This window comes from Rhineura floridana, chromosome 5 (assembly GCF_030035675.1).
Source record: "Rhineura floridana isolate rRhiFlo1 chromosome 5, rRhiFlo1.hap2, whole genome shotgun sequence".
Classification (NCBI taxonomy): Eukaryota; Metazoa; Chordata; class Lepidosauria; order Squamata; family Rhineuridae; genus Rhineura; species Rhineura floridana.
Window position 1 is genome coordinate 77,315,649 of NC_084484.1, and position 123,682 is coordinate 77,439,330.

The 123,682-nt window shown below is 41.4% G+C and overlaps 2 protein-coding genes and 1 non-coding gene across 7 annotated transcripts; 1 reads left to right on the forward strand and 2 right to left on the reverse strand.

The window, feature by feature from the left end:
* Window positions 1-9,001: 9,001 nt before the first annotated feature.
* Window positions 9,002-52,820, reverse strand: RS1 (retinoschisin 1). 2 transcript variants are annotated; one of them, XM_061629439.1, is made up of 5 exons: window positions 52,707-52,820; window positions 15,500-15,605; window positions 13,281-13,422; window positions 11,151-11,346; window positions 9,002-9,485 (listed from the first exon to the last, which is right to left on the reverse strand). In XM_061629439.1, the coding sequence occupies exons 2-5, from the start codon at window positions 15,504-15,506 to the stop codon at window positions 9,288-9,290; spliced, it is 543 nt and encodes a 180-aa protein (XP_061485423.1). In that variant the 5' UTR covers window positions 15,507-15,605; window positions 52,707-52,820; the 3' UTR covers window positions 9,002-9,287. The 2 variants fall into 2 exon arrangements, with proteins under 2 accessions (XP_061485423.1, XP_061485424.1); XM_061629440.1 differs by lacking the exon at window positions 52,707-52,820 and adding an exon at window positions 52,286-52,442.
* Window positions 52,355-112,643, forward strand: PPEF1 (protein phosphatase with EF-hand domain 1). Of its 4 annotated transcripts, none has more exons than XM_061629435.1 (18): window positions 52,355-52,539; window positions 60,357-60,416; window positions 63,953-64,159; window positions 73,443-73,570; window positions 78,159-78,219; window positions 81,133-81,311; window positions 82,263-82,377; window positions 87,744-87,790; window positions 91,526-91,692; window positions 93,360-93,396; window positions 97,708-97,857; window positions 99,319-99,648; window positions 101,121-101,306; window positions 102,775-102,917; window positions 106,052-106,158; window positions 108,699-108,862; window positions 110,339-110,423; window positions 111,512-112,643. In XM_061629435.1, exons 3-18 carry the CDS (start codon window positions 64,108-64,110, stop codon window positions 111,703-111,705), a joined length of 2,145 nt encoding a protein of 714 aa, XP_061485419.1. In that variant the 5' UTR covers window positions 52,355-52,539; window positions 60,357-60,416; window positions 63,953-64,107; the 3' UTR covers window positions 111,706-112,643. The 4 variants fall into 4 exon arrangements, with proteins under 4 accessions (XP_061485419.1, XP_061485420.1, XP_061485421.1 ...); XM_061629436.1 differs by having other exon boundaries at window positions 52,529-52,612; XM_061629437.1 differs by lacking the exon at window positions 52,355-52,539 and adding an exon at window positions 58,409-58,461.
* TRNAV-UAC (transfer RNA valine (anticodon UAC)) lies at window positions 52,776-52,848 on the reverse strand. The gene has a single exon. It is a non-coding gene; the product is annotated as a tRNA-Val (tRNA).
* Window positions 112,644-123,682: the final 11,039 nt, after the last annotated feature.

The window sequence follows — 123,682 nt, forward strand, 5'->3', positions numbered from 1 at the left end:
GAGGTAGTTCAGATACAACCCTACATGCTACATGCAGTGAGACACAGGATTAAGCCTTGAGTTTATGCACCATCCCTAGTACGAATTTCATTTAATGTGAACCAGAGTTTACGCAAATGCAATTTAAGCATGTGTAGGCCTAGTCCATGCAATGTCTCATCCTCCACCACCTGTTTTGGAAGTGGATAACTGATTTTACGAGCAAAGCCTACTTTGGTGGAAACGTATTCACACAATCCTTTATTCTTACAAAAGTTAAAACTGAAAGTTCTAAGTAAGTTTATTAACAAAGACACTTAGAGCACTGTATACCTAGTGTATAATACAAAGTTGGTTGCAGGGCCAGCTGTAAAGGGCGGCCAGGTGGGGCCCTGGCCGAGGGCCCCTGGGCTACAGGTGCCCCTCTGCTCCCCTTTCGCAATTTGCGGCAGGATCGCTGCCGTGGATCGCACAGCAAGCGCTCCAGAGCCCCCGCCAATCCCTTGTTTAACCTACATTTCTTGGCTGTTTTGTGGTTGCACAAGCAGCACTGCCCTTAACCAAGATGGTGGCCGAGGTTTCCCTAAGGGGCTGAAGCCTCTGCCACCATCTTGGCTGATGGCCTGCATGCGTGCTACTAATAGGCAAAAAAATCTAAGAATGTACCTATAGCCAACAGATATTTCTATCAAACTTTATAAAGCAGGGAAATTGGGCAGCTATAGTGAATGCACCAGGGGAGCAGCAGACCTGACCTCCTCTCTGAGATATTGTACTGCCCTACAAATTTGCCAAAATGTAAACACAATTTGGGTTGGTCTCTCACAGTCCAATCCACTTCCTGTGTAGCTTGGAAGAATTTGCAAACATGTGCCTCTGAGCATATGGTGAGCGGTGACAACACCTGCAGTCAGCCCAAATAACAGAAACAAGACATGCGCTGTGCTGATTTTATTTTAGTAGGAGGAAGCAACAATATTAAAACAGTTAATACCATTCAGATAGTCACTTTAAATATGTTTGATTTACTTCGCAATTTTAGTGAAGTTTCCTATAGTAAATCATTTTCTTTTGCTTCTGTTTCTGTGAATATGTGAAGTACAGCAATACTTTGCATAGTTTACACTAAAAAAACCTCCAAAAACAATTGTGGAATAATGGCACTGACTATTCTACAGAATAGTCTCCAGTGGACATCAGGAGTTGTCTCAGTTTGCCCAAGATAAAACAGTGGGAGGTGAAACATATTCTAGCAAATTTGTAGGTGTGCTCTATGTTTTTAATTGACCAAGCACACCTTTCCTTAAGTGGAGTGGTTTAAGCATAGCAGGCTGAAAACATGCATCTTGGGCAGGCCAAGTTTCTTTTTTCCAACAGCTGCAGTCATTGCTTAAGTAGCAACATATTGTAATCAGTGTAATTGTACATCAAACTGCAGTTTCAGATTCAACTGTTAATGTACTCAAAATAGAAATAGAATGTAGCCTTCAGTTTGAAATGCAGAAGACTGTCTTCACCATCATATGACATTAACCAATATAAAGGCTTTGAAATTAATAAAGATGAATTTGACACAGATTTCTAGGATGAATAATGAGAGAAATATAATTTTCTAGGTCAGATTCTCTATAGAAACAGTAGTAACACTGGAAAGAAACAAAGTAAGAACACCAACAAACATACAAAAATGTAATTCTCCATCTTTGGGTATTGCAGGTATTGCCACCACTCACTATATGCTCAGAGGCATGTTACCAAATTCTAGTGTTATAGGACTGTGGGGGGTGGGTTGGATGATACCTGTGAGACCCCTTCTAGCTTATAATTGTGTGGCTATAAGAGATACAATCTGCAAGCAAGAAACCTGCTCTCCTGGTCAGACTAGTTTCCTTTGTTAATCTACTAGAGTGACCAAGTCAGCCTGTGAGTTAATGGTTTTTTGAGTGGTCAATCTGCATATCGAAAGTGATGTGCCCCAGAGAGATCCTGTTGCTATTGGAATTTTTTCAGGGGAGGGGCCCTGCTTCCCCACATCCTGGAGCTGAAGAGAGGCTTGTTTTTTAGTTTCATGTTGGAGTGAAGCTGGAAAGACACACCGAGAAGCCTGTTCTTTCCCATGGCTTTGGGGCACCTCCCTACAAGCCTGATGGAAAAGCAAGATCTAGTGGACTGTTAATGCTGTGAACTCCCCCCATCTTATGATCAGGCTGTGAATATGTGTAAAAAACACACATGTACCCTATAAGACACCATAGTCTGCTGACCTTCTTTCCAAGGAAACCAAACCATGGGTAAGCACAGGAACCGCTCGGAGATTGGTGTGGCGCACAACAGTATGAACGCATCAGAGCAATGACTGCAGGATAGGATAAAATGCCTGGTACAATAAGCATGCAATGGATTCAAGTAACATATTGGGAAAAGCTGTATTAACTGGAGCTTAAAGAATTAGTGCTTTTCCAGTCCATGAATCAAATTAATTATTCATTACCTTTGATGCCCAGGGGTCTAGCCTTCAAATAATTTGCTTCAGCCTCCATTAAAATGGAAACAGATGTGTATTTTTCACTGTCTTAACCCCCATGTTGCACAACCCAAATTGCATTATATTAGCAAGCAAAAATGGAAACATCAACACTTTTGAAGATGCTATCTGGGAAATCCCAGATCTTTATGAAATTGTGGAGGATGGGTGAAGTGTCAGACGACTGAAGGAGGGATAATGTTGTCCCTATCTTCAAAAAAAGCAAAAAGGATGAACCTGGGAACTACAGACCAGTGAGTCCGACATCAATTCTTGGGAAAATTCTTGAGCAGATTATAAAGTGGTCATTCTGTAAGCACCTTGAAAACAATGCAATGATTACTAGAAGCCAGCAATGATTTATCAAGAACAAATCCTGCCAGACTAATCTTATCTCATTTTTTAATCAGGTAACCTCCCTGGTAGTGGACATATCAAAGGGATAAGTGCAAAGTTCTATACCTAGGAAAAAGAAGCCAAATGTACAGTTATAAGATGGGGGATACGTGGCTCAGCAATCCTATATGTGAGAAGGATCTTGGGATTGTTGTTGATCAAAAGCTGAATATGAGCCAACAATGCTATGTGGCTGCAAAAAAGGCAATTGTTATTTTAGGCTGCATTAACAAAAGTATAGTTTCCAAATCATGTGAAGTATTACTTCCCCTCTGTTTGGCACTGGTTAGGTCTCATCTTGAGTATTGCATCCAGTTCTGGAAACCACACTTTAAGAAGATACAGACGCCCTCCTCTCAGGGAGAAAGGGCCACAGGAAGTGTTGAAGGAAATTAGAAAGGGAAGGGGGAAATGGCGGCACGCTTAACATCTACGGGCGATGCAGTCCCATTAACAATGGCCTTTACGGGGATTTTTCTGGGAAATTCCCCATTAGAGGCTACAACGGACTGGAGGTATGGGGGAGTCCCCCCCTGTTATGACGTGCACTGCCCTTTTCATACTCAACCTAGACGCCGCTGTTGTAAGCTATCGGCGTGATTTGGAGGCGCCACCCAGTGACCTCTCCCATGCCAGGCTGCTTTTGTCAGTGGACGATGTTGGGCCGGAGTCGAGGAGGGACCACGGTGGCTTGGTGGGTCTGTCGCTATGGCCCTGTTTTGGAGTTGAGCGGAGGGGTGCCTCCTTACCCTGTGGGTTGACCACTGGGTCCTGGATGGGTTCCCATGGGCCCCATATGTGGAGATGTTGTCGCTTGGCTTCGGCGACCTGTTGGAGGCCTCTGAAGGCCGGGGAGCGTCCTTGCAGCTGCCGTTGCTGTTGCTTTACCACTTGGCTTGCACTCACTTCGTCCCGGTATCAGCTGTACCCGCACCCCAGCGCCTCCGCTTTTGGCTTCCGCTTTTGGCTTCCGCTTTTGGCTTCGGCTTATTCGGGGAGAGCATCTCGGTTGGTCTACAACCTCGAGAGACTGTTCATCTGCCCCCCCTGCCTCCACTGGAGCTGTTGGATGCTGGACACTAAGACCAAGAGGGAGTACCACATTTGGCCTCGTGAACGGCCTACTCTTATGCTAGGTGCAGGAAGACTCACACTGTGAACTTTTTATCTGAAGGCGCACCCTCAGGATTGACACAAACTAGGCGCCCTGATACTGTATTCTGAACTTGGTTCTATGACATTGTTTAATTGTATTGTTTATTGTTATTGTTATACTGTTACAGTTTTTTGATGTTTCTGATATTTTGATGTGTTATATGCTGTATTGTACATCGCTCAGAGTGGCTGGGAAGTCAGCCAGATGAGCGTCTAACAAATCAAATAAACAAATAAATAAATAAATAAACTGGAATGGGTTCAGAGTAGGGCAGCAAAGATGATCAGGGGACAAAGCCCTAAGAGGACAGACAAAGAACTGGGCATCTTTAGCCTTGAGAAGAGAAGACTGAGAGGAGATATGATAGCACCTTTCAAGTACTTGAAAAGTTGCACAGAGGAGGGCCAGGATCTCTTCTCGATCGTCCCAGAGTGCAGGACATGGAATAATGGACTCAAGCTGCAGGAAGCCAGATTTCGTTTGAACATCAGGAAAAATCTCCTAACTGTTAGAGAGGTACAACAATGGAACCAATGATCTAGGAACTGGTGAGCTCTCCAACACTGGAAGCATTGAAGAGGCAGCGGGACAGCCACCTGTCGGGTATGCTTTAATTCAGATTCCTGCATTGAGCAGGGGGGTTGGACTCAATGGCCTTATAGGCCCCTCCCAACTCTACAATTGTATGAATTTCGGTTTCTCATTTTTCCAGTATGAAGTTCAGTTCTCAACATTTCTGCATCATTTTGTGTATTTTTTGTTTAAGTCATCATGAACATTTGTCAGCATTTTAGTTCAGATTTCTGCTAATAAACATTATTTTTCCTAATAAAATGAGTTTTGTTAGTGTATTTTGTAAATAGCATATGTATTTTTATCAGAGCTTGGAAAAGTTACTTTTTTGAACTACAACTCCCATCAGCCCCAGCCAGCATGATTTTTATGCACATTTTCACCTAATATACTTATTTCGGTGCATATAATTTGGTTGGAAAACTGCATCACAAAATTTGGAATAGCATGAATTTCAAAGGCCAGCTGTGTTTGGTTCACATATTGTTCCAAATAGTGAGAATTAGGTAGGTGCACATTAAAATCTGGACCAAATTCATCCCTAGGTAAGAGCCTTGCCATGGAGCTGCATACAACCCTGCTTAATAATCAGGTAACAACCTGTCATGTGGCCAGTGCCTGCACAAACAGTGTAACAGCCACCAGTGTGCCTGCAGATCAAGAATTCCATCAGGGTGGGTTGGCCACTAAAAGTCCAAAACAAAGATAATAGCAAATAACATTGTTCCTTAAATCAGAAGAGGTGGTTATCTAGCGATCATACAGAAAGTACTTTTTCAAGCTAATAAAAGTTATAGGCCCCAAGCCAAAACAGAAATAATTGGGATTAAGTGCATTTCACTCTATGTCGGGCAAAGGATTAGGAGAAAAGTGTGGGCTCATGGTGGCAGTCCAGTTAGAAAAAGGAGAACTCGGTAAATCAACAAAATAGTTTTGACTTTATTATTGAGTGTAGATTTAAATTTCTTTTGAAAGCCCTTAACAATGAGAATGTTAATAATCTATGATTAACACATGTATACTAAAAGAAGCTCATTATATTTACACACATTCCTATATGTTTACATCACATTTGAATTTAAGCCAAGCTACAGTGGTAATTTTTGACATGCTTACATTGATACACATTGAACCATTATGTAAACACAAATTAAGATTTCTATTTTTTTATTTATAAAATGGGAGTGATTGTAAACCTATAAAAAAGAAAAATCAGAACATTTTAGGGCCTCTTAAATTATCTGTATGGGGTGGCTGAGCGTCTAATTAGTAGCGATCAAGGGACTTCCGGGAAGGGTGACTTCGCTTGTGCCTGCTTTTGGGACGGGCTCCCGCCTCAAAAGAAGCTTATTCAGATATAAATCAGTCAGAACATTTTTTTTTTTGACTGATGAAATTTCTTCCGGGCAGGGAGAAACGTAGAGATCAACCTCAAAGCCTGTTTTTGTTGGGAGGACTGGATTTCATTAATTTATGAGATAAGGTCCAGCCAACAATGCCGGACGGACTTCCTAACAAGCTCTATCTGCTTAAGCGATACGTTTATCTTTTCTTGAAAGAGAGAACGGACTAACAGGCAAGCACCCTTCTTTCTATTATTTTTTTTACTTGGTTTAAATTGTTGCAGCAAAAGGAGATTTGTCAGATTGATCGGCTTTGGACAACTTCTGGGTGAGATATAGCTCTTCTCTGTTATTCACGAAATTAACAGCTTATCTCTGTTTCTGTCGCAAAAAGCTGTCCTGGAAGTGCATTCTAAAGATAATAAACAGAAGAGGGATTTCTATTCCTGATTTCTATTCCGAGGAATATTATATTGTCTGGGACTATTCTCTTTTTGGTCTATTTTACTTTGACGAATCTGCTTCTTCACGACGCCACTAACTGTTTTGATGCTGGGAACTAAATTTATTTTGCATTCTTGAACATAGAGAGATAAGGCAGGTTGCTCTGTTTATACTGTGATGTCATCAAGCCTGGAATATTAACCCAATTGTTGCTGAAATAAGAAGTGGTTCTTCTTTATTTTTGTTTTGCTTTGTTTTCGTGGTTTTAAAAATGGCAATCAAGAAAGTGGCTGAGAATCTGGAAATAATTATGTTTCAGAAAATAATGGATGAGATTGAGATAACGAAACAAACCCTGCGACAGGGTAGTAAGGAGCTGAAAATTGAACTGAGCAAAATGACGCAGGAGTTTAAAGAAATAGGGGACCCTGTGAGAGAGGAGAATGAGATCAGAGATGAGAAAAGAAAAAATAAAGGGAAGATACAAGCCCTAGAGATTGGAACAAATGTGGAATTGGAAAAAGATCTGGAGTTTATGGATTTTAGAAATAAAATCTACTGTTTGGAATTTAACGTTATCTCTGAAGAAATTAATGAAGATATTAGAGATAAAGTTATCAATGGCTTGGATAATCTTCTGGACTGGAATGATGTGATGGAGCTTGATATAGAGAAAATCTATGGAATTAACTGCAGTCATGTGACAATGGAAAAACTCTTAAGAGATGAGCCAGTGCATTTTCTAAAAAAGAAGAACACAGATATGAATTTACAACAATGTTTCAGCAACTTATTCAGAATGGATGGCAAGAAAATATTTGGGATAGAGGAAATTCCCATCAGACTCTTATTATATGACTATGGCTACAACAGCAAGATTATTATGGAATACTGATAATGGAAGATTGGACACTGAAATTACTGGACTTAACAGGACTATTGAAGATGGAAGATGGAACTAATAGGGATAATGGAATAATGGCTATTGAAATTATTGGACCTAACAGATTCTGATGAGATGGATTAATCGAAATGTTTATTTGGACTATGATTATGACAATAAGATTATTATAATTATTAACGAGATGGATTAATTGACATGTTTATTTGGAGAAAAATTGATAGATATATTTCTTAAAGAATTGAAACCTCTCTTTGACTTTTTGTGGAAAGAATAAAGTAATGTTTATGAGATTTGATGATTAATTAAGATAACTACTGGAGGAAAGTGATTTTATAATATGATTTAAGAGACAGGATTGTTATATATTGTAGACCTATAACTGATTTGATATGTGACAAATGGGAAGTCAACATTTTATTTATTTTTTTTGTTTAATCATTTTTGTTTTGTTTTGTTTTTTGTTTTTGAATGTTTTATGATTTTGTTTTCTATGTTTTATGAAAATTTGAATAAAAATTATTGTAAAAAAAAAAAATAATTAGTAGCGATCAAGGTGTTTATTGTTTGCTATTGGAAGTGATGGCCCCATCTGAGAAGGACAAATTGTATAGAACCTGGATCATTGTTACACTGAAATTAACATACTGTATTAAAATCTGAGAGGACAGAATGATAAAATTAAACCTGGTTAATGTTTGCAGCTTTCCAGCTTTCAAATGATATTGGCTGATCCACTGATTCTCTGAATCTATTTCCTCATGCCCTTTTCACACATGATTCCATACTCTTGGCTCCTCACTCCCCACTCAGTATACAAAATGTCATGGCAGGATAAGGTGATGTTTTTTTAAAAAATCACAAGACAGTACTATAGGAACAGTCAATGTGGCATTCTCCAGGTGTTGTGGACTACAACGCCCATCTTCCCTGATCATTGGTCATACTGGTTGGGGCTGATAGGAGTTGTAGTCCACAATATCTGGAGCCACACCATATTGGCTACCTCTGCAATACTACTACAAAGTCTTGTGCCACCCTAAATACTTGCAAATGTATTAATAAAATTGTGCCATAAGACTTATGCCATAAGGTGCCATAAGACTCTTTGCTTTTGCTGCCACAGACTAACAGAGCTACCCCTCTAGAAGTTGCGATAGGAAAAGCGACCCATAATAGACATAGTACTATTATGAGATCTCAAGCAGCTTGGTAGGGTGGGGTTGTATCCACTGAAGTGCTCAGTAACTTGTTCTGTCAGCACAAGGATTTTTACTTGCAGAATGGAACTTCTCCCCTCTCCTTCCCCTGTAAGCCCCTTAAATTTGTTCTGGGTTTCCCCCCAACCTTCCAAAGCAGATTGGGGTAGGGTGTGGGGACAGGGGGGAAAGTTCCATTGCACAAGCGGAAATCCTTGCGCTGACAGAAAAAGTTAGTTGGCTACCATGCATGAATTTGATAAGAAAAACGTCCAGCAGGAAAAGAGAGAGAGAGCAGTTTCCTTTTGAGTAATGACAACAGCAACTGCAAACACATGTCAGTTACCCTTAATGTAAGGACTTGGGGTTAATCCATTTGATAAGACACAGCTTAAGTAAGGCCTACTATCATCAGCAAAACGTTATTAGATGCAATGAGAAAATTGTGTAAGGAAAGATTTTAATTTTTTATTTTGCTTTGGGTATTCTCTGCTTTCATGACAACTTGAGAAAAGTTAAATAAATGCCTTCCCCTGCCCCAAGCCCCCACAAACTGAAATGAGAGGTTTAACGCCGTATGGATCATAGATATCTGGACGTTAATTCCATCTCAGCTTGGGGTTCTTTGGTTTTATTTATTTAAACTTCCATGAAATCTACCAAAGTTGTGGAAGTTGCAAGTCACAGCAGAATTTGGTTGCATAATGCTTATAATTTGTACAGTAACTTGAGATCCTACCCAATGTACATGAAGAACCTACTCATTTTATTCCTATGTCTTACTAATGCCTCCCATCTCGTCCCTTGCAAAGCCATGTGGTGCACACTTATTCATGCACATGAGCAGCTCCATCCTGACAGCAATGCGCACATGCCAACCGAGTGGTATCAATGGTATGTAACGGGAGAGAATAGGTGAGCGCAGGAGGTTCTGCACTGAGGACGATCTGTCTGAATTCCCACAGAAAACCTACCGGAAACCAAATGAGAAAAGGGGGTGGTTAAAAAAGAGAATTCATCTTATACAAGACTGTGACAGGATCTAGTTCTTAACCTTCCTTTAATTATGGATTCAGTAAGTTGGAAACAAATTTAGTAACTTTTTTTTTTTTACTAAGTTGCCAAGCTGCGCTGCTGGTGGTTTCTGTCACTAGAAGCAAATTACCTGCAATTACATGGTGCATATTGCTAAATTCTGTTCAGGGAGATAAACCAACCTCTCTATAGCTAAATTATGTTTATACAATAGGAAGCTTGCTGGGGCATGTAGTCTCAACCCAGTATGTAGTATGGCTAGTCAACTATATAAAGAACCCACTAGTATCAATGAGGAATAAATGTCATAAATTGGTTGCCACTTCGTTAGTGTAAAAATGTTTCTGGTAAGGCAAAAATTAACTATGTATGAGGTGGTAACGACATGGCAGAATATGGTATTCAGTGTAGACCTTTGAATCTCAGAGTGCAGATATCAATAATGGATTGTATAAAAATGTATCCACTTAAACATGTCATACTCATTATGACAGGGGTCACCAACCTTTTTGGACCAAGGGGCACATTTTTAATTTTGAGTGTACTAGTCACAAAAGGGCTGTCATGGCATAATACAACATGCCATGGGAGCCATGGAATAATACAACATTAGAGAGAATATAGTTGTTGCTGTTACCCCTACCACCAGGCAACCTCAGGCTTACCATGGGAAGGGGACTATGTCCTGGACTTGATTGCAAAGATACAGCTGTTAAAGGCACAAGAACCCTGATTTCTCCAATGCCAGTTCTAATCTAAAGCCTAGGCTGCAATCCCATACCCACCTGCCTGGGAGTAAGCCCCATTAAACACAAAGAGACTTACTTCAAAAGAAGATCTGTATACTGTATGCAGTCTATGTAATGTGAAGGTTGGCTATTATAAGTAGCACTGCAAAAGCGTAACTCTTCGTTTCCCCCCCCCCGGCCGTTTGCACGGGAGAAAATAATTTATTTCCAGCACTGTAATGCTTTAAAACGTCCACTTCTTTCTACACTACATTTCATATTGCATGAAAATTGTAAACAATTGACACTACTTATCACCCACTAAATTACTTACCAACAGTTCTCAGGAACTTACAGCTCTCATCAGCTCTAGATGTAGGCAATTAATTGCATGTAACAAATGGTCTCTCTGGATGGAAACACACATTTCCACACCCATCAAAAATAACATGTACCCAGTTCAATGGGGATCTTCCTAGATGAGCATTGTGATGTGGCTAGGTATGCGCATGCAGAAGCACATCTGGATCAGCAATGGCTTCACTTACAATATTTATGTATTTATTTTATTTAACATATTATTTATATAATCCTGCAGTGGGGCTTCCATGGCAACTTACAAAAACAAAATCAGAAGGCTGCTTTCATTTATGTACATCCCTTGTTCAATCAGGGCTTATGGTTTTAACAAAATTACAGAGTGCAATCCTCCTAACCATGCCTATGCAGAAGTAAGTCCTATTGAATTCAGTGAGGCTCACTCGCAGGTAAGTGGGTTTAAGACCACACCCTTCAACTCAGATTTGATTGTCATGTACTGAAACTGATTCAATGAATACTAAAATTTATTTTTATTCGAATTTCATACTGACCCTGTTGTTTCCTGTCTGGTCCTTGTAATAGACCCAGTTCAGGTTCTCATCAGTCCTGTACTGCACACTGTATTTTGTCATCCATTCATCTGCATCACATCGTCCTTGTGTGATTATCCCTGAAATCACTTTGATTTCCTTCAGGTCAATCTGCAGCCACTGGTTAGTGTCTTGGTATTTGGAGAGCCAAGCACATCTGTAAGTGTTATGGGGGAAAGGCATAGAAGGTCATGTCTCATAAAAAACAATTCTGTGAGACAAGCTTGCTGGGGCAGGAGGGTATGCAAGTGCAGCTGACCCTAGAATGCTCACTTGTTTGGGCCAATGTGACATGGCAGACATTCACTCAGACATTTGCTGTGTTGTGGATGTGTCCCTTAGCTCCATATTTTGCAACTAAATGTTTGATTTATGTATAATATCCTTGGTGGGTCAATGTCAGGTTTATTTGTTAGAAACCATTGGTCATCACAAAAATGCAAACATTATAAAACATTACATTTCAGCACAGGCGGTCCCCAGCACACAGGGCCCCATCTTGTACAATGAAATTCTGTCTGATCCTTTGATAAGGCAAACATAGAAACCTATTGTGTAATCTATTTATCCCCATCCGTCAACAAATTACAGACTGTCTCCCTATTATTCAAAACGGAAACTCTTTGGCAAATGCCTTTGAGAAATCTGTCCCTAGGTGGATTATACAGGGAGCAATACAGAACATAAGTAATTATATTTTCCACCTCTTCCCTGGTCTCAAATTTATAGGTATTCTGGCATATCTCCCATCCAAATATGTTGTAAGCATAGTCTGAAATCACAAGGCTGTAAATGCTTTCCCCAATGCATCAACAGATACATTTAAAGAAGTAATCATCTGGAAAACCATAATCAGATTTCAGGGAAAAATAAAATGGTGAGGATTTAATTGTTGGGAAAGTACATCCAGCTTACAGATGGTCCCACTCTACCTTTATTTTTAATACACTGTTTTGCAGTTACAGCGTTAGATGGAATTAAGGGTACCTCCAGACTGTCACTATTCAAGCACATGCCCCTGTGCATGGTTGCACGGTTGCCAATTTGCTACTGGGCCAGGTTCAAGGTTCTGGTATTAATTCACAAAGCTCTAAACAACTTTGGTTAAAAGGACCTTAAGGCCTGTCTGATTCCTTATGTTCCACCTCAATCACTGAGATCTTCTGATGGGGCACTTCTGGTGGTTTCTCACACCCCTGAATGTCAGCCACATTTTACTAGGGACTGACCTGTGGAACTCCCTACCAGTAGAGGCTCAGCAGAATCATCCCTGTCCACTTTCAGATGTCTGTTCAAAACTTTGTTTTTCAGATGGGCCTTTAAACTAGGAATTTCTTTTTCCCAACCAGCTTTTACTGATCCTTTGACACTTTTCCTGATGCTTTTATCAAAGTTATTGTAATTTTGTATGTGTATTATCTCCTTGCAGTATTTTTTATCAAAAGTGTGGTCTAGAAATATTTAAATAAATACAGATAAATACTGAGGAATTTAAGATTGCACAACTAGAGCACTCTGGTACTCCTAGTGTAACAAATCCACTTTAAACACTTCATAAAGAAACATTTTACAATTAGGAAAGTGACGTGGAAAGCTTTGAAATGTGTGGAATGAAGGAACAATTAATGGGATGGCATAGAGTATATCCCATATACACATCCTGCAAGCAAATCATGATGAGTGCATGGTAAATGCTTGTTGTCATTCAACCTCCCTGCAAACAAATAATGATCAATGCTCAGTAAAGACTGGATATAATCTAACCTCATATAAGCTTTGTGCAAGCAAGTCAGATGAATAGGCCATCTGGAGGAGCCTTATGAAAGAGTCTTAGGGTCCGCCAACAGGAATAATAGCTCAGTGAGACCAGGGGAGTGGGGAGAGACAGACTGAGGAACAGCAACCAGAAGGAAGTGCATCAGTACAACAGCAAAGAGCGAGTGAGCCAGAGGGATACAAACAGAGTAGAGGCAGTTAAGTAGGGTTATTTAATATAAAAAGAGGATGGGAAAGGTAGTTTTATATAGCATCTGGCTGGCCCTTTACTGGTAGCAAAGACCTCCTGAAATACTAAGATGAGATGCAGCTTACCCAAAGCCTTTTCCGTTAAGCCGGGCCTTGCTTGCAAGCCATGAAGTGTACCATCCAGTATACTGCTCTGGATTCGAACAGCTTATCTGGTCTGAAGTAACAGCTCCTGATTCAAAACCAAGTGGCTTATGACAGGGACATTCTGTAAGCAAAAGACAACAATTTTTAAAAGGACAGAGTCTAGAGGCATCCATAAAGCTCAGTCATCTGTCTCAGGGACGGTGAAGTTCTGGCCCTCCAAATGTTGTTGCACATCAACTTCCATAATCCCTGACCAGAGGCCATGGAGACTGGGGTTGAAGGGAGTCCAACAGTATCTGAAGGGCCACAGGTTCCCTATCCCTCGTCTATCTCATCAAAATTATCTAAGTCTTCTTTGTAAGGGGTGCTATACCAATTTTGTTTCACTCTGAGGCTTACACATTCAGGAAGGTCAGCAGCTTTGTTTCCTTCTTTCGGAGGGGTTTCTAGGTTTTTGTTCAGTATGTTTGTGGTGGAAGAAGGAAGCATGTGAGGAAAAGAGAAATACAAAGGGAAAAATGTTTAAAAACATTGTGTAGCAGATCAATGTAGTTATGCTACTTTATGCAGTTAGGTTTGAGCGTTGAGCAATTTACAACATGGAGGACAGTCTCTGGGTTATACATATCTAAACATGTGAACATCCAAAGTCCATTGATAGCATTCCTTTCAAATTCCCAATAACTATGAAGATACAATTCATGTGTCATCCTACACATATGCAGGGGTAGCCAACATGGTGCTCTCCAGGTGTTGTTGCACTACAGTTCCCATCAGCCCTAGCCAGCATGGTTAATGATAAGGGATGATGGTAGCTGCAGTCTGACAACTTCTGCAGAGTATCACCAACTACTTCCCTTTGGTTCTTAATTTCACACTCTAATACTGTGCTTTCCTTTCTCATATAAAGAATGGTGCTTATACCCTTTAACCAACCTTGAAGATCTTATTGAAAGGCTACACACAATTGTGGGAGACTATTGTCAGAGTTGTGGCTGTGCCGTGCCAACACAGGGTTGTCATTTGTGTGAACTGCCACCTCCATTTGGATACTGTCTATGTAAACCCTGTGCTGAGGGCATGTTTTGTAGTCACCAAGTTTATGGAAATCACAGTGACCATATGTGTAGAAGAAGTCTTATGACTAGTAAAAATGGGCTGAAGAGCCTCCAATGTGGCAGGCTGCAATGTTTCAAAGAAATAAGAGTTTTATTTTTAGTAACACTAATCTCTAGATAACACATATCATAGGATACTTAACTGGTAACCTTCCGTTTTAGAAAACTGTCATAGAGAAAGGAATTACCAAGCAGATGGCTGGAGACTGTCAGACCAAATTGGTGAAATTATTTAGTGCTGTTACCATTGACCTTAGAAGCATATATGTCTGCTGTATATTAGAATGGCGTTCCCCCCTAGTTAAGCTTGTACTACCATACATCTTTTCTCCACAATATGGCCCTCCTGGCATTTGAAAGTGAAACTTTTTCTCAGCTAATACTACTATTGAGTTTTGGTTATCCTGATCGTGGGCAAAAATTACATGGTTGCATGACAAAAAACTGCAGATATTGGAATCAAATTCTTATTAGATTTAGTCACCAAAAAAAATCCCATGATCCTTAAAGGGCCTAACACATTGCATTAAATGAGTAACATACATCTTTATCTGCAGCTTTCCCCCCTTTAATGCTGTGTGGAGGGCACAGTTTTTATCAGGACCACGGTACATGGAAAAAGGTTTAATCCTTCCCTGATCCCGATCCTAATGGAAATCCGTTCACAAGCAATAATTTAAGTTTAGTAAAAAGGCGCTCCCCCCCAGGCCTAATTGTCATATGCGGGGTTGACCACAGCTAGGGAGGGAAAGGTTAAACCTTCCTCCAGATGTTAATGGACTACAGCTCTCACCAATAATGATGATTGGCCAAGCTGTCTGAAGCTGATGTGAGCTGGAATCCAACAACATCTGGAGGTCCACAGGTTCCCCAGCCCTCGGTGATTTCCCCTCAACTTTGGGATTCTGTTCCCCTAGATGTGCCAAAGCCCAAGTCCCATCCTGAAACAGGATGTTTATTTTTAAAATTAAAACTGGCTTTGGATGGCAAGGATGGAAGCCTTATTCACAGTTAGGTGACTAAATAGTTACAGCCTCTGGATGGGTTGTCCAATAAGCCCAAATTAATAAAAGTCCTTACCTGGCATGCACTCCAGACTGTTTGTCCCAGTGGACCATACCAAGTTGGGACTTCCCTGACAATCACATTTGCAGGCTTTACTGTGCCAGTGTTCCAGTTTGTCATCCTAATAGAAAACATAAGAACATAAGAATAGCTTGCCATTCTGCTAGCCAATGGCTCATCTAGTCCAGCATCCTGTTCTCACAGTGGCCAGCCAATACAGAAGAAGCCATACATACAGCAAACTGGTGTAAGTCTGTTTTTCTGAATCCTTACCTTTTGCACTGGGCTACACACTGAGTCCATATTACCACCATTGTGATAAGGTGGTAACACATTTCACACAAATAAATGACAGCTCAGCATGCAAGATAATGAATGTCATTGACTATTGTATATTGTATAAACAGGGATTAGAAAAAAATATGGTGTGAAGTTGTAGCCACAAAGTCTGCATTTATTCACATTCTTAAATGGAGGGTAGCAGAGGATTGCAGATTTCATTGGATTAGGCTCTACTAAATATTATACAGGTTTCAGGTTACGCCTAGGGTTGCTGGGTCAAAGAAACGCACAATAGCTGATCTTGCAGTTTTGAAAATATAACATCTAGCAATTACCCAGATATGTCTCCAGTCTTAGGGCGCAATTCAGCTTGCATTTACTCTGGGCTGAGGGGAGTTGGATGCAGTGGATCTCCAGCTGAGCTGGCTGGATCCCGGCTATGCTGGGCTACACCAGTGTAAGTCCCTCAGCCCAGCTGGCTGAGCTGGGCCAGCCTGGCTACACCTAGACCAGCATATGTGAAGCTGGTGGAAGCTGGCAGAAGGCCTGAAAAAGGGGCGTGTCAGGGAGGGGCCAAGGTGAGGGGACTTAGGCCACATGAAGGGGCTGGTGAAGTTATAGAACACATTTTTGCTAGGACATAATATTAGAAAAGAGTTATTTTTGACCTGAAGATAATTTTTACAGTCAAATTAAGGGGGTGGCTATGGGCAGCCCGGCTGATCCTAGTATAGTCAATTTGTATGTGGCATACCTGGAACAGATAGCCATTCTGAATTCTGGAAGTAATCCTTTTTTCAATCAGATTTCTTATACATAGATGACATACATATTGTTACTTATTCAGATTTTCTTGTTGAGGATTTTTTTCATATGGGTCAGTTCAATAGATCCTAATATTAAATTTAATACTGATAAGGATCTTAAAGAAATTGTGTTTCTGGATGTTATAACATACAAACATTATGGTCAGACTGCGGTTAGAAATTATGTAAAACCTACAGATAAAAATTCAATTTTGCATTATAATAGTCATCTTGCTCATCTGAGAAAAAGTTGTGTTATGCACAGTTTTTAAGATTGAAAAGGAATTGTAATTATATTCAACAGAGAGATAGATATGCTAAAAAACTAAAACAAGGATTTCCTCATGGCGTCATCAAAAACACTATGCATAATATGTATGCCTAATAAGTCACAAGGCCATTGAAGAAGACTCTTTGTCGAAACGCGTTTGGCTGCACTTTGTTTTTGTGTCTCATCCTGCATAAGCATTGATTTATTACATCTGCAGAATTTTATGGCTGTATTCTATTTTTTGTATTTCACCTAATAGGGGCATTGATTCAATATCACATGCAGAATTCTAGTAGTGATTTTATGTTGATTTAACAATATATGTGTATTAAATGTTTATATTGTTATGAGCATGGGGGTTGGAATGGATTATTCCTGTGGGTCCCCTTTCCAGCCTCTGATTTGGAATCCTATGCCTTAGAATGAGCAACTCACTCTGCTGGTCAGATGAGTCTCTCCTTTGTTAATCAAATAGAGTGGCCGGGTAAGATCAGTTGCCCAGCAACGCTGAATGGGCCAGGAAGACCCTTATGTCATTGAAACTCTTCCGGAGAGGATCCCCACACACTCCTGGCAGCTAGCAGAAGTTGTGCTTGTAGTTTTTTAGTTGTGTCTAGAGAATGTTTGGAGACTGAAGGCAGGCAGAGAGACTGGCTCTCTGCACCATGGCATTTGGGGTGCCTCCTGCAACCCAGATGGAAAAGCTGGATATTGGACTGTTGATGCCTTGAGCCCCCTCTATCTTGAGCTCAGGTTGGAATGTGTGTAAATAAATAAACCATATTTCATAAAGACACCGCAGTTTCCGCTGACCTTCTTCTCAAAGGAAACCAAACCCTGGATGAGCACAGGGACCCCTGAGATCTCACCGCTTGGAGATTGGGGGAGGTGCGCAACAATATTTTAATTTGTGTTTTATATGTGCACTTAACTCCTCTTTGAGCATTGTGGTTTTTTTTGTTAAGGTAGACTTTAACTTTCCAGTCCTTAAAGTGGACAGATACCATAAAAATGATTTATTAAAAGATAAAGGAAAGATCACCAATAACAAGATATTTTGGTCTACAGAATACAACAAAATGTCATGTGAAATAAAATGTGTTATACCTAGACAGTGGCATTTAATACAAGACATTCCTGGATGTCAGGATCCATCAACTATAGGCTTTAGGAGAACATCTAATATTAAAGATAAGGTAGTACATTCCAATTTAAGTAATTACAGGATTAAATCTTTGTTTCAAATTTGGTAAATGTTCATGTTGTCCTCAAGCAATACAAACAATGAATTTTATTCATCTACATGACGGGAGCAAATTAATAATAAATAATTTTACCAATTGTCAATCCTGTAAGTAGTTTATATTATATTATGTCCATGCTAACCTATATACATAGGACAAACACAGAGACCTTTAAGAATTCATATGAATGAACATAAGAGCAAGATTCACACATGTACTATGGAAGCTCCATTCATGGCACATTTTGTTAAATATAAACATTCTCCAGAAGAATTATGTTTTTTTTGCTATATGTGTTGTTATGAAGGACAGGATCCACCTTTGGTATTATACAAATGTGAAGCTTTTTGGATATTTACTTTAAATTTAGTTAGTCCTCATGGCTTGAATGATAGGTATGATTTGTCTTCGTATTTATAACAACTATTTCCAATTAAGAATCATATTCCTTTAAAAGATTCTACAGTTGTATGGTTGCAACAAGCCTTTTTCTTGGGGGAGCGTTTGAAAGATATTCTTGCCTAAAATTCTTTGTTGGGCAAGTTTTTTGTTGATATTAGTTGTTACAACTTTGTTGTAAGAATGTTTCAGTAATGTAGTAACTTTTATTTACAGCCAGAAACCATCTATTGGAAGCAGCCTTGTGCATTAATTGTTACAGGGATTTAACATTTGCAAAACAAATCATCATATGGAAACAGTTGTAAATATAAATTGTAAGAGGAATTCTACACTTGTAACAGAACTTCTAATCACTTCTGCCAAGGACAGTACATTTATAACAAGATCTGACGAAGACATTTAGTTGAAATGGATTTGTATCTACTTGTGTGCCATCATTCATGACTACTTTATAGACCTTATTTCTTTTGGACTTCATTGCACTGTGTATTTTTGTATTGTTATTACTGAGTTCAATACAGAACCTTTTGTATATTGTGGGTCTATTATTCTTATTGTATTACTAAGACAGTAACTGTACCTTGAGGCATCATAACAAAGAGTGTTAGAGAATGCACAACAGGGCAAACAACTTGCCCTTGTAGAACCCATCTCTCTCATTTAATCACAGCAGGAATGAAAGGAAAGCATATGCATGATATTGCATTGCAGTACAGAGACATGCACTTTGCAGACAGCAGCTTAGCTATTGGACCATGGGGGAAAGGGCCGAACACACTTTGCAAACTACTTGTGAAAGCAAGCATTTTAAATTTCTATGGCATCAGAAAAGCAAACATGCTATTAAGAGGCCGAACAAGAGTGGGAGGTGGGGGGATCAGAATGATATAATCTTTTGGCTGTTACAAGCATATGAATAAGGAAATTGTTGAAATGTCCTTAAATAAGATGCAATCCAGGGTCAAGATCCACAAGGAAAATTGAAGCAAATTAGTTCAGACACTTTTCAAAAAGCTGTTGCACCACCCAATCCCCAAAGTGGGTGTTCTTCAGGGTTAGCTTTGGAAGGCAAACTGAGAAAAATGTGCATGTGTATAGAGGTAGGCATGTCACTCTGGATCATGGTCAAAGTTGATGCAAGATCCATTTGGTGCAGCGACTCTGTCAATTTACACAGTGCTGATCTACTGACATTGCAGAAATATGTATTGTTTAAAGCAAGTTCACAATATTGTTTCTTTGGCAGGAAGATGCATTCTGGTACTACACAAACATTGATGGGATTTGTTATTATGTATTTACCAGAAATCATTCAAGGACTGAACAAAGTGAAAACATAAATATCAATATTACGCTCTCTTCCGAGAGCTCTGGAAAAGTCAGCACAGGACTGGATAAAGCTCCAAAGTATTTGGATAGTGCACAAAGAAGCTTAAAGGACCTACCTCTGCAGGTGACAATGCCAACATGGCTGTATAGGAGAGATAATGCAGCATGAGGAAGAAATGACAAAAGTTAAAAGCACAGCAATAATTTGTGAGGCACTGAAAATAAATGGGGAAAAGTACAAGAATGAATCCTATGGTCCCTCATTGAACACGAAGTATTGCATTGTGATGGATGTCAAACTGCGGACATAAGCAAACATGGAGAGCAAAATGTATTGTGCATAAATTGGTTCTTATGAATTAGCCAGGGCACAAGAAGGTGCATCCAAAGTCTCCTAGCATTCAAATCTGGACAAGGTTTTCTTTCTTTACCCAAACTATGAGCAGCTGCCTTAAATCAACCTTTGCCAACCCAGTGACATTCAGAAGTTTTGGACTACAACTCCCATCAGCCCAAGCCAGCGATGAGAGTTGTAATCTAAAACATCTGGAAGACACTGGGTTAGCAAAATCTGCCTTAAATCAACAATTCCTTGTAGACAGTAGGACTCTGATACACACATGGGAAGGGGCTTCCCTGTTCTTATCAATGCATTGCTTATCTCCATCTATACAAAGGGATGGCAACATAGAGTTGTTCATTACTGAAGTGAACGGGAAATCCTGCTTCCAGGCAAGCTCTGTGTATGCAGTCAAAGGACATATGGAACTCTAGCCAGGGGTAACAAACAAACAAAATAATCCTATGGCACCTTAAAGATTAACAAATTGATTGAGTTTTTGTAGGATACAGCCCACTGCTGCAAATGCATAAGGTAGTTTAAAATGTTGCACAAGGTGATTTAAAGTGGAATGAAAAGATCAAGAAAATTCAAAAGGCAACACAGTAGAAGATCCATATAGCCAGAGGGTACAGATGTATGTCTTGCAGCTAGTGATTACTCACTGGCAATATATTTACATATTGTAAATATGAAATATTGTAGGGAAACCTACAGCAAGATGGTTCAGGTATCCAGTAGATCTGGATGGCACATCTGTCTGTCTTTCAGCCTTCTCTGTCAACTCAGAACTTAATTATATTTTCTTCTACCACAGGGGTGGACAGGAGATAGATCTGAATCTATTGGTATCTCTGTGTGATTTGCAGTAAATCAGCATGGATTTCTGAGTCCCAGGAATGATAAAACAACTCTTCCCACTCCCAATTAACCAGGAGAGGGTTTGTGTGTGGAAAGACTGAGCTCTGTTCAGTACTGAAACCAATCCCAAATGTCTGGGTGCAGAACTCTTTAATTCTGTATCTTTTGCACCAGGCTCTGATTCTGCTTGGTGAATTGATTCTTGGCCTTCTAATAAAAAAACAAAGCAGATCCCATAAGCCTAATGTCTGCCCACCCCAGTCTACTACATATTTCCCCTCCATTCCTTTTGTACCAATTTTATTTATTTCATGCCCCCAGTTAGTTCTTAGTTTCTGAATTATGAAAGGCCTTATCATAATAACTGATCCCCAGTTGCTTGACCCAAAGAGAGGTTGGGTAATACAACGTCCCAGTCTAACAGAAAGTAGATTCAGATTTCAGGCAACCAGCAATTCCACAGTGACCACTATGTTTTAGTTATAGGGCTGTCTAGATGGCCTGAAGATGTACAACAAATAATTAACTCCACAGTCAGCACTTTGGACAAACTGCACACCCAAACACTTTGTCATAACTTCCAGGAATGCCACATATAACTGATTCCACCATACTCCTAGGACTTTCTTATTGTGGGGACGCAGAACTGGTTGCAATGCTAAACAAACAGAAGAGAGAGAAAGGAAAGACAAAGGTCATATCCACTCTCTACAGTTAAAAGTACATGACTTTCCCCAAAGACTCCTAGGAACTGTAGTTTACCCAACACAGAGCTATAATTCTCAGCACCCTGAACAAACTACAACTCCCAGGATTCTTTGGAGGAAATCATGTACTTTAAATATGTTTTAAATGTATGGTGTGGATGTGACCTACATGTGTAAACACATGTGGAAATTTGGTAATATGCCTGATTGTATCTGATACACTATAAGCAAATTTTCTCTCATGAATATTTTCAAGACAAAAGTGGAACTTTCAGGATCACTAAAAATTCAGGGCAGGATAGTAGTAATTCATGACCCCAACAACACTTTTCTTCACCAAGTGATCCAATCAGGAGTCACATAGCAAATGTCATGATGCCATAGTCCTATATAGGTCATTAGACCTATTCTCACTATGAATGGCAGAGGAAGGGAGAGTTCATCCCTATTGCCAGCTCCCATTGATGGCTTATATGTGTATGTGTGCGTGTAGAGGTTCCATTGATGGAATTTCAATGAGTACTAGAAATGCTTTTTCAAGTCTAAAGTAAGTAAAGGAAATGTAAAATGGCACATGTAGGCAGCATCCTTACACAGCTTGGATTTGATTGGTATCTTACAGATCTGAATACATTTTAAGGATAGAAAGAAAAATACTATATGTGGATATAATTTTAATGATGAAGTCATGGATTTTCCCCCTTTCCCTTTCATGAGGTATTAATATATTTATATAATACAAACTGGACTTTTCATTACAAACGCTCACACACCTACCTATGTCTTTATGCCAAATGTTAATGTGAAAACTGGGGAGGACATGAACTCCCTGGTATCAAATGTCTTATGTAAGATGGAGTCCTTTCCCCATGATATTCAAGATGTGGAGGTCAGAGTTTAGCACAGCATTTACAACCGTAGTATTACAAAGTGGTCAGCAGCTGCTAGTTGCAAAAGACTCCACGATACAAATTAATTATATGTAACATCAACAAGTTGCCTGAAAGATAACAATAGCAATTTTACTGGAGATTCTCTAAGGCCTCCCATCATAAATTAGATTAGTGAACATGTTCAGGGGGCATCAACATGGTGCCCACAGGTGCACAGATGCCCACAAAGGTCTTCCCTGGTGCCCACAGAGACCCTTCTCCTTTTGAAGCTCGGCTTGAAAGAAGCATTATATTATAGCCAATGGCACAGGTTGTGATGTGTACTTGACTGTGGTGTGTGTGTGGTGCCCACAACAGCTTCTTTAGTTTGCAAATGTGTCCATAGGCCCCAAAGGTTGGCGACCTCTCTTTTACATAGCTGGTTACTATACTATTCTTTTAAATTTTCAAATTGTGTTTTAAAGTGTTTTTAAAAGATATGTTTTTAAATTTGTATATTTGTTTTAATGTTTTTAGTTACTGTAAACCGCCCAGAGAGCTTCGGCTATGGGGTGGTATATAAGTACAATAAATAAATAAATAAGGCAGGAGTGGGGAACAGGTGGCCCTCCAGGTGTTCTTGGCCTCCAGTTCTCACGAGCCTTAGCCAACATCTCCTATCAGGGATGATAGGAGTTGTAGACCAACAACATCTAGAGGGCCATATGTTCACCATCCCAGCTGTAAGAGCAGCGTGAATTGAACTTCTGACGAAGGGAAGCCACTAGGAAGGAATGCTTTCAATCCGGGTCTTTCCTACTTTCTGTCAGAAATGTGATTTCAAAAGCTGACACAGTCTGTTTACTGGGGCACTCCTTCAGTTAGGACTATCTGCACAAAAGTCTTCTATGTGGCACAAAAAGATTACAAACCCTTGGTTCCATGTCCCAGCCCACTGTTTAGTTTTTTTAACCATAAGGGCCAAAAGAGCTTCTATTTTTCACTGTTGATACACTGATGTGCATCAGTGACATGTAGAATCATTTGAGAAATGTAGTGAAAAGATGTGCATGCTTGGTCTTTTGAGAATGAAGATAAAACACCAAAAGTGAACCACACACATACACAATCAATAATATTTTATTTAGTTTTATAAAATTATATACTGCTTCACAAACAAGTTTCAATAATGCTGATGAAAACAGCTTCACTTCATACCAAGGGAATAAACAGAATCTGACCTTTCCAAATTAGGATTAGCAAATTCTTGATTTGCTACTGAAAAAAGGAGACAGAAAAGGAAAGCAGTTGCTAAACCCCCCAAAATGGTTTGCCAACAACAACAACAACCTTGAAGCAGGCTGAAATGAGAATAGGAAATGCAAGTAGCAAATTTAGGAAGAGTGAAGAGTTCTACATGGAGCCTTTCAGCCCTTCCTGTAAAAGCATATGATGAAAATTAAAAATATTTTCTAGTTACTGAACGCGTCAGGACATTCAAGAACCAGCAAAACAAAACAAGTTTACTGAAGTGTAGCCTGGCTGGGAGGCCAAAGTTTGTGAGTTCAAATCCCCGCTCGTGTCTCCTGGGTGGCAAGGGCCAGCTAAAGATCACCCCCACAGGGAGTGGCACAGGGGTTATGTGCCCTGCCACCTGTGCAGCCGTGGGCAAGCTGCATAGTCCCAAGGAGCCCAGTTGCTCCCCAGCTGGCAGTTGTGGACAAAGCAGCAGCTGGCTTGTGCAGCAGTGGCAAGCTGAGCAGGCCCTAGCCAGCTGGGGAGGACTAGCCTCAGAGGGAGGCAATGGTAAACCCCCTCTGCAGAGCCGCCCCTAGGCATTGAGAAGCAGGGCAGTTGCCCCGGGCCCCGCGCTTTGGGGGGACCCCGCGCTTGGTGATCTGCTCACCAGCCAGCTCCTCCCTCCCTGCCTGCTCACCTTCGCCAGGCAGGGCACAGCACTCGCATGCTCTCTTTCCACCCAGGACGGGGGCTCGCTTGCCTGACCACCCGCCCGCCATGCCGAAGCCGCCGCTCTTGCTGCAGTCAGCGAGCTGTAGCAGTAGCCGCCCCGGGGACAGCGAGCTGGGCCGGCAGTTCTGGGACTGGTGCACACCTATGGTAGCGACTCGGCCAAGACTGTGACCCGGAGCAAATGTGGGGGGCCCCCAACTTTGCTCTTGCCCCGGGCTAAGGGAGGGCATGCTCCTCTGAATACTTACCATGAAAACCCTATGAATACAACCAAAAAAGGATTCATAGGGTTGCCATAAGTCAGAATCGACTTGAAGGCATATAACAACATGTTCTGAGAAGGAAAATATGCTTTAACTTAAACGTCAGATCCTCATGTATAGTAGAAGGGTGTGCACGTGGTGTCACTTATGTAGATCTTACCGCCGATGAAAAAAACAGGAGCAATGACCATTTTAACAGCCCCAATCCCCAATTTAAAGAGTTGTCAGAAATCACCCTTCTCCCCTCCCTCTCATTATGCAAATTGCCATTGCCAACACTGAATGTGTTATTCCTCCTCCCTAGTTCAATACATCTCTGAGCTGTTTGAGAAGGGCAATTTGTGCACAGAAGCATAAGGCCCTGTGCAGTTGATTCTCAAAATAAACAGTATATTTAAACCAAGAATGAGCCAACATGCAATAAAAATGTAAAACAAAGGCTTTTATTTATTTATTTAAAAAGGTCAACTAAAGTTCCACTCAACATCATCCAAACAACCAACAGCCATTTAAAGACAACCCCAAAAGGTACAAGATCTATTTCTGCTGGGGAGGGGGGCAGAATTGCAACCCCACAAGACAGGACAATGAGCCCCCTTCAGGTGTTCTATATTAGGGCTAACTTAACAAATGAAGGGGGGGCACAGGGACAAATGAGGGCTGACCAGAGACCCTCACTATTCCTATCTCTCTATGTGAGTTTTAGCACCGCATGTTTTAGAAGCCTGCTTTTCCAGGTTTATAAAATGTGCAGAGAACCTCCCTGCTTCAGAAGATCGCCCTCCAGGGTGGAGCTAATGAATTTGTCCCCACAGTTCACCCCTTTTGTGTTTTAAGTGAACTCTAATATAGAATGCCTAAAGACAGTGGCAAACATCTTCAGAGTGGGCAGACATAAAGTTCATTGAACTTGACTGTTTTCCCAGTCAATGTCAATAAACTGGTTTTTGGATATACTGAGGGGTTTTAGCATTGCTGCTTTTCTTAGTCCTGCATAAGAAGCTGGGCCTGCTGAAATTCTCCCTCCTAATCAAGTATTAAAAGGTAGTGCTTTATCCTCTTTTCTATTTGGTCACTTTGAAGATGGCTGTGCCATTGAATAATATGAGGTGGACTTTACATGACAGATGTGAATAACACATGTTGTAGGATTGGGGGGTTGGTTTGGATTATGTCTGTAGTGTGGGAAGTGCTGGGAGGCAATTCAGCTTGGGTGAGTTTGCATGGGGATAAAGGAGAGAGAAAGAGAGAGAAACCTCTGAGCTTCCTAGATTGGTCTATTTTACCTAACCTGTGCTGACTTTTCCTTCAGATGTAAATAAACACAAGAACATAATAAGAGCCCTGCTGGATCAGGCCAATGGGCCATCTAATCCAGCATCCTGTTTTCACAGTGGCCAACCAGTTGCCCATGGGAAGCCTGCAAGCAGAGTGCAAGAGTACTCTCCCCTGCTGCAGTTTCCAGCAACTAATATTCAGAAGCATACTGCTTCCGACTAGGGAGGCAGAGCACAGCCATCATGGCCAGTAGCCACTGATAGCCTAATCCTCCATGAATCTGTCTAATCCTCCATGAATCTGTCTAATCCTCTTTTAAAGCCATCCAAGTTGGTGGCCATCACTGCCCTTGTGGGAGTGAATTCCATAGTAAAACTATGTGCTGTGTGCAGAAGTACTTTCTTTTGTCTGTCCCAAATCTTCCAACATTCAGCTTCTTTGGATGTCCACATGTTCTAGTGTTATGAGGGAGAAAAAACTTTTCTCTATCCCCTCTTTCTCCATGCTGTACATAATTTCATATACTTATATCATGTCACCTCTTACTCATCTTTTCTCTAAACTAAAAAGCCCCAAATGCTGCAACTTTTCCTCATAGGGGAGTCACATAATTTTGGTTGCCTTTTTCTGAACTCTTAGGGTTGCTACATTTTCTGCTCCTCCCTTCTTCATCTGACCTTGGGAAACATCTTTCCTTTGCCTCTCTCTCCAGCAGCAGAGAGCAAAGGCTCTTTGCATTTCCAACTTAATTAGCTAGAACCAGGAACTCTTCACTATCAAGCATGTATTTCCTGTAGTAAACCAAGCTTTTTTGTTTTCCTAAGTCTAGAGTCTCAATGTTATTACATCCAGGGAAAAAGTGCGCTACTTCTAGTAAGATTTACACACTAGGGATGGAATCCTCTCCTTCCCTCCCCCCATTTTTAAGTGTGGCCCCCTAGTGGTCATTAACAATCTGATTCCTTTTTCCTCCTATTTCTTTTCATTTGTCCAAACTCCTCCAATATTTTTTTTGCTTTGCAGAGAATTATCAATATTATCATCGTTATTTATTCATGAGTCTCCACTGCTATTGATGTTTATCCTGAACTCTGTAATTATTGCCTGTTTACATTCCCTTTCAAGTGTATTGCAGAGCAGCTTAAGGTAGATCATCAAGTCAGATTCTTTCCATCTGCTGCTTACAATCAACACCCCATTCCTCTCTGCTGCTTTCTGTCTGTCAGTTACAATCAACACCTCATTTGCATCAGTGAAAGGGAATACACATTTGAAGAGCTCCCATAGAAAGTAGATTGATAAAAGTATCACTCACACTATTGATGATTTCAAAGAGAAATTTTTAAAAAATCAGGAAAAAAAATGAATTGGAAACTAGGTGTTGCTACTTTAAAATTCTCTCCACAAAGATAGAGAATATCAGAAATAATAATTAATCCAATGGCAAATCTGTTTATTGCAGAAATGAAGCCCATCACTATTACACACACAGTTCAGCTACTGTGCTGTTGTACTGCTCTGCTAACATGTGGATCCCCCCAAAGTCTGTGATTCTGTATCTGTAAGGTTGGAGTCTATAGCAGAAGAAACCACTGAACTTGTCAAACCAGTCTCTTTGTTAAAATAATAGCCCCAGCCAATGCCATTAATCATCCCATTGTTGTTGTTATGTGCCTTCAAGTCAATTACGACTTATGGCAACCCTATGAATCAATGACCCCCAAGAGCATCTGTCATGGACCACCCTGTTCAGATCTTGTAAGTTCAGGTCTGTGGCTTACAACTTCAGACTCTCCTTTCGCATCTATGCGCATCAGCCTCTGGGCTTCCTTTTGGCTTTGACCCAGCTACGTCATTAGTCACAGCGCTACTCGTACTTGTCTTTTGTTCTTCCCCAGTAGCTCACTGAGTGCCTTCTGACCTGGGGGTCTCACCTTCCAGCACTATCTCGTGTTGCATTTTGGATACTCTGTTCATAGGGTTTTTGTGGTAAGAGGTATTCAGAGGTGGTTTACCATTGCCTTCCTCTGAGTTTGGATGCATCTTAGTCTGGTGTCTCAGCTTAGACCATTCTGCCTTGAGTGCTCCTGCTAGGAGTCTAGCCTCTTGGTCCAAACTCCTGATGGCATTGCTCTCAGCTTCTTCAACACTCTCAAACCCCCTCACCACATTAAGGTGTGCATCCTAAAGGGAGAATCATCCCATATGCATGACTAAAGAGTTGGCCATAGTGCCATTGGAACAACTGGCTTTTGATGCTCTTTCAGGAGAGGTAGGCTTTTCCCCCCTCTCTCCTGGCTGGAGGCCACCCCATCTTGCAGGTGAGAGAACATTAACCCAGTCTGGTCTGGAGATGGAAACTGGAAAAACAGAGAGGTTGGACTTACTCTCTGTGCTGAGACCCAAGCTGTGGCTTTGGGGACCTTTCCTGGAAACCTAATTTGTTGGAGTGTATTCATGCTGTGAATCCTTCTCCCTTATGGTCGGGTTGTATATATGCATAAATAAAACCATATACCATAAGGATACCACAGTCTCCAGTTACCTTCATTTCAAGGAAGCCATAACTTGGATGAGTGCTGGAAACTTTGGAGTATTTTGCCGCTTGGAGATTGGGTGTGCATAACACATGCAAATTGGCCTCAAGTGAGGTTAGCAAAAAAAAAAAAGTTGGTTGTCAGTTCTGTCAAAGAATGATGAAATAAGGTACAAAAACAAAACAATTTCAAATGTGATAACTATCTGTAAATTTATGAAATTTGTTTCAGGTGGCCTCAGTCTTTTTAGGCCTGGGGACGCATTTGGAAATCTAAGGAATTGTTATGGGCACCACATAATGCCCACTTCACAGAGGAAAAACTGGTGATACTCAGTCCTCCCCCCCACACACACACACTAAAAGAGACAAAACACTTACACACAAACCCCAAAAAATAAAACAGACCAAAAAAAAGTAGACAGGCCATCCCAAAAAGTAGGCAACCTTCCCCAAGCAACCCTCACCCACAAAAACCAGTGCTTTGAAAATTATAAAATTAGGAGGGGCAGGAAGCCTTGGCAGGCTGGGAATTAAAAGAGGTGTCTGAGGGCATAGTGGTGCCCACAGGTGCTTTGCTGGGATCCCAGGATTAGAAAATTCTGCTTACAAAGCCTACCAAAAGCCACAGAGACTTAGAGCTGTGCTTGTGCATGTACTTCCCACTGGTGGCATAAAATCCTGGCTCTCACTTCTCTTCATCCTCTGATGAGGGAAAGTTGGCTTTAGGCAATGCATATTTTCAGGTATGCACCCAGGTAACAGTCTGCCTCTCATCTGCACAGCGGGAAGGTGAAGTAGTTTAATGTTGTGTGTCACCCAAAGCCAATTTCCAACCCTCCACAGGATCCTTTGAGACTAGAAATCTAGGCTGTAAGGGCAGTCCTCACAGTTTAAAGAATGGGGGTTGCCAATTCTATTCCTACCCTGAAAAGATGCAGCTGTGATTCTGCACAGACAGGAAATGTGGCAGCATCATTCAGTAACCTTCCAATTCTGAATGGAACAGCTACATAGGTGAGAAGGAAGAGGAGTGAGCAGGCATTGTGGGTTGGGAAAGGGAAGAAGAGGATGTGAAGAGGGAATTGAAGGATTAGAGGAGGGAGAGAATAAGTTCAGCAGAGAAAGTTTTTAAAAGAAAAGAACTACAGGGACCTACCCTGTGGAATTCCCTCCCCTTAAATATTAGACCCGAACTCTGTTATCTTTTTGGCGCCTATTGAAGACCTTCCTCTTTCAACAAGCCTTTTAAGTTGAGACCTTCTCCCAGTCTGCGTTAGTGATGGAATTGCTTTTTAATATGTTTTTAAACCTTTTTTTAAAAAACCACACAATATGTTTTTAACCTTTTTTTAAAAGATGTTTTAAAAGCTTTTTTAAAAAAATGTTTTTAAACATGTTTTGTTTTAATGTATTTTAAAGTCTGTTTTTATGATGCTTTAAAATGTTTCTAGTGCTTTTGTTTGCTGCCTTGAGCTCCTGCTGTGAGGGAGGGTGGGATATAAAGCAAATAATAAATAAATAAATAAAAAAGAAGATATACATGTACATCCTGCCTTTCTTCCACTGTGGAGCTGGTGTCCCAGAAAGTCTCCCTGGGGTTGGAATGGCCGGGGGGGGGGGAGGCTGTCAATTTGACACCCCCTAAGAATATTTTAAAGCTGCTAATGGTTTAACTTTCTATTTTACAGGTGTTAAGAATGTAAGAATCTTAAAAGAGCTCTGCTGGATCAGGCCAAAGGCCCATCCGGTTCAGCATCCGGTTCTCAAAGTGGCCGACCAGATACTCGTGGGAAGCCTGCAAGCAGCACATGGGCGCAGCAGCACTCTCTCCACTTGTAATTCCTAGATGAACAAATCATACAATTATCAATGATAAAACAATAAAACAAAGACAGCTTTGAAAAAATGCTTCTGGATATCAGCTCCTCCAGTCTTGCTATGATCATCCCCATGAGCCCAGGACAAGATTCCACAATGGCTTCAGGATCAATGGCAGGGAAGTCTCATATAAACCCCTTTAAGTCTGTGAAGCAATTGTAGGAGGTGGATATTTAGATTGCTTCCAGATGACAATTTCATTGAGCATTTATCCTGATTTGTTTGTGAGGAGGTTATACACTCATAACGCAGGGAGGTTATACAATGTCATGTCAAGCAATTGTTATCCCACACTTTCCAGCTTGTTTTCCTACCACACAAAGGGCTCCTCCAGACTATCTCTTTTTTTGGGTGAGATTCAATCATATACTGGCAAATCAGGTTGTGCAATTAGATCAGACTTATTGCAATAAGGAAAGTAATAGGAAAACGCACTTGAAAGTGTGGGATAACACTTGCTTTGACACAACATCATTTAATGAATGTTCATTAAATAGCCAACATCTAACCTCCCTCCAAACAAATCAGGATGAACACTCAAGAAACAGGTCATCTAGAAGTTTCAAAAATCTCTCTTGAGCACCAAATCTATTTTAAATGTGCTTCAGGTGAAGGGCCATAGCTCAGTAGTCAAGCATCTGCTGTACATGCAGAAGGTCCCAGGTTCCATCCCTGGCATCTCCAGGAAGGCCTGGGAACATCCCCTGTCTAAAACCCTGGAAAGCTGCTGCCAGTACGTGTACACAATACTGAGCTAGATGAACCAATGGTTTGATCAGTATAAAGCAGCCTCCCATGTTTCTGTGTTCAAACATCCAAAAGCACTACCTGGAATATTCACATGAAAGTTTCTAAAATGGATCCCACTCCTCTAAGGGAAAAACCCTGTATGGTGAAAGTTGTTTTAGAGAGGAAAGTTACAAACGTAGTAAATCACAGTTTGGTGATATAAATTAGTTGCACCCAGTAGCAGAGACACATACATTTTCAAATTACAAGTCACATTAATTAACCAAGAGAAGCAGACCTCAGGTTAATGGACACTTTTTCAGTCAGTGAGCTTTTTTTTGGCTGACCGCTTTTTCACACAAAGAGCAAACACACACACCTAGCCCTGGCAGAATAAATGCTAAAATTATCATAGTCTGATAATAGGGGGTCAGGACCTTAAGAGTGGCTAATTTGGGGAGATAAGGTCATGTGTTTAGTATTGACGGTCTTCCCAGTTTAAAATCTAGAGGACATGCCTCAATTAGATTATGAAATATAGGTCAGATGTGAACTTGGGTATTTTATAATTGCCTCCATGGTACAGTACAGCCCTCCAGGCAGTTGGTCTTAACTCCCCTCGGTCTTCTGACCTCTGGACTCTTTGTCCTGACACCAATTACTGACAAAATAAACATGCACTGAAACAATTTCATTCTTGCTCAAGTTGCAAATAAAAATTATGACAATTGTCATGATTATTAACAAGTCACCAACTACATCATTAGTACTAAGCAATGATGAGGATTCATGAATACGTAGCAAATTAGATTCAAGAAAATTGTCCTCAGCATTATATTAAACATCATTCCAGTACTGCATAACCAACTATCAGTTTTCTATCCATTTGGCGACTGTCTACAGCCTCTATCTGGATTCTCTTACTCTGATGTATTTTCAATATTCACATAATCATAAAATTAAGAAATTGCAGGTATTACATAATAAAATATTACATTTTCATTTTGGTGCCATGGACATTTTAGCAGCTGCATAGTAGAAATAAATTCAGTATCACAATGAAAGCAGTCATTGAAGGTAGTAGGACAATGTCAGGGATGTTCGTATTCATCAATGAGATATTTTCTTCTCAATAATAAAACTGAGAAGTGTGGCTCCGAATGTCTGGTGCAGAATATACTGGGTGTTTTTGGAGCATATACAGATACATATGTGGTGAGGATTCAGAGATATAATGACAAAGTTATGTTTGTAGCCTAAGCTATGAGCCACAGGCTTCTTGGTTCAGTTCAATTCAATCTAACATCACACAATGCTACTTTCCTTTTAAATGAGAGCTATTTTATTTTTGATACGCGGTCAATATTCTTACCTTTTTACACAGATTATCTATCCTTTTGTACACATGATAAACTATATTAAATAATAAAATAATAAAATAAAATCATCATCATCATCATCTGTTCTTGTTTTGGAACTTGTATGTTGCCTTTCAAAATCAAAGGCCTCCAAAGTTGTTTATGATCAAAAAATTATAAACAAAGAATACTCCAAGACAACAATATCACCAAAATGATGAAATTCAGGTTCCAACTTTTATTTATGACTATTATGAGAAATATGGAAAACATTAGATTAACAGTAAAAGAGTATTAACCTTGTATATGCATCCCTAAAAACAGCCTCCCATAACTAATTTCTGGAAATGGCCTTGAAGGCAGGAACAGAACTATCAAAATACAGTGCCCCAACCTCACCTCCTGAAGCCATTCCAGAAGGATACACCATTATAAGAGTGCTGCCATTTCGAGTTCATACTGAGTGTCCAAGAAGATCAGATGCATCCTAAGATAATTCTCAATTTGCATATCCTGTCTCTTCCTATTTAGGAAGCCCCACTGACGTTGACAGGCCCAGGGATGCAGATACCATCTTATCAGGAGGTCCGTTCCACACAACTTAGGAAACAAACCTTTTTAGTGCTTTTGTTTGCCGCCCTGGGCTCCTACTGGGAGGAAGGGCGGGATATCGATAAATCCTGGGACTATTTGGGGAAACAAGGATGGGATTCTGTGAGGCACACAGAGTGTTTTCTTCATGCATTAAAGGCTGAAAGGGAGAGAACATTTCTCCTTAGACTGGATTAGGACATCAGCTTGGGCCTTGTGGAAACCACTCCAAAGCGCTCCAGGTCAGTGTGTATCTTGTGGAATATTACCACCAAGGGCATCTTGAAGAATTTAACCCTGCATGTCCCAGCAAGTGGGAAAGTTATGCAGTCAGGCTGGAGTTTTACTTGGCAGCAAATGGCATTACAGAGTCAGAGAGGAAGTGTGCTGTGTTACTCAGTGTCTGTAGGCTGGACACTTTTGACCTAGCCCAGGCCCTCCTATCACCAGCAAAACTTGCTAATACATCTTATGAAGATATCCTGAATGCTTTATAAGGGCATTTCTCTCCAAAACTGTCTGAAATAGCACAATGTATTTCTTTCTACAAACAAAATCAGGGCCCAACAGAGAGTGTGTCACTGTATGTTGCTGTACTTAGATGGATGGGGAAACACTGCAATTTCCCAAACCTTGAGGAGATGCTGTGTGATCACCTGGTCTGTTTGCAAAAGGACAGCTCACGTTCAAGATTGCGTTAGAGGAAGATCTGGCTACAAAAGCAGCAGTGGCAAGAACCCGAGAAGTGCACTTGGCAAGAAACTCACCTTGTTCAGAAACCCAGCTGGCTAAAGAGTCAAATCAACAGCTTCTAGAGATCCACAGGCTGCAGCGCAAATGCTCATCAACCAGAGTAGGTGCTGCAGGACCTCCGAGATCCAGACAAGTTTCTCCAGTGAAATGTAAGAGCTGTGGCAGATCCCATGAATGGCGTGCCTGCCGTTTCAGAGGTGTACAGTGTCAGTATTGTCAAAAAGTTGGGCATATTGAGCGAGTATGCCAAGCCAAAGCAGAAGTAGCCACCCCCAGAAGTGTGGTGGAAGGGAGAACACCATCAAGGACACAAAGCAGTACCACACACACTGTACAGAAGTTTTCCACATATGACAACGCAGAGGAGGTGATTAACCCAAGCCAGGGTTGCAATACTCTGCCAATGTGAGGAAGGTGAAGGTGATAGTCACCATCCAGGGCACTCCATGCACCATGGATGTTGATTCGGGCTCAGGTTATACTATCATCTCATTAAAAAACCTCCCAGCAAATATTTCCCTGTGAGGACCCATAAATTGTTCATTCCACTCCAAACTTACTGATTACCGGGAAAATCAGGTTCCAATAAGGGGCATCGGTGAAGTTGAGGTGCATTACCAAACTTTCCATGGAACTTTACAGTTATTGGTTGCTGAAGGGCATCACACCAGTCTCCTTGGCTTAGACTGGTTTGAGCCATTGGGCATAGCTCTCACGGGGGTCCACCAGATTGGCGAATCATTATGGGATAGCATCCTAAATCATTTCAAAGCTGTTTTTGATAAAGGTCTTGGGAAATATAAGGGACCTATTTTGTTGTTCTTGGGTCCTACTGTGGCCCCCATACGTATGAAACCCCGTCGTGTTCCGTTTGCACTGCGAGCAAAGATTGATGCTGAACTTGATCGCCTCATAGAGCAAGGCATCTTGGAGACAGTGACACGCCCTACATGGGAGACACCCATTGCCACTCCATTTAAGGCCAATGGTGACATCCGCATTTGTGGTGACTACAAGTGCACTATCAATAAAGCCCTGCATCAGCAACCATATCCAATCCCAGTGGTGAGTCATCTTTTGGCATCACTTTCACAAGGAAAAGTTTTTGCGAAGTTTGACCTGGCCCAGGCCTAACAGCAACTGTCTGTGGATGATGCTACTGTCAATGCTCAGACTATCTCATCGCAAAGCATTCAGAGTAAAACGCCTCCAGTTTGGTGTTTCAGTGGCCCCTGAAATTTTTCAGAGTTTAATGGAGGACATTGTCAAAGGAGTACCAGGTCCCATACCACATTTTGACAATGTCTTGGTTGCTGGCAACTCCATTGCAGAACTTGCTTTATGGGTGTGGGATGTACTGCACTGTTTTGCTGTCGCTGGTCTCTGGGTCAAGCATGAGAAATGTGTATTTGGTGTTTCTCAAATTGAATTCCTTGGCTACAGTATTGATGCCACTGGCATTTGGCCTACCGTGGAAAAAATTAAAGCAATTGATGAAGCTCCAGTGCCCCATAATAAACAGGAACTCCAAGCCTTCTTGGGTCTCTTGAATTTCTATCACACCTTCTTGAAACATAAGGCTACAGTGGCAGAACCACTGCATCGCCTTCTTGACAAGCATGCTGCATGGCAGTGGACAGCCCGGCATGATAAGGCTTTCCGTGATGTAAAACACCTGTTATCATCTCACAGTGTCTTGGTGCACTATGATGAACGCAGGCCCTTGATTCTCACATGCGATGCATCTCCATATGGTATTGGAGCTGTCCTGAGCCACCAACTTGATGACTCTCGTGAGGTGCCTATCGCTTTCTACCCCAGAACAATGTCTTCAACAGAACAGAATTATGCCCAAATTGATGAGGAGGCCCTGGCTATTGTGGCTAGTGTAATAAAATTATATGTCTATGGTCAACCATTCACTATTGCTACTGACCACAAGCCATTATTGGGATTGTTTGCCCCTAACCAGCAGAGTCCACAAATATTATCTCCACGCATGTTGCGGTGGGCGATTTTCCTGAACACATACAATTACATATTGCAACATCGGCCTGGCAGGAGCATTGCCCATGCTGATGCTTTGAGCCGCCTTCCTCTCCCTTCTGCTGGGGTTGATGAAACCCCTCCGCTGGACATGCTGTTGTTAGAGTCGTTACCGGAACCACCCCTCCATGCTGGGAATATTGCTCCTGCGTTGTCCAATGACCCAGTTCTTGCCCGTGTTCTCAACTGAGTGTGGAGGGGATGGCCATTTGGGAAGCTTGAGGAGAAATTCAGACCATTTGTATCCAAACAACATGAACTATCAGTACACAAGGGATGCCTCCTGTGGAGAAATAGAGTTGTCATTCCTACTGTGCTGAGACATCGGGTGTTGGAGGCCCTACATGTGGGACACCCTGGTATAGTGCGAATGAAGGCTCTGGGGTGCAGCTATGTGTGGTGGTCCAAGATGGACAGCGAGATTGAAGAATGCGTCAAGAGGTGTGAGAAGTGTCTGGTTTCAAGACCAGCTCCACCACATGCCCCAGTGCACCCATGGGAATCGACAAAAACGCCATGGTCACGGCTTCATATCAACTTTGCAGGCCCCTTCCAGGGACAAACTTTCTTGATTGTTGTTGATTCATACTCCAAATGGTTAGAAGTGGTTCTGGTATCGTCAATGACATCTTGTATTGTTATCAAGACTTTATGTAGGCTTTTCACAACACATGGGTTGCCAAACACCATTGTTTCAGACAATGGGGCCCAGTTCACATCTGCGGAATTCCGCACATTCCTGGATAATGGACTGATTCGGCATGTTACTTCAGCCCCTTTTCATCCAGCAACCAATGCCCAGACCGAGAGGATGGTCAGGACAACAAAGGATGCATTGAAACGGATTGTTGAAGGTGACTGGGACCAAAGCCTTGCAAGTTTTCTCCTGACACAACACATCAAACCTTGTGCCACAACTGGAAGGAGCCCAGCCGAGCTATTAATGAACAGATGACTAACAACTCTGCTTGATCGCTTGCATCCTGACTTGACCAAGGACTGACCAAGGAAGTCCGTTGCAGTTCAAGAACCTGCACAGGTGTTCACCCCAGGTGACCCTGTGTATGTCAGGAACTATGGTGCTGGTAAAACGTGGATTCCTGCCACTGTGACCCAAGCCATGGGCCCATTGTTCTACAGGGCTCAAACACCAGATGACCATGTGTTACGTTGATGTGGACCACATGAGAGGACAAAGCCCACCTCCATCAGTGCTCTCTGAGGATGCTGGAAATACTCAAGTGGAAAGAGAAAATGAGCCAGTGGCTTCTCCTGATGCTGGACAAGAGCAGTTGCACCTGGACCCGGAAGTGGACCAGCATCAACCAGAGCCAAATGGGGAACTAGGGGATGCACTATCAACTTCAATGCAAAATTGTCGTCGATCGACCAGCACCAGGGCTCATCCCAAGTATCTTCAGGACTATGAGATCTAGGGAGGAGGGGTGTAGTATATTGGCCCTCCAGGCTTGCCATACCAGGAACTGCTGAGTCAGCCCTAGGCTGTGGCAGTTTCAGTTCCAGGCCTGCCTTACAAGCAGCACCATGTTGTGGGCCTTGTTCTCTGTATATGATTAGTTATAGTGAAGTTCTTGTTGTTGTTTAGATCCTCTGTGTGGCCTCTTCCTTCATGATACTTTTCACCCAATTTCTGTCTAACATCATCAGATATTGGTAGTGAATACTTGTACACAGTAAGTAGAATATGATATTGTTGGTACTTTGAATGTTTGTTATTTATTTATTTATTTTATTTCATTTTTAAACCGCCCATAGCGAATAGCTCTCTGGGCGGTGTACAAAAGATTAAAAGTACAGAAATACAAAATATCACAATAAACTGAAACAAAGAGATTTAAAATTGTAACATTAAACGCTTTAAAATGCCTGGGAGCATAGCCAGGTCTTAACCTGGCGCCGAAAAGATAGAAGCGTCGGCGCCAGGCATATTTCTTCGGGGAGGCTATTCCACAATTCGGGGGCCACTACAGAAAAGGCCCTAGATCGAGTAACTGTCCTCTGGGCTTCCCGATGGGTTGGTACCCGGAGGAGGGCCTTAGACGCTGAGCGAAGTGACTGGGTCGGTTCATAGCGGGAGAGGCGTTCCACAAGATACTGCGGTCCCACGCCGTGTAAGGCTTTATAGGTCAAAACCAGCACCTTGAATCTGGCTCGGAAGCAAATAGGTAGCCAGTGCAAACGGGCCAGAACAGGTGTTATATGCGCTGACCGGCTGGTCCTCGTCAGCAGTCTGGCTGCTGCGTTTTGCACTAGCTGAAGCTTCTGAACTGTCTTCAAGGGCAGCCCTACGTAGAGCGCATTACAGTAATCCAACCTAGAAGTTACCAGAGCATGAACAACTGAGGCGAGGTCATCCCTGTCCAGATAGGGGCGTAGCTGGGCTACCAACCGAAGGTGGTAGAATGCATTCCTTGCCACCGTGGCCACTTGGGCCTCCAGAGACAAGGAAGGATCGAAAAGAACCCCAAGACTACGAACCTGTTCCTTCAAGGGGAGTGTAACCCCATCTAGAACAGGGTAAGCATCCACCATCTGGGCAGGGAAGGCATTCACCAACAGTGTCTCAGTCTTGTCTGGATTGAGTCTCAGTTTATTAGCTCTCATCCAGTCCATTATCGCGGTCAGGCAGTGATTCAGCACATCCACAGACTCACCTGTAGAAGATGAAAAGGAGAAATAGAGCTGCGTGTCATCAGCGTACTGGTGGCAACACACTCCAAAACTCCTGATGACGGCACCCAGAGGCTGCATGTAGATGTTAAAAAGCATGGGGGACAAAACCGACCCCTGAGGGACTCCACAATGGAGAGTCCAAGGAGTTGAGCAATGTTCCCCAAGTACTACCTTCTGGTGACGATCCGCCAAGTAGGAGCGGAACCACTGCCAAGCAGTGCCTCCAACTTCCAACTCCGCGAGTCTCCCCAGAAGGATACCATGGTCGATGGCATCAAACGCCGCTGAGAGATCAAGGAGAATCAACAGAGTCACACTCCCTCTGTCCCTCTCCCGACAAAGGTCATCATACAGGGCGACCAAGGCTGTTTCAGTGCCAAAACCAGGCCTAAAACCGGATTGAAACGGATCCAGATAATCGGTCTCATCCAAGAGCACCTGGAGCTGACCGGCAACCACCCGCTCCAGAACCTTGCCCAAAAAGGGGACATTCGCCACCGGTCTATAGTTGTTCAGGTCATCTGGGTCTAAGGAAGGTTTCTTTAAGAGAGGTCTTACTACAGCCTCCTTGAGGCTACTAGGGACTACTCCCTCACTCAAGGAGGCATTTATCACTTCCTTGGCCCAGCCGGTGGTAGTAGTCCTGCTAGCCTTCACTAGCCAAGATGGACAAGGATCTAGAGCAGACGTGGTCGCCCGCACCAATCCAAGTACCTTGTCCACTTCCTCAAGCTGCACCAACTGAAACTCATCCAATAATGAAAGACAAGACCGTGTTCTGGACACTTCAATGGATTCGTCTGTCATAACATCGGAGTCTAGGTCCCTATGGATGCATGCGATTTTATTTTGGAAGTGCCCTGCGATGTCGTTACAGCGAGCTTCAGATGTTTCAATAGTATCTCGAGGACCAGAATGTAAGAGTCCTCGTACAACCCTAAAAAGCTCTGCAGGGCGGCAGAGAGATGTCCTGATAGAGGCAGCGAAGTGAAACTTCTTCGCCGCCCTTACCGCTTTTATATACGACTTAGTAGAGGCACTTACCAAAGCATAACTGCATCCGTCTGGAGTTCGTCTCCATCTGCACTCCAGCCTCCTTCTCTCTTGCTTCATCACTCTCAGCTCCGGGGTATACCACGGAGCTGTATGAGCTCTGCATCGAAGAGGGCGCGTGGGAGCAATCGTGTCAATAGCCCGGGCCATCTCCGTATTCCACAGTTCGACCAAGGCCTCGACAGGAGCGCCAGTACTATCAGCCGGAAAAACTCCCAGAGCCGTCTGAAAACCAATAGGATCCATAAGCCTCCGAGAGCGGACCAACTTAATAGGTCCCCCACCCTTGCAGAGGGAAAGAGTCGTTGTAAGTCTAAAACTCAGCAGGCGGTGATCTGTCCATGACAATGGAGTAGATGAAAAACACCCCACCTCCAGATCACCATTTCCATGACCAGTGGCGAAGATCAAATCAAGAGTGTGACCCGATACATGCGTTGGGCCAGTAACAAATTGAGACAGCCCCATGGTTGTCATGGAGGCCATGAAGTCCTGAGCCGCCCCAGATAAAACAGTCTCGGCATGAATGTTGATGTCCCCCAACACCACAAGTTTGGGGGACCTCAGCAATACCTCCGAGACTATCTCTGTCAGCTCAGCTAGGGAAGCTGTTGGGCAGCAAGGTGGGCGGTACACCAACAGGATTCCCAGTCTGTCTCCTTGACCCAGCACAAGGTGGAGGCACTCTAGACCAGTCGCCATCTGGACAGGATGCCTCGTGTGAGAGAGAGTACTCCTATAGACCACAGCAACCCCGCCTCCCCGACCCTCAGGTCTACCATAGTGCTGCACCGTATACCCAGGTGGACAAAGCTGAGAGAGAGCAACTCCTCCCTGCTCACCCACCCAGGTCTCGGTTAGACATGCCAGGTCGGCACCCTCATCCACAATTAAGTCGTGGACAAGGGAGGTTTTATTATATACCGACCTGGCATTCAAAAGCAGCACCTGGAGATCTAAGGGCTGGCTGATAGAACAACCAGCAGTTCTGTGGCCTTGAGGAGAACCGGAACAAGGCACAGACACAACTTGTCTGGGGCGAGTTCCCCTTACCTGGCACGTTCTCCTCCTAGCGCCATACCTCCCATAACCCGTCACTATGCTAATTGGGGCCCCCGAAAGCCTCCCCGTTAAATGCAAAATATGCTCTCCCAGGCACATATTTAAAAATACTAAAACACAACAGGCACATTCACACAACAACACATAAAATACACATAAACGCACACAAACACATCCACACAATCTCATTCACACGCACAAACAAACAAACTAACTAACAAGTTAAAATACACTCAAACATCAACACTAGCAGCCGGTATTAAGAATACTCCTCCGCATCAAACTTCGTCCATAAATAATATCTGCAAATAAAGTTGTAAAATATCTGCCCACGACCCAATAAACAAACAAACAAGTAAGCAAGCCAAAAGGGTAAAACACACCCCAAGCAGCGAACTTGAATGGAGTGGCGGCAAGCAGGCAGAAAGCCACGATGAAACAAAGACATGGGAGCAGGCAGAAGCAACGGAGCCCAGCAGCAACGATCCAGCGATGAAACAACAACAAGGAGCAGGCAGAAGCAGCCGAAAGAATGTCCGAGCAACAGTGGCACGAAGGCCCTGGCAGCAGTGGAAAAGCAATGGGCCCGGCCGCTACGATGATGTTCCAGCGGCGACACGGCCCGCAGCAGCGGGGGCGACGACGGCGGCGGCAGCACAAGCCGCAACGATGACGACCCGGGCGACAGCACAGCCCGCAGCGGCAGAGGCGGCGGTCACAATGCCCGCACACGGGCGGGCCCGCAACAACGGCGGCGACAGCACCAGCCGCAGCGACGGCACCCCGGGCAGCGACACAGCCCGCAGCGGCACACGGGCGGGCAAGCGCCGGTAACAGCAGCACAGGCCACGATGAAAAGCAACGGCCCAGCCTCTGCGACGGCACTCCGAAGAGCGGCCTGACCGCCGCAACAACGGCACCCCGGCAGCACGGCACGGCCCGCAGCGGCGGCAATGAAACAGATAGATAATAGATACAAAAAGTACAAATATGCTCCTCTACAACATTTCCAGTTTTCAGTTTAAAAACAACAACCTGTCACTACAGCAGTGTCCAGTTTCCATGATAATTTTTAGAATGTGGCTCATTCAATAATGTAAGCAGTATACTATTTCGATCCAGTAAAGGTTTTAGCACATGCACAAAGCAAATGAAAAATCTCATCTAATTCAGTGGAGCTGCTAATACAATTACCTTTAAAACCACCTCATGTATAATGCAATTTTCATTTATAATGGAATGAAGGAAAGAAGTGATGATTATTTCCTTTTGCTCCCTCCCTTCCAGTCTCCCCAGCAGTACTGCCCCCGGCATCTCAAACAGTGCTGAAACAGTGACACTGATCAGACTGGGATGTAATTAGTAACATTTTACTTGGTCAAACCCTACTCTAAGGCAGGTGAGAAGACAACTTTACTGTATGTAGAATTCAATTGTCTTGAACTGCACAGGCAAATCTTTATTAGTACAGATTTTGAAGGTTTAAAAGATGAGATATCTTTTGCTCTGTCATTTATACACAGAAAATTGGCAAAGTATCCTGTCTCTGTTGCTTTCTTCCAGTTCCTCAACCTTTTCACCTTTGGAATATAGGAGGTGTGTTACACAGATAAACAAAATCCTGTACATTTTTTAAAGAAAAAGCACCAAACTTTACATGTCTGTGTGAACTGAGTCCAAAGCTATAAAAAATATAGGGAATTGCTAGGTAGAACTTTATTTTCCTCATTCCCCTCTACCTTGAACTTTGTTATTAGTAGCATTTTCAGCACTTGAGGTTAGAAGTCTTATTATTTTTTCATTCATTGATTACCCCATTATATATATTTTAATAAATAAATAATATAGATAATTACTTAGGGGAGTGTTCATAGTTTTTATTTATTCATTGCTTTCTCCTAAAAAATCTAAAAGCACTTTATAACCATAGAAGTCATACAGATACAATTCATATAATTCCATCCAGAACTGGAAGCACACCACCTATCCTGACTCAAGAACCCCCTATTAGCAATGTCTCTGTCTTATCTGGATTGAGCCTCTGTTTGTTGGGTACCATCCAGTCAATGACTATGGTCAGACACCAGTTCGGTGCATCCACCCCACACCTGTTTGATAGGAAAAGGATAAATAGACCTGCATGTCATCACAATACTGATGGCAACACACTCCAAAACTCTGGATGACTAGGGATTGTCAAATACGACAATTTCAGGTTCTCCTCATTTTAATTTTTTTCAGTCTTAAATTCAGTTCTTCACATTTCCACATCAGTTTGTGATTATTATTACTAGCCCTCATGAAAATCCATCAGTATTTTAGTGCAAATTTCTCTTTATACCCATTTTTGCAAAGCAATTTTCTGAAATATAACATTTTAATATGTTTTTTCACTAATATATGCATTTTTATGCACAATACGTGGCTGGGAAACTGCACTGTAAAAATATGGAGAATTGTGAATTTCAAAGGATGGCTTTGTTTTACTTCACATATTGTTTTGGAAAGTGCAAATTAGGTAGGTTCATCTTTAAGTATCAACTGAATCTAATTTCTCCACCATCCCTATGGATGATCCCACTCAGCAGTTTCATTAAGATATTGAACAACATGGGGGGAAAGATCGAATACTGTGGAACCCCACACTGGAGGCTCCAAGGGACCAAACAGACACTACCTTCTGGAGTCAACCATCCAAGCAGAAGCAGAAGCAGAAGCACTGCAAACCAATATTGCTCCCTCCAAACTCAGATGGCTGCTCTAGAAGAACGCCATGATCAATGAAAAGCCACAAGAAGATCAGGGAGAATCAACACCCTGTCTGTCTCCTGATAAAGGCTCTTACTGGGAGGAAGGGTGGAATATAAACCTAACAAACAAACAAATGAATTTATGGGGCAACCATGGCAGCCTCAAGGCCAGAACTAGGCCTAAATACCAATTAAAATGGATCCAGAAAAATCAGTTTCATTTAAGAGTACCTGGATCCAAGTGCACCGTAATTCATTACAGCGGCTTGGTGTAAGAAGAAAGCACTTCTTTTTCCTCATCCATTGATGTTCTAGATCCAAGTCCACCACCTTTAGATAAACCACAACTGCATCAGCCAACACATTTTAGTTGTAAGCTCTTCATATATAATTGCCCCCAGCTATCTTTCTTCCATCTACTTACCTGGAAGTCATTGGGCAGGATCCAGACAACAGCCAAAATTTGAGGATGAATTAGGAAATTTGAGCAAACCATCCTAAACAGTTTTTCAGTTTATCTTGTAGTAGAATTTACAGTGCAATGCGTATTTTCATTGATGGGGTTTATTTTCAAATAAATGTGCACAGGATTTTACACTTGTGTTCCATCAGTCACAGTACATTTTATTAGAGAATATATAAATTGCCTTCCTTAGGTCCTACACTACTGCATTCTAAGTCAACAAGTTAATTTGGCCCTAGCTCTCGGCATTCTGATCACAGCTTGCTTAGGTACTACTTATAGCAAAGGTTTTCTGTGCGTAGCACATAATTCTACATATATTTCGTGCATGGTACAACACCACACCACAAAAGAATTAATCTGAGAAGGAAAGCAGAAGGCTTGCTCTCTGAGCTGCATGCCTAATTAAAAAGAAGTCATAATCAGGTTACTACCAAAATGTAAATGTACTGCCCTCAAGTCGATTCTGACTTATGGCAACCATATGAATAGGGATTTCATGAGGCTGAGAGGCAATGACTGGCCCAAGGTCACCCAGTGAGCTTCATGGCTATGTGGGGATTCAAACCCTGGTCCCCCAGGTCATAGTCCAACACCTTAACCACTATACCACACTGGCTCTCTTGGTTACTACCAAGAACAACATAATTGCTCCCATCTTATGTGAATGACCAGACAGTATTTCTTGGCATGCTAAATTAAGGTGATTATCTTTACATAAAGGAACTGATGAGAATTCTAACAGAATGTTGAATCTTTAGACTTGCATGCTAAGAAAAATGTATAGTACTATGGGTATTTTGACCAAAAATGACAGTTTGAAAGCAGTAGTGAGCTGCTTTCAGGCTGAGTGCATCTCCTTTGGAAAAACGGTAGTTGCGGGAAGGCTTCTTTGCACTTCAAATTTTGGACCAGGGTACCTCTGAGCATGTGCTTAGCCCATGAATATTTTCATTACCAGAACTGAACTCATAATTATTTCGCGCACAAAACTTTCATGCTTGGCTTCTGCCCAAGAGTTTGTTGTCAGAGCAGTTAATTTTTTTCCAAACCCTTTTTGCTGTTGCTATTGTTAAACCATAGGGAGTCAGAAACGCTTGCTAATCTACTGCAAATCTACCTGCAGATCCTTTTGCCTTTTGCCTGCCCCAAATATAGAGAAAACATCAGAGTAAGCACAGGAAAAAAACCTCCACATCCAAATTCTTTTGACAGGCCATAACGTTTGTTCACAGAGAAATAGTTTCCCTGATAAACAAAGCAGAGCAAATAATATTAAGATTATAAGAAATTAGTGTATCCTAAGTAAAAATGTAGTTTAAACGTTCTAAGAAAACCAGAGATTTGATAATCCCAATAGTACTAAGTTGAACTGTGATCTCTAGAGAACATGTGCTGGCGCAATACAGGTGAAGTGACTGATTCTGTGCCATTTAGGACAGTAGCCAAGATCTATAAGCATCTATACTAACAGCTAATGCTGCTGTTATCTACTACAAAGATGTGAATTCAAGTCAGGGAAGGACCCAAATTCATTTCTTTTAACTTCTGCAAATATTAAAGTTAAAGTTAGTGACTGAGTTACTTCCCTAGGTGTAAGTCCCATTGAATTCAATGGAACACCTGTGAAGTACACGTTTAGGATTGTGTTGGTAATGATTTCACTCTATACTGTAGTTCATATGACTGGCTTTATTTATGCATTTTCATTTGCAATCAGGTCCTGGAGAAATCAGGGGGGAAGCCATCTAGAAAATGGCATAGACCAGGGTGCACAGAGCTAGCCCTTGGTTAATGATAAGTTAGAATGATTTTGTAGTTCTGTGGATAATCATAACAGTAATTTTCTTAGACCTTGCGTAGGATCTAAAAAACTAGTTCCATGATTCCAAGGTTCTTTAGGCTTCCTTTCTTTCAACAGCAACTCCCATGGCACATGGCAAAAGGTGTTTCAAAAAGCAATGTGATACAGCATAGCTGTCAGCTTCTCAAAGAAAACTTGTCAAAAATTCCACTGAGCTGTTATAAAATCCTTTGGATCATAGCCCTTGCCAGCAACATTCCCATCTTTCCCTCAAATTCCGTATTTTAACTTTTAAAAATGGTCATTTGCCATTATGCATAGCTATTTTGTGAAAGACACTAGAAGAATAGCACCCCTAGAATTGCAAGGAACCCTTCTTCTGGGGCAGCCGCATAAACTGCAAATGTCTGTGTCTTTCCAGAAAATAAAAACAAAATTCATTTATTGAATTTTCAAAAAAAAAAAATCACAAATGGCACAAGAGACCTATTTAAATACCCAACAGGCTTGAGTGGTGCTTACCTTTGTACCAGAAAATAAGACACAGAACTACACTTCTTGTCTTGGAATGCATCTTTAACTCCTTTCACCTTTCAGCAATGGCTGCTGATTGTGTGGCACAGCCTCCTCAGCTGAGATTAACTTAAGCACAGCCTCATTAAGCACCTTCCTCTTTTAGCTCTTAGGGGGTTCACCCAAGACAGTCACCAATTCACTACAGTAAGCTACAATCAGCTTCAAAGGAAATACCAAGTGTAATTGTCTTCTAAGCATCAAGAAACATTTATTTAGTTATTTTAAAGCATTTATAAACTGCTTACTATTTAAAAAACCTCTAAGCAGCATACTTACATATAAACAATATAAAAATACAGCCTAAAACCAATAAAACAGCAAGATAAAAGCTAATAAAACAGATACACAGGAATTAGGGGTTCAAACACATCAAACAGGATCCAATCTTATGTGTCAGAGAAAGCCCGAGGAAGGCATTTACAAGACATGCATACAACGTGAAAGGTCTAGGATTATACAGCCATGAGAGTGGCTGTATACTATAGCCAGCACAGATTTTTCTCATTCCATAATGTTAAATTGCGGAAAAAAAACCCATGCCATTCTGATGCTTCCCATAAGCTCATTTCAAAACAAAACCTTATAGAACTTATAGTCCTGAACTCAGAAACACTTGCTTAACAACACTCTAAATTTTCATGCTGATACACAAAACAGTCAGAAAGAATTGAGAGTTCAAATTGTAAAAAGAGAGAGAGAGAAACAGACCCCTTTTGATAATTTGTTGAAATTAATTAAAAATCAGTCATGTTCACAGAGTACCCGTAATCCTATTACTGACCTTGCCCCATACTCTGACCTTCATCTTCTGCAGTTTTGAAGTTAAAAAAATGCCTGGCTGATTTTTAATTAATTTAATAAATTTAGCATTGAACTCAATGATAAGGCCGGGCATGCTCAGTAAGAACCAACTGTCAGTGTTCTAAAAGCCAGACTCACAGCTGCTGGGCTTGCCTAATCGGGGCCATACCCACACCAGATCTTTATTTCACTTTAGACAGTCATAGCTTCCCCCAAAGAATCCTGGTAAGTGTAGTTTGTGAAGGGTGCTGAGAGGAGACTCCTATTCCCCTGACAGAGCTCTAGTGGCCGGAGTGGACTAACAGTTAGCTGCTCTGACTGAAGCTCTGTGAGGGGAACAGGGCATCTCCTAGCAACTCTCAGCACCCTTCACTAACTACACTTCCCAGGATTCTTTGGGAGAAGCCATGACTGTCTAAAGTGAAGTAAAGGTCTGGTGTGGATGTGGCCAGGGAACGCTTTGGTTTAAAATTGGATGGGAGGTATATGTGCCTGCTGTAGAATAAAAACATTGGGGGAAACCCTGAAAAAGAATGATACTGTTCACAAGGTTTTCCTTTTGGAAAGAAAAGAGGCTTTACCTCTGCCCAGTGCCCACCCATCCGATCCTCTCCCCCTCCCCTCCCTCCCTCCTCCTTCCTTCCCTGCCCCTTCTTTTCCTGCCCAGGTCAGTTTCACCTATCTTAAGCATGATTGCACAGGAGCAAATCCCACTGAACTCAAAAAGCAAATGATTAATCCTCCCCTCCCCTCCCTCCTATCCCCTCCCTCTTGCCCCTCCCCTCCCCCTTCCTTCACCCCTCCCTCTTGCCCCTTCCCTCCCCTCCCCCTTCCTTCACCCCTCCCTCATTCCCTTCCAATCTCCTCCTCCCCCCTCCTCCTCCATAGTCAATTTTACGTATCCTAAGCATGATTGCACAGGAGTAAATCCCATTGAACTCAATAAGCATGCAAATTATGAAAACTGCCCTCCCCTTCTCCTTCCTCCTATCACTTCCCTTTTGCCCCTTCCCTCCCTCTTCATTCACCCCTCCCCTCCCTCTCCTTCCCCATCCCCCTTCTTCTGCTCCCCTCTCCTCTCCTTTCTCTAATCTCCCCTCCCCCTCTTCCCCATGGTCAGTTTTACCTATCCTAGCCATGACTGCATGGGAGTAAATCTCACTGAACTCAATAACCATATAAATGATCAGAACTGCCTTTCCCCTCCTTCCCCTCTCCTCTCCCTTCCTCCTCCCCTCTTCCTCCTCCCCTGCCCACTCCAGGCCTCCCTCCCCATGGTCAGTTTTACATATCCTAAGCATGACTGCACAGGAGTAAATTCCACTGAACTCAATAAACATGTAAATGATCAAACCTGCCCTCCTCCTCCCCCTCCTGCCTGCTCCCCTCCCCCTGCTCCCCTCCCTTGCCCTGTGATCAGTTTCACCTATCCTCACTCAACTCAATAAACATACAAATGATCAATCCATTCTCAGCAAACTTGCACAGGATCCAGGGCCAGCGCCAGGCAGGCCGGGGGCCCTAGGCACATGTTCGCAAATTCTTCCAAGCTACACAGCAAGTGGATTGGACTGCGAAAGACCAACCCAAATTGTGTTGGCATTTTTATACATTTGTAGGGCAGTACAATATCTCAGAGAGGAGGTCCAGTCTCCTGCTCCCCTGGTGCATTCACTATAGCTGCCCAATTTCCCTGCTTTTTAAAGTTGGATAGAAATATCTGCTGGCTATAAGTATGTTCTTAAACCACAAGGTTTTTTGCCTATTAGTTAATTTATATCTTGCACTTTATAAGACTTTGCCTCTACAAACACACACTGCTCTGCAGAAGATATACACAAGAACTGAAATTAATATGCACTCAGTTGAGAAACCTAATGGACCCAGATGAAACAAGTTACAATTTGAATGCTGAAAATTTAGAAAGTGATTCACAGATCAGAACATAATATTTCCCTCCCATTTCAGATTTAGACTTCTATTATGTATCATAGGTCTTTCCTATGTAAGACAAAGCATACAATCATATTTTTGTATATTAACTACATTTCATCCTTTGCCTGCTACTTCAACAACCTTGATCCACACTCATGGCAAAACACTATCCAATGTGCATGTAACTGATGAGAGGTCACCAAATGCTGTTTGTGCTAGCAGGTAAGAACAGAGTTGGAAGAGGCCAGCAAATCCACCTGCACATCCCTCCTTAGCAGCCTTACTGCCGTTGAGGCCTGTGAGTTTTGTTAGAACTGGGAAGGTGAGAGGAAGAGCAGCTGTGGCTTATTGCCATCCTCTTTTTCTTTTATGATTGTTTTACACTCTGTTGCTACTATGGACAAAGTGTGGGAGGTTCTTGCTGGGGATGCTTGTGGGCAACGAGTCATCCTGCTCAGGGTGAGAGCCTGCATGGGCTGGAGTCCGTGTGTGTGTGAAAGTTGTTAAGTTTCCACAGAGTGAGGACTACTTTGTGTGAAAGACAGAGGGGGGAATGAGTAGACTGCCATAGGTGAAAAATGAGGTGGGAGTTGTTTAATTTGCTGGAATGTCCTATGTTTTTATCTAGGTATTTAGTTACTTTACTTTTTGTCCTTTTTTGTAGTAGTTTTGCTTGTTTGCCTGCCTTATGACAGAATTGTTAATTTGTTTACTGGACCAATTTATACAATTGTGTATTTTGTGTATATTTTTCTGCTTATCTTTATTAATTTGTTCCCTGCTTTGGGGTTGAAATTATTCAATGAAGAATGGCCTGTAAATACTATAAATAAATAAATAAATGTGTGTCAATAGTATGCTGATGTTGGGGAAATGAGAGTAATTATGCTGCTGTTTAATCTGGCTCAAAGTGGGCTGCTGCCTGGATGAAGATACATTTTCAAAGAAATGTTTTTTTAAAAAGAAAAAAAATAGTGAAAGGTCAGCGGGATGTGTGTGTGTGATTTGCAACTTAAAAATGTTGCTCTTTAATGAATGCTCTAGTACTGGGAGTTGCATGTTAGAAAAACACATTCACCAAAGAACTGTAATAAATGAAAAATGACAGAATGGGTTGTCAAGGGTTTGTCAATCATCTGGAAGGGCTCTTTTTTAAAAACATCACAATCTCATGTTTTATTGAAAACCATGAAGTAACACAATACCCTATCCACAAATATTCAGAGGAATTTAAGAAGCTACCTTACACCAGGTCAGAATATTCATCCATTTAACCCAATACTATCTACTCTGTCAATATGAAGAGGTCATTCATATCATCAGCTATCTCTTCCTTTCAAATGGAAATGCTAAGGATTGAACCAAGGACAATCTGCATGCAAAGGATGTTTCAGAAGACTTGGCTATGCTCCCTCTCCTGAAGCTTGTGTTGCCCTGCTATTTAGCTTGCACCCTGTGGCCACAAGCCTCAAAGATGTTGTTCCTTTTAAGACAGGTTGTGCTAGGTGTGTTAATGGGACATAGTTTTTCCACAGTTGGACTTTGGGAAGACCTGAGCTCAAATTCTTACTTAGCCAAAATAGCTCACTACATGGGAACAATAACCGTTTCTCATCCTATGCTACCCAAGAAGGTTGTTATGAAGATACAAGAGGGGACACCATGGATACTATTCAGAGCTCTTTGGGGAAAGATTTCAATGTAATACTGTACACACAGAAATAAATACATTCATTTCCACTTTGCTCAAGAATACCTCCGTACGTTAAGACCTGTATCTATGAAAGCAGAGAAGCAATAGGTAGGATTCTCTGGATTTTTATTTTGCATTTCGTTTGTAATTCTTGCATAATGTTCCAAAGGCAGACATACTTTGCCTTTAGAATACTATGCAAGAATTACAAACAAAATGCAATTCAATAAGGTTCCTGATTCAGAAGCAACTGCGTAGATTTGCCTTTCCTTTGATCTTTTTTTTAAAAAGTTCGTATTAGTTATGATTAAATACAACCACAATGTATTATTTTGTCAAAAAGTCCCAAATGAAAAATGATCCCTTATATATGTCACACAGCTTCCCCTCCCAATTCTGCAGCATTTCTTATCTTTCTTTAAACCTCTGTATAATTATGACCGCAGATCACAACTGCATTTCACACATTGGTGCATTCCTCAAGCATAAACAGGCACGCTGCGCTTGCTAATTTGATTTCGCAAAGCTTCACCCTTTAGACCCATTCAAAAAGAATGCCTACAGAATTAGAACATCGCTAATGCCATACAGGGTGTTGGTTGTTTTTTAAAGAGGGTGGGGGTCTCTTGAAGCCCCGATGCAGCGTGACGTCATGCAAAGACACACCGATCGAGCTCGTGTTCACAGCGCAGTAATGAGCCCAACCATGCACAACGGGCCCTTACAAGTGGGTTTCAGATTGCACCGTCATGAATTTTTAAATGCTTTCCGTTCTCTGTCCCCCTTTCCCCAGGAATACGTGATCTCATGAAAGAGGGAAAACCCAGAAAGCCCCACCATGGCGCATACGCGTGGGATTGCCTCATTTGTTCAGAGGCAGCGAAATCTAGCCCGTGTGAGCGTCCTCGCCCACCGTCGTCGTCGGCCCTGTTTTGCATTTTCTGCCGCACCGAGCCTGAGCGGAGGCAGCAAGAGCCGCAGCGACGCAATTATCGCAGGAGCGATCAGAACCTGCGAGGCTCTCGCCCGCTCGTCAACCCTGCCCCCCACCCTCCGCGCCTCCCGCTTCCTGCTAGCGCGGTGCGCCCCCGGTCTTTCTTTCTTTCTTTCTTTTTTGGGATGATTTCCTTGGCAACCCGAGAGAAACACGTGCCCCGAAAAGGGCAGGAATCTCTTCGTGTGCCTGCTCTCGTCTGCAGCCAGCTCATCAAACTCTCTATGCTATTCCTTTGAATTGTGTGTGTATAATATGTACATCGATAATTAAAATGGTTCCTGCAGTAGTGGGAGGTTGGAGAAGCAGGAATGATAAAACGAGCGGCGGCGGCGGGGTGGGGGAGAGCGCAAGGAGCTGCTCCTTATGAGAAGGAGGCTGGAAATCGAGCTTTTTGCAAGTATAGAAATTAAATTAAATAAATAAATAAATAAATAAAATATTCAGCCCCCGAACCTGGCTATATTGAAGGTCACACGGAGTAATGGCTTGAACTCCCAAACATACAAAGTGGTGTCACTCAAGTGTGCCTCTGAGCGTGTGCAGAGCGTCTTTCCGGCACCATTCTCAGTAAACGCAGCCAGACTTCGTGCAGCCATTCTGATCCCGGGTATAGCTTTCCGACTGGAGTGGGCGGCTTCTAACCGGGCGCCTTCTTGAGCCTTATTTAGCTTAGTGGTCACCCACCGCTTTGAACGCAAATAATTAAGGTGAGCAAAATCTTACGTTGGGAGAGTGACACTTTGGAGGTCTGCTACATAAAGCGCTGACTTTACTCAAAAGGTATTGTTACCCCATTTTCTTTGTAATTAATTTACTCAAAGGGGATTGGAGAAATGAGATGGAATTTCTGCAACATCCTGGCCATAACACTTACGGTTTAGAGTAGACCGAGTTTAGCTGTAGAAAAAAGAAGGGGAGGAACATTAGGGGGGGAAAACTTCAGTGGTTCCACTGGGGCTCGAACCCAGGACCTTCTGCGTGTAAAGCAGACGTGATAACCACTACACTATGGAACCTTCACGGTTGTTTTGTTTTGTTACAAGTGGAGGTCCTCCTGGTTTGCTGTTGCTATTTCCTGAAACGCCATAAGCTCCGCCCTGTGCAAGTGGAGACACCGGCAGAATGAGACCGCAAAGAACTAAACGAGGAATCGCTTTACAGAGCCCTTCACATTTCACCCAGTACTTTGGTAGAAACCCGCTTTTACATTCCTAGTGTTTGGTGTTTACCAAAAATAACTTTCACTTATGAGATGCTGCTTCCATCCTTCCCTTACACTACTTCCTGAATGAATGAATAAGTGCATCCCCAACAGGAATACGAAATCCCAAACACGCCAACTGGCGCAAGGATTCCGACTGTCGTTCGCGGTCACACAGATAATTTGTCTCATTATTAGGAGGAGAGCAAGAGATGAATGTCGGTCGACCAGTCCTAGTACGCAATAGTAATAATTATAGTTTTATAGGGAAGCCAAATTATGTCTACTCAGAAGTAAGTTCTTGGAATTCAGTGGGGCTTACTTTCTTGTAAACAGGGTTAGGATTGCAGCTTTCATGCCTCAGCTAGTGCCAACAACAAAAAATTATGGGGGGGCACAGACATCAGGAAAAAATTCGGGGTGCACAGAAGGGCGCTTATCCCCCTGCCCTCCTTGGTGCCGCACCTGGCTAGGGCTGGCTTCAGGGAAAAGCAAAGCTGTCGCCAGTCACTACACCTTCCATCCGCCATGGTGAGAAAAGGTCATTTCACCTTTCGAAAGATAAAAACTGCACCTGTTAAATTTCACACTAGCGTCCAGCTGTTCAAGGTGCAGAATCCTCTGGGTATGAAAGGAATTCTGAACCTTTTATAAGCTACTTGCCATTAGAGGAAGTAGAGTTGACAAGTTTGAAGGAGCTCATGCCATGAAAAGTTTTGCAGGTCAAGTGCTGTTAAAGGCAAATTATTATTATTATTATTATTATTATTATTATTATTATTATTATTATTATTATTAATAATAATAATAATAATAATATTAATAATAATAATAGGGCTGGACTATTTTTTTCTGGGTGATTTGGCAACCATGAGAGGTTCTCTGAGAACAAACGAATATTCTAGCTTTCACATGCCCCAGGATATTTCCTGCACCTTTATGTAAATAAGAGGTAAAACCAGATTACAATACGAAATAGGTTACAGAAAAGTCAGTGGTATCAAAGAACAGCATTTCCTTTTTGTTTTATTTTTTAAAGGACCATATTAGAAAATAGTTAAATGCTTAGCTACAGTGTTGGCTTGATCATCTGCATATCATAATGAAAGAAATTAAACTAAAAGGTAATTTTATCAAATTTACAAAAATCAAGTTTAAATACAACAGTACCTTGATACTGCCATGGGAATAAAATGTTCTGATGCATCAACAGAGCAAGGGAAAGCCATTCGCCAAAAGAGGTATGCACATGAGGACCATCCTTAAGGGCCTTAAATTAAAAACGTCCTATGTGTGCAAAAAATGCAAGAACATGTTTGAGGATTACTGTTGACATTTTTCCTTCACTTTTTTTTAGTCCTCAAAAGTATTGTACAATACAATAAAATAAGGAAAATCTGTGAGACGGTTCCATAATTGATCTGGGCACATGCCCAGACTAGTAGTGTCAGGCCAAAATGTACCCAAGTCTTTTGCAACAGCAATGGAAGCACTTTTGAAAACTAATTTTGGCTTTTTGAAATGCTGCAGGAATGGGAAAAGAGCTACAAAAGCTTGCAAAACTCTGCAGATCAGAGGCAATAACATGGATGATGATGGTTCTCCAGTACTGCCAGCCTTGTTAGAATACTATAATCACAGTTTGGTTCTAGTCCTCATTAGTACGGCTGAAAACAGTTCTTTTCACCTTTGCTGCCTCTTCCTTAAATTATCACCCTACTGAAGCAGAAGGGGGGCTTGTGCCACCTAGTGGTCAGGAGAAAATCAGTGCAGTTGTTCCACAGAAAGAATAATCCTTCTGTGTTTGGACTAGGGATAGAAAGATCTGTTAATTTTGGTTGTCTCAAGTTTCTCATGTTTTTAATCTTAAATTTGGTTCTCCACATTTCTGCAGCAATGTGCGGATTTTAAAAAAATTATCAAGAAAATTATTCAGCATTTTAGTGCAAATTTCTCCTAATGAACACATTTTTGTATGCAGTTTTGATTAATGTACATACTTTGCAAGCATTTCTAGTAATATAATGCTTTTTTGGTGTTATTTTCACCCATATGTGCATTTTCCCTTAATGTATGTATTTTTATGAGCACCGGTTGGTTGGCAAATTGGATCACAAAATCTGGGTAAGTGTGAATTTTGAAAGATGGCTGCATTTCGGTTCTCATATTGCTTCAGAAAGTACAAATTTGAGAAATTTGGCTTTAAATGTGAACTGAATCATATTTCTCGCCCATTCCTAGTTTAGACTTTCAGAAAAGCCTGGAGTGCGGATGCAGGCCAAGGTGCTCACTCCTGATATACCAGAGATTTTATTTCCAGTTGTACATTCATGGAAAGGCGTATTATTGGGACTTAGTAAACAAGGAGACCTGGGCTTCGAGACTAACAAATGTCTACCAGCAGTATCACATTTCAGAACAGATCTTAACTCCATTTAATAGAATCAAGCTGCGGGAAGCAATTTACGGGCACTGTTCATGGATGGACAGACTAGCAATTATTAACACAAAATTTTCCAAGTGGTTTGGTATATTCAAACACGACCGCATGTGGGCAAGATACCTGACATATCCTATATCAGTCCATCTGAGACAAGCCTTTACGGCATTCAGGTTTCAGACAATGCCGAGCGCAGTCCTGCTCGGACGTTACCAACAGATACCCTGGGAGCAACAATTGTGTATCTGTGGACCACCCGTGGTGGAAGATTTACCCCACTATTTGCTGGAATGCCCCTTATATCTGCATCCTAGGACCAAATTTTTAAGTGAACTGTTAACACACCAGGGAACCCCCCCCCAAAAGCACCTTATGCCCTTTCTTCTATCTGATAACGATTCTGCAGTCACATATAGAGTTGCCCATTTTGCCATAGCAGCACAAAAACTCCAGGCCAAACATGTTGCGGAACTGGACTTCGCCAAAGGACAATAATATATGTACAATCTATTACCTGGCTTGGGGTTAATGGGTTTTTACTGAATGCATTGAAACACCTTCTGATACCTTGTTTATTGTAGACATCTATGTATATTGTTGGTCTTAATGACGTGAGTCAATGTTTTACCTATGTTGCGATGGCTTATAGCTATGCAAATAAAATTTTACTACTTACTACTTAGTAAACAAGGAAATAGATATAGATTTACATATAAACACTAACAGGCAAAAAAAAACCTTGCAGTTTAAGAACGTACCTATAGCCCACAGATATTTCTATCAAACTTTAAAAAGCAGGGAAATTGGGCAGCTATAGTGAATGCACCAGGGGAAGAGGAGACCTGACCTCTGAGATATTGTACTGCCCTACAAATTTGTAAAAATGTAAGCACAATTTGGTCTTTCACAATCCAATCCACTTCCTCCGTAGCTTGGAAGAATTTGGGAACATGCGCCTCTGAGAAGTATGGTGAGTGGTGGCAATACCTGCCATCTCCAAAGATAGAGAATTACATTTTTGTATGTTTGTTTGTGTTCTTCTTACTTTGCTTTTTTCTGTGTTACTATTGTTTCTATAGAGAATCTAATCTAGATCATTATATTTCTTTCATTATTCATCCTAGAAATCTGTGTCAAATTTATTTTTATTAATTTCAAAGTCTTTTTATTAGTCAATGTCATATGGTGAAGACAGCCTTTTGTGTGTCAAACTGAAGGTTATGTTCTATTTCTATTTTGGGTGCAGTTGAATCTGAACTCAGTTTGATGTAAAATCAGACTGATTACAGTATGTTGCCACTTAAGCAATGACTGTAGCTGGTGGAAAAAACAAACTTGGCTTGCCCAAGATGCATGTTGTCAGCCTGCTATGCTTCAACCTTTTCACTTAAGGAAAGGTGGGCATGGTCAATTAAAAACTTAGAGCACACCTTGAAATTTGCTAAAATATATTTCACCTTCCACTGTTTTATCTTGTGCAAATTGAGACACTCGCCCTGTCCATTGGAGACTATTCTGCAGAATAGTCAGTGCCATTATTACACAATTGTTTTTGGAATTTGTTTAGTGTAAATTTTGCAAAATGTTGCTGTACTTCACATATTCATAGAAACAGAAGCAAAAGAAAATGATTTACTATAGGAAACTTCACTAAAATTGCAAAGTAAATCAAACATATTTAAAGTGACTCTCTGAACTATATCAACTGTCTTAATAGTGTTGCTTCTTCCCTGCTAAAACAGGATCAGCACAGCACATGTCTTGTCTCTGTTATTTGGGCTGTTGCCACCACTCACCATATGCTCAGAGGCACATGTTCCCAAATTTTTGCAAGCTACACAGGAAGTGGATTGGACCGTGAAAGACCAAATTGTGTTTACATTTTGACAAATTTGTAAGGCAGTCCAATATCTCAAACAGGAGGTCAGGTCTCCTGCTCCTCTAGTGCATTCACTATAGCTGTCCAATTTCCCTGCTTTTTAAAGTTTGATAGAAATATTGGTTGACTATAGGTACATTCTTAAACCCCAAGTTTTTTTTTTGCCAATTAGTGATTTCCCCTGCTTTTTAATCCAGGAGGTAAGAAATGGGATCCTGTGCAAGTTTGCTGAGAATGGATTGATCATTTGCATGCTTTTTGGGTTCCATGGGATTTACTCCCCTGCAATCATGCTTAGGATAGGTGAAACTGACCACAGGGGGATGTGGAGGGGGGGAAGAAGGGCAGAGGGGAAGAGGAGGATGAGAAGAGGGGGGAGGGGGAGGGGGGGAGAGTAGGTTTGATCATTTACATGGGGAAAAGAAGGAAAAGAAGGGAAGGAAGGGTAAGGGTCGGGAGGAAGGGGGAGGGGAGGAGATTGGGTGGGCAGGCACTGGACAATTGGGAAGCCCATTTCCTGTCCAAAACAGCGTGAAAAGTATCATTACTTGTCAGGGTTTTCCCCATCTTGTTATTCTGCAGCAGACAGATCTAGTCTCCCACCCAAATTTAAACCAAAGCTTTCCCTGGCCACATCCACACCAGACCTTTATTTTACTTTTGACAGTCATGGCTTCTCCCAAAGAATCCTGGGAAGTGTAGTTTGTGAAGGTACTGAGAGTTGCCAGGAGAAGCCCTATTCCCCTCACAGAGCTACAGTCCCCAGAAGAGGGGCTGACTGTTAAACCACTCTGGTCACTGGATCTCTGTCAGGGGAATAGGAGTCTCCTAACAACTCTCAGCATCTTTCACAAACTATACTTCCTAGGATTCTTTGGGGGAAGCCAGGACTGTTTGAAGTGAAATAAATTTCTGGAGTGGGTGTGGCCACCTGATTAGTCAAGCCAAACAGCTGTGAGTCTGGCTTTTAGAACACTGACTATTCTTACTGAGCATGTCTGACGCTATAATAGACTTCAATGTTAAATTTCTTAAATTAATTAAAAACCAGACATACTTTCTTTTTAACTTTTAAATGGTAGAAAATGAAGGTCAGAGTATGGAGAAAGGTCAGTAATAGGATTACAGGTACTCTGTGAACATGGGTGATTTTTAATTAATTTCAACAAATTATGAGACCACTGACAGAAAAAAGTCCAAAAGGGATCTGGATTTTTTCTCTCTCTTTTTACACTTTGAAGTCTCAGTTCTCTCTGACTGTTTTGTGTATCACCATGAAGATTTAGAGGGCTGTTAAGCAAGCGGTTCTGAGTTCAGGACTATAAGTTTTGTAAGGTTCTGTTTTGAAATGAGCTTATGGAAAGCATCAGAATGACAGGGGTTATTTTCAATTTAACATTGCAGAATGTGAAAAATCCATGATGGCTATAGCATACAGCCACTCTCATGGCTGTATAATACCTCTGCCACCTTTGTTAAAAACTATTTGGCTGGAACAAAGAAAAAGAATTTGAATTTGGATCTGTCACTCTTAACTCCTTAGAAATGTATAATATTGAACCCAGAGCTACAATGATGCAATAAATTTGGAAAGAAAAATTCTAATCTGGAATTCTAATCTGCCAGTCCACCTTTTGCTTTATCCTGGTTCATTTTTCATGCCAACAAGAAGCTTCCACAAAGTTATCATGTGTCTTCCTTTTAAAACTTTAGCACAGGGTAAATTGCTTTGTCAGGTTAAAATATTAGGTTAGGTAAATATTGACTCTCAGGGCACAAGACAGAACTTGGTATATGTGTGGATGGCTCTCTATTTAATACATTTTAATGTGTGAGAATCCATAATGTGCATTAATTTGGTCAATATGGGCCAATGTATAGAAAAGCTGAATAAGCATTTTCAGCTATGACTACAACCAGTCTGTATATTTTTGCACTCATTGTCCGAAAAGCATATGTTAGTAATATGCAAACATTTATCTGATATTTGCTCTGTTTCATAAGGTAGAAGATATGTTTGATGTCAACAAAGTCATGTTTTGTTGTTGCTGCATCAGACTGACATGACCACCACTCTGGAAACAGAGAGAGAGTTAACTTGGAAACTAATTCACTTCTGTTTCCTCAGGTTGCATGTTATCATGATCCCCTTTAGAGGCAACTTGAGATGTAGCTAAGTCTACACCTTTTTTTGTTCCCATTATCTACCACAAAGGCAGACTAACATGTACAGATTAGTCCAAACAGTCATGTAATAGATTTTTGACTGCGGGAAACTTGCTAAGTTATATTCAGGGTTTTTTCAAATATAACATACCCCCTTAAACTGTATTTTTTTTCTGTGGGCATTTTTTAAAGCTGTGCTGATGACATCCAACATTTGGGTGCTTTCAGAAATGGAAGTCATTATGATCTGATGGTATTTTTTAATAAAACGAGAAACTTGTAAATGTTCCTTTGTTCCACCATTCTGTTCACTTCTAATGGTCCTTATTCTCATAAGTGAGATCCTACGGAAATGGCCTGATTACCTGGTACTTAGTATTAAACTGTCTCTGAAAGTAGCTGCACTTTCTCTGTTTTTCTGCTTTAAGGATCATGATGTGTCTTCCCATGCCTATGCCTCACCACACATTTTCTTTTATGCCCTGGCTCTTATCATGCTAGTTTATGCTGTTGCTGAGGAGAAGAGAGGAAGCACCTCCCGATATAAAGCAGATAACTTTAGTTATACACTTATCTGCCCGAGATTCAAGGAGTGTGGTAGCAACATCGGTCCAATACATCACTGTGCCTGCACGGCTGTTCGTAGCTACAGAACACAGCTCTTGTTTGTGGCTGGAAGAAGAAAGGAGCTGTTTGTTGAATCTATTCATTGTTAAAGCAGGGGGTTTGGAAAATCTTCTCTTCTGCATCAATGTAAGAAGAGCACAAGATGTGACCCACTGGGGAAACAGCTGGAATGTCTATTGATTTCATGTCGTTTTCTGTACTCTCTGCCCAGGAAGAAGGCATGTTTACAACACTTAGTAAACCTGTTTGCTGATGCAATGGAAGAAACCAGGTAATTTCTTTGTGCACCTTTTGCTTGTATGGGTAGATATTTTAGTCATTTTTTAAAAATATGTTGGTTGAGAGAAGGAGTGCATGATGTAACACAGATCCCAAGCATGCTTCTTAGGAATTAAGCCCATTCATCTAAATAGAATTTGTTTTTTAATAAATATATGTATTTGCATGGATTGAGCCTGGAGAACCTTGACTTATTTATGTTTCTGCCTTTCATAGGATCACAGCATTCAGAATCACATTGCTTACCCTTAGTTTGTTAGGGTTTTGTAGACTCCATTTTATTTTGGGGTATTAGATTATATAGTCAGCTGTCCCCACGTTCTTCCTACCTACTGAGGTTCATAGACGGGGTACCTAGAGGACAGAAATCCTGCACATTTCAAAATTGTGCTGAAGAAGGAGTTGTGGCAGGCATAACTTGTCGTGGCATAACACCAAGGTGCTGAGGGATGTTACACCTCTGAAAATTTCCTCTTCTGCATACCTGTTAAAAATACATGAGTCTTCTTCTCTGGTGCATCTGATCATCCTTCTCACAGAGTAAGGTTTTGCAAAATAAAACTTCAATTTCCCTTCAAGGAATTTGAAATCCCAGTACTTCTGACTCTCACTGCAGTCTCCGGCATTCTGGAAATAGCATTAAATGCGGCACTGGAACCATTCATCTATTTCCTAAAAGACCCATAGTTATTTCTTTCATGTAATGCATATTAATTTTTTTCTGTTTGTTCTATCTTAAAAGTAAACAATAACAAAACTCCAGCAACCATGGAATTCTATTTATGTTTTCTGCAGGTGGTGGTGGGGAAGGAAGCTCAGAGCCCCTTAGCAAATTGCTTACTTTTTAGTCATCCTCTAAAAATCCAAAAATATCCTTTTCATTCTCCAGTTTCAACATAGCCTTGGTCTTGAGTAAGAATGGAGAAATCTTTCAATTCCATTTTCTTATTTTTTCCAATTTTAAGTTCAGCTTACCACATTTCCACACCAGTTTGTGTTTCTGTTTAAAAATCATGAAAATTACCAGCATTTTAGTGTCATTTTTGTAGCAATTTTGCCTAATGTACACATTTTTGCAAGCAATTTCCCCATATGAAGTGCATTTTTGTATGTTATTTTCACTAATATGCATTTTTACACACACGTTCTTCTAATCCATACATTTTTATGTACATGTTTTTGTTGGATAACTGCATTACAAAATTCAGAGAACAGCAGATTTTGAAGAATAGCTGTGTTTCAGTTTGCACATTGTTTCAGGAAATGCGGATTAGGTAGGTTTGCATTAAAATGTGAACCAAACTGAATTTCTCACCCATCCCTAGACTTGCATACATGTTCCTAAATCTGTCATTCGGATTTCATACTCCCAGCTTTGTTTTCATTTGCTTTTCTCTTACACTTCCCTTCATTATGTCCTCCATCCCCTTAGCCCTGCAAGTAGTTTTTCATTTCTAAAATGAGTAATATTGAGATTCAGGCTTGCCCAGAAATCAAACTTCTTCTGCCCTGAAAGTTTCTCCTAACTCCAGACATGCTGAATCTTGTAGTGACTATTCGGTGGTGAAGAACTGAAACTTTGTACATGCTGTATTGCTATTTCTTCAATAGTACTTAAGGACTGAATGTAAGATTCAAAATAGGTTCTAGCCAATGCAGCTAGTAGCCAGATGAGTACAAACTAGGGCTGTGGGCAATTTTCTCCCTTAGGGAGAAAATAAATCCTCTAGTAGTAGGTTCACTAATTAGCAGTGGCAGTAGTTCAGCATCTTTCTTTTGTCCTAATGCTGATTTTCCCTCTTACCACGCAAGTGGCAGCAGCAACAACCGTGTTGGCAATATGGCCACCATTTTGTACATTCCACAATGTCCCAAAATGGATGGGGAGGGGGAAAGGGGGAGCCATTAAAATGGTGGAGAATAGTTGGGGATACATCTTCAAAATGGCCTTCTTTTTCTAGGCAGGGTGAAGAAAAGCAAGTGCTTGGAAATGTTCTCAGAAAAGTGTCTTCGGAGAAATTTTGGTTCAGTTCTAGACTAAGAAGCAGACTAAGAACCATCCCACTTAGTGATACTACACCTTAGCTCAGCTCTTCCTCCCTGCTTCACCTCAGGTCTGCCTAAGGAAGACCCGTCTTTCAACTATGATAATTAAAGATAACCTCTGTGTTTAGAGACAGACTGCTTTTCAATACCAATAATAACAAAATACTCAAATACCCTATGAGCCACCTTTTTCTGTGTGTTCTTTCCTGTATGCTCTGATCATCATCTGATCATCATCTGCTGCAAAAGGCTCCTTGCATTATCAGGGCTCCCAATCATGGTGAGCATTCTAAGCATCTTCACCTGAACACACTTCAGTTCTTTACATGCCCCCAACGTCCCTACTTTAAACCCACAAGCATTTGCTCCAAATGCCTTAATAGGGTTTTTTCTCACTCTCTTGCTTTATATGAACCTTCCTCTGAACATAGTAGTGCTAATGGTCATAGTACCTAAAAGCATTAGATTGGAGTTGCATGATGCAGCTTTTCTTCCTCGTGTTGCCAAAAGCACAGTCTTTCTCTCTCTCTTCTTTTTTGTTCATCTACTTGCCAGGTCAATGTACTGCCTGAGCCAGAATGCAGAAAGGTCTTGCCTATTTTGAAGAACTGGAGGATTAACTGGTGTCCTTTTGCTTCTTTTCATTCCCTTTGTTTAACCACTTTATGTTTCTTCCTACCAGAAATCTATTTATATTGGTCATTTGTGTTTGTAGCCAGACATGACAATGTGATGTGTGTAACATTCCATTAGTAGTATAATTATTTTAGGCCTATCAATCACCAGCACTTGCTCACACTATCCCTGAGATCATTGTCCTGATTATTATGATATTTTATGCTTTTCAGCCAATGCCTATCCCTTCTGCCTATGTTCCAGCAACTTTGGGGCTGGTAGTTCTTGAGACAGCGTGTGACACAGGGAAGCACAAAGCTCTCTTTCGCAATTTACAAGTCCTAGTTTAACTGTATGAGCATACTCTCTTTGATCTAGAGAAGGGCCCAGGCCAGCAACTCGTTCTTCAGAATGTTGCATGTTCTCCTTTAAGACTGATTGGCTTCAGCAGATCTCAATCCTTCTGATTGGCTTCAGCAGATCTCAGATGATTTGGACAATAGCTACATAGATACAGCGCTGTACATTTCTATAAATATCCTCAAGCATGATTTACAATTTAGCTTCAATGTTTTCCTTTATAGTAATGGGTTTGGAGCCTGGCTAAGCCCCAGTCCCCCTGCCCCTGGATCTCCAGAATGTACTCTTCCTCACTCTCCACCCTCTGCTTGAGCCCTGGTCACCTGTGCTTGGCCATCAGGGCCAATGGTTTGAGTGAAGTGTCTAGTGTTTACTAGAAAATCTCTCTGTGCTATGCACTGCCTTCACTGGGGCATAGATAACCTGGTTAATTATTTCTGTTGCGTAGCACTTCAGTGGCTAATAATATGATATTTATTTTTGTCGTGCTTTGTTCTCTCTTATTAGGGCCAATGGAAGGAGTCATTTTCTCTGGGATTCATTGTTTATTGTTGTATATTGAGATGAATATAAAGATGGTATGACTGGCAACCCCAGCGATTTGAAGAAACCCATCACCTATGAGGAAAAATTAAATCAGCAATCCAGTCTCAACTGAAATCATGGGATGTGGCACTTCTATTACAAGGAGCCAGGTGAACAAATCAGAAAGAGGTAAAACCTGTCTGTGGAATTTTCATTCTGTGGAATGATAATTAAAGAACCCTACTGTAGTGTTCCTTAATTTGGAAGGTCCTGATTGCAAGTTAGACAATCCCAGGTGATTCTACTGGACTAGCAGGCTAGAGGGCACACTATGAAGAAGAATCGTGAGGCGGTTGAGATAATATAGCCATCTGTTTACTGTCTCAAGAACGTTTCCCAACCTGCTTTCCTCCATATGGTTTGGACTACAATTCCCATCAGCCCCAGCCAGCACAGACTTTGTTGGTTGGGGCTGATGGGAGTTGTAGTCCAAACCATATGGAGGGCACAAGGCTGCTTTAAAGCATCAAGCCTTGGTGCCCATTATGAGAGTCTTGGTGCCCAGGGGCACAGTCTATGTTTATGTCTCCTAGTGCTCTTCCACATGTTTGCTTAGACTGTATTTCTTGTTTTCTTTGCAGAAGAGGTTTGACAAAACTCTGAGCAATCTTAACATGTTTGAAGTTTCCAGTATGGGCTCTGTTGTGACATACAAGGAATGTTTAAAAACGCTTGATGATTGAAGAGATTAACAAATTGTAGAAGTATATTTTCTATAGATATTTCGAGGTCCTCCTTCCAGAACACCACCTGAACTGCCCGTTCAATGTAAATAAAGTCTGGAATCCTTGCAATTAAAACATGACATTCAGGAATACTGGCTAGGACCCAAGAATAGATTGATCATGGATTCTGCAGCCAGAATCTGAAGATATTTGGAGCAATTTGCCAGCTCCCCTGCCCCCTGCAAAATTGGGTTCAATGGGAGTTGGTGAAAAGGGGCTGAAAACAAATCATTCACCAATTTCAGGCTGCAAAACCTACGGAGTGATTTTCAGAAACATCATGACATAGTGTCAGTTCAGTGTAGGGGGGGGAGCCTAGTACTGCTGCCACCTGCAATGGCAGGAAAAAAAGTTTCCTTTCTTTTTTCTGTTTTAAAAAAGCCACTACCCATAATCCCCCATCCCCAATAGTCAGTCAGAATTCCTCTTTTTTCCACCCACCTCAAGAATTTGCTAAACGGCTGCTCCAAATCCACTGTCTGAGAATGGGGCATTGAATTTGGTCTGGCCCATTGGAACCTGCTGCTAATGGTTTTTATGAAGACAAAATCCTATGTATTTAAAGCTTACACTGATGCATGCCCACTCATTCAGGTTGTACACTGTAGCCATCTTGATTTGACACTCCTTATCTATCTTTGTCTTTTTTTTACATAAGACCGTTTCTATTTCTCATCTGCACTGGGGCTTCCAGGACAGCAAACAATGCAAAATAAGAGTATAACAGTAAAAGCTGAAGACAAATAAAAGATTGCTAGCGTGTAGGCAGTGCTCTGTTAGGATTTTTTTGTTTTGTTTTGGGGCGGTTTGTTTGTTTTGGACACTTAAATAAAAGTCGTCATCATCATCATCATAAAGACATGCTTCACCAGACCAGTAGACATTCCACATGCTTGATCCATCAGTTTAACTAAACAATATCTTGATTTCCAAGGAGGCAACTCTAAGTAAATTAGGAAGTGAAGGAAGCGATCATAGGGGGTTCAAAAGAACTCCCTCACACTTTGAAAGGCTGCACGAGGGGCTTCTGGTGTTAGAGGGGCTAGCCCACCTCCACCACTGCAACACCAGCATCTGTGTGAAGGAGATATGTCCCTGTGGAACTCTTCTGTGCAAGGAGGAATCTTCCCGCTCGTATGGAGTGTCTTCATGCTCAAATGGTCCCTTTGCATGGAGACGGAATGCATGGGGAGCACAACAGGCACAGTGATGCTAGCTTCAGGGCCGGTTCTAAAGGGCGGCCAGGTTGGGCACTGGCCCGAGGGCCCCAGAGCTGCAGGAGCTCCTGAGGGGCCCTCTGCTCCTCTTCTGCAATCCATGGCAGAAGCCACAGATCACAGGATAGGAGCCGTCCGCCAAGCCGCCCGCCATGCCCACCATCCCCCCACTTCACCTACCTTGCTCTGCTGTTCTTTGCGGCTGCGCGCGTTGCACGCGCAGGGTTGCCGTCAATTAAGATGGCGGCCGAGGTTTCAGTAAAGGACTGAAGCCTCTGCCACCATCTTGGTTGATGGCAGCAATGCGCACGCTGCGTGCCATCAACCAAGATGGCGGTAGAGGCTTCAGTCCCTTACAAAAACCTCGGCTGCCATCTTGTTTGATGGCAACCCTGTGCACACAGCGCGCACAGCCACAAAGAACAACAGAGCAAGGTAGGTGAAGGGGGGGATGGCGGGCGGCTCGGCAGGTGGCTCGAAAGCTTTGGACTGTCTTGCGATCTGTAGCACGGCTCCTGCCATGGATCGCTGAAGGGGAGCGGAGGGGCCCGGGGCAGGCTGATGCCCAAGGGCCCCGGCATTCCTGGAGCCGGCCCTGGCTAGCTTACATGATCCCTTAATGTGTCCTTTCAGTGTCTAGGTAGGGGTGCCAACTCTGGCTGAGGAAATTCTTGGAGATTTTTTTCAAACTAAGATCGAATTTCTACATGTGTTTTACCTGTCTAAATTCACGGACCCAATTTCACCTCTTTAATTCGCCTTTACTGTTTAAACCCAAATTTGGAAAACAAGACCTTTAGAAGCCAGAGAGCACACCCTCTTTTATTTATTTTGATTCTTTGTTTTATATTATTTTTGTTCTTTTTGTGTTTTCTTCTCTTGGTGTGCTGTTTTTCTTTCTGTATGTCATTTTGTTGTCATTCTGTAAAAAATACGAAAAACCTTTCAAATAAAGGCTATTTTTTTTAAAAAAATAGTAAACCTCAGGGATAGTCTCCAAACACAACTATTAGTAGAGGCCATTTCTATCCCCCTCTTAAGCTTGCCCTATGCAACCTCTCTGCAGCTAGGTGGCCAGCATGATACCTTCATACTAAAATACTTGAAATGTAATGTGATGCTTTTACCTTAAAGCTGGGTTGGCTTGTCCTCAGTTTCCTGCTTTTAAAATTTATATTTGAACTGGCCTCTTGCTGTTTTCAGCATATCCAAAGTCTAGAAACTCTGCACAAGTTATGTTAATGTTCAATTTCACCTACAGTTCAGTCTCCAAAATGCTATCACTCAGCCTGTTTCTGTCCTTGGTCTACAGTTGTGTCATTAAATTGAATACTCTCTCACAGAAGGCATTAGACACAGGAATGGAAAGTGTGAAAGAGACCATTTTCTTCATTTGGCTGCCTCTACTCTATGGCATTTGTCTGAAAACCTCCACCCATCTCTGATTTGTATTCTGCTTCTTGGAGACAATCCCTTCCCTTATTTGTTGTAAAACAGTCATCATACAGCTTGTTATTGTTAATCTAGTGTGAATGCTGTAGCAAGAGTCTGTAAATCTACCAATTTCACATCATTGTGAAGTGAGAGCACTAACATTTGTTTTTTAAAAAGTGATGTTTTGCCATCATACCATTTCTCCCGGTATTCAATGCAGCGTGTCAATGTCTTATAGGCTTCCTCTCTGAATTTTCTGTTGACAGCTGGAGACATATTGTCCAAAATGACTAATCTTTCATAGAATTTTTCCTCTCTTCTTCTCTTCAGTGTTGAATGGAGGCCTTCCATGACACCACGGAGTTTTGTGGAGCTGACATTGTTACATTCCAGTTTCTTCACAGCATCCTGAAAGATTTCTATCATATTGTACAAAACATAAATATAACAAAGAGGGAGAGATTTGTGTTCTTCCTCACTGAAATCTGCCCACACAGTCTTCACACATTCTTCTTCCCCCTCTGAAAAAAGTATGTCCTCAATGCAGGCTAACATTGTAGTATGCATTCAATAACAGGCAGAAGTGACAGCACGCCTTTGTTTTTCATTTCTACAAACTCAAAAAAGTAGAAAAGAGGCTCTGTCTTCTTGGCCAAGAAGCTAAACTCACTGTATACCTTGAGGATAAGTGTTTCTGCATCAAAACTCAAAGCATTCATCAACTGTGGATTAAATGACATTTGCATCCCACTTGTATCAGGTGGTGATTAGACTGTTTTAATTTCTGATATACTCACTTGTGTTTTCCAGAATTTGCAGAGGCATTCTCAGGCACGCAAGAAGACACACTGTTAATGCTGAGACCATTCTTCTGTAGAATATTGGAGATCAGTGTTACAATTGTCTCCCTTGTCTCATCATTGTCATTGTAAAAATCAAGCAAGCCATGCTTAATTCCCTCTGACACAGAAAAGTAACATAATGTATTGCCAATGCCTTCTCTAACAGGCACAAGACAAGTAAGTTCGAAATTTCAACAGGACAATGAACGCTGGTGGTGGTGAAGAAGTTAAATGGTTTATTAGCAAGCTGTTTACATCAAACTCATTTGCAAGCAGTAAAACACTAAAACGAAACTAATAGCTAGCAAGTCTTTGCCCCCCCCCTCTTTACTCTTATCTTACATGTGCTGGCTGGAAGCCCCACAAACAGCACAGCAAGGATTCTTGTCTGGGAGGGGTCACAACTCTTGAGTCTTCTTGATGTTGCTTCTTGATGGTTTCCTGAAGGCTTCTTCCTCTTAAGGATTAATCTCTCTGATCTAGGGGTCCTGTATTTATACCCCAAATACCCCCTGGGAGGGAGCAACTTACCCCTATTAGATCATTATCTTCCCATCATCCAGGTTGCTGGTTTCACCCTCAAGTGATCTCTCCTGACCCTGTCCTCGTGACACCTTGGCCTGGGAATGCAGCTGCATTCCCAGCTTTTCCCTCCATAGACATAATTGCTTGTTTTGACTATCAGGAGGCTTGTTTACATAAGCAGGGTGAGAACATTCATAAACCAATTAAGTTCACTGTTTCTTCAGAGTTTGACAAAGCCATAAACAAGTCCTCCTGGCCAAGCAGAAGTGTGGGACAAGCTGGATTGTTTTGGTTACTTAAACAACTTTTCTCAAGCTCTGTGTTTGAACACAGGCAGAGAGAAAAACTTCCTAAATGTCAGAAAGTCTGTGCTTTAAGCTCTTCAGATTCTAATGCTAACCAATAACAGTGTGCAGAAGCAATCAGCACCCCAATAACTCAGGGGTATGAGACACAGAGACCATGCACATACCATTTTAATCTTCCTCGATTTACATCCAGATTTCTTCTGGAGATTGGCCATACACATAATTAATGTGAAGAATTTCCTGTATCCCTGGTTGGAGGCATCAGACCCAACTGTGCATTAGCCAAGTCCTTAAGCAAAAATTCTAGTGATTTTGGTGCTATAACATTTTCTGCTATGCTGGTTGCTTTTGTCCACCCACAAGGTTTTTTTTGGCCATTTCAGAATCGGGCAATGTTCTTGGAAGCATTTTGTTTGCACAGTCTTGGCTTGTGTAACTTAAATGGTGGGAAATCCTGTGGTAAACCTGCCCTACTTCAGCTATTGTCACCTGATTTTCTTGGGATGAGTTTCTTTTGATAAAAAATGATGAGATTTGTGGCTTCCCCCCTGTTGTTTCTCTAATTCCTTCTGTTTTATGCTTTCAGCATGACTTCTTACTGCTTTTCTTCCCTCATAAACTGAAAATCCTTGATAGCATAGAATGCATTCTGCCATAACTGTGTTGACTCAGAGAAGCCAATTTCTGAATGCATCTTCCTTGGACCATTCATCATTAAAACTACACAAACACCTTCTCTTTTTTACTGTGGTCCTTTACCATCACCACTGTTTGTCATGATTTGAATGTTTTATTAAAATTTAAGAAAGAAAAATCCTATGACTGTCTGGTATAGTGCAGAGAGGCCTTTTTGTAGCTCAGCAGGCAGCTGCAACATGCGTAGCTACAGAGAGAGACAGGAAGCTGTTCTTGAATCCTCACTTCCTCCTCTCTGTCACTGGATTGGGCTGATAGGAGTTGTAGTCCAAAAAAGTAACTTTTCCAAGCTCTGGTCCTAACTCCATTTTGCAACATATACACAGGAGTAGTTACCATGGGTTTTTCCTCTCTTTGTTGATGTTGTTATGTGCCTCCAAGTCAACTACGACTTATGGCGACCCTATGAATCAGCAACCTCCAAGAGCAGATGTCATGAACCACCCTATTCATATCTTGTAAGTTGAGGCCTGTGGCTTCCTTTATGGAATCAATCTATCTCTTGTTTGGCCTTCCTCGTTTTCTACTCCCTTCTGTTTTTCCCAGCATTATTATCTTTTCTAATTAATCATGTCTTCTCATGATGTGTCCAAAGTATGATAACCTCAGTTTCATCATTTTAGCTTCTAGTGATAGTTCTGGTTTAATTTGTTCTAACACCCAATTATTTGCCTTTTTCGCAGTCCATGGTATCCGCAAAGCTCTCCTCCAACACCACATTTCAAATATGTTGATTTTTCTCTTATCCGCTTTTTTTACTGTCCAACTTTCACATCCATACATAGAGATCGGGAATACCACAGTCTGAATGATCCTGACTTTAGTGTTCAGTGATACATCTTTGCATTTGAGGACCTTTTCTAGTTCTCTCACAGCTGCCCTCCCCAGTCTCTTTACTGACTATTAACACCTCCCCCTTTGTATCTCCTGCGCCTTCCTGCTTAGACCTCTTGAGATGACAGGCCAGTGTGAGACAATAGTGGTGGCTTGTCACATCTCCAGTATTGGCCTCTATAGGTTCTTAGAACTCAAGGTCTATTCTTGGACTCCAGGCCAGATCTGGAGGGTTGGCAATTCTCCTGGAAATATAGCTCAATTCCTGGTCATTCCAGGCTAAACCTGGAGGGTTGGCAACCCTTTCCTTAGGTGTGGTCTGTATCCAGTTCACAGCTGTGGTATGCTTCACTATGCTTACATGAATTCAAACATTACCATTGGGGCAGGGTTGATGTACCCTTCCATCCCTCATTTAACTTTGATTGAATTTAGGGATGAGAAGTAAAAAGAACAGAAAAGTTTTGCCCAGTAAAACTGTGCATCATTGGCTGCAGGCTCTCTGCAACCACCCACATGTCTTATTTTAGAGTGCCATCATAATTTATTGTTTTGTTGCCACTCTCAAAACAGATTTCTCATATCACTGCTTATGAACCCATCAGGAGTGACATGTTCGTACTATGGGAAAAAAACAAAAACAGGTCTTTGTAGAGAGGAGACAAAGTGATGCATAGGATTGGATGGCAGGAGGTGTCCTGATAAATTACTTCTCCAGATACATAATGGAACATCAGTTCCATTGCCCTCCCATCAAATGGAATGGAACCACACCCATAACTTTTCATGGATTATGTTACGTCAGCATCAGATATCTACATCAATTCTGTTTCAGTTCAACAGGTCAGTTTCTTTCATACACTTTCCTCTGTCTCTTTGGAAACACTCATTTGGAAACACTCAGCACTTCTGGCATAGCAAACAGATGATTGAAATATTGTCTATTCCTGTCAGATGTAGCATTTGTTGACGTCATTGATCCTAAGTCTCTTGTGTTTCAATTAATTGTCTTAATAACAAAACAACACTTCTACTTGAGTGAGAATTGGAATAATCAAATTGGGAGCTATGATAAGTATGATGTGCCATGGGAAACACACTCCCCTGCCAGGGCTTACATCACAAAGGCAGGTTACTACTTGTTTAATAGCATAAGATCTATGGACCTCTCAGCACCTTCTTTTGGTCTATACAACTTCCAAAATTTGTCTAGAGTTGAGTCTAACTGATACACTTTTATGTCGGTGCTTAGACACTAATATACATAGGTGGCACTATTAAAATACTATGGGTTGTATTCAGCTGAGACCCACTCAGAGTAGGCCCACTGAAATTAATAAGTCTAAGTTAGTTATGTTTATTAAGTTCAGTGGGTCTACTCTGAGTAGGACTAGCATTTAATGTCACCCTATGACTGCGTATTTTATAGGTAAACAAAAATTTGAAAAACCAAAAATACTTATCTTCGAAAAAAATATTTGTGACAAATTGTACCCTGAAGGTCCCGCATAAGTTAGTCTTTTACAACTGTGCCTACTGAATAATAAAAATCATTTTTATTATACGTAAGTAAATAATTTTTAAGCGCTTTTTTTTTTACTTCTGAATGTCCTTGCCTTGTTTTCAAGCAAGTTGTTATAACCCATATACCTCGGCTGTAGCAAAATTGGTCATTCAAGACACACATTGAGGCAGAGATTGAGGAGCTGTGCATCAGCTGAGACTTTAACCTACATTCATTTATAATGAATGAAGAACTATTTTGTATGTGCTTGCAAAATGTGTTGAAGATATTGACCCATGTGAGTTTCATTTGCTTCTTGGGTTTAGAAGTTTTGGAATTTATTCTACAGATGTCATGTATTTGGGTTGTAGGGAAATGCATCCAAAGCCCATCCTAGCTTTGTATCCTCTTATAAACCTTCCTAATGTTGTCCTATCCCAGTTGTGATAAGAAAGGAACATTTGTTCTCGACAGAGCCAAGGCCTGTGCCACAGGATGGTAATGCTGATGGTGCAAGTTTTCCAAGATGGCTGGACTGTAGAGTGGGCACTTCAGCCAAAAAAGAAAAATGCATTACCAACAAAGAGGGCACAAATCTGCATAAAATTTGCAAATGGTAGTTTACATGTATAAATACTAATTTAGAAATAATTGCTATAATTTACATAGAAATATATTTTGAGAAAAAATGACCAGGTGACCTATGTGCCTGATTGTCTGCTCTCCAGGTGCTAAATGTTGATGGGTAACTTCAAAGTCCTGGCTCTCCCTTATTTTTATTTAAACTGGATTTATACTGAAATGTTTGGCTAGCTTTCCCCAATTCTAATATTTAGGCAGTGCTGCCCATACAGCCCAGGAAACCCTCCTAAGTCTGGTCCCCTTCCTCCTCCACGGTCAGACAGTCCTTCAAATAAGAGATTCATAAGACGAGCCCTGCTGGATCAGGCCAAAGGCCCGTCTGGTCCAGCATCCTGTTCTCACAGTGGCCAGCCAGATGCCTATGGGAAGCCCACAAGAATAACATGAGCGCAACAGCACGATTCCAGGCTGGCTGGGGCTGATGGGAGTTGTAGTCCAAAAGATTTGGAGGGCACCAGGTTGGGAAAGGTGGCTATACTGCAAATTTATTTTAAACTTTAGATGCAGGAGTGCTGGTAGGATGAAAGGGGAGTCATGTATTTTAGCCTTCTGTATTTTAGAATAACACTTCATGTAACACAGGCATGTGCCCAACATTATTTTAAAACCTAGGCCATGATCCAAAAATCTGCACAACTGGTTGTACACAATTAATCTACTTTCTGGCCACTTCATGTTTTGGCAGCCATTAAAGCGGCTATCCTCATTCAAAGGTGGTATCGATCTTACATGGCTCGGATGGAGATGAGGCGGCGATATGCACTGAGTATTTTTCAGTCAATTGAATATGCAGACGAACAAGCACAACTACAGGTTTGTACTCTGTGGAATTTCTTGGACACAAACAGCTAGTGAGGTAGAACATGAAGAGTTTTCAGATTATGTTCTTAAAGTATAATGTAGCTTGTAAATTGTTATTCATTTTCATGGTTGATGTTTAAAATTTAACAGTGTAATACAATGCAATATAATAATTTCCATGCCATTCATTTTCTGAAGCATTAACAAAGGGGAAAATATTTTCATTTATACCAGGCTTTAAAAAACTGCTTTATTTTAATTTGGAAAAATTTAGCATACTTTTTGTAGATGAATCTTGTAACTTTTAAAAATCACACATATGTGGAAATAGACTCTTATGGTATTTGATCAGTTATTATTAATCAAGACTGGAATAATAAACTTGGTGTGTGTGCTGTAGGGATTAACCCTAGGAAAAAAATGATAACATCACATTACATTCTATGCTGGGTTTTACTATTTGAGACATGATAGCTGTTTTCTTATCATGCAACAGGGAGAAATGGTTATATGATTTTTTTTAAAAAGCAGATAGCCTGCTCAGTGAGTAACCATAATGACTGTGGCCTATGTTTCACAAGAGACTCTGATGTGTATTTAATGGTGTTATGGGAGGTTGTATGCTTGATGCTTCTCATTGCCTCGATCAGTGGAAGCAAAAGGTGGAAGTACTGTAAGAAAGTTAAGATTCTATATAGTAGTTGTTCTACTCCTGACTTGTCCTTTACTGTTATTGAGAGCTGGTGTGGTGTAGCGGCAAATGACCATATAGGCGAAACGTCAAAGATGTGTGATCAGTGTCCTGATATTTATTTTTGTAATGTAAAGCAGCTTTTTCTGAATTGCAGCTTTGACTGGAGTAGGATGAGGGTGTTAACAATAACGCCCCAATATTTTGAATATTGGAAGGCTAAGGCTCGCTCCCAGATCACAAGGATTCCAATAAACCTGGAGGCGCCGAAACAAGTATATAGTAAAATATGCCAAAGTTTATTAGTGCACTTATAAGTGGAGAAACAGCCAGACTGATTCTGATTCTGCTGGACGCAGCCAGCCTTTTTACTAACAGGAAAGTTACGTATAGAAAGTATGACATAAACACATGCCCATTTCCCCGAAATCAGCCCATTTACAAGAAATCCCATACGTGTGGTTTCGTTCTCCCCTCATGGAAGACCCCTGTCCAGTTTCCATTTTCCTTATATGGTGTTGTTTTTCTCCTTCAGGTTAGGGCATTGGTGGGGGTGTAAGCGCCATTACACTAACATAGGAATGCAATGCCTAAGTAAGTTAAACCTTGATCTTTGCTACATGAACCTTATCACACATTTTCCCTGACACTGCAGAATTCTCCACAAAGGCTGCTTCAAGGAATTTCTGTCAGGGTGATGTGGGCGCCTACAACTTATAACAAAATTAAAATCATTTTCCACAAGGGCTGCTTAGTCTTTTTCCCATGAGAAGCTTATTCTGTCATAATCACATATCCCCCCAACAGTTTTACCATCCATTGAGGGAAAGGATAAGTGTCCAATCTTTTCACTGTGAGGAGAAAAGCAGCTGAGGTGAGATTTAGATCAGAAAAAAGCTATCCACAGGGAAAGGGTGAAGCCCACAACACTGTTCCCACTTAATTCCTGACCCACCTTATGACTTCATTTCGGTCTTTAAAAAGTAAAGATTCTAAACTTATTCAAGCATTCACCAGCTACGCACAATACAAGTCACATGAAGGAGAGCAGGGACACACTGAAAAGCATAAGCAGGGTTTCAAACTGTGCAAACAGCCTTGAGCACAGGAGGCTCCCTGCTTCAAAATTTTGCTATCCAGGTAGTGAAGAGCTGTAAATAGGACTAAGGTGATATGCCTGAGAATGCAGGGCTTTGCAGCACAGTAGGGCCCCACTCATACGGTGGGTTACGTTCCGGACCCCCGCCTAAAAGCAAAACCTGCTGAAAAGTGGAACTCATTCAATAGAATGGTACCCAGCGCCCGAAAAACTCAGTAAAAGCGGAACAAGCGCCGTATGAATGGGGCTTTACTCTAATTGAAAACCGCTGTACCAGTGGAACGCCGCAAAACAGGAGCCGCAAAGCGGGGCCCTACTGTAGCTTCTGCCCTCTCTCATTCAGTTCGCATCACATGTAGCTAGTGAACTCACAAATAGGACTACTGTTATGTTGCTTTGTGGCCTACTCCAGTAGCTCAATGAGGCAAGTTATTTTCCAGAGAAGTTAATAAGAGTGACCACTTATGCATTGCCCAAAATCAGAGTATGTTATCACCAAAAAAGGAGGACAAAAGAGAAAACTGATTTACATAAAATTTACATATGGTGGCTTATGTGCATAGATGCAAATTTAGAAATGATTACTATAATTTAAATAGAAGAATAGTGCATGTCACCCTAGTGGGGAAGACTCAGAGCTTGGAAGAGTTACTTTTTTTAAACTACAACTCCCATCAGCCCCAGCCAGCATTGCCACTGGATTGGGCTGATGGGAGTTGTAGTTCAAAAAAGTAACTTTTCCAAGCTCTGGGAAGACTGTGAGCACAGAATCATAGAATAGTAGAGTTGGAAAGGGGCTATATAGCAGCAGGATTCCAACTTAAAGCATATCCAACAGGTGACCGTCCAGCACTTCTTGAATCCCTCCAGTGCTGGAGAGCCCACTATCTTCCTAGGTAATTGATAATTGGTTCCATTGTCATACCACTCTAATAGTTAGGAAGTTTTTCTTGATGTTCAGTCGAAATCTGGCTTCCTGTAACTTGAGCCCATTATTCCGTGGCCTGCACCCTAGGCAACTGAGAAGAGATTCTGGCCCTCCTCTGTGTGACAACCGTTTAAGTGCTTGAAAGGTGCTATCATCACTCAATCTTCTCTTCTAAAGGCTAAACATGCCCAGTTCTTTCAGTCTCTCCTCATATGGCTTTGTTTCTAGTCCCCTGATCACCCTTGTTGCCGTCCTCTGAACCTGTTCCAGTTTGTCTGCATCCTTCTTAAAGTGTGATGTCCAGAACTGGATGCTCTTGATGCTGTACTCAAGATGAGACATAACTAGTACCAAATATAGGGGAATCAATACTTCATGCAATTTGGAAACTATACTTCTGTTAATGCAGCCTAAAATAGCATTTGCCTTTTTTGCAGCCACATCACACTGTTGGCTCATATTCTAGTACGTCACACGATTTGGAAATCAAATCCCAGGTGATCTCTGTGCCTGTCTAGGTGTCTGCAATTACAAGGCTCTCCCTTCTTAGGGTTATTTATCTCTAAACCAGACAACCCTCCTCTGACAGCCCTTCAAAACAGAGGACTGTAAAGCAGGGCACAGGGCCACCCTAGAAATCAGTGATCCACTGTTAAAAGATGTTTTATTATCTACTATTTATCATGCAATTCCTGACTTTAATTCATCTCTCAAGACTTGTGTTAGGATAATTTTTCTCAGACACAAACACACAGGCCTTCAGTCTTCCAGAACTCATCTGGTCTTCAGTGGCACACCTCTCCACACACACATGCAAGCACGCAGGGCTGGTGTTAGAGATGCTTAAGGCATACACTTGTTTTATGTTGCAATACTGCTTGTATGTATCCTACATCTTGTCTAGTTTGGCCTAAGAGTGCTAGGAAGTCCCTTGTTCAAATCACAGCTCAGCAGTGAACTCGCTCAGTGGTCCCACGCAAGCCACAGCCTCTCAGTCTCCCCCACTCCTCAACCTGGGGGTGGTACCATAGGGTTTGGATTAAGGATTACTAAGAGAATGGATGTGAAGTATTTTGAATACTCAAAAGACACAATAAAATCTAAATATTATTATTGTTGCTATTACTACTACATATTTCTATGTTTTTCAGTCTGTTCTCTGTTTTTTTATAGTTGGGCACATTTTTTGCATAGTAGATTTGATTTATTTCATGTGATTAGATTCCTGCATTCACCGTGATATATCTTCCTCTCAGTAAAGAATATAAGAAGTGGTTAGTGCATAGATAAGATAATAATTAAATAGTTTTAATGCACTGACGGTAGCTTACCAAAATCATGGTAAGGAAAAAAAGAGGCGCAGTTCTTCCTTGAAGGGGATAATGAATTAAAACCAGATATAATTTAAGACCTTCATGGTGCACAAGGGGTTCACATACATAGGAGGTATGCCTGCAGAATCTTTCTGACGTTCTGCATTATGAGCAAGAAAACGATTCATGCTTGCAATGGTCAGTCTAACGCATGTGTATAAAACTCCCTGTCCTGTATAGTGGTGCTGTCAAAGGCCAGACTTTGGGAGAGAATGGGCTCATGCAGCAGAATAAGCAGGGACCCCAAATGCAGCAGGGCTAGGTTACACTGTGAAGTAATATACATTATCGTCTAAACAGGGTCTCCCCATAAGACCATTGTCCAGAATCTACAATTGCCCAATTATCACTGTTTCTATCACTGAAGATTCTCATCATTCAGGGGACTTGGGATTTTGCCCAGTGTTGTTATTGTAGGTAAATCCACAGTACCTTCCAAATAAGGGGCAGGCAAGGTAACCACAGAATCGTTTCAACTTGTAAACTAATGGATGTGTTTTCTTACTCAGCTATCCAAGTTTTTCACATTCATGCTGGACCATTTTACTCAGACCAATGAGACTGATCCGGGTGAGCATAAAGGACTATATTAAACAGATAATTTTAACACATTCCCCGAGCAGTTGCATGTATGTATCTTGTAAAAATTTATGCCAATACAGCTAGGACCATATATGTGGGGAAGTTCTTTTTTTGGCATATGTGTTTGCAGCCAGTTGGGTCCCTGTGTGTACAAATAGATGTCATGTGTCCCAGATCTGAAAAACCTGCAACTGTGCAAGAGTAATCCCAGTCAAATGGTCAATAAGACTAACATTCTCCCATTTCAGGAATAACAAGGGCTGCTGCTTCCCTCTGATCGATGTTAACAAACAAGGGACTCTTGGCTCTTGTTTGAGGTTTGTTAGTTTGGAAACCAACAAATAATGAGAAATGATGTTTTATTTTCAGAAGCATTCCAAATTCTTATCACACCTAACACATTTCTATTAATGCATGCTCTTCATCAGAAAATGTCCCCGTGGACAATATTTGTTCCTGACAGTATTTTATAATTGTGGTTTTAATGTAGGTTATGTGACTCAGTTTGTTTATAACAGTCTTAGTTCTTTTATAAGTAATTAGTGGGGTTTTGTCCTGTATAAGCTGATATATCTTCCAATAAATGCCAAGGCTGGTTCATTCTTTTCTTTCAAGGTATACTTACATACCCTTTTCACCTGTGGGAACTGTGTATATTGTACACAAACACGTAGGAAAACATTCTTGCATAATCCTGTGGATGAGAAAAGAGCCCTGAACTATTCACATGAGTAGGGGGGTCTGCCCCCAGTATCCTTGCCTGTTCGGTCCCCAACCTTCCCTTCTTGAATAGAGAAAGGCACCATCTGCACTATACATTTAAAGCAGCTACTATACTATTTTAAATAGTCATGACTTCCCTCGACGAATCCTGGGAACTGTAGAGTTGCTAGGAAACCCCTGTTCTCCTCACAGAGTTACAAGTGGTTTAACAATCAATCCTTCACAGGGAACTCTGGGAATTGTAGCTCTTTGAGGGGAATAGGAGTCTCCTAACAATTATCAGCACCCTTAATAAACTGTAATTCTCAGGATTCTTGTGGGGGAGAATCATGACTGTTGAAAGTGGTATAATACTGCTTTCAATGTATACTGCAGATGGGGCCTTAATTTGAACAGGACTGTCTACCTGTGTTTGCTTGAATGTGAATGGAGCCCCCATACAATCAGGACCCCTGTTGTTGAGGCTGGCAGTACACACCTACTGTTTGTGTTATTGTTTCCTCTTCTAATATAATGCCTGAACAGGGCTTATATTGGTAGATTTTCACCAAATTTATTTGTTTGTTTAATGTCTAAACCACCCTTCATTAGTTAGGATGCCAGGGCAGTTTATAGCTCAAACATTAGAACAGCAAAATAACTCTCCAATAACAATTGAAAACCAATATTGACACAATCATAATTCAAAATGCAGCAAGAGGGCAGTCATCAATTCACAGTTAATCTCATTTAGATTAACCTCCTCCAAAGGCCCATGTGAAGAGCTACACCTTTAACTGAGACCCCAAACTACTGTACCTCTGAGGGAAGAGAGTTCCATAGACAGGGTGCCACCAGAGTGAGGGTTTTATTTCACGTCAATGCACAATGGGCTTCACCCAGTGGCAGGACAACAAGAAGGGCCTTCCCTGAAGATCTCAGTACAAGAGCAGGCTGATATCAGGAGAGGTGCTCCTTCAAGTATTTGGATCCTAAGTCATTCAGGACCTTGGCTTGTTAGCATATTGGCAAACAGTGTAGATCCTGCAGAATCAGTGTGATGTGGTTCCAGCAGAGCTTGGAAAAGTTACTTTTTTGAACTACAACTTCCATCAGCCCCAGCCAGCATGGCCACTGGATTGGGCTGATGGGAGTTGTAGTTCAAAAAAGTAACTTTTCCAAGCTCTGGGTTCCAGTATACAATGCCACTTAAAACTGCAGTGGTCACATGCTGCACTAGTTGCAGCTTCTAAACAGTCTTCAAAGGTAACTCTTCATACAGTGCATTACAGTTACCAGAGCATGGATTACTATTGCAAAGCTACCATGATTTAGGAACAGCTACAGGTGGTGAACCAACAGGAGCTGCCTGGTGAACCAACAGGAGCTGGAAATAGACATTCCTTGCTACTGATACCATGTGGGCCTCTAGTGACAATGCTGGATCAAGAAGTGTCCCCTTCCTACAAATTTGCTCCTTCAAGAGGAGTGCAGCCCCATCCAGAACAGGCTGTCTACCCAATTCTTGGGTATGAAAACTATTGACCCACAGTACCTCCATCTTGTTGGGATTCAGTTTTAGTTTATTGGCCCCAATCCAGCCCATTACTTCCTCCAAGTACCAGGGCAACTCCTGCACAGCCTTACCTCATTCAGATGTCAAGGAGAAATAGAGCTGAGTGTCATCAGTATATTTATGACACCACACCCCAAATCTCCTGATGATGTCTCCCAATGACTTCTTATAGATGTTGAAGAGCATAAAAGACAAGATAGAACCTTGCAGGACCCACAGCACAACTGCCATGGTGCTGAGCAGGGGTCCCCCAGTGCTGTTCTTTGGGATCAGCCCTGCAGGTAGGTATGGAACCACCACGCCTCCAACACCCAACCCACAGAACTGATCCACGGTCAATGGTATCCAAAACTGCAGAGAGTTCAAAGAGAGTCACAAGGGTCACACTTCCCTTGTCTTTTTTCTGATAAAGGTCATGTGAGGGCAACCAAGAGAGTTCCAGTGCCAAAATTTATCTTATTCTTGCAAATGCCTAAACGGTTCTTTGGATCCTAGCATCGTTGTGTTTGTCTACAACACTAAATGTCTATACTAACCATTTAAATGAATGTTCATGATTATCTACAGATATTTGTTGTCAACTAACTAAACTTTTATCAGTTGCTTTTCTGCTTCTTTTGTAGACATCAGCTCTCACTTTTTCTCCACCACCAGCGGTTCCAGTTTAGCAGGTTCAGATCTTACAATGAGAGAATATGAGACAACAATAGAGGTCCCAGCTTCCTACTATGGACCCCGTCTTTGTTTTCCCCTCACTGTTGCTGACACTGATATGCTTCTTCAGGCTTTCAAGCATCGACAGGCAAGTTCAGAATTAATGGTAAAATGAAATTATATTTTATTTTTACAATCCCTATAAAACTTTCAGTTGATAATCATAAGGGCATCTCAGACACCATTAAGACAACAGGTCATGAAAGACTAGCATGCTAATGGTGGGAAAAGTAACTTTTAAGCAATTGTTATGCACATATTCAAAGATGTGGACTGTGCATTTAGTTATATATTAGAGTATTTTATACCAGTTTTCCACATGTTCGAAGGAGTTTACATCAAAAACAATTGTAAATGAAGCACATGTAGAAACAGAACCAATACCCAGAACAATATTAAACACAAATCTGAACAGGACTTCACTAAAAAGCTTTATGAAAAAGGTTGCTCTTCCAATCCTGTTTGTTAATATACTTTGTTTATTCATCCTAATATGTTCATCAGAGAGAAAAATTCTCTCCACCCATCACCCTTTTTTTAGCAACTGCTTAATCACTGTTGCTTCTCTTGAGAACATTTGGTGCAGGAGACTCACACAGCTCTGTGCTATCCATAAGTATTGTGATATATGGCTTAATTTGCAATACAAGCATTGCAAAGCTGGATATAATTGTCCTATGGCGCTTCCATCTCCTTTGATTGCGTGGGCTCCTAAGACTAAACTCCACAGTCTCTGGATATTCCTGAGCTGGCACAACCAAGGACTGCACTAAAATGATAGGAATGGTGTGATACATCACTCACAACCCAGTACTGATAGCATTCCTAATGCAGTGCAGACACTGGCATTGCAACTGTATTAGAGATGTCACCCATCACCATGCTCACCTGTGTAGTGAAGATACCCCACATTTCCATTTTTGTCAAGCAGATAAGAACCGTGTGTGCACGCAAACCTCTTTTAGCTTTGATGATGGAGTTGTGCTAATTATTGCCTGTGATACATTGTTTCTGTCTCCTCGCATGTCTCTCTATACAGCACCTTCATGCTCGATATGTGCTTCAGCTACTACATGAGACCAGGAAGGTCCTTCAGCAGATGCCAAATATCACTCACCTGTCAACTTCTTATGCCAAGGAAATAACCATCTGTGGTAAGTTATCAATACCCTTTGTAAGTGAGGCACAGCCCCCAGGTGATATTAAGATACATTTTAGATTTGTAGGGTTGTCTAGCATCTCTAGATATAGCTGCCATTGGAATATTATGCTTCCTTAACCCCCACCCAGTACAAATCTTTCCTGTCTTCTCTTTATTATGGAAAAAAAGACTGATGACTCATCCTCTGGCATATATTTTAAGTAAGCCAAACACTTCCTCCCACTTTTTTTCTGTCAGATGTTGCTGGTTGAGTCAGTGACTAAACGAGGCAAACTTAAAAAAGAGCTGCTTTTCCATCTGTAAAATGCTTCTTTGTGTGCTAAATAATTTCTTTCACCTCTTGCCTTCCCACAAGTGCTTCAACAAACGGCTCCTGAACATGATCATGATAAAATAAATGCTTGAGAAGTGATACTTCTCCTGGGACTATTTAAACTGGACTCCTGCTGGGAGGAAGGGTGGGATATAAATCAAATAATAAATAAATAAAATAAAATAAATGAATTATGTGTCCATACACACACATGCACATTCACACATCATGATGAAAATTAGCAAACCAATGGGAAGTTGGTGCAGGTTTTTCCAATATATGGATGGCTCACTTTAGAAATGTCACGAAATCTTTGTTTGTATAGAGAGACTAAACAGTGAAGTGAAGAATCTCTCTCTTTCATGCACAAGTTTTGAAAACAGTTTTTTTTAAGGAAAAAAAATTCTTAGTAAAACTGAAGACAAAATGTCTAGTACATGTTGACTGAGATGTTGGGATCCATTTGGGGCCAAATAAAATGGTTTTATGGTCAGGAATCACCAATGCATACTATTATCTCATTAATCAATATTTTGATAAAGTTCCTTTAAATTCCATCTGTGATAGAGATGGCATCATGTAAGTGGCTCTCAGTCATCTGCCCTTGATTACAGTCATAAATGGATGAGACCATGGAATGGAACTTCCTGGGTTTGCTTGAGGAGATTCAGCAGCAAGACAGACTAATTATTAGCACTAAATTACTACTATCTCTTCACATGAAGAGAGCACCAAGAAAATTGAATTAATTATACTGCTGCAGGTGCAGGACAGATTTTAATAAAAGCTGCTTTAAGCTTTTGGTGCAGTAGTAAATAAGGTATCTTGAATTTACTTGTTTATACACTTCAATGAACTTTAGTGAACAAGTTAATGTTCTACATATGATGTTCTGTATACACACACATACACACAAAAAAGATCTCCTGAAGATGGATGGGATTATAGTTGCTCTCCCAGACTAACATGTCCTCGCTAATCAACAGACATTTATCCTCCAATTGGTGTCCTCATTTGCACAATTGAAAGAGCATCTGAGAGAGATTTTGATCTGTCCTTCAAGCAAATAATAGTCTTCATGGTCAAAACATCATTAATGACAGATGAAAGTGTAATTTTTACTGAAGTTTGAGCCAAAATGTTGATTGCCACAAAATGAGATCCATCTCACTTCCTGCAAATCCTTTTTAACTTTCTACATTGAAACAGCTATTAAATATTCATTTTGTGTATGTGTGTGTGTGAGAGAGAGAGAGAGAGAGGGAGAGGGAGAGAGAGTTCCACAAAGGAGCTTCATTTAAATCCCACTAGATCCAATCAAATTATTTAATTTATTGTGTGATAATATTTGTTGGTTTCTGTCTTAAAGGATTCAATATATTCTATATTAAGAAGTGAATGTTGCCCCCCTTTCCTTTTTAAAATTCCTAAAATGGTAAGTTAAAAAAAGAATCAACATTCTACATGTTCAAGTTGATTTTTCTCCCCTGAGAGCCTTTGATACAGCTGTTTTGCTTATATGTAAGAACACTGTCCTCCCTCCCCTTATGCTCTGGTCCTATTTGCCTGATTGAGGTTATGTCTGGAATTCACTTGCATTGTCGACAACAACTCAACACAACAGCATGCTATCATACCAGCATCACAGTCCTAAGCATGTTCACTTGGAACTGTAAGGTTGGGCTGCACAGATGAACTGGTGGAGCCATTTTGGTACTCCTGCAGATATACCTGCAAAGCCCTGACCTTGCTGCCACCCCACCCCGGTGCTATCCAAGTAATCTGCAAAAATGCCAGTATTGGGAGGAGGACTCTGTCTCACCACACTGACCGCTACTTCCATTAGTGATCCTGGCTAAGGCTGATGGGAGTATGGAAAGTTACAGACCAACTTTTTGAGAGCCACCCCTGTATTATCTGATCTCATTCAGCCCCCAGCTGTCTGCCTTCTTTTTTTTATAACCAATCTAGGGGTAAGACTACCTATCAGCTTTTCCCTCCTTAGTCTCAGTGTTTCCCTTGTAGAACTCAGCAGAGTTGATACACAGGATAGAAAATGTTCCCCTAGGATTGAAGTGCTAGTCACCACAAAATAACAAAGACACCATGACTGTTGTCTTTTTGGCAACTGTTGAAGACCTTCCTCTTTCAACAAGCCCTTTCCCAATCTGCATCTGTGTTGGAATTATTTTTAGATTTTGTTTTAAAAAGATGTTTTAAAGATTTATGTTTAAATATGTTTTAAAGATTTTTTGTTTTTAAGATGTTTTAAAAATGTTTTTAGTATTTTTGTTTGCTGCCCTAAGCTCCTTCTGAGAGGAGGGATAGGATAACAACAACAACAAACCATTGCTTTACCAGCATATACATTGACTGCAGAACCCTGCCTAGAGGGGAAAAAGGCAAGGGTTGGGGAACCAATTATTGCAGGTCACTTTCAGTCTTGCCTGCTGCCCTTGCTGGTGGCCCATGCCTGATTGTGGTAGTGGAGGAGCCCACAATGATAGTGACTGTATAAGGTGATTTCAAGGTCCATGCTGAGGCTGCGTCCAGTGTTTAGTGTTCCAACTCAAAACTTCATGGCCTCCATGGCAACCATGGGGGCTATCTTAAGTTGTGACTGGCCTGACGCATAGAGAAGGGCACACCCTCAACTTGGTTTTTGCTCCAGATGGAGGAAGGGGTATTCTGGAGATAGGGGAGTGGATGTCACCCCCATTGTCATGGTTATAACCACTTCCTGGTGAAGTTTAGACTTATGGCTCTGATCCTTTCCTGCAGGGGTGGTGGACAGATTAAGATGGTCCACCCACAGAGTTTAATGAAATCCATTGGGTTTCTGAATGCCCTGGTAGAGTTCCCAGTAAATAGAGCAGGTGACCCTGTTGAAGCCCTTAGCATGCTGTGGAACAAGAAGGCACATTGGGCTCTTAACATGGTTGCCCCTGAGCATTGTCGCCAGCATTGTGAGGCCGGAACTGGTACACCAGTGAACTAAAGGGCAATGGAACAAGCTGGATGACGGCTAGAATGCAAGTGGCAAAAAACGTGCTGTGAGGCTGATCAGGCACAAGCAAAACATCATAACCATGCCTACTGTGTGGCGGTGAGGGTGGCGAAGAAGGCCCACTTCTATGCCACCATTGCACCCTCAAGTAGCCATCCAGAGGAGCTTTTCCATATTGTCAGGGGTCTGTTGACATCAACTCCAGGAAATGAGTTTGAGACCCTTCAGAAACCCACTGTGAATTGTTTGCAAGGAACTTTGAGAGTAAAGTTGCTTGCCTGCATAGCAATCTTGATGCCCCATTCACATGTACTGTAGTCCCCAGTGAGGTGTCTAGTTTAACGTCTGCTGTAACTTCTTGGGATTGGTTTCAACTGATGCAGCCTGATGATGTGAACAAGATACTTACAACAATGTGGCCAGCAATGTGGCCTCTCGACCCTTGCCCTTCTTGGCTTATTAAAGCTTGCCGAGGGGGTTTGACCAAGTGGATCCAGGATGTGGTCAGTGCATTGTTGCAGGAGGGAGTAGTTCCAGCCACCTTGAAAGAGTGCTTCTGAAAAAGCCCACCCTGGACCCATTGGTTTGTGACAACTACTGCTTGGTCGCAAATACCCCCTTTTAGGGAAAGTGATTGAGAGAGTTGTGGTACAGCAATTGCAAGTACTCTTGGATGAAATAGATTATCTTGACCCTTTCCAATGTGGGTTCAGGCCTGGTTATGGGACTGAATCGGCCTTGGTTGCCCTGATGGAATACCTTTATCAGGAGAAGGACAGGGGGAGTGCGATCCTGTTAATCTTACTTGATCTCTTGGTGGCTTTTGATACTATTGACCATGGTATCATTCTGGGCTGACTTGTTGAGATGGGTATCAGAGGCACTGTTTTACAGTGGTTCCAATTCTATCTTCAGGATCATTTTCAGAGAATAGCATGAGGTGATTGTCTTTTGTCCCCCTGGCAATTGTGCTGTGGCAATTGTGCCTCAGAGTACCATCTTGTCCCTGATGCTGTATAACATCTATATGAAGCCCTTGGGAACAGTGATGATACTCAGTTCTATTTCTCTGTAACGTCTGAATCAGGAGAGTCTGTGCAAGCCTTGAACTTGTGCCTGGACTCAGTGGTGGGCTGGATGAGGACCAGTAAAGTGAATCTGAATCCTAGCAAGATGGAGGTGCTGTGGGTTGATGGGTCCTGAGTTCGGATAATTGGTCAGTTGCCTGCTTTGGATGGGGTCGTACTCCTTCTGAAAGAGCAGGTTCATAGTCTGGGGGTGCTCCTGGATCCATTTTTATCATTAGAGGCCCAGGTGACCTCAATGGCTAGGAGTTCATTTTACCAGCTTCAGCTATTTCCGGAGTGGGATAGCCTGACCACTGTTGCCCATGCACTGGTAACCTCCAGGCTGGATTACTGTAATGTGCTCTATGTAGGGCTGCCCTTGAGGTTGGTATAAAATGCAGCTGTGCAACTGCTCAATGGGGCAGGTATTGCCCATTAACTACCTGGATAAGTTCAAGGTTCTGGTTTTGGTGTACAAAGTCCTCTACAGTTTGAGACCAGGATACCTGAAAGTTTGTCTTATCCCTTATATACCTAGTCAATTGCTGTGCTCTGCAGGTGAGGGCCTCCTGCAGATACCATCTTATTAGGAGGTCTGTTCCACACAACATAAGAAACAGACCTTTAGTGTGGCGGCACTTACCCTTTGGAATTCCCTCCCCTTAAATATGGGACAGGCTCCATCTGTGGTATCTTTTCAGCACCTACTGAATACCGTCCTTTTTCAACAAGCCTTTTAAGTAGTGACCTTATCTCAGTTTGTGTCTGTGTTGGAACTGCTTTTTAATATGCTTTTAAAGCTTTTTTTAAAAATAAAAAACATGTTTTAAAAGATGTTTTGTTTTAATATTTTTAAAGTCTGTTTTATGGTGTTTTAGAGTGTTTGTAGTGTTTTTGTTTGCCACCCTGGGCTCCTACTGGAAGGAAGAGCAGGATATACATTTAATAAACCAACATTGTGTTCTTTCTAGGTGATCTGCATGGAAAGCTGGATGATCTTTTGCTGATTTTCTACAAGGTAAGTAAAAGTGGCATTGCTGTTAAGAAAGTGCCTCAGAGGTGCTGCATGTTTGTTAGCAACTGCCTATGCTGAGATCATCAGCACTTTGTGATATCAGTGTTTGGCCTGTGGCCATGTTTCCATCCTACATGCTCTGTTAATTATAACTGAATGTTGACTGGAGGATATTAAACCTGTAGGTCAATGTTCCCTTGTGAGAAGTATAAACAAAAGTTGAAATGGCTTGGGGGGGTCACCCACAGGGGTGAAAAACCCCCCAAACCTCAAGTGCTCTGCTGTTTTAACTTCTCATGAGGGACAGAAAACATATACAATAGTTTTTTCCTATTTCAGCCAAAGAAGTGCCTTCTAATAAGCAGTGGTGGCCAATGGCTCCATGTCAGTGGAGCAGTGGAATCAGTTCCGGGTTTTAGTCCAAACTTTCAGGGAGCTGTCCAGGGTGCTGAAATGGCACCTTGGGCAGCTTCTTGAAAGTTCAAACTGAAACCCAGAGCAGATTCCACTGCCCTACTGACATGGAGCCACCAACTGTCACTGCTAATGAGTAAACAAATCTTTTAAGCAACCTGACTGAAACGTGTGTGTGTAGGCACTCAGTATCATAGTCTCTGAGATCGCTGTTGAAGAGCCACAGTTCAAAACATGCAGGACTCTTAATTCCCTAATATATAATTGATAGTTCCTGCAGCATTTGCTTTGTGTTTCCCTGTGGTATTCCTTGCTGAAGCAGGAGCAGACCTTCTGCTTTTCCTTGTAATTTATTTCAGAACAACCACTCCTAGCAAAGAGAGGGAGAGAGAGAGAAGAACAAAGAAAAAGAAAGCATATAGTGCTTCCCAGCTCTTTAAAGCAGATTGTTGGGGTCAGGTTTTTGTGGTAAAAAATTAGGTGCCAGTACTCATATCTAGAAAAAAGTGCCAGCACGTAATAGCTGCCATGGTACCGGTGAGTACCATCACACAAAAAGCCCTGGGTAGGGTACCTCTTGTGGGAGTGCTATTGCTCAAAGTGCCAGCCAACCATCCCCACCCCTTGCAAGCCATTTCATTCCCTACCCCCACAACCCAGTCTTCCGTTTTGGTCTTCCAGCTGACACACAACATTCTGTGACTACTGAACATGCTCAGTGGTAGGAACGTGCTTTCTATTAATAAGATCCAGGTTCAATCCCTGGCATTTCCAGGAAAGATTGGGAGAGGATCCTGTCAGAAATTCTGAATAGCTGCTGCCAGTCAGTATAGTCTCTACTGAGCCAGATGAGCCAATGGCCTGACTCTGTATAAGGCAGCTTCCTGTGCTCCTATGTTCATTTCGCTGTGGGAGTGTTGCCTTATGCACATCATACATTAAAACTGTTTAACAATCATGGTTTCTCCCAAAGAATCCTTGGAACTGTAGCTTGTGTCACAGAGCTACAATTCCCAGCACCCTTAACAAACTAACGCTGTCAGGATCCTTTGGTGGAAACTATGACAGTTAAAATGTCGTGCTTGAAATGTATGGTGTGGATGTGACCTCAGTGTCCCTGTTTTGGGTCTATTTCTGTTAGCGTTTGCCACCTGAGCTCACTGTTAGAGGGCATGATATTTGTAACATGTCTGTGATCTATAGCTGCTGGATTGTCTAGGCTTTTCTCATTTATAATAAAATATTGTCATATATATAATAGTGCTAATTTGCTCTAAGCATGGTGGATTGGTAGATTGGCTACGGTTTATGTTCCTGATTCAGCTTATTGTTTGGGTTGTATTTCTTTCATTTTGCTGCCCAAAATTGCTCTTCGTGTAAGGTGGCATTGCCTTTGGAGGGCAACAGGAAAACAGCTAAATGGGCTTAAGTGATGACCCTAATATTGTCTGAAGCCAGTTAAACTAGATAACATGTCTTTAATGCTTCTAAATAGCTGCTCTTAAGAATAACACTTTGCTTAATTAAAGTAGACAGTTTGGAGATACTTCCATTCACTGCACTAATCATTGTTAAATGGTACCATTTCCTATTATTGTTCCTAAAAAAAAACAAAACCCACCCCTGAAACCCATAATATTTTAAACTGCCAGTTGCTAAATTAGTCTGTGTTAAATTGATTCTATGCATATAGACATCCTGGAGCAGAATTAAAAGGCAGATTGACAAAGGGAAGCTAATTAAGTGCAAACCCAGAAGGCACTCTAATGAAGTGGCAGTAGCAACTCTCTATTCCACAAATCATTGGAAAGCTGTCTTCTGATTTCCTGCTGCTATAGATTTTTATTTCATCCCCACCCTTGAAACGGGCATTAGCAAAAACTAGGGAAATGTTGAAGGAAATCTGAAACAGAATGGCGTATTATATTTTAAAGTAAATGAGATTTTTGCATTTGAAATGTAAATTTAATGTGAAATATTAAGGTGCCTTAAAAGCTAGTGCTGCAAAAAGCTTTCCCAGGCTAAATGAACATTGTTTTCAGGCATTTTAAGAGTCTGGAGAAATTCAAGATTGTTTTGTTCATCTAAGGCACTTTTTATTCTACTGTTCCTCCTAGGACTTTTGGCTGATTCATCTTAAGTATGATTATTAGGCAGGAGGTGGAGTGAGCAGGAACAGATCTACGTTGTGTGAATAGGCCTATTGGCCCTGGACCAAATTCCTTCTCTTTCTTTCAGCCTCAGATATCCCTGTGATCTTTTCGTGAAATTGGAATAATGATGTACAGAACCATCCTGGTATAGTGGTTAGAACAGGAGTGCCTAACCCCTGGCCTGCAGAACTGAAATGGCTACCCAAGCAGTTTTCTGGCTTCCCCTATTAAGTTTGGCAGCAGCTGAATACAGCAAATGTAGACACAGCACTGGGGTGGGTGGAGAGGTTTAGTACTAGTTCCCCTCTATTCAGCACTGGTTAGGCCTCATCTTCAGAGCTTGGAAAAGTTACTTTTTTGAACTACATCTCCCATCAGCCCAGTCCAGTGGCCATGCTGGCTGGGGCTGATGGGAATTGTAGTTTAAAAAAGTAACTTTTCCAAGCTCTGCGTCATCTTGAATACTGCGTCCAGTCTCCGCACTTCAAGAAGGATGCAGACAAACTGGAACGGGTTCAGAGGAGAGCAACAAAGATGATCAGGGGACTGGAAACAAAGCCCTATGAGGAGAGACTGAAAGAACTGGACATGTTTAGCCTGGAGAAGACACACACTTTTGGTCAGACCCCCCATGGGCATGTGGCCCCTGGAGGGTAAAAAGTTTTGGAGTAGGACTGGGAAGACCTAGATTTATATTCCCACACAGCCTTGCAGCTCACTCCATGACCTTGAATCCTACCTCCCATGGATGCCATGATAATAAATTTGGGAGGAGAAAAATGTCTGCTGTCTTGAACTCCTTGGACGTATGATAATACATCTAAGAGTAGTTTTTTTTACAATTGGGTAGGACAGGCATAATAAAGAATTTTAAAATAGTGTGTACAGAAGTAATACTGAATGAATGATTTTATGAACTGTGTGAACATGGCAGCAGCTCAAGGTTAGCATAACAGTATAACTGGTGGCCTCAAAGTAGCCACAGTACAGGTATTACAACTGATATGCTGTGGCAGTGCTGCAAAAGAACAATGGGCTCTTTTGCTGACAAAGGGAAGAGGTGTGCCATGTACAGCTCTGCAGTGCAGTATTAACCACTGAGCTCGTGTCTGATGATAATGTATGTTGCTCTTCCAAATCCATTTGTTGTTGTTGTTTTCTCCTTCTGCAGAATGGTCTTCCTTCAGAAGAAAATCCCTACATTTTTAATGGAGATTTTGTTGACAGAGGAAAAAATTCCATAGAAATACTCATAATCCTGTTTGCATTTCTTCTTGTCTACCCTAACCATTTACATTTGAACAGAGGGAACCATGAGGACCACATCATGAATCTTAGGTATCACCATATATTCACTAATCTGATCTGCTAAGTGTGTTGCCTTCCCAAAGCCTCCAATTAAAATGCATGATCTGATTGCCAGTATCTTGCTAGTGTCTGTAAGTTGAGTTTTCCCACATTGGAAAAGAAATTATCCAACTTGAATAATTTAAGGTCTTTTCTGTATATGTATGTCCATTTCATCAGAATCCTGATGCAACTGGAAGACAGAAATCCAAGCGATTCAACTGGAGTTTTTGCTCAGGGTTTTAGAGCAGTATATATATGTGCTCCCTCTACTCAAGTGACTGTAGTTGAGACTAATGGAAAATAAGAATCAAATTATTGTGGTGCATTTTGTCTTGCTCAAACACTTCTTTTAGCAGAGGGAGATATGTTTACTACTTTTACACACCAAAATATAGCAATGCTGTGTTAGGGATTCCTTCCTATATTCCTCCAGCCCTGTTGCTATAATGGCTCAGGTATCAGGCAAGCCTCAAGTCTCCTGTGGCACTTTGTCTCTTTAAAGCCCACAGCTCTGAGTTGATCCCTTGTAACCTGATAATGTATCATTCCTTCAGGTACTTGTTTCCACCACAGATAAGTGTTCCTAATTCACCCTTAGCATAGCCAATGACAAGGGGTGTGTGTGTGAAAACAAAACAATATTTATTAAAGTACAGATGCTATTAAAAAGAGCAAATTCACTTTGTGTTCATAAACATATGGTTCCAATATGTTTCTCTTAGTCTTTCACTTAAGTTACTATAAGTTCTTTAAACTCTTTAATCCTACCTATCCTGCCCACTTTAAAATTTTCCTAATCTTTCTCCACCCCTCCTTAATCTAAACCCCCAAATAATAACCAAACATTGTACCTACATTGTCTGTATATCACCCTCCACTCAACCCCATTCAAACCCTATTCAATCTTTATCTAACTGCCAGTCATATGCTCAAATATAAACATTCAACCCTCAGTCATTCAGCCAATCACCAACCAATAGACTCCAGCATTCTACTCACTCATTCCCTCTCCCAACTTTCACCACTTACCTTAAATATTCTAAACTCTTACCAGAAATATCAGCTTACATAAAAAGTTTCAACATAAAGGTATGGAACATCACACATTTCATTGTGAATTTGGGCCTGGTGTCTGAAGGTTGGGCGTGGTAGTATCTTTAGGTTAAAGCAGAAACATTGTGTTATTTCATTGTTTAGCATTTCAATATATGTAAATAGTAGGAAACGATTGTTTTCTCTGGTTTTAGATAAAGGGTGGGGAGAAGGTAGGTTGGGACATACTGTTTGATGCAGAAGATCAGCAAAGATTTCTAACTCCCAACAACCACCACCAAATTGCTCCCTGCTTCCCTCCCCTATCCTAATTATACTGCTGAAAGAAATGAAACAAAACTTGGGATAACAAAAAGTGATTTTTTTGTGGAAGGACTGTCAGTTCTGTTCAGTTCTGGTACTCAAAAAAGATTCTTATTCTCTCAGTTCTTTAATTCTAAATGTGTTTGTTTTGCACCAGAGTGATTGGTGGAAAACAATAATAAATCTCTCTTCTGTTATAAACATATAATATAGAAGTAAGAATAATCTCTTACTTATATGTAATGAGTGTGATCCAGGATCTGTGTATTGTTAATGAAAGAACGTTTAACTAATTTCAGATATGGATTCACAAAAGAAGTTATGAAGAAGTACCGGGTAAGCATTTTGTCATGTTTTGGTAGTGTCATGAGGTTAACAAGACCAACTTGAAGTATATGATTGTACAGACTGTGTAGTTTGCATTTAAAATTGGTAAGCTGGTTCTGGTTTTATTGTGATCAAATAAAATGGACCTTATTTCTCTGAAGGATATGGTGCTCTGAAATGTTGTAAACACTACTCATAAGAAGTTTTTAATTCTTTCCCTATATGTTTAATAGGCAGTTTTTCAAAGCCATAAAATAATTCACTAATAGGCAAAAACCTTTGTGGTTTAAGAACGTACCTGTGGCCAACAGATATTTCTATCAAACTTTAAAAAGCAGGGAAATTGGGCAGCTATAGAGAATGCACCAGGAGAGCAGGAGACCTGAGCTTCTCTCTGAGATATTGTCCTGCCCTACACATTTGTCAAAATGCCAGCACAATTTGGATCGGTCTTTCACAGTCCAATCCACTTCCTGTGTAGCTTGGAAGAATTTGGGAACATGTGCCTCTGAGCATATGGTGAGTGGTGGCAACACCTGCCATCTCCAAAGATGGAGAATTACATTTTTGTATGTTTGTTGGTGTTCTTCTTCCTATGCTTAACCCTAACCCTGTGTTACTAATGTTTCTGCAGAGAACCTAACCTAGAAATTATATTTCTCTCATTATTCATTCTAAAAATCTGCATCAAATTTAATTTTATTAATTTCGAAGCCTTTTTATTGGTCAATGTCATATCATAGTGAAGACAGACTTCTGCGTTTCAAACTGGAGGTTATGTTCTATTTCTATTTTGGGTGCATTAACAGTTGAATCTGAAACTGCAGTCTGATGTAAAATCAGACATTAAAATATGTTGCCACTTAAGTAATGACTGTAGCTGTTGGAAAAAAACAAACTTGGCTTGCCCAAGATGCATGTTGTCAGCCTGCTATGCTTCAACCACTTCACTTAAGGAAAGGTGTGCTTGCTCAATTAAAAACATAGAGCACACCTTGACATTTGCTATATTATATTTCACCTTCCACTGTTTTATCTTCTGCATTTGAGACACTCCTCATGTCCAATGGAGACTATTCTGCAGAATAGTCAGTGCCATTATTCCACAATTGTTTTTGGAATTTGTTTAGTGTAAATTTTGCAAAATGTTGCTGTACTTCACATATTCACAGAAACAGAAGCAAAAAAGAAAATGATTTACTATAGGAAACTTCACTAAAATTGCAAAGTAAATCAAACATATTTAAAATGACTCTCTGAACTCATATCAACTGTCTTAATAGTGTTGCTTCCTCCCTGCTAAAACAAGATCAGCAGATCACGTCTTGTTTCTGTTATTTGGGCAGATTGCAGTTGTTGCCACCACTCACCATATGCTCAGAGGCACATGTTCCCAAATTTTTGCAAGCTACACAGGAAGTGGATTGGGAAAGACCAAGCCAAATTGTGTTTGACAAATTTGTAGGGCAGTACAATATCTCAGAGAGGAAGTCAGATCTCCTGCTCCCCGGTGCATTCACTATAGCCGCCCAATTTCCTTGCTTTTTAAAGTTTGATAGAAATATCTATTGGGTATAGGTACATTCTCAAACCAAAAGGTTTTTTGCCTGTTAGAGAATTTCTCTGCTTATTAATCCTTGAGGTAAGAAATGGGATCCTGAGCAAGTTTGTTGAGAATGGATTGATCATTCGCATGCTTATTGAGTTCAATGGGATTTACTCCCTTGCAATCATGCTTAGGATATGTGAAACTCAGCACGGGGAGGATGGGGAGGGGAGGAGGAGGAAGGGCAGAGGTAGGAGAGAAGGAGTGAGGGGAGGAGGAAGGGCAGAGGGGAGGAGGAGGATGGGAACAGGTGGAAAGGGGAGGGGAGGGAGAGCAGGTTTGATCATTTGCATGCTTATTGAGCTCAGTGGGATTTACTCTGGTGCAACCATGCTTAGAATAAGTGAAAATGACCTGGGGGGGGGAGGAGGTAGGTAGGGCTGGAGTGGGTAGAGGAGGAGGAAGAAAGAAGAGGAGAGGGGAGGAAGAAGGGAGGAGGGAGAGGGAAATGAGAGAGAGGGAAGGAGAGGGGAGAGGGGGAGGGGAAAGTCAGACCTGATCATTTGTATGCTTATTGAGTTGGGTTTATTCCCATGCAATCATGCTTAGAATAGATAACACTGATCATGGAGGGGGGGAGGAGACAGGAGAGAGAAAGAGAAAGGGTAGGGCACAAGGGAAGGGGGAGGGGATTGGAAGGGGATGGGGATGAGAAGGGAAGGGGCAAAACGGAGAGATAGGAAGAGCAGGGGAGGCCAGGTTTGATCATTTGCATGCTTATTGAGTTGAGTGGAATTTATTCCTGTACGATCATGCTTAGGATAGGTGAAACTGACTTGGGACGGGGCAGGGAGGGTGGAGGAGAGGAAAGGGGGAGGGAAGGGGGTGAGTAAGGAGGAAGGGGGAGAGAAGATGGAGGGAAGGGGAGGAGTTTGGATGGGTGGGCACTGGGCAGAGGGAAAGCCCCTTTCCTTTCCAAAAGGAAAACATTGTGAACAGTATCATATTTGTCAGGGTTTCCCGCACCTTTTTATTTTGCAGCAGACGCATCTATTCTCCTACCCAAATTTAAACCAAAGCTCTCATTGGCCACATCAACACCAGACCTTTATTTCACTTTAGGCAGTCATGGCTTCCCCCAAAGAGGTGTAGTTTGTGAAGGGTGCTGAAAGTTGCTAGGATAGGCCTTATTCCCCTCACAGAGCTACAATCTCCAGAAGAGGGGCTGACTGCTAAACCACTCTGGCCACTTGATCTCTGTCAAGGGAATAGGAGTCTCCTAACAACTCTCAGCACCTTTCACAAACTACACTTCCCAGGATTCTTTAGAGGAAGCCATGGCTGTCTAAAGTGAAATAAACGTCTGTCATGGGTGTGGCTGTGACGTCCTTCCCCAGCACCACCTGTGAAGCTCTCACTTGTGGCTACCAGCAGACAGGAACATCAGGTTTTCCTCTTACCCTTTTCAGCTCTAGCACAGATTCAAGTAATCCCACTGCTAGGCAGCACTACCAGTCACTTTCTGTAACCCAGACTCCCAGAGACTTTGCCTAAGTCTCTCTATAGCTTGTTAGTTTGTGACTGTATGCCTATGCTGTTCCCAACCCTCTTGTATCTTTATATTTAAAGCATACAACTCTGGGTTGCTCTGGATACGTGACTTGTTACAATCTCTCCCTTCACCGCTGCCACCATTAGATACAGTTTCTGTTCAGCCTTGGTAATTACCTTGCCCTCCCTTCTGGTCTGTATATTTCCCCAGCCAAGGATCAGGCCTTTGGTAAACCAAATAAGTATTTATTAAATATCAGAAATAACAAGATTACTGAAGGAATGTTTCACAAGCGTATGGTTTCATCTATATTCTGTTAGGTACTTGACTTTTTACTAATTGCCTCAGAACTCCGACTCATTCTCAACCCACCACCTCCAAACCTCCAACCTCTCTCTCAACCTCTCAAAGACACCACCTCAACCACAACCTCCCAGATTCAACTGTCATTCTTCCATTTATACTCCCAGCTATTCAAACACTCAGCCAATCATCCAGCATTCTACTGCTCATGTACTCCCCCCTCCTCTTTCACTCCACTTACCATATGTCTTCTATATAAACAGCACTTACCATATTTACAATATAAGCAGGAACATCACAGTGGCCACCTGATTAGCCAAGCCAAACAGGTGTGAGTCTGGCTTTTAGAACACTGACAGTTGGTTCTTACTGAGCATGCCCGGCATTATAATAGACTTCAATGTTAAATTTCTTCAATTAATTAAAAATCAGCTAGGCATTTTTTTAACTTTTAAATTGCAGAAGATGAAGGTTAGAGTATGGGGCAAAGTCAGTAATAGGATTACAGGTACTCTGTGAACATGGCTGATTTTTAATTAATATCAACAGATTATGAGACCACTGACAGAAAAAAGTCCAACAGGGGTCTGGATTTTTTTCTCTTGTTTTATACTTTGAACTCTCGATTCTCTCTGGCTGTTTTGTGCCATGAAAACTCAGAGGGTTGTTAAGCAAGCATTTCTGAGTTCAGGACTATATGTTATGTAAGGTTTTGTTTTGAAATGTGCTTATGGGAAGCAGCAGAATGGTATGGGGGTATTTTCAATTTAACATTGTGGAATGCGAAAACTCCATGCTGGCTATAGTTTACAGCCCTCTCGTGGCTGTATAATTAAGTGAAAATTGTTAGTAAATCTTAGCAAAATGATCATTTTAGGGACCTTCTGGATGTTATCTAATCATTTTTTTCACTTAATAGTGCTATGGAAAAACAATTTTACATCTTCTAGAAGATGTCTATAGCTGGCTTCCTCTTGCAACTATAATTGACAGCAAAGTTCTTATTTTACATGGAGGGATATCGGATAGTACTGATTTGAATTTCCTGAATTTATTTCAGAGAAACAAGGTAAGATGTTACACTTGCAAGTCGCTCTTTTTATTCACTTCTGCTATTTTTTGGTTCTAAGCCAGCTCACTAACAAATAAATGCTATTGAAATCTGTTATTGAAATCTATGAGAATTAAGCCTGCATATCCTGTTCTTTTAAATAAAAATGCCATAGCATTTTGAAGATTCAAAGAAACTAAGCTAATAAAACACAACAAACACTTCAGCTTGTTGCATCATGCAGGTCTCACATTAATTTCACTTTCTCTGGACTGTACCTTAAGGCTACAATTCTATACTCGCTTACACAGTGGGGCTTTCTTCTGGGCAGACATGCATCAAGTTGCATTGTAAGATTTTAGAGTAGGGCTGATATTTTAAGTGGTTAATTATGTCAGTTTTAGTCAGTTAATCAATTAACTTTATCAATTAGATTTGCATAGGAGTAAAAAACAACTTTTTTCACTGATTCACGTTAAAACTTTAGAGTAGGGTTGATATTTTAGGTGGTTAATTATGTCCGTTTTAGTCAATTAATCAATTAACTTTATCAATTAGGTTTGCCTAGGAGTAAAAAAAAAATTCTGAAGAAAAAAACATCCTTTGTTTTAAGATGATGCACATGTGTCATATCAGGTGTCAATTTAGAAGAGACCTTTTTTCTGTGTGTAACAGAAGTGGAATAGTTTTTATAAACACTTGTATAAAATAGTTTAAAAAAGAAAGAAAAGAAATTACTGTTCGTTTAACTGATGAAAGGTTTTTTTTAAATCAATTAACAGGTTCAGGGATGGGGAACCTGTGGCCCCTCAGATGTTGCTGGACCTATAGCTCCCATCAATCGTGACCAGGAATAGCTCGCCTTGTGGAGGACTTGACCTGCAGCAATAGCCTCCCAGCAGCATTGTTGCTGATGCTTACTGGGAAGGAGAGGGAAGGGGTGCAAGGTGGCAATGAGGTCTGGGCTGTACAGATGCACCAGCAGAGCTAGTCCAGTCCTCATGTCATGGCAGTGTACCCATATAGCCCTGCTCTCCCTGCTACCGCACTCCTCCCCTGCTCAGTAAGTGACAGCGGCTCCCCCACACACACCTGGAGACTATTGCTGAAGCTCTGCACCACTGGGTGAGCCACTCCTGTTTTTGACCACTGACCATGCTGGCTTAGGCTGATGGGAATTGGGAGTCCAACAACGCCTGTAGGGCTACAGGTTCCCCACCCTGATGTAACTGCTTAAACATTGCAACCCTAGTTTACTTTCAGGGCTAGGGTAATTTGTTTTTATGTGAATCTCCGTTATGACCTACACCTAATACTTCAGAACCAGATGAGTTACTACCAGATATATCTGGTAGAGCTGTAACTATAGTGTCGTTTTCAGAGAGAAATTCTATGCAACAGAATTCTGTAATATGTATGTGCCACTCTACACCAATAAATATACTCTGAGGATGGTGATCATGAATTTTGTCTTCATAGCTGAAGTCTGTGCTGAAACCAGTGAAGTCAAATACAGAGACAATGTATGAGCCACAAGGAACTAGTCTCACAGAAACCTGTTCCCACCTAATGGAAGTCAAGAAGTCCCTCTCTGGGCAGGACATCTCTGTCAAAGAAGCCATGAGGTCCACATCAGCATCTAGCGAGAGAAGACAATACAGCAGGGAAGTGTCTGATGCCAAAGAGCATCTTGACAACCTCCCTGACAGACCCAGTTCTAGTCCCCTTCTGGAGGTGCAATATCTTAAGCCTCACAGTGTTACTGCACCGTACACATCCTCAGAATTAACAACGAAGGAGTGGAAGCAAGTATGCTGAAGCTGTACATAGTCACCCCTCCCACAAAAAAAGGCTATTAAGATGTCAAAATTTGAGAAATGTTGAAGAAATGGAAACAAGCTTTTAAGATAAAGTAATGGGGATACTAATTACTTCCATATCAAATGGTGTTTGCTAGAAGCCTGCAGCCAAATAAATTGGCTAGTTAGTTAAAGTCAGTACATGAATACCCTTCATGTGTTGGGGGGTTGGGTTGAGCTCCACTTCCTTGCTGGATGCATGTTTTACGAGCATCAGAAGAGGCCCTACCACATACAGGCATACCCCACTTAATGTCGCTTCACTTAACGTCACCTCGCTATAACGTACATGCTCCATACGTCCCCATACCCCGCTTAACGTTCGCGTGCTTCGCAATAACGTACACTTTATTGGCATGAAGCTGCTGCCATCTAGTGGTGATTGCATGCAGTACAAGTGAAGGCAGTTGCTTCACTTAACGTTTATTTTCGCTTACAGTATACTCTCCAGTCCCATTGTGAACGTTATAGTGGGGTATACCTGTATTGTGTAGAGCTTCTTCATGAGGGGTTATCCTGATTGCCTCACCTCCTCTGAATGAGCTCTAACTGTATAAATCTGTGTGCTCATAGGGTCTCCTCATACTTGCCAAGCTTGAGGCCAGTGGGTGTGATCCTCCTCTCTCTGTCAACATGTGAGGGGAGTTTGTTTGAATGCTTTTTATGTATAATACAGTCTGAGTTTTCTGTGCTCTTATCCACAAGCCTCATTCATTGACTTTTCCCTCAGGTTTCTGTTTTTGCAATTAAATGCCTTTTTTGACTTCTTCCTTAGCCACCTTGCCTCTGGACTGCCTACCCTTTAGCTTCCTTGGAACCTCTTCTCAGATAACAAGGTGCTTCCAGACCATTGCTATTTTGGGGTGTGATTCAATCACATATTGGCATATTCAGGTTGCACAATTATAGTTGATTGGGAAGTCTAGTGCAACAAACCTGCTTCCCCCCCAAAAAACTGGAGTTTTCGTGATAAGGAAAGTGATGGAGAAATGCACTGCTTTGATGCAACATTATCTAATCTCCCCACAAAGAAATTAGAATGAATGCTCTTCAGATAGTCAACATCATCTAATCTCCCTGCAAACAAACAGGATGAATGCTCAGTAAGATCATCCAGAAGTGCCCTTAGTCTTTGTGAGGTTTAATTCCAGCCAAATGGAAAACTTTCCTTCCGTCAGAGAAACTTAACTACATTCATCATGATACTATTGAGTGAGCCAACATTCTGTGCCACCACCAACTTATCTAGTCAGTGACTTAAGGTTTCGCCACCACAAGTACAATAAAATCTAGATTGTTTTGGACTAAACTCAGTAAGGATTTTTTTTCTCCTACTTGATGATCAGTATTTCTTTCAAACTCTGATTTTAAGGCATTATACCATTGATAGATAGTCACTAGCAATTTTTTTGCTGTTGAAAGGTGGTGGATATTCTCTGGAGTGATCCTAAACATCAAAATGGATGTACACCAAACAAATTTCGAGGAGGCGGTTGCTACTTTGGACCAGATGTTACTGCCACGTTGCTAAAACGTTATAATTTGAAAATGCTCATCAGGTCACATGAATGCAAACAGGAAGGCTATGAGATAAGCCATAATGGAAAGGTAATCAACAGAAGCAGCAGTTTACAGATTAAATTTTACTGTGACTTTTACAGTTGTGATAATTTATTTAATTTTTTTATTCAGATAATTTTTATCCCACTCTTCAGCCACAATAAGCTCCCAGAGTGATTTACAAATGTGAATGGTAAGACAGCCCTTGCCTTTTCTGGGTAGGGTGGGAGTTTCTATCTGCCAGAAACAAATCATATTTGTCTGGTACTTGGGATCAGCACAGTGTCCAATTGCCTCCTGTTATTGCTCCTTTCTTCCCCATGAAAACCTGTGAATGAAGGGATTAGTTTGTGCACCTAATTTCAGGGGGAGGGACCTAACAAAGAGAGGAAAGTAGATGAAGGGCCGTGGCTCAGTGACAGAGCATCAGAAGGCCCCAGGTGCAGTCCAGGAAGGGCTGGGAGAGGCCCCAATCTGAAAAGCTGGAGACCCAGAGCCAGCCAATGTGGACAACACTGAGCTAGATGGCCCAAGGGTCTGCCTCAGGATAAGGCAGCTTCCTGTGTTTCTATGTCTGTTCCACAACTAGTTTGTCAATTCATGGTTCTCTTAGGTAGCCTTGCAACCGTTTCAGCCTGCATGTGCCATTCTTTCTTTCTCTCCTCCGCTTTCTGTCTCTCTCTTCTGTCTGCCATATTTAATAATATGATTATTATGAAACAGCAGGAGTAACAGAAGCTGGGATTTTCCCATCCCTTTTCTTAAATGTTTCTATCAGGACTCGCCTAAGACATTTTGCTACCGAAGGTGGAGCAGGGCTCCCTCAGCATCCCCACAAGGCAAGCTACATAAGAACCAAGGCCTATCAAGTTATTTTGGCACTTGAAGCAGAAAGTCCCACAAGCTCTTCTGCAATATAATAAATTAAATAAGTAACATTTGCTGCCCTTTCATTATACCCCAAATCAGCTCACCGAGTAACTGCCTCATTCTGCTTATTGGTAGGGTCAGCTGACCCTGGTTCCTATCTTTGCTTCTCCCTCCTTATTTTCCATTGAGACATTTCAAGACATGTGGTGCCCCTCTACACTTCATTAAATGGCTTGGGAAGATAAGATTATTTATTGGAGAGAGTAGATGCAGATGTGAAGCTAATCCTTCGCTGAACTCAGCAGAAGAGCTCTGCGTGTTTATCACATGGAGCTATTTTCTTCATTGTCCTGGAGAAAGAAGTTGTCCCCAGGACCTGAATTATGATTTTTGCTATAGCCTGAGACCCATGACTCTTGAATACAAAAAAGATGTCAATTTCCCAGCTCAGCCTCAGCCATGGACAGGGCTGCTTGTATGCTCTTTTCTATAGCAGGAAGTGTGTGGTCACAATATTCTACAGCCTTTGTCATGCCTTTTTTGCATATTGCTTGGTTAAGTTTGCAACTTGTTTCTTGGGGAGGAACCTAAACAGCTTGAAATCCTCATTACTTAAATTAAATTTTTGTTTCCTTTAAAAAATCAGGTTGTCACTATTTTTTCTGCCTCAAACTACTATGAAGAGGGAAGCAATCGTGGGGCTTACATCAAACTCAATCCAGATCTGATCCCCCGTTTTGTTCAGTATCAAGTCAGCAAATCTACATGTAAACAGACACTTCATCAGAGGTAAGATAAGGAATGCAAAACTGTCTATCAGTGTACATGGTGTCAACAATTGTTGGGAGACCAACCTTTGTTATTTATATATTACTAAATTTATATCTCACACCTTCCTCCAAAGGAGCCCAGGGCTTATTGCTTGGGGATAGTTTGGAATGGCAGGCTGAAGTTCCTGTGAATAAAGCTAAAAATCTCCTGTCTTTGGAAGTTGATCCTTTCCAGCTGGTGAGAAGGTTGGGAAATGGCACAGTTTGAATTGAGGGACAGAGAGAAAAAAATGAAAATTTTAGCTGCAGTTAGCTAAAGGAGGGGTACAGCCTTGTGGGCCTGAAACAGTGGCTGTCTAGGAATCAGGTACAAGATTAGCAGGTGTACTGCCTGTTTTCAGGACACTGCTTGCTCCTAATAATCTCCCCTTGTATATTTGTAAATATATATTGTTAACAAGACCATAAATGGCCAGTATTCACTTGTCCAAAGGAAATGAACCTCAGCTTCTTGCTGCTTGGGCAAATGGCTATTATAAAGCGCTTATTTATTTGTTTGTTTATTACTTGATTTATATCCTGCCCTTCCTCCCAACAGGAGCCCAGGGCAGCAAACAAAAGCACTAAAAACACTTTAAAACATCATAAAAACAGACTTTAAAATACATTAAAACAAAACATCTTTAGAAACATTTTTTAAAAGCTTTCAAGACATCTTTTTTTAAAAAAGTTAAAAACATATTTTTTTTAACAAAAAGGGTTTAAAAACATATTAAAAAGAAATTCCAACACAGATGAAGACTGGGATAAGGCCTCAACTTAAAAGGCTTATTGAAAGAGGAAGGTCTTCAGTAGGCGCTGAAAAGAGATGGTGCCTGTCTAATATTTAAGGGTGGGGAATTCCACAGGGTAGGTGCTGCCACACTAAAGGTCCAATTCCTATGTTGTACAGAATGGACCTCCTGATAAGATGGTATCTGCAGGAAGCCCTCACCTGCAGAGTGCAGTGATTGACTGGGTATATAAGGGATAAGATGGTCTTTCAGGTATCCTGGTTCCAAGCTGTAGAGGGCTTTATACACCAAAATGGGAACCTTGAACTGGGCCCAGTAGGAAATGGGCAAACAGTGCAATTCTTTCAGCAGCAGGGTTGACATGTTGGTGATACCCTGCCCCAGTGAGCAGTCTCGCCACCACATTTTGTACCAGCTACAGCTTCCAGACCAACTTCAAGGGCAGACTCACATAGAGCGCATTACAGTAATCCAGCCTGAAGGTTACCAGTGCATGGACAACAGTGGTCAGGCTATCCTGGTCCAGAAATGGCTGCAGGTTTCTTACCAGCCGAAGCTGGTAAAAGGCACTCCTAGCCACTGAGGTCACCTGGGCCTCTAGCAACAAAGATGGATCCAGGAACACCCCCAGACTACAGTCCTGCTCTTTCAGAGGGAGTACGACCACATCCAAAGCAGGCAACTGACCAATTATCTGAACTCGGGAACCCCCAACCCACAGTGCCTCCATCTTGCTAGGATTCAGACTCAGTTTATTGGCCCTCACCCAGGGGTCCAGAGCTTGCACAGCCTCTCCCGATTCAGATGTTACAAAGAAATAGAGCTGGGTATCATCAGCGTACTGCTGACACCTCACCCCAAATCTCCTGATGACCGCTCCCAAGGGCTTCATATAGATGTTAAACAGCATGGGGGACAAGATAGTACCCTGTGGCACCCCACAGCGCAACTGCCAAGGGGCCGAAAGACAATCACCCAATGCTATTCTCTGAAAAAGACCTTGGAGATAGGATTGGAACCACTGTAAAACAGTGCCTCCAATACCCATCTCACCAAGTTGGCCCAGAAGGATACCATGGTCAATGGTATCAAATGCTACCGAGAGATCAAGTAAGCATAACAGGGTCGCACTTCCCCTGTCCTTTTCCCGATTAGGGTCATCCATCGGGGCGACCAAGGCTGATTCAGTCCCATAACCAGGCCTGAACCCAGACTGGAATGGTTCAAGATAATCTGTTTCATCCAAGAGTACTTGCAATTGCTGCACCACAACCCTCTCAGTCACCTTCCCTAAGAAGGGGGCATTTGCGACGTGTCGGTAATTGTTGCAGACCAATGGGTCCAGGGTGGTCTTTCTCAGGAGCAGTTGGATCACCGCCTCTTTCAGGGTGGCTGGAAACATTCCCTCCTGCAATGATGCGTTGACCACACCCTGGGTGCACTTGGTCAAACCCCCTCGGCAAGCTTTAATAAGCCAAGAAGGGCAACGGTTGAGGGGACACGTTGCTGGCCACATCATCACAAGCGCCTTGTCTACGTCATCAGGCTGCATCAACTGAAACCATTCCTAAGAAGTTACAGCAGCCATTGCACTGGACACCTCATTGGGGACTACAGCAGATGTGGATGGGGCATCAAGATTGCTACGGAGGCGAGCAACTTTACCCTCAAAGTGCCTTGCAAACAATTCACAGTGGGCCCCCGAAGGGTCTAAACAACAACAAAGTGGCCTGAACCTATTAGCCCTTCCATGGACATACAAAATGCAATTCTTCAGGTGACCAAAACACATGTAGACTGGGCTGAACAGAACTCTCCTGTCCCCAGCTGGGTGGGCTGTCTGACAGGCCATGTTTGCCTTTGCAGACTGTTTGTTCCAAGGTGGGCCCTCTCCTGAAGGAATTGCAATCTTGTTTTCACCCAGGTCACTAGCATGCAGATTACTCTTATGGAAAACATGTATTACAGCTGCACACAGAGACCTTGGGGAGAATGATCTATGCATTACTGTAGGGGAGAAATAGCAAGTGGGCCTGTATTGGAATGAATGGTCTAGCTGCGATGTTGTATGCTTGGCAATAGTTGCACTCTATTTCTGCAACTATTCTGAGTTTCTCTAACATAGTTTTAGGCTTTTGCAGGCTTTCTAACTGGATTCTGTACATACCACAGATCCATTTTATCCGGTTACTTAATGAGTTTAGAGCTTTGTATTGTCCTGTACTAACTAGGAGATGGCAATTCAGATTTTCTTAAGTAGCGAAAGTTGATGGAGGAAATTAGTTATATACTGACCTAACCTTAAATATTCAGAGAGATTTTGATTCATTACCTTCTTAATCACTTTCTTCCTTTGCAGGGTGACTACAATTGAGCTGTCTGCCTTAAAGTGTTTGCGAGAGAAACTTTACACACACAAATCAGAACTGATTGCAGCTTTTAGACAGTATGATTCGAATTATACAGGTAACACAATTTGAAAGCAATGCCTGCAAAGTTGCTCTATTTCATTGTAATGTGAACAACTCAGTGACTCCATTTATGGCAAATCAGTAGGAAGTAAATCAGCAGGCAAATCAACAGAAAGTGGAGGATAGAAGCAGACAGACAGAGCTGTGGAATTATAGTCATAAACTGTGGGATTATTGTTAAGAAATAGATTTAAACTAGAAGTGCCAGTATCATAATGTCCTTTATATAAATCTATGGTACATCCATATCTGGAATATTGCATGCAGTTTGATTACTCCCATTTCAAAAAGAATAATGTAGAGATGAAAAAGGCACAGAAAAAGGGCAACCAAAATTATCAGGAAGTCTGGATCACCATCCCTACAAAGCAAGGCTAAAATATTTGAGACTCTTAGAATAAAAATGATTGGGGGGGGTAGTCAGATAGACGTTCATAAAATATTGCATAGTGTGAAGAAAGTGGATAGAGGGATATATTTGTCCTGCTCTCATAACACTAAAACTTAGGGCCATCTCATGGGATTGATTGGCAGTAGAATCTGAATGGAGATTTTCACACAAAACATAACTGACATGGAATTTGCTGCAAGAGGACATTAACATTATTAGCCAAGTTCACAGAAAATAGGTCTGTCAGCAGTTATTGGCCTAAATGGAGCCTCCAAATTCAGAGGCAGTATGACTCTAAAAACAAGTTGCTGCAGGTCAAATAGAAGAGAATGGCTAATGAGTTCATGTCCTGTTTACGGGTTTCCTAGAAGGATTTGGCTGGTCACTGATTTCCAAAATAAGATGCTGTATAGATGGGCCCAGGGTCTGATCTAGGAGGACTCTAAGATCTGACTAGCTGGACTCCCCAAAGAGCTAATTCAGACAGTAAGTATGTGTGTGGAACAGGTCTCCTGGGATTGCATCGTTTCAGGGTCCAAGTGGAGGACCACATGTATGGATTCATGTAAACAACTCCTGAACACAAAATGCCAGTATGCCAGGGAGAATACTAAGAGAGACTAGTTCTTTCGGAAGTTATTCATAGGCAAGGAATGTTCATAGGGTGAGTGGGAAGCATTCACACATGCATTTGCAGGAGGACCAGCTCCATACTTTTGCTTAGTGTGTAGCTAGCCTTTAATCTCTATTTCTAGATAATAAGGGAAGTAGGTCCTGATAACACAGATTGTAAATTGTGATTGCAGTTTCTGGATGAACATATCTAAATAAGACACTGGAACCGGCCTCTTTTAGCCTTGTACTGGAAAATACACAGAGGGCATCAGAGAAACAAAGCATGTCCATCAGCTGAAGGATTAGGGCCCTCTATTTACAGATTAATCTAATCACATTGATGTGAATAGCCAGATCCAGAATCCAGTGGTTAATGCAACTCTGGGATGTATAGAATGCCCCATTTATGTACATAAAGAGAACCCTTTCATGTGTAAAACCAATTTGGATATTAAGCTGCCGTCCTGAATGGGGTGGCAGTCCTTGCAGGCAGCAGAATCCTCCATTGTTTTGCAGTCTTTGTAAAAAGGACATACAGTAGTTGGATTGGGGTATTAATTTTTCAGCTTTCATTTTCAGTGTGCTGTCTTGCAGTGAACAAGTTTCCAGTTAGTATCTTATGTAAAATGTTTAGACAATGTTAGAAAGGGCCCCCCTGGCAGGCTCTCCTCTCCTCTAATGTCCTTAAAGTAATTGCTTTGACCACAAATTGTGTCCATTGACATATATTGGATGGAAATAATTCTATTGTTCTTAAGCTTCTATTTCAGATGGATAAGAGACTATATGTCTTGTCCTGGATCCTTAGATAAGTTTAACTTAAGGATGTTCACAGATGGAAAGAAGGAATGTTTTTCTTCCACCTGCACCTCTTTGGAAGGTGGTGGGATCTCCCCTAGACAATGTGGGTTGAGATGTGGCAGGGGATGCTAGTAGAGTGGGAGATTAGCCAAAATTGGGCTTGGATTCTAAGCTGCTAAATTAAGGAAGTTCATGGAAGGCAAGTTTCTATTACAGTAGGGCCCCACTCATACGGCGGGTTACGTTCCAGACCCCCACCTAAAAGCGAAACCCACCGAAAAGCAGAACTCCTTCAATAAAATGGTGCCCGATGCCTGAAAAACAGCATAAAAGCGGAACAAGTGCCGTATGAATGGGGCCTTACTCTAATTTTAGCCACCGTATTAGCGGAATGCCAAAAAGTGGGCCCTTACTGTTCTATTAAAGAGGATCCTCGACCCTCTGGAGAGGTTTTTCAGAGTGTTGCAGTGGGGAGGAGGGACATAGCATTCCTTTCTGTGAACTTCCTTAAATTGAACTCGTCTTAGGATCCAAGCCATTAAGTTTTGCGGATTTTTTAAATTAGCAATTTTCAATTATTCCAGTGTCTTGACTGTTTTAACTCTGGGGATTTTCCTGCAATCATATGGTCTATTCTCAGTGCAGTGGCTCAATTAAGAAATCATTGTCTCATCTGCTAGGTAGCTTCCTTTTGACCAAGAAATGCTCTTCCTTATTTATTTTGACAGGAAGGATTTCTCCCAGTGAGTGGGCTTCAGCAGTAGAGTCTGTTCTATGTCTTGACCTCCCCTGGAGAACTTTGTGTTCCCAGCTAGTTTATCTGGCCGAGGATGGTAGAGTTGAATATCTTTCATCTTTTGACAATTTAGAAATCAAATTACCCATCAAAGAGGTGAGAAGCCTTAGAAACTGGCTGACCTTTACAACTTGGATGTTTTATAACAGGATTTTTGTAATGTTACTTAATTCTATTTAGATTCTTTGGAAGTTAAAAAAGTTATGAAAATACAACCAGCCTGCATCCTACAGCTGCTATCCTGACAGTTAGGCCCATTTAACTCAATGGAATTTACTTCTTAGAATACATGTTTAAGGGTGCACTGTTAGTGAATTTAATTTTTCTCTGAACTGGCCAATCACACTTTGTGTTGGAATGGAGGAGAAATTTGGTTCATTTAGCATTTTAACGTGAAACTCCTAGATTCACACTTTCACTTTCTGAAACAATATGCAAACCAAAATACAGCTACCACTTATCTGAATTTTGCAATGCTGCAAATAGATTAGTTTATACATTGTGAAAATACAAAAAAAATGCATTGTTAGGGAAATTTGCGTACAAAAATGTGTATATCTGGAGAAGGTTGCACTAAAATGCTGATGAATTTTCATGAGAACTTATTAAAAAAGAATTCGCAACTGATGAAGAATTGTATATAACTGAACTTGAGACTGGAAGAGTAACGAGAAACAAATTGACAGGTTCATCCATCCCTATGTACACCTAGGGCTTTCACATTGGTGGGTATTTAAGATGGAGGTGCTCCTGACCTTTACTGTTCTATAGCCAATAATAAAAAATCAGTGTAGTGTTCTGGAATGTGGCAAACACAATTCTGGCCCTATTGGATTTGATGGCAAAAATCCCACTGACTTAAAATGGACTCACTTGCTTCCCTTAGATTTAAACAAATTAGTAGAAGGCAGGAAACCCATATAGTCACTATGCAGATTTGTTATCTTTACTTATGGTAAAGATATTATTGTGAAGTTTGCATTGCAAGTTTAGGCAATACAGTGCTTTACCATTTTACTGAGGTGATTACAAGAATGATCTCATTTGAAGGTGAGAACATTTAATTTGGTAGCCAAGTAAAAGCTACTGAATATTAAGTGTTTAAGAAAAGTTGAAGTTTTTCCTATACAACTTTTTTTGCCAAGTAGAAATGAAGCTGCATTTTTAAAAACCTGTCCTGTGCTTTCAGGCACATATAAAGCAACTTTATTCAGATCATTGTAGTTTCTAGAAAGAATTTGCATCTAATGGAAGAATGCTATTTCTGTAAGAGTGAAGAAGCTTGTGGCTTCTTCCCCCAACTTTCTCACAGGTTTCCACTGTTACCAGATCTTATTTCTACCAGCTCAGAAGTAGTGAGCAATGAACAGGGTTAATTTTCAGCACCTCCTGATTCTGAACATGTAGCTGCATTCAGATCTTTGTTTAGGTATAGACTCATTAGGTGATGTGATATATGTATAAATGCAGGGCATTGAAAAAAGTAGTGACATAGTTTGCAAAATTGTTTCCTGTGTAATTGTTTCATAGTCAGATTGGATATATTCTGACTTCTGACCAAACATTCTTCAGGTTCAGCCATCTTTGGTGGAAACCCTGTGCAGATACAAAACTGATCTGGAGATAATCTTTAATATGATTGACAAAGATCATTCAGGTATGTTAAAATCATTTTCCAAAATGGTGCATTGGAGTCTGGGGAGGGACATGTGCAGGTAACATATAGGATGCTGCAACAGATGGGTGGTGGTGGAATATTTGTAGCAGCTGCTTGGTTTTCATCAACACTGGAAAACTAAATCAGTGTTTATGTGTGGGAACTAAAAGCAGGACACAATAGTTGGTCCTCCCTGAGTAAGCAAAGCATACTGACTTGTTCCTCCAAATAGAAGGCAGAGACGTCATTTAGGTGGGAAAGGGATGGTCCTCCCAGTGTTTCAGACCAGAGTTCAGCTGCTTCTACATCTCCTGACCATATGCTGGTTCTGTACACTGAGGACTTGGCAATAGTTATACTAATCACTGAGATTGGCATACCTATGTTTGTCAAGCTCTTCCTGTCTCTCTACTCTCCACTAGTCTTAGACTGTACAATGACTTGTTTTGAACAATGATGTGAACATTTTAGCACATATCTGCATAACAATTCTAAATAATGACAGTACGGATCTACACTCTGTTCTAGAAGCAAAGGCACACAATGACTGTGACTTCCACTGCAGCTTCTTTTCTCATGTACCTTGCAACTATAGTGATGGGTTGATGGTGTTGGCAGCTGACATCAGCATCTAAGGGAGTCTGCTTTGTACACATGCAGCATGGCTGTAGTGTTCACTACATTGATCCTTCCCCCTCCTCTTTAACTGCAAGTTACTGAATCTGTGCATTACAGGTGACAGACATTTTTTGCACCTCTCAACCAACACCACATTCCAATGTGCTAGTGTTCAAGGCTCCTAGGTGGTAGTATGAGTGAATGACATCATTGACTTGCTTCACCTCCACAAAGGCATGGATAAGACTCTCCATCCATGTTGGTTTTCTGGCTCTGGGCAGTATGTTAAAGTGGCCAGTTTTTTGTCTCAAAATATTGCTGACGAAGCTTGTGGTAAGATTCTTCCCCACCTTAAATTGCAGTCCAGAGCTTTCTTGTATTTCTAAATTTCCTTTGCTTTATATCTACAGGGTCCCTTTTTGGGTACATGCAATGCCTTCAGTGACGCACCCTTTTCCTTCCTCTTTTAGGTCTTATCTCTGTTGATGAATTCCGTCAGACGTGGAAGCTATTTAACCTGCACCTGAGAATCAATGTAAATGATGAATCCATTGACAGCTTAGCCCGTAGTATTGATTTCAACAAAGATGGTAGCATTGATTTCAATGAATTTCTGGAAGCTTTTCATGTAGTCCATAAAATTGAGAATAGGTACAGTCTCTAAAGAAGCTGGATTCCTGACAAGATTTTTTCATGTCATATTTTGCTAAGAAACATTTGCTGCCTTAATACTGATAAATTGTATTGAGCAGCATTCTTAGAAAACTGTTCAGGGGAGGCACTATGTTATTATATGTAAGAGTTGCTATGTGGCAGAATGCTGCTAATGAGAGAGACAGAAACATACAGATGAAAAAATATGGTTTAAAGATACCATATAAATGATGCTCTGCACAATGACTAATATAGTGCCATATGGAGAATCTCAGGGTTATTCTAATCACTATTCCTTTAGAAAGCTTTTTCATATGCAGCATTTTCCTTATTCTGAAACATACATTAGTGTCAGACAAAAAATCTAACTATGCATGCTATCAAGTATAAAGAATAGTGTAGTTCTTGCTGGCCTAATGGAGTACATATGGCACAGCTGATACTCCCACAATCTTCATGTATGATGTATTTCTATCAGGAACTGTGATTGCTGAGAAATAGCAAACAAGATTTATTATAAAGAATATGTGGGGGCTAATGTAGTTTCCAAGAATACTGATGAGAGATGAAGGCTTAAAAGACATGTAGGTGCACAAATATAAAATATTTGTCATTTTTTGTTGTCCTTGGCTAATCTGTTGTATCAGAAGTTTGTATCTTCTAAATGTGCTGGAAGGAATCCACGTTCCATTCTTACATTTAAAGCAATTATGACTTTTGCATCATGCAGGTCAATTGGGAATTGAAGTCTTAGTAGCGTATGCCTGAAAAGGAATGAACCCAAGAACTGCCTAGGCTACTGAACAACATTAAGAAATTATGAACTGGATGGATAATAAAATACTGGGAACAAACAGATGTAGAAATAGTAATAAGGGAACTATTCACTTGATTTTAAATAGGGAGATGGGATGATGGGATTGTTTTAATAGTATTTATTCCTATGTGAGACTCATGCTTATTCATTATTGTATCCGTCATATAAAAATAATATTCTCATTAAAAATTCATTAACAATTTCACTTGAGAAAAATTGCCACCCCAACCTAGAAATCCATGCATGCAGCAATGCTCAGGAGCTGCCCTCCTTCCTTTTCTCTTTGTTGAACGGAGTGGGTGGGGAAGGGTCAAAACATGTAGTACAGGAGCACAGCCAGTTGTTGAGCTCCCTGCTCTTTGACTGAGGCCAAAACTATATATACAAGGTGATCTATGTTCACCAACGAGTTTTCATACACAGGTTGCCTGTTGCTGCTAGATCCAGCTGAATGTCTGTAGTATACTGACACTGAGGTTGCTTCCCAACAACCTTTTTATTGAGCTTTCATCTTGATTTGTTTCCGGGAAGGTTATGGATGTCCCACCCACAAACTAAAGATAGTCTGGAAGTGCTGCCTGAGTTGAGCCTCTAATTCTTGAAACCAGTACATCCAAATGTAGCTTAGTTTACCAAGGGATAGATATCCTTGTAGAGACTTTGTAAGAAAAGACACCATTTTACTCTTCAAGTAAGCTTTTCAAAAATAATGTCAACAAATCTGAATAGAAATCTGTAGATCTTTTAAAATCTCTTTATTAGTAATTGTAGTTTTGTACTTGATATAGATAAGAGCACTCTTTCAGTTAAATCCCAAGGCATGGTCTGAGGGTACACGTTGCAGCTTCCTTCCTGAAGCTAAGCAGATTTAGACCTGGTCAGTACCTGGAAGGAAGACACCCAAGAATCCTATCCGTACACGATCTTTAGTTCCATGAAGGAAGAAAGTCATTAAATAAATGTACAAATAAGTAAATAAAATGCTTACATAAATACATAATATTTGAAAAAAGAGGTGCTGCAAGTATTCTGGGTTTTCTTGTCTCAGGGCTCTGGTCTTAAAACTCTGCATGTTAAGTCCAATTGTTTGGGATTGGCGTATTACACTTTATATTTAATATTTAACATGTTCAGTGCACCATGATTCAAATGAAGCTCTATGGTTGAAGCCTATTTTAGCATATATTTAAGGAGCTTAAAAAAGAGACAGGCTGTCCACATTGATATACATTCTGATTTCCAAACCAGGATAACATCATACAGTGTAACAAATGCATGTGTGTCACTTCCACAAGAAAACAGGGAAGGTGGGTCAGATACCTCTGCCTGTTCTGAACTTGGAACGTTGATATCAGGACCTCCTTTTATCTGAACTTTGGTTATCCAAACTTTTGGGTTTTATTGTTTCACTATTTCTCTCCCACATGTGGATTCCATACCAGTGTATCCCCATAAACATGCTTGCAACATTCAAGCTTGCTTCAAGTAATACAATGTCCAGCTGTTCATTAGACTTGATAATGCGAGCTCAAGGCCAGTAATATCCTTGAGAGAGGCAACCTGGCTCTAAACATCTGTGCTGGTTTCTGCGGCTGAATTTATTATCAAGAACATATCCCATTGCCAGTGATATATCACTCACTCTCACACACAGAAAATAGATTCAGTTCATGTTAAAAGTCAAATCTATCAAATTCATACTTTCTGAAACAATATGAGAATTGAAACACAGCCATCTTTTGAAATTCAGTTACCTGAATTTTGCAATGTAGTCTTTTTAACCAATTTTTAAAAAAATAAATATATTAGTGAAATAGCGTACAAAAATGCATTATATTAGTGAAAATGTGTACATTTGTCAAAACTGCATACAAAATTAAAATGTGTTTATTTGGAGAAATTCACACCAAAATGCAGAAGTTTTTTTTTAATGTCAAATTCCTGCAGAAATGTGGATTTAAGATTAGAAAAATGAGAAACAGAAAACTGAAACTGACAGATCCTTCCTTCCCTATCCCTAATATACACATGTGTGCACACATAAGAAATCACTTATGCACATCTATTCCTTTTGTTTTTGCCTTACCACTGTTGCCCCTTTCCCGCTAAACTCATTTGCAGTGCAGAACTGGTTATCTTTTGCATGGGTAAGAATCCTATCATAACCAATGGAACGGAAGGCTGAAGCACATGTATATGGAATGAATGGCCTCATTTGTACATCATTTTAAACCACAGTTCAACTAAACTATGGTTTAAATGTAAACATGCAGTGGTGTGGTACAAACTGGTGAAATTGCGGGTGTTTTGTTTTCTCCTGCTACTGCTGTACTACCAGAAATGAAACCATGGTCTGGCTTACCATTATGTCCAAACCTAGACGTGTTCATATTTAAACTAAACGATGGTTTAAAATGATGTGCAAACCAGGCCTATTAGTTGCAGGTGAATGTGTGAACTGTATCCATTGAAAAGTATTATAAAGTGTCATTCTATAGGAATACAAGCAATAAGAGTTCATACCAAAATAAGATTACAAAAAAATCTATAGAGGCCTAATGCTTCTCTTGGGAACACTAGACAGCTTATAAATTAATGTTAATGTTTATGTCTACGCTTTATTTTAATATTGTTGTTGATATATGTGATTGATTTTATTATAATATTGTATTTTTAATCTGTTTTGTACACCGCCCAGAGAGCTACTAGCTATGGGCGGTCTAAAAATGAAACAAACAAATAAATAAATAAATAAATACTGTCTAAGCAAAAAGGAAAGTCTGAGGAGTTGAGGATTGGGGGTGGATGAAAGACACTTTACAGTAGAACATCTCATGCCTGTTTGGAAGAAGTCTAGTCTTCCTGCAATTTATACTCAGATTTACAATGCACCAGTTGAGATTTCTATAAGAATAATTCTGGAAACGTTGACCCACATGTACATATTTAATTTCAAACACCTGGTGATAGCCGCTAGCCAGTTAAATTAATTACATTTTGTCTAAACTGAGGATAATGTAAAACATGCACTTTCATGCATGGCAAGAGGGGCCTTCTGGATCAGATTCAGCTCACTTGACCATTCATTGTGTGTACCAGGAAGAATCAAGCTCACAGACGCATGAATAGATGTGAGGCAGGCATCCACAGCTTGATTCTTAGTTAGTCTGGGCACACATTTTTAATTAAACAAACATGCATGTGTAATTTATTTGCAAAATGTGCATCTGAGTTTTCTTTCCAAAAAAGGAAATCTGAAGGAATTAAAAATGGACAGATTGGGAAGAATGAAATTAGACTTTGCCAGCTGATGGCAATGAATAAGTGACAAAAATAAATTAATGAAGCCGAGTACATCAGTATATAAGCCAACTCCATAATGTAATATTCAAACAAGAGTTTACTGCTCATGCTTCTTCTCTATAGCTTCTTTACAATCCCATACAGGGAATGAAGCATGCAGTTTCCTTGTGTGACTGCATAGAGAGCAATTAAGTAAAAACCCTGCTCACTCATAGAATCATAAAGTTATAAAGGATCTTGGAGACAATCTAGTTCAAACCCTTAGCTCAGTTCAAATTTTTAAAACAGAAGACTCAAGGCAACTGACAAAATTGTTAAAATATTTAAAATATTACATACACATATAAACACCAGATAATTCCCACAACATAAAAACCATCAAAACCAACACATTATACATGAAACCGTAAATGCAGGAATCCATGAGCTGCTTATGTTTGTGCTGTGATCTGGATTGCAGTGGGCATTTGATGGATGGATATCTCACCACATTCATTTGGCTCAGACAGCCTTTTTAGGCCCCTTCCAGCTGTGACCTTTCAAAATCCCAGATGTAGCGGTATTTATAGTCACAGGATCAAGGCCTCAATTTTCTCTCTTGCACTCTCTCTGAATAAATCATTCTGCTTCTCTAATTTTCTATAAGCAAAGTATGCCCTTCCAAAATGATTAGGGATAGGGTATCTATACAGCGATGATAATAAGAGCTCCAGCAAGTTTTGCTCCCTGGAGCTAGTTGTTTTTAATAGTATTAGCAGGTCAGTTGTTTTCTTGGAAGCTGTTTCCCACCAAGTTCTATACGATATGTTTTTAACTATTCCTTTTCTAGGGGATATGTTTTAATATCAGTCCAAGGATGATTAAAAGTTGGTGATATCCAGCTAAGCCATACTCAGAGTATAACCATTGAAATAAATGAAGTGTATTGATTTAAATGAGTCTACTCTGAGTACGCTTAGTTGGTTATCACCCATACAGTCTGTGATGCAAGTCTTCCAATTATCTGTAGTTGCATGAAGAGCTGTCTGCACAAATATGTACCATATATGTGTCTATTCTCTCTTGATTAGACAGCATAGATCCCAGCAGAAAAGGGGTCCAATCACTCTTGTCAGTTATTCAGGATGGGCAATAAGAAACATAGACTCCCCTATTCCCTTCATTTCCCTGAACAGCTGATTGAAATTGCTTTCTTATTTTTCCAATAGTTATGAACAGGTATATGTACAATTGAATTAGCAGCATATCCTATGAAAGGATACTGACAGATCAATCCCATGCATGTTTACTTGGATATAAGTTCCACTGTGTCCCTAGTTAAGTCCAGGGTCTCAGGGGATCTTAGACTACTTACTTTTTTGGGAGCAGGGTCCCAATGTCTCCAACATCCTAAGAGCCAATCAGCATGAAAGATGAATGTGTTAGCCACCCAGAAGAGTTTTCTAACATGCTTCCTGGTCCTTTCCTGCTGATTGGAGCCAATCAGAATGAAAGGAGGTGAGTCACCCACTGAGTAGACTCTTTTCAGTAGCTAACAATCTTCCCTTTTATGCTTATTGGCTTCTAGCAATGTCTATTGTAGGAGACAGCATTAACAAGGATCTCATTCTCAACCCAGCAGCAAAAGGGGGGGAGGGGAGGGGCTGTGACTACTATGAAGGGACCCTACACTTCTGGGTTCCTGCTGGGAGGAAGGGCGGGATATAAATCGAATAATAAAATTAATAAATAAATAAATTTGCCACTACGTTACTAATTACAGCTTAACCTTTCACAAGAAAAGGAAAATTCCAAGTAGCAATCTTGAGTTCTGACATACTGAAGGGAGCATTGTGCATGTGATTCCCCCTACCTAGAAAAGCACATGGGAAACATTTTTTTTAATTGGAGATGAACTTCAAAAGTATTTTGTGATATCATAAAGGTGTGCATGCATTTAAAAACAAATATAATGTCCCAATAGGCAAATTCAAAGCCTTCAGAACCTACAATTTTAAAATTTTTGGATCTCAGCCACATTCTCCAAATTTAATTCAGTATTTAAAATATTAAGAAATGTTTCTAAAATGTACATAGAATAATCATTGTGAATGTCTGTCAGTGCTCCATTTAGCCATTGCCACATGAGCATCTCAAGACTGTTTCCTGACTCCTAACTGAGCAGAGCAGAGGGAGCTGTCTCAGCTGGTCCACAGGAGAGGAGATATAAGCAAGCCAGCTTTCAGAGAGCGAGCAGATAGAGCGAGCAAACAGGAGTTTGACAAAGGAGTTCGACAGGAGAGATCAAGGGGAGGTCCCTAAATTTTTTTTTAATTACTAATTCTTCTTGTACAGCACACTGCATACCAGTGGGACTCTCAAGTTTACCCTGAAGTAGGACAGGACAAAGCACAGGCCACTCCAAAACAATAGTTAGAAAGAAAGAAAAGGTAGAAGAGAGTATGAACAGGAAGGATACTCCAGTAGTTGTGACTTGCAAAGTGTGTGCCATGTTTGTTTTCTTGCCTGAGAACAACATGGTGTACACATGCAACAAGTGCAAGCTCATGGCACTGTTGGAAGAAAAAGTGAAAGGCCTGGAATGGCGGGTGGCCACACTGAGGACTATAAGAGAAGATGAAGAGTTCTTAGAATGCTGGAACAACAACAGCAAAGAGAAGTGGAGGTGGAAGAACAGCAGCATGTGGTAGCAGAAGAGGAGACTGTTTTGGAGAGGAGTAACGAAGTGGAGGAAACTCTGTGGGAAAGGGTGACAGTTAGGAGCAGAAGAGCTAGAAGACACCCTTCACCAGTGGAACTATGGAACCGCTTTTAACCACTCGAGGATGAGACTGGAGGACAGCCTGTGGTGAAAGAATTACAGGAGACCCCATGCGACAAGCAAGAGGCTGACGTTCAATCAAGCAGGGGCAATGAAACCACGCCCCACAACAAGAAGAGAAGAGTACTAGTAGTGGGAGACTCCCTACTGCATGGGATCGAAACCCAGGTATGCCGAGAAGATCCATGGACTCACCAGGTATGCTGTCTACCAGAAGGACGGATTAGAGATGTGACGGAAGGGTTGCCATCACTCATCAAGCCCACCTACAGATATCCCTTTCTCCTCATACATGTGGGAACAAATGATACTGCCAAACGGAGCTATGAAGAAATCACATCAGACTTGGAAGCTCTGGGAAGGAAACTCAAGGACTTTGGGGCCCAGATAATTTTTTCATCCATCCTTCCAGTCCTTAGAAGAGGAGTAGAAAGGGAAAGAAAAACACTCAGTGTGAATGAATGGCTACAAAGGTGGTGCTGACATGAGGGATTTGGATTCTGGGACCATGGGCTATGCTTCCTGGAAGATGGACTGCTGGCAAGTGATGGGTTGCATCTTACACGGACTGGGAAGAATGTGTTTGGCCACAGCATGGAGAAGTTCATCAGGAGGGCTTTAAACTGAATCCTAAGGGGGAGGGAGACGTAAACTTGGTGGTAACAACTGATGAAGGCTTGTAATGGGAACAAAGAGATTGGCTCTAATAGGGCCCAGTAACAGTTCTCAGAAAAATGTAGTAAGGAAGCCAAGCCATAAATCACGTGGTCTTCGATGTACTAATGGGCAGAGCATGGGAAACAAGCAGGACGAACTTAATACAGGAGGGCAATTACGACTTGATAGGTATAACTGAAACTTGGTGGGATAACTCCCATGACTGGAATACAGCAAATGAATGATATAACTTGTTCAAAAAGAACAGAAGGAATAAAAAGGGAGGTGGAGTCATGCTATATGTTAAAAATATATATCCCTGCACAGAAATACAGGAAGATGAGCTTGGTAGCAAAACCGAGAGTATCTGGATTAAAATTAATGTGGCAAGTAATAAAAGGAATGTAGTGCTTGGAGTCTACTACCGGCCACCCAATCAAGGAGAATGTAACTTTTAAAAAGCAAATTGCCAATGTTTCCAGGAGGCATGATGTAGTAGTAATAGACTTCAATTATCCCGATATCTGTTAGGAGACAAATTCTACCAAACACGGCCCCTCCAAGAAATTTCTGACTTGTGTTGGAGATAACTTTCTCCTACAGAAAGTGGAGGAAGCAACCAGGGGATCAGCTACCCTGGACTTTTCTAACCAATAGAGATGATTTGGTGGATGAAGTGGCAGTTACAAGAACTCTGGGGGAAAGTGACCACACCATACTTGAATTCTTGATTTTAACAGAAGCAAAAGCTAACAGTAGCTATATGCACACCCTGGACTTCAGGGTTTCATGGCAAGAGACCCTAATGAGAAAAGGAGTCCAAGATGGGCGGGAGTTTCTAAAAAAGGAAATTCTGAAAGCGCAATGGCAAGCAACTCCAACAAGGAAAAAAGGGGGAAAACAGCAGCAGAAGAAGCCAATGTGGCTTCACAAAAAGCTTAGAGATGACCTGAAAACAAAAAAGGACACATACAGCAAATGGAAAAAAGGCCAGGCCACAAAGGAAGAGTACAGGCAGGTATCACGGAATTGCAGGGATGGCTTCAGGAAGGCTAAAGCTGAGAATGAGCTGAGGTTAACGAGAGATGCTAAAAGCAACAAAAAAGCTTTCTTCAGGTACGTCCATAGTAGAAGACAGAGAAAAGCAATGGTGGCACAGCTACTCAATGAGGAGGGCAAAATGATAACAGATGACAAAGAAAAGGCAGAAATGCTGAATTCCTACTTTGGCTCAGTCTTCTCCCCAAATAGGGTCTATAACCCTCCTGGGAAACATGAAGTAGAAGGGACAGGATCGGAACTTGAGATTGATAGACAAATGGTCAAGGAATACCTAATCACTTTGAATGAGTTCAAATTGGCAGGGCCTGATAACTGCATCCTAGAGTATTGAAGGAACTGGCTGAAGAACTCTCAGAACCGCTGTCTATTATCTTTACGAAATCATGGAGGACTGGTGAAGCTGGATGACTGTAGGAGAGCTAATGTTGTCCCTGTCTTCAAAAAGGGCAAGAAGGAGGAACCAGGGAACTACTGACCAGTCAGCCTAACATCAATCCCTGGAAAAACTCTGGAGCAGATGATAAAGCAGTCAATCTGTAAACACCTTGAAAACAATGCAGTGATTACTAGGAGCCAACATGGATTTATGGAGAACAAATCCTGCCAAACTAATCTTATCTCATTTTTTGATCGGGTAACCTCCCTTGTAGACTGTGGGAAAGCTGTGGACATCATATATCTCTACTTCAGCAAAGCTTTTGACAAAGTGCCCCATGATATTCTGATTAGCAAGCTGGCTAAATGTGGGCTGGATGAAACAACTATCAGTTGGATCCACAGTTGGCTCCAGAATCGTACTCAAAGAGTGCTTATCAATGGTTCCTTCTCAAACTGGGCAGAAGTAACAGGTGGGGTACCACAGGTCTTGGTCCTGGGCCCAGTGCTCTTCAACATTTTTATTAATGACTTGGATGAGGTGGTACAGAGCACGCTTATCAAATTTGCAGATGATACAAAATCGGGGGGGGGCACAGCTAATACCGTGGAAGACAAACAAAATTCAAAGGGACCTTGATAGGTTGGAGCATTGGGCTGAAAACAACAGAATGAAATTCAACAGTGATAAATGCAAAGTTCTACACTTAGGAAAAAGAAACCAAATGCACAGTTATAAGATGGGGGATACTTGGCTCAGCAATATGACATGTGAGAAGGATCTTGGAATTGTCGTTGATCACAAGCTGAATATAAGCCAACAGTGCAATGTGGCTGCAAAAAAGGCAAATGCTATATTAGGCTGCATTAACAAAAGTATAGTTACCAAATCGTGTGAAGTATTAGTTCCCCTCTGTTCAGCACTGGTTAGGTCTCATCTTGAGTACTGTGTCCAGTTCTCGTGTCCGCACTTCAAGAAGGATGCAGACAAACTGGAACAGGTTCAGAGGAGGGCAACAAAGATGATCAGGGGACTGGAAACAAAGCCCTGTTAGGAGAGACTGAAAGAACTGGGCATGTTTAGCCTGGAGAAGAGAAGACTGAGGGGAGATATGATAGCACTCTTCAAGTATTATTTATTTATTTATTATTTATAGTATTTATACCCCTCCCTACTTCTGTAGAACTCAGGGCGGCTTACAATTAAGACCCATAAACAATTAAAACAGTAATCGTACAGATTAAAACATATCAATTTCAATTAAAAGCTCATCTAAATAAAACAGTCTTCACCTGGGCACGAAAAGACAAAAGCGAAGGGGCCAGTCGAACCTCACTGTGGAGGGAGTTCCACAATCTGGGGGCAGCCAGCGAAAAAGCCCTATTCTGTGTTTTTGCAAGAAGAACTTGCGGAAAAGACAGAATAGTGAGTAAGGTCTCACCAGATGATCTTAGAGTCCGGATAGGTTCATAGAGGGAGACACGATCTAACAGATAACCTGGACCTAAGCCGTATAAGGCTTTATAGGTCAAAACCAGCACTTTGAATTGTGCCCGGAAACAAATTGGCAGCCAGCGGAGCTGGTATAACAGAGGAGTGGTATGTTCTCGGGACCCAGCTCCAGTTAACATTCTGGCAGCAGCTCTTTGTACCAATTTAAGTTTCCGAGAAGTCTTCAAGGGCAGCCCCACGTAGAGCGTGTTACAGTGATCTAATCGGGATGTAACTAAGGCATGTGTCACCGTAGTCAAGTCTGGCACATCAAGGAACGGGCGCAACTGGCGAACTAATCTCAGTTGAGCAAAAGCACTCCCGGCCACAGCAGAGACCTGGGCCTCCAGGCTCAAAGCCGAGTCCAGGAGTACTCCCAGACTGCGAACCTGTGATTTCAGGGGGAGTGTTACCCCATCCAGCACAAGTTGAATCCCTATTCCCTGATCCATCTTACGACTGATAAGGAGCACCTCTGTCTTGTCGGGATTTAGTTTCAGTTTGTTCTTCCCCATCCAGTCCATCACTGATACCAGGCATCGGTTTAGAACCTGGACAGCTTCCTTGGTATCATTAGGTGGAAAGGAGAAATAGAGCTGGGTGTCATCAGCATATTGGTGGCACCGAACCCCAAAACTCTGGATAACCTCTCCTAGCGGTTTCATATAGATATTAAATAGCATGGGGGACAGAACTGAACCCTGGGGAACCCCATAGGTCAAAGGCCAAGGGGTTGAGCAGGCATCCCCCATAACCACCCTCTGGGTCCATCCCTCTAGGAAGGATCGAAGCTATTGTAACACTGTGCCTCCAAGTCCCATCCCAGATAGGCGACCCAGCAGGATACCATGGTCGATGGTATCAAAAGCAGCTGAGAGATCCAGTAAAACTAACAGGGACACACTCCCCCTGTCCAGTTCCCTGCGAAGGTCATCTACCAAGGCGACCAAAGCTGTCTCAGTTCCATAGCCGGGCCTGAAGCCAGATTGAAATGCATCAAGATAGTCCGTCTCATCCAAAAAACACTGGAGCTGGGCGGCTACCACTCGTTCTATTATCTTGCCCAAGAAAGGAATGTTGGAAACTGGGCGATAATTACTTAATAATGAGGGGTCGAGGGAGGATTTTTTCAACAATGGTCTAATCACTGCCTCCTTTAAACTAGGAGGCATTCTGCCTTGTTGTAAAGAGGCATTAATCACTTCCCTAGCCCACTCAACCAATCCCCTTCTGGCATTTGTTATAAGCCAAGAAGGGCAGGGATCCAACATACAGGTGGTTGGGGGCGCCGCTCCAAGGATTTTGTCCACATCCTCGGGTTGAACAAGCTGAAAGGAATCCATTTTAAGTAAACAAGCAGAGGCCAAAGTTACATCCACCGAGACTGTATCAAGTTTGGCGTCCAAGTCAGAACGAATCCGAGCAATTTTATCTGCGAAGTATCGCGCAAATTCGTGACA

What these genes read in the sequence shown, in the direction of transcription:
- RS1 (XM_061629439.1), bottom strand. An exon ending in CTTAACGGAAAAGGCTTTGG is followed by an intron (nt 11,347 to 13,280) that starts GTAAGCTGCATC and finishes TAACACTTACAG; the next exon opens with ATGTGCTTGGCTCTCCAAAT. An exon ending in ACCAGACAGGAAACAACAGG is followed by an intron (nt 9,486 to 11,150) that starts GTCAGTATGAAA and finishes GGTTTCCGGTAG; the next exon opens with GTTTTCTGTGGGAATTCAGA.
- PPEF1 (XM_061629435.1), top strand. Translation starts at nt 64,108, where the DNA reads ATGGGATGTGGCACTTCTATTACAAGGAGCCAGGTGAACAAATCAGAA. An exon ending in GACCAATGAGACTGATCCGG is followed by an intron (nt 78,220 to 81,132) that starts GTGAGCATAAAG and finishes CTTCTTTTGTAG; the next exon opens with ACATCAGCTCTCACTTTTTC. An exon ending in TCAAATTACCCATCAAAGAG is followed by an intron (nt 108,863 to 110,338) that starts GTGAGAAGCCTT and finishes AACATTCTTCAG; the next exon opens with GTTCAGCCATCTTTGGTGGA.